Source organism: Tamandua tetradactyla, chromosome 17 (genome assembly GCF_023851605.1).
Source record: "Tamandua tetradactyla isolate mTamTet1 chromosome 17, mTamTet1.pri, whole genome shotgun sequence".
NCBI classification, from domain to species: Eukaryota; Metazoa; Chordata; class Mammalia; order Pilosa; family Myrmecophagidae; genus Tamandua; species Tamandua tetradactyla.
Window position 1 is genome coordinate 50986693 of NC_135343.1, and position 144179 is coordinate 51130871.

Sequence of the window (144179 nt, forward strand, 5' to 3'; positions counted from 1 at the left end):
AAGAAATCCATTCCAAAGAGCCCTATGCATACAAAATCTATAGGTCAGTACAGAAAATTGCTATCAGTCTAATAAAATGAAAACTGCTAAAAATAAAACAGTGTGCAAATGCATGCATATGCCTATATTTGTATTTCTTTATTTCAAAAATTAATATAAATTAGAGAAACAAAATTATATCAACTTCTTTGATTCTGACATCCTTATCAGAGAAAACAATTCTATTTTGGACATAATATATTGGCCTTTATCTTGCAAGAACTTTATTACTTTTTAAAGATATGTTGTAATACGAATATCCCATTGAAAATATTATATACACAAAACAAGTATTTTGTCCTCCTCATTTATTTATTTTTCGTATTGTACTATTTTAGGAGAACAGTCAAATTAGAAATAACTTAAAGCCTTTTAAACAGTCCCAATTTTGGAAAAATAACTCAATGACATATTGATATTTTCTAGATTATTATTTTCTTAATTTATGACTTGTAACTATGTGTCTTAGTTTTTTAAACTGCTGGAATGCAATATACCAGAAACAGAATGACTTGTAAAAAGGGAGTTTATTAAGTTGCAAATTTACATTTCTAAGGCTATAAAAATGTCTAAACTAAAGCATCCAGATAAAGATACCTTGGTTTAGGGAAGGCTGATGGGCCAGAAAGCCTCTGTCACTGGGAAGGCATGTGGTTGGCATCTGCTGGGGTCTCTGCCTTCTTGTTTCAAAGATCTTCGCCAGGGGCATTTCCTTTCCTCATCTCCAAAGATCTATGGCTGTGTCGATTCTGTCAGCACTGAAGCTTGTTCCAAAATGTTTCCTTCTTAAAAGGTCTCCAGTAAGCAACCTCACCTTGAATGGGTAAGACACATCTCCATGGAAATGATCTAATCAAAAGTTACCACCAATAATTGGGTGGGTCACATCTCCATGGAAACAAGCAAAAAGGTCTCACCCAAAAATAGTGAATGAGGTTTGAAGAACATGGCTTCTCTGGGGTACATGACAGTTTCAAATAGATGTACTATACCAATATATCCCCCAATCCATATGAGAGTAATATATTTCTAGGTGCATGGGTATGTGTGTGTTTATGGCATATCATCAGAATTGTTCATATTTATCTGAGAAGACTGGGAAAATTCCACGTCCTTAAATTTTCCATAAAAGAAAACTCAGCATAGTGGGAATTCGATAGAACATGAAAAATCACAAAATGCAGTAGGGGCATGACTCAGCTCTACAAATTGTCAAGTTACCCCATGGGGCAGTAGGTACCATAAAGTACACTCTGAATGTTTATTTCTTAGAGAAGAAGTGTTCATAACAGATCTTGAAGGATTTACCTACATAGGCACTGGAATAACATAAAATGTGCTGTAGGAATCAAGTCAGCAGTTATAGCTCGTAGAAAATCTGCCATGTTTCAGAAACAATTAATTTCAACACTGGAAGCCAGTAAGCCAGCCAAAAAGCAGCTGCAGACATGGGAGGCTAGTCCTGGCAAATACTAGGTAATCAAGCAATATAAGTTCCTCTTCTTTTTCTACTGTAAAATAAACATTTAGAGAAGTACAATGACTATTTTACCTCTTTCCCTCACTCTGGTAAAAAGGGTTGATTATATTCTCATAATTTCTCTTTCTTCCATAATGACAGAACCCTTCAACAAATGAAAAGCCAAAACAAACAAAAATTCAACAAATGATGCTGCAATAAGGGGATATTCACATGGAAAACTCCATGTGACTCCAACAATAGAGCATACAAAAAAAAAGTCTCACAAATGAAGTCTTGAGAAAGTTGAGAAAAGTCTTGACCATTTAAAATGATCAAATGCATAAAGAAAAAAATCCACGATGAATGAGAATGATCAGGAACCAGATTTGATTTGAAACAGAATTCAAACAACTGCAGCATAGGATATGGCTAATAAAAAAAATGAGCAGATGTAGAACATAAAAGAGTATGCTTAAACCTAGAAAGGAAAACAGTAGAAAGTCATGTAGAATTAGCCAAAGAAAATGGATAGATATGAAAAAGAACCAAATAAAGCATCTACAAATGAAAAAATAGATAATTGAAAGAAAAAAAACACCTCACTATATGTGCTTAATTAAATAACTAAAGAGAGGAACTAATAAACTTATATATATATGAATAAAATACCCAGGTAGAGCCACACACACCTACACAGAAAAAGGAATAGAAAATATAAAAACGTGCCCAGGTTCCTTTTGTCTGAGGCAAAAGATCACATGCCATCACTCTATTTGAGAGTGCAGTTCCAGGGAATCCTAAGTGCATGGAAAAGGAAGTGAAGCACGGATACCTGATCATGCACACAACTAGTTGCTGTGGTTTGAGCAGTGACCCCAGCCAACTCCTCAGCTGGTTAGGGTGTTGGTTACTCTGACCTGATTCCAAGATGAGGAGCATCTGCACAAACCTGAGCAGGGAGGGTGGTGAAGTACACACTGATTCCAACTGCTTACACACAACCTCTTGCTTACTTGCATCAATCAAGGTACCAAGATTTAGAGGACAAGGAAAATCTAACATCCATCTGATTACTGCTTCAGATGGTCATAAACCAGACAATGGATAGGACATTGTTAATAGTGAAGGAGATAATCACCAAATGTACTTTAGAAATGAGGAATAATTTGAAATTAGATAATCAGAAGATTTCTCAATAGCAATAATGGACGAGAGAAGCTATGGAATTGTACTTTCAAAAAGTCTCTCAAACTAAAATTTTACCATGTCCATGTGTCATGCAGTTAGGAAGGAAAAATAATGACATTCAAAAAAGAGAGTTTATCGCTAAAAGTTATTCATCAAAGGACTTATAAAATAATATTCTACAGGAATAAGAAAAGCAATCATGGATGAAAAAAAACAAATATAAGAAAAGAAAAGGGAGCAAGATAATTGGTTAAAATGAGTAAATATTAAGAAAAATGGAGGGTGCAAGGTAATAATGAGAGTGAGTAAAATGCAACTGAAAGACTTCCTGGAAGATGGCGGCTTAGTAAGACGTGCGTATCTTAGTTTCTTCTCCAGGACACCTACTAGGGGAGTAGAAATGATACAGAAAGCGCCCAAAGCCACAACAGAGATAAAAAAGACAGCATACCCCATCCTGGAACGGCTGGCTGGCTGAGAGAAGCAGTTCGGGTGAGATCGCCGAGGCGCACGGGCCTTACCGGGCGGGGTGGCAAGCGGCCGGAGTTACTCCCTTCCCCCTTCCCGGGCCGGCTGGGAGAATTGGAGAGGCGGTCCCCTGAAACCAAGGCGACTGGCGCCCACACCACGCGCAGCCCCCGGACCAACTGAGAGAATTGGATCGGAAACCCCCAGGCCGCGGAGAACGGTGACCCCGTGACTCCCGGGGAACGTGCACTCTCTCGGGTGGGCCGCTGCCGCTGGCGCCCTCCCGCCACGCGTGTTGCCCAGGGCCGACTAGGAAATTCGGACGGGCTCTTTCCCTGGCTGCGGCGACCAGCAACCCTCCCTGCGTTCGGACCCCGGGCCGGCTCAAGCCGTTTTAGCTAGCGAACCCCCAGGACGGCGAGAGTTTTCCAAAGTTTAAGGTCCCACAGCACCTTTTACTGGTGGGACCCGCAGACAAACGTGTGCCACGAGCGCCACCTACTGGGCAGGATAAGAAAAACAGAACCCAGAGATTTCACAGAAAAATATTACAACCTTGCTGGGTCCAACACCAAGAGAAATCTGAATAAATGCCCAGACGCCAGCAGCAGAAGATAACTGTCCACGCTCAAAAGATTGAGAATATGGCTCAGTCAAAGGAACAAACCAATAGCTCAAATGAGACACAAGAGCTGAGACAACTAATGCTGAATATACGAACAGAAATGGAAAACCTCTTCAAAAATGAAATCGATAAATTGAGGGAGGACATGAAGAGGACATGGGCTGAACATAAAGAAGAAATAGAAAAACTGAAAAAACAAATCGCAGAACTTATGGAAGTGAAGGATAAAGTAGCAAACATAGAAAAAATAATGGATAGCTACAATGATAGATTTAAAGAGACAGAAGATAGAATTAGTGATTTGGAGGATGGAACATCTGAATTCCAAAAAGAAACAGAAACTATAGGGAAAAGAATGGAAAAATTTGAACAGGGTATCAGGGAACTCAAGGACAATATGAACCGCACAAATATACGTGTTGTGGGTGTCCCAGAAGGAGAAGAGAAGGGAAAAGGAGGAGAAAAACTAATGGAAGAAATTATCACTGAAAATTTCCCAACTCTTATGAAAGACCTAAAATTACAGATCCAAGAAGTGCAGCGCACCCCAAAGAGATTAGACCCAAATAGGCGTTCTCCAAGACACTTATTAGTTAGAATGTCAGAGGTCAAAGAGAAAGAGAAGATCTTGAAAGCAGCAAGAGAAAAACAATCCATTACATACAAGGGAAACCCAATAAGACTTTGTGTAGATTTCTCAGCAGAAACCATGGAAGCTAGAAGACAGTGGGATGATATATTTAAAATACTAAAAGAGAAAAACTGCCAACCAAGACTCCTATATCCAGCAAAATTATCCTTCAAAAATGAGGGAGAAATTAAAACATTCTCAGACAAAAAGTCACTGAGAGAATTTGTGACCAAGAGACCAGCTCTGCAAGAAATACTAAAGGAAGCACTAGAGTCAGATACAAAAAGACAGAAGAGAGAGATATGGAAAAGAGTGTAGAAAGAAGGAAAATCAGATATGATATATATAATACAAAAGGCAAAATGTTAGAGGAAAATATTATTCAAACAGTAATAACACTAAATGTCAATGGACTGAATTCCCCAATCAAAAGACATAGATTGGCAGAATGGATTAAAAAACAGGATTCTTCTATATGCTGTCTACAGGAAACACATCTTAGACCCAAAGATAAACATAGGTTGAACGTGAAAGGTTGGGAAAAGATATTTCATGCAAATAACAACCAGAAAAGAGCAGGAGTGGCTATACTAATATCCAACAAATTAGACTTCAAATGTAAAACAGTTAAAAGAGACAAAGAAGGACACTATATACTAATAAAAGGAACAATTAAACAAGAAGACATAACAATCATAAATATTTACGCACCGAATCAGAATGCCCCAAAATACGTGAGGAATATACTGCAAACACTGAAAAGGGAAATAGACTCATATACCATAATAGTTGGAGACTTCAACTCACCACTCTCATCAAGGGACAGAACATCTAGACAGAGGATCAACAAAGAAATAGAGAATCTGAATATTACTATAAATGAACTAGACTTAATAGACATTTATAGGACATTACATCCCACAACAGCAGGATACACCTTTTTCTCAAGTGCTCATGGATCATTCTCAAAGATAGACCATATGCTGGGTCACAAAGCAAGTCTTAACAAATTTAAAAAGATTGAAATCTTACACAACACTTTCTCGGACCATAAAGGAATGATGTTAGAAATCAATAATAGGCAGAGTGCCAGAAAATTCACAAATACGTGGAGGCTCAACAACACACTCCTAAACAACGACTGGGTCAAAGAAGAAATTGCAAGAGAAATTAGCAAATACCTCGAGGCGAATGAAAATGAAAACACAACATATCAAAACTTATGGGACGCAGCAAAGGCAGTGCTAAGAGGGAAATTTATTGCTCTAAATGCCTATATCAGAAAAGAAGAAAAGGCAAAAATTCAGGAATTAACTATCCATTTGGAAGAACTGGAGAAAGAACAGCAAGCTAACCCCAAAGCAAGCAAAAGGAAAGAAATAACAAAGATTAGAGCACAAATAAATGAAATTGAAAACATGAAAACAATAGAGAAAATCAATAAGGCCGGAAGTTGGTTCTATGAGAAAATCAATAAGATTGATGGGCCCTTAGCAAGATTGACAAAAAGAAGAAGAGAGAGGATGCAAATAAATAAGATCAGAAATGGAAGAGGAGACATAACTACTGACCTCACAGAAATAAAGGAGGTAATAACAGGATACTATGAACAACTTTACGCTAATAAATACAACAATTTAGAGGAAATGGATGGGTTCCTGGAAAGACATGAACAACCAACTTTGACTCAAGAAGACATAGATGACCTCAACAAACCAATCACAAGTAAAGAAATTGAATTAGTCATTCAAAAGCTTCCTAAAAAGAAAAGTCCAGGACCAGATGGCTTCACATGTGAATTCTACCAAACGTTCCAGAAAGAATTAGTACCAATTCTCTTCAAACTCTTCAAAAAAATCGAAGTGGAGGGAAAACTACCTAATTCATTCTATGAAGCCAACATCACCCTCATACCAAAACCAGGCAAAGATATTACAAAAAAAGAAAACTATAGTCCAATCTCTCTAATGAATATAGATGCAAAAATCCTCAACAAAATTCTAGCAAATCGAATCCAGCAACACATTAAAAGAATTATACATCATGACCAAGTAGGATTCATCCCAGGTATGCAAGGATGGTTCAACATAAGAAAATCAATTAATGTAATACACCATATCAACAAATCAAAGCAGAAAAATCACATGATCATCTCAATTGATGCAGAGAAGGCATTCGACAAGATTCAACATCCTTTCCTGTTGAAAACACTTCAAAAGATAGGAATACAAGGGAACTTCCTTAAAATGATAGAGGGAATATATGAAAAACCCACAGCTAATATCATCCTCAATGGGGAAAAATTGAAAACTTTCCCCCTAAGATCAGGAACAAGACAAGGATGTCCACTATCACCACTATTATTCAACATTGTGTTGGAGGTTCTAGCCAGAGCAATTAGACAAGAAAAAGAAATACAAGGCATCAAAATTGGAAAGGAAGAAGTAAAACTATCACTGTTTGCAGACGATATGATACTATACGTCGAAAACCCGGAAAAATCCACAACAAAACTACTAGAGCTAATAAATGAGTACAGCAAAGTAGCAGGTTACAAGATCAACATTCAAAAATCTGTAGCATTTCTATACACTAGTAATGAACAAGCTGAGGGGGAAATCAAGAAACGAATCCCATTTACAATTGCAACTAAAAGAATAAAATACCTAGGAATAAATTTAACTAAAGAGACAAAAAACCTATATAAAGAAAACTACAAAAAACTGCTAAAAGAAATCACAGAAGACCTAAATAGATGGAAGGGCATACCGTGTTCATGGATTGGAAGACTAAATATAGTTAAGATGTCAATCCTACCTAAATTGATTTACAGATTCAATGCAATACCAATCAAAATCCCAACAACTTATTTTTCAGAAATAGAAAAATCAATAAGCAAATTTATCTGGAAGGGCAGGGTGCCCCGTATTGCTAAAAACATCTTGAGGAAAAAAAACGAAGCTGGAGGTCTCGCGCTGCCTGACTTTAAGGCATATTATGAAGCCACAGTGGTCAAAACAGCATGGTATTGGCATAAAGATAGATATATCGACCAATGGAATCGAATAGAGTGCTCAGATATAGACCCTCTCATCTATGGACATTTGATCTTTGATAAGGCAGTCAAGCCAACTCACCTGGGACAGAGCAGTCTCTTCAATAAATGGTGCCTAGAGAACTGGATATCCATATGCAAAAGAATGAAAGAAGACCCATCTCTCACACCCTATACAAAAGTTAACTCAAAATGGATCAAAGATCTAAACATTAGGTCTAAGACCATAAAACAGTTAGAGGAAAATGTTGGGAGATATCTTATGGATCTTACAACTGGAGGCGGTTTTATGGACCTTAAACCTAAAGCAAGAGCACTGAAGAAGGAAATAAATAAATGGGAACTCCTCAAAATTAAACACTTTTGTGCATCAAAGAACTTCATCAAGAAAGTAGAAAGACAGCCTTCACAATGGGAGACAATATTTGGAAATGATATATCAGATAAAGGTCTAGTATCCAGAATTTATAAAGAGATTGTTCATCTCAACAACTAAAAGACAGCCAACCCAATTACAAAATGGGAAAAAGACTTGAACAGACACCTCTCAGAAGAGGAAATACGGATGGCCAAGAGGCACATGAAGAGATGCTCAATGTCCCTGGCCATTAGAGAAATGCAAATCAAAACCACAATGAGATATCATCTCACACCCACCAGAATGGACATTATCAACAAAACAGAAAATGACAAGTGCTGGAGAGGATGCGGAGAAAGAGGCACACTTATCCACTGTTGGTGGGAATGTCAAAGGGTGCAACCACTGTGGAAGGCAGTTTGGCGGTTCCTCAAAAAGCTGAATATAGAATTGCCATACGACCCAGCAATACCACTGCTAGGTATCTACTCAAAGGACTTAAGGGCAAAGACACAAACGAACATTTGCACACCAATGTTTATAGCAGCATTATTTACAATTGCAAAGAGATGGAAACAGCCAAAATCTCCATCAACAGAAGAGTGGCTAAACAAACTGTGGTATATACCTACGATGGAATATTATGCAGCTTTAAGACAAGATAAACTTATGAACCATGTAATAACATGGATGCACCTAGAGAATATTATGCTGAGTGAATCCAGCCAAAAACTAAAGGACAAATACTGTATGGTCCCACTGATGTGAACGGACATTCGAGAATAAACTTGAAATATGTCATTGGTAACAGAGTTCAGCAGGAGTTAGAAACAGGGTAAGACAATGGGTAATTGAAGCTGAAGGGATACAGACTGTGCAACAGGAATAGACACAAAAACTCAAAAATGGACAGCACAATAATACGTAATTGTAAAGTAATCATGTTAAAACACTGAATGAAGCTGCATCTGAGCTATAGGTTTTTGTTTTGTTTTGTTTTGTTTTGATTTTACTATTATTACTTTTATTTTTTTCTCTATATTAACATTCTATATCTTTTTCGGTTATGTTGCTAGTTCTTCTAAACCAATGCAAATGTACTAAGAAATGATGATCATGCATCTATGTGATGATGTTAAGAATTAATGATTGCATGTGTAGAATGGTATGATCTCTAAATGTTGGGTGTATTTCTTTTTTTCCGTTAATTAAAAAAAAAAAAAAAAAGAGAAGGGATAATTGGAGATGAAGGGATACAGACTGTACAACGGGACTGGATATAAAAACTCAGAAATGGACAGCACAATACTACCCAATTGTAATGCAATTATGTTAAAACACTGAATGAAGCTGCATGTGAGGTATAGGTTTTTTGTTTTTGTTTTTTTTGTTTTTTTCTCTTTCTATTATTGTTTTAATTCTTATTCTGTTGTCTTTTTATTTCTTTTTCTAAATTGATGCAAATGTACTAAGAAATGATGAATATGCAACTATGTGATGTTATTAAGAATTACTGATTGTACATGTAGATTGGAATGATTTCTAATTGTTTTGTTAATTCTTTTTTTAATTAATAAAAAAAAATGCAACTGAAAATAAAATAATAACTGATGAAAACATAATATTCAACAGAAGAACATGATCCAAATTAAAATATTATACATTATCTGAGTTGAATTGTGAGTGGCTTAGAGAGTGGACATAGATATTATCAGCCAAGTATGAATGCTAGCATGTTAAGATTAATGAAACTGATAGAAACATATAACTTCTAAACTACTGGAAAAAAAGAAATTGAGTAAAAGAAATAATTAATTCAAAATGAGGAAGAATTATAAACTATAAAATAAAGCTTAGAAAAATCAAGATGAAGAGAAAGCACATATAAAATGGCAGAAGTAATCCAAAAATATTTATCAATTATCAACTTAAGGTAAAGGAACTATACTCTTCAGCTTAAAAAAAAGAGACTTTCAGGCTTCATTCAATTTATAAAGTTCAAATTCATATATATATGTATATGTACATATTGTTATTTATAAAGAGCACAGTAAAAAATGTAGGAATGTACAATATTTGAAGAGTAGGTAAAAACATATGCCAGGTGAGAACTAATAGATAATAATCTGTTAAACCTATACAAATAACAGAAAAATCTAAATACAAAAAAGTAAAAAAAATAAGGTTAAAAACAAATTAGAAATAAAGAGAATTTTTAAATAATGATAAAAGCTATAACTTTCTTGGAAGATATTACAATTCTCATGTTTTAAATACTTAAGTATATTGGTATGTTATTAATAAGGGAGAACTGTCCACATTATCATTAGATTTTGACGAATCCACCATCACTTCAGGAATTTCAACATACCTCTCCAAGTAATGTTAAGAAAAAGAAAATTTAAAAAATTGGTAAGTATATTGACATTTTGAATATTCACATTGCCACAGTTAATCTCATGGGTATTTATAGAAATTTACATATATTAATTGAAAAATACAAATTATTTTCACATAAATATGGAATATTTATGAGGTTTAAACCTGTGCAAAATCATGAAGCAATGTTCAATAAATTGTAGGGTCTTCAGAACTTACAGATAATATCCAAAAGCTATGATAAAATAAATATGAACAAATAATAAAAAAGATGACAAAAATATTAGCGAAGTTAAAGATATATTTCTAAAGTATTCCTGGATTAAAGGAGAAATAATATTGGAAGTCATAAAATAAAAATAAATTGTAAAAATAAAAAGAAAAGACAAAAATGAAAAAAAGGGAAAAATAAGTAAATAAATAATAAACAGTAATAAAAGTATAGCATATCAAAATTCGTACTTTAAAATAATGTGGCACCGAAATGAAATTTTCTGGTTTTGATGTTCATATTTAGGGAAAAAAAATAATTATCCAAGCATTCAAGTTAACGAATTTAAAAAGAATAGTATGATTCATATATGTAGATGGAAACAATGAAGATAGGAGTAGACAATGAAACAGAAAACAAAGACATAATAGACAGGATTAATAAAAACAAAAGTTACTATTAAACTCTACAAACTCTGGAGAAAGTATGACTGAAATGGAAGTAACAGAAATGGAAATAACAGAAAGTATGACTGAAATGGAAATAACAAATTAAGGGTAAAAATACGATGAAATAACAAGCATGGTAGAGAAGTAAAACTTAATTGAGGGATATTATGAACTAGTTTATGGCAATAAATGTGAAGACTCAGACATGAAAGATGATTTACATTTAAAGCAAACATTTTATTCACTCTAAAAAATAAATAGAAAATCCAAATTGTTCCAAAAATTTATTCAAAACTTAGAGCTTGATTCAAAAACATGTACGTGGGAAATAAGGCTATATTTAGCCAAGCTAAATTTGAAAATGATGAAATTGGAAAGACTTGCCCTATCAGATAGCATTAGGGCAGTGTGTCGTCATATATGTGTGGGTATAGACAAGTAGACTAAAGACAGAATTGAGAGTTATAAAAACTTATATATACATATTTATATACATAGGAACTTAATATGTGCTGAGATGACACTGGAGATCACTTGGGACAAGATGAGCTTTTCAGTATTGCTGCCGGCAAAAAGCACTATTCCCACTGAGGGTGAGGGATTAGATATCTACCTCCTACCACTGCCAAAAATTCACAGTTGCAGTTTTAAGTACTGTATATGCTAACTCAACCTTTACAGTGTTTAGAAATCAACATGAGTGTACTTATATAACCACTTGGCAGGCAAACAATCCTTTAGCAGGGCATAAAGAATGCAAACCAGAAATAAAAAAGATTGATAAAGTTGATTATGTTTAAATTATAAATCTCTATGATGCAAAAGATATTATTAAAAAGTGAAAATACAAATCTTTGGCTAGGAAATACAGGCTGTATAACACATATTACCCGTAAGTGACTAATTCTAGAATTTATCAAAACTACCTACAAATTCACAAAAGTAAGATAAATCATTGGGAAAGTGAGCAAAAGATAAAAAAAAAAAAGATAAAAAAGAGGCAGTTCACGAGGTAACCCTATGGAAAATAAAAAAGGAAAAATGATTAAACTCTCACTAATAAAAGAGAAATAAAATTAAAACAATGGTCAGATACCATTTTCAATACCTACTAGACTGACAATTATTAGAAGTGAGAATAATATAAATAATAACAACACAACATACTATAGAATAGTACAGAATGACAAATGTTGGCAAGTAGAACAATGGAAATTCAAACATTCTAGTGGGAATTTAAATTGGTAAAAATACTTTTGGGAGCAATCTGGCATTTTCTAGTCTAAAAACAAGAAAGTAAAATCCCAGGCACAATCTAGAGATATTCAGGCACAAAGAGATGCAGACAAGATGTTCATAACAATATTTTTTCTAATACCAAAATAACCATAAACAACATACTGTCCCTCTATAGGATAATGGAAAAATAAATTTTGGTATGTTTACATGATTAAATACAGTACAGAAGTGAAAACAAATGAACTTGAACTATTCATGTCAAGATGACAAAATGAATGTATCTCACAAATATATTATTGTGCCAAACAGTTGCAGAAAAGTATATACATATATTCTAATTTCACTTAAATACATACCAAAACCTGCATATCAATATTGTATGTGGTTTAAGGCTGCATACTCATAATAAAACTAATAAGAAAACCATACAAATAATCAACATAAATACCAGAACTTGGTTACTACCTTCAAAGAAGAGAAAATGGGATGAAAATAGGAAGCGTACATATAGAACTCCTACAGAATGTGTAATGTGTACTTTTATTAGGCATTTATTGGGTACATGAATTTCTACATACATATGGTACTTCAGAAATAAATTTGCAATGAATGTTAAGAAATAGGGGTTATAATCAGAAATACATGGCTCTGTTTATGTAGTTGGAGACATAGTTTTTTAGAGTAATTAAATAATTAAATAAAGTCTATTGACTCCAGATATCAAACTTCAAAATGTTTAATCTGAGCATAATTTTAATATTAAAAATAATCATATATTATTCACCATCATTTATGTCTTTTGTCATGAATGTAAAGTGCAGAGGTGCAGATGTATAACCTCCTGGATACCATAATATGACTATTTTAAAAATAACAAAATTGTTTCACGTATAGAAATGTTATCCTTTTCCACAAATTATTCTTTTCTTTCACTAAATTAAAGGGTGCTTTTTCTCATTCTTTGGTGGCCTCTGGGCCCTCTGACTAACATTCCATGAACTTGCTGTCATTTCTGCCTCATTTACACATAATAACCTTATCAGTCTCATCTTGCTTTTTTGACACATTTGCATTAAGAACGTTGGCTGTGAAAAAAGAGGGGTATCCATCATTCTTCAAGAATTTAAGCCAACTCGGGTTAAGAATTTATTTTAAGCCATTAAGCACTTCATCAAGTTCTACTCATAACTCCTTGACACACTGTTCTAAAAACTGAATTTTATGTTGGAAAACTCACAAAATTCCAGCCATTAATGTAACAATTTCATATGATGCAATAGGAAATGTGCAGCCCCACCCAGGAAGGGTTCTTGCTGTAAAAGCTTCCTGGCTGACTTTAATCTTAGTTTAGATCTAATAGAATTTTACAGGAAATAGTAAGGATTAAAGGAACCCATCAGCCAAACAGAGAATGTTGAGCACTTTACAGGATACGTAATCCAGCTTCTCCAACAATAATATCATGAAAAAGTAAAGGAACTGTTCTTAAAATCCATTGAGATGCAATAATCAAATGCATTGAGCAGTCATGATGGATTGGATTAAAACAGATCAAATGTTAGGGAAAAAACATCATTGAGGCAATTAGGAAAAAGTGAATATGGATTGAATATTAGATATTAGGATTTTAAAAATACATTTTAGGGTTTTTTTTTTTTGCACATTTACAAGATCATGCTAGAGCAGATGCAACTTTAGGGATTACTTTAACCTCCCATGAAATTAGCCCCAGATTACTTTAGACTCCTACTAAATTAGCTCTGATTCTTTCAGTTAAGTCTATCATCCAGAAACTGTATTATTATATAAGCTTATTATTTTGGAAACTTTTAGTACTTATCATGCTCCTAGATGCACAAAATATGCATACCATATTTAAGTGAATAAATGAAGGAAGTAATCATTGACCATTAATATTTAAACATCTGCTTTTTAAGCAAGAAGCATATAGATAATTCCTTAAGAACCTAGGAATAATGACCTTATTAATAATAGAAATCTTCCTTATTTGAAACTTGATTACTATCTAATCAACCACCATCAAAACTGAATAATGATGTTAGCCTAATTGTAAAGTTTTTAGATTTTACATATTCACATAAGCAATAGTTCTAAATATTCTCATGCCCCCATTCCACACCAGAACATCATAGTTAGCCCTCTAAAAACTCAAGATTGATTCCGAATTCCAGTTTGTACAATTGTTTACTTAGTGTCTTGCCGGTGAAAGCTCACTATTTTTTATAAATCTTTTTTTCAGGTGATTTCTCAAAGTACATTTCCCACATCTCTTAACCAGTTGGCATTCTGTCAAATGATGGTAATGACAGGGATTAAGTGGAGACTGCAGAACTAAGGCCCTTCTTGCTTTCTAGTATTTGTGTGGCTCCAGCAGCAGATAAGCATCGACTCCAGTCTGCAGCTTCTTTCAGCACTACAGCCCCAGCTTACCTGTGACTTGAAGGCAGTGTAGTACCAGCCACACTTCAGGACCCCCTGGACTGTGCATTCTTGTGGGTTTGAGCACGCGACTGGCTGCTCGCCTTCCTCAGAAGACCTACCACTTCTTACACAGTGATTCCCTCTTTTTCCCATTAAATCACTAAACCGATGGATATACTTGTTACAGTGCCCAGGTTTAGTTAATTCCAACTATTCCCATCTCTTTCACCAGGCTAAGGAGTGATTGCTGCCTCCTGCTCATGAGCTCCTATGTGATTTCAAAGTTCTTTTTATGCTCTTTCAAATTTGCCACACTATAAAAAAAAAATGTTTCCCTGTTTGAAACATTTAATGTGTTTTCCCAACTAAGTCTGAAAGAAACAAAGTTCAAGATGGGAATCTTAGCACACATTTAAGTCTCCTACTCTATTTTCAAATGGTTAAAGGAATGCAATAATGGGAGTGAAGTAGGTAATAAATAATGTTAGAACTTAACCAAGAAAGATTTTTCTGCAAGATTTTGAGTGCTCGATAACAGAAGGAAGGCTAACCACAATAAACCTTGGGGTTTGAGGATGACTCCGGAAACTCTGAATGCAGTGGAAATGTTTCCAGTGGAGAATCCCGTTAATACCACATAACAGTAGTCAACAAACTACTCCTGGTGGGACAAATCCATCTGCTCTCGTAAATAGAGTTGCATTGGCACACAGTCACATGCATTCATTTGCATACTGTCTAAGGCTGTTTTTGCACTACAAGGGCAGAGCTAAGTATTTGTGAAAGAGATATGGCATGCAAAAGCTAAAATATTTATTATCTGGCCCTTTACAGAAAAAGTTTGCCAAAATTAGTGATAGGCACTAATTCTGAGGGCAAATATGTTACAATTTGTATTGAACAAATTTAACCCCAATGCAAATTCCATATATTACACAATGTATAGGAATATACACAGATAAGAAATTGCATTTACTCCAGCTTTCATTTGGGTCTGGGGACAGTAGGCAGAACCTAAGAGGTGTGGTTGGGTGCTGCATACATAGGTACTAGTGAGGGAAGTCATGACAATTGGAGAAGGAAGACATCACTAGAAAATAATGCTGGCTACCACCAAAAATAAAAGAAATATTTTGGCCCCCAGAGACACTACAAATATGAAGGAGTTCACACAGGCAATTGAAGCTTTAAATTGACAAAGTAAATCTAAACTTTTCCCATCTATTTTGTCATGAAAGATTTAAACAACTCAACACAATCTCCAAAAGAATTCCCAGTAGTGTAAAATGCAGCCTTCCATCTGTAAGAGTAAGAGAACATTTGTTCACAGGGCATATGATCAGATTTAGCAGTCGAAAAGACCACAATCATTGCACTCTGTACCAATATCCTCTTAAAAAATAAATTTAAAATGTGAAATGCTGAAATGTATGTTTTTAACTGACACTTTGAACGTAATTCAGGAAGGCACTGAATATATTACAACTGACTAGGCCATTATCAAAAGACAATATTCTGAAACAAGGAAAGCTGATTAAGAAGGAAAAGTTGATCTATTTAAAAATGCAGTGCAGGCAGTAAATAGCAGATCAGAAACTGCAATAAACATAATTCATTAATTCAAAGAATTTCCTTAAAATTTAAATAAGGAGTATTTTTATCCATATGATCAGATGGATGTCAGTCCTCATCTTTCCCTGGAATTTCCAGACCCAAACATTCAACTGCTATTTGACAACTCTTCTTGAATGTCTAAAAGACATCTCATACTTGGCAAGATCAAAACAAATTTTTAAATTTCTGTATCTCAAGTCTTCTCCTTCTACAGTCTGCCCCTTCCTAGTTAACCTCCCTTTCTTTCAGTTGCTCAAGGCCAAAATGGAGGAGATCTCACTCTCCTTTCTTTCCTTTGACCCCTTTGGAATTCATCAGCCCATCCTGCCTACAGTTACCTGTAAATCTCCCCCATCTTCTATCTACTTCTTGCACCTCTGCTCTCTAACCATTCTAATCTTTCATTCCTCATCTTTATTCTTTCACAGGCCCTTTGCACCAGCTCTTTCTTTCCCTCAGAGGGCTCTTGTTCCAACTAGGCTTCCAGGCCTAGTTTCTATTTTGTTTTTGTATGCTCTATGGCAGGGGTCACATTTCATTCTTTTCCCATGTGAGTATACCATTATTGCAGCACTATTTGTTGAATTTTTTGTTTGATCTTTCTTTGTTTTGTTTGCTTGTTTATTTTTTGGGGGGAAGTGCATGAGCCAGCAATTGAGCCTGGGTCTCCCACATGGCAGGTGAGAATTCTGCCATTGAACTACCCTTATGCCCCCCTCCTAGCTCATTTTAAGATTAATTTCTCAACTTAGATATCACTCCTTTAAAGAGGCCTTCCTTGACCTCTTAATTTACATTACTGTTGCAAGTGTTCTCTGTTATGACAATCTAAATTCTCTCCATGCCATCATCACTATTTAGAACTATCTTAAACAAACATATGCATTGGTAGCCTGTCTCTTCATAGAACACAGCATCCAGGATAACAGCTTTCTTGAATGTACTATTTATGCTGAATTCCCAGCATCTAGAATGACATCTTGCATATTGTCTTTCTGAACTACCCTTAATGAAGTGAAATTTGTTGTTTCATTTGTATATAGTTTTGCTGTAAGTTCTATTTTCCCTGCTATAAACATCGCCCCCTCATCTTTCTTACGGCTGACATTTGTCTGCTATATCTGTGATGGGTAGAAATACTGGGGCAGAATGACACATAGAAAAGGAACAAAAGTTAAAGATGAGAAAAATATTCATGAGATTAAGAAGGATTTAATGATTTATAAGAAGAGACTCAAGTAAGTGTTATGGGTGGGGCTTAGATGGTGGAATAGGGAGCTCCAGAACTCTGTTCTGATCCCCTAGGGCAACTAGTAAACATCCCGGATCTATCAGAAACAATTGTTCAAGGGAATTAGAAATCAGAAAAACACTGTATAGCATCCAGGGAAGAACAAAGGAAGAGTGATGATCTGCAGTGAAGAACTGCCAGTAAAACTCTCTACCTGGCGATGGCTGCTGCCCATCCCCAGCTTTCACTTCATGCTGCCATGGTAGTCAGTCCCTGACAGGAAACAATATCTTCTTCCCCAAGAATGGGGTTTGGGGGTTGGATCATGGCCAACCACTGATCATGGCTTTTATTTAGTAAACTCATCCCTGGTACCAACTCTGAGGGCAGTCTCTGTTTCAACTTGCTCCCAACAGAGGTGGAAGTGGGGGTATTTGTAGACACAGTGCCAAATTGGAACTGCAGGGAAGTTTGCCGAAAGGCATCTCTTCCCCAAAACTGTGGGGTAAGGGATGCGTGGGCAGGATCACTGCCCATCATTGCCTCTGGCTTTCGATTAACCAGTTAGAATCACTGGGTACAGACTCTGAGCTACAGTTTCAATTCTCCAGGACAAAAGCTGTCTGCTGCTTCCATTTAAACCACACTCCAAGCAGGGACAAAGTCGATTTCCATTTAAAGGCACAGTACCCCTCTAGGAGTACATGAAACAGTTTGCTGGAGAATGCCAATTGCTTGGAATGCCAGGAATGCACAGATGCAGGTAGCCATCAGAAAGATGCTTTGTGTTCTTTTGGGTTTCCTCCCCAGGGACTTTGGAACTGATCTATGCCCCTTTTATGTGTACCTGGCCCTATTTTGACTGGGAGATACTAACTTGGGAAAGTCATTTCTGAGTGACCCTCCTCCTAGAATTTGCCCTCCAGGCAAAAGCAGCTAAAAAAAAAAAATTAAAGGAGAGTTAAAAAAAATAGAGAGATCAAACAAAAACAAAAACAAAACAAAACAAAAAAACAGAATGATCAACACTCTCATAGAAGAAACAGGGGAGGAGAAATTTTCTTCTGTGGGCAAAGCAATTACACAAATAGTACAATCTCAAAAAATTGTACCATATATCCAGGGCAAGAATCAGATTAATAAGAGCTGTAAAAATTTGATCTGTTAAACACAAGGTATTCTACAGGACTAGAATAAGTTGAAATAAGTGCCAAAGAAGAGTCTTAGTAAAAGCCAATCAACAAGAAAACCTTAAGGAAGAGAGAGAAAGTGACCTCTAGAGTAAACTCATCAAGACTGTCAGATACCTAGACAACAGCAAAAAATTACAAGTCATACTCTAAGAAACAGGAAGATACAGTCTAGTGAAAGGAACAAATTAGACTTCAGAGGATGCACAGAATTTGGACCAGCTCATCAAAGATATTCAAACAAATCTTCTCTATCAATTCAAGGAGATGAAGGAAAATATGGCTAAAGAAATCAGGATATTTAGAAGACATTGTGTGAGCAAAAAGAAGATTTTGAAAATATGAAAAGAATTAAAACTAATTATGGGAAAGTAAGACATAATAGAAGATATTAAATATACATTAGAGGAATACATCAGCAGATTTGGACAGGCTGAAGAAAGAATCAGTGAGCTAAAAGACAGTTGAAAGCTTACAAATGGAAGAACAGATAGAGAAAAGCATGGAAAAAACTGAGCAGGATCTTAGGGATTTGAATGACAGCACAAGGCATGCAACCACATATACTATGTGTGTCCCAGAAGGAGAAGAGAAGGGAAAAGGGGCAGAAAGTATATTTGAGGAAATAATGGCCAAAAATTTCTCAACTCTTATGAAGGACATAAATGTACATCTTCAAGAAACACAAAATACTCTAAACAGAATAAATCCTAATAGACTGACTCTGAGACACATGCTAATTAGAATGTCAAATGTCAAAGATAAAGAGAGCAGCAAGAGAAAAGTGATTCGTCACTCTCAAAGGAAATACAATAAGGTTAAGCGCCTATTTCTCCTCAGAAACCATGGAGGTCAGAAAGTGGTAGTATGTCATATTTAAGATACTGAAAGAGAAAAACTTCCAGCCAAAAATCTTTATCCAGTAAAACTGTCCTACAAAAATTATGGAGAATTTAAAATATTCACACATAGACTGAAAGTGAGTTTGTCAACAAGAGATCTTCCCTATAAGATATATGAAAGGGAGTTCTGCAGGCTGAAAGAAAAACTCAGGAGATGAATATTTGGAGGAGAGTGCAGAAATGAAGATTATCAGTAAAAGTAGCTAAAAGTATAAAAAGAGAGATTAAAATAAGATAAGACATATGAAACTGAAAGGATAAAGTGACTAAATATTGCCTATATGGTAATGTCATTGAATGTTAATGGAATAACATTCCATTAAAAGACATAGATTGACAGCACCCCAATCAAAAGACATAGATTGACAGCATGAATAAAATAGTATGATCCAAATATATGCTGTTCACAAAAGATTCATCTTATACTTAAGGACCAAAAAATGTTGAAAAACAAAATGCTGGAAAAAAAGATATTCCATGCAAACAGTAACCAAAAAGAAGCTGGGATAGCTATACTAATATCACACAACATAGCTCCTACACATTAATAAAAGGGGCAATCCACCAAGAAGAAATAACAATCATAAATATTTATGTGCCTAACTGGGGTGCCCCAAAATACATGGGACAAACACTGGCAAAACTGAAAGGAGAAAGAAATGTCTCTACAATAATAGTTGTAGACTTCAACATAACACTCCCATCAATAGATAGAACATCTAGACAGAGGCTTAATAAGGAAACAGAGAGCTTTTAGAAGGATACACCACATGTTGAGTCATAAAATAAGTCTTGATAAATTTTTAAAAATCAAATTATATGAAACCGTTTTTCTGCCCATAATGAAATGAAAATGGAAATCAATAGCAGGCAGAGAATCAGAAAATTCACAAATATATGAAAGTTGAACGTGGGTCAAAGAGAAAATTGCAAGAGTAATCAGCAAAAATCCTAAAATGAATGAAAACATGAGCACAGCATATCAACATTTTTGGAATACAACAAAGGCAGTGCTGAGAAGGAAACTTCACCATAACGTAAATGCAAAATTCCTCAACAAAATACTTACAAAATCAAACCTAATGTTACATAAGAATAATCATACCCACAGTCAAGTGGGTTTTATCCCAGGTATAGAAGGGTGGGTCAACTCAAGAAAATCAATTAATGTAAAACACCACATTAACAAACCTAAGGGAGATAAACACATGAGAATCTCAACTGATGCAGAGAGGGCATTTCACAAAACTCAGCATAAAAACACTTCAGAAGTTAGGAATAGAAGGAAATTTCAACATGATAAAAGGCATATATGAAAAACCCATAGTTAACATCACACTAAATTGTTAGAGATGAAAAGCTTTCCTTCTAAGATCAGGAACAAGACAAGGATGTCCACCTTCACCACTTTTATTCAACATTGTCCTAGAAGTTCTTGCTAGAGCAGTTAGGCAAGAAAAGGAAGTAAACGTCATCTAAAATGGAAAGGAAGAAGTAAAACCTTCTTTATTTGCAATGACATGATCTTATTTATAGAATCCTGAAAAATCTACAACATAGCTACTTGCGTTGATAAATGAGTTCAACAACAATATGGGATACAAGATAAACATGCAAAAATCAGTAGGGTTTCTTTACACTAGTAATGAACAATCTGAGGAGAAAAATCAAGAAAAAATTTTGATTTGCAATATCAACTAAAAGAATCAAATGTCTAGGAAACAATTTAACCAAAGATTCAAAGGACCTGTACACAGAAAACTAAAAAACATCACTAAAGGAAATCAAAAAACATCTAAATCAATGGAAGGATAATTCATGTTCATGGATTGGATGGCCAAATATCATTCAGATGTCAATTCTATCCAAATTGATTTACAGATTCAACAAAATTCTAATAAAAATTCCAACAACCTATTTGCAGGTATGGAAAAGCTAATTATTGAATTTATTTAGAAGGGCAAAGTACCCCAAGTAGCCAAAAACATCTTCTGAAAGAAGAATGACATTGAAAGACTCACATTTCCTAACTTTAGAACATATTACAAAGCTACAGTGGTCAAAACAGCGTATTACTGGCATAAGCGTAGATATACTGACCAATAGAACATAAATGAGAGTTAAGAAATAGACCCTCACACGTGTGGTCAAGTGACTTTTGACAAGACTCCCAAGTTCACTAAACTGGGACAGAACAGTCTCTTCGAAGAATTGTGTTCCCAGAACTGGATAGCCATATCTGAAAGAATGAAAAAAGCCCCTGTCTTTCACCTTATACAAAAATTAACTAAAAATGGATAAGACAAAATACAAGAACCAGAACAATAAAACTCCTCGAAGAAAATGTAGGGAAGCATCTTCAAGAATTTGTGATAGGCAATGGGTTCTTAGACTTTTCACCTTAAGCACAAACACTGAAAGAGAAAAATAGATAAATGATATCTACTCAAAATTCAATTGCTTTGTACATCTAAGAACTTTGTCAAAAAAAGAGAAAAAAGTTGGTCAGCATACTCAATGGGAGAACATATTTGAAAACCACATATTCAATAAGGGTTTACTATCCAGAATATAAATAAATCCTATAACCCAACAACAAAAAGACAAAAAAAAAAAACATTTAAAAGTGCAAAAGACTTGAATAGTTATTCTTCTAAAAAGGAAATACAAATGGTTAAAATGCTCATGAAAGGATGCCCAGTATCACTAGTTATTAGGGAAATGCAACTCAAAACCACAATGAGATATCATTTCACAGCTACTAGTATGACTACTATTTTAAAAAAAGTTAAGAAAATTACAAGTGTGGGAGAGGATATGGAGAAATAGGAAGAAATATTCACTACTGGTGGGAATATGAAATATGCAGCTACTGTGGAAGAGAGTTTGGCAGTTCCTCAGGAAGCCACGTATAGAATTGCCATATGATACAGCAATCTTACTACTAGCTATATACTTCAGAAGAATTGAAAGCAAGGATGCAAACAGACATTTGCACATTGATGTTTATAGTGGCATAATTGACAATTGCTAAAAGATGGAAACAACACAAGTGTTCATCAACCTGTGAATGTATAAACAGAATGTGGGATACACATATGATGTAGTATCATTCAGTTGTACGAAGGAATGAAATCCTGATGCACTTGGCAACACAAATGAAACCTGAGGACATTATGTTGAGAGAAATAAGCCAGACACAAAAGGACAAATATTGCCTGAGTTCACTAATATGAACTAATTATAATGAGCAAATTCATAAAGTTAAAATCTAGAATACATGTTACCAGGAGATAGAATGAGGGTAGAAAATGGAGAGCTGATGTTTATTTGTGCAGAAATTTTAATTAGATTTATTGTAAATGTTTGGAAGTGTATAAAGGTGATGGTAGCACATTATGCGAGTGTAATTAACAGTGCTGAATTATGCAAGTAATTGTGGTTGAAAGGGGAAGTTTTGAGTCATGTACATCATTAGTAGGAAAACTAGAGGTAAATTTTGGGATTGTATAACACAGGGAGCCATGTTATGGATTAAGACTGTGATTAATATTACAAATATAAGAATGTTCTTTCATGAAATAAATATACATCAATATTACAAAGTTCTAATAATAGAATGGTATGTAAAAAAATACTCTTAATGCAAGCTATGTACTATAGTCAACAGTATATTCTTTCATCTTTGTAAAGAAGGTATCACACCAGTGCTAAGGGTCAATAAGGGGAATTATAAGACTTTTTTTTCTTTGTGGAGTAATGAAAATGTTCTAAGATTGATTGTGTGATGAATGCACGACTCCGTGGTTATACTGCAAGCCACTGATATTATACTTTGGATGGATGGTACAGTATGTGAATTTATCTCAATAAAACTATTTTAAAAATACATATTTATATTATTAGAATTACAAGGTTAGGGAAATTTTAGCAAAGAATAATTCCTTGTTTCAAAAGAACGAAACCAAAAATTAAATCAAAGTAACTGTCTATAAAGAAGGATACCCAAACAGATTGTCATCAAACTTTAAAGCCAACAAAATAACAATGATAATAATAATAAATATATTAACAATAGCAACAACGGAAGTTAAGTGAATAGTAACTAAAGAATGTGAAGGAAACAGTTTATTTCTCTAGAATTCTAAATCCAGTAAAAACGTGCCAAGGAAAGAGAGAGGCATTTTCAGACATAGCAAGACTCACATATATATATATACACACACACACACCTGCATTTGTATACCTGAGAGCATTTGCAGACAGCTCTCAATAAGAAAAATATATGTAAGAAAATGAACATTCGTGAGGAATATAAGTCATATAATCAAGATTTTCTCAATATTTCAATGAAGTACTACATTATTTCAGAAGATGAATGAAATATTTTAAAACATGATAACCTGGATATGAATGTTCAACAAATAGCAAATAGGAGACGGAATGAAAGATTTAGATTCTAAATCTTTAACTTTCAAAGGCAGAATCAAAAAAGAACACTGATGAGCAATTAAGAGTTGTCACTCTTGATTTAATATACTGGCCACTTGATTAAGACTACTAAATACATCGTAAAAATCTTAACATATTTAGTGTCAAAAGAACTAAGGGTAAGGAAGCATAAAATCAAATGACAAGCATAAGAACAAACTTTAAAGTTGTTACTATATATTAGCTATTTAAATATAGATTAAAAGAAAAATCATTATAGGTGGCTTTAAAAATGAGGTTACAATAAATGAAGCTAAAATAAATTATAAAGAGAGTCCAAAAATAAGAGGGTGGTCAAAGATACATCAGACAAACACTGACAGAAAGAAAGATGAAATGGCAATATTTACCCCAAAGAAATGGCAATATTTATCACAGAGAACGTATAATTCATAGTAAAATATATGAGTGAGAAATAATTTTAAATTAATTAAAAGTAGCCTCCAAGGAGGACCTCACCATAATAAATCTGTGTATATGAATCTGCATGGCATCCAAATAAGAGAAAAGGTCTTAGAAACACAGGGAACATATAAGGAAACCACTTAAAAATAAAGCTATATTAAATAGCTTTCCTTCATTTTTGACCAAATAAGTAGTAGAAAACAAGCTAAAGTGCCTTTATTATAAAAATGTGCTTAATTAACCAATGTTTAAGTATTACAAGGGAGAATGTGAGCAAGTTCTATATGTACTAAAACTGAATATATTTTCCAAATGCTACACACACACACACACACATAAAATTCTTGTTAAAAATAAAACAGAAATATGTTCCAAAATATAGAAGAGCAACAATCCATATTCTATAACCATAACTGGACATAAATAGCCAGAAATTTAAAAGCAACTGGGGACTTATAATAAAGCTATTCTAAACTGTTCTCCGTTTAAAGAACAAAATAACCGGCAATTAAAGACTTTAGAAAATAACACGGTGAAATATCATACCAAATAATAGATACAATGAAATTTTATTCGGAAAATGGTCATAGCCATGGGAATCTATATTTCAAAATTAATGAAGGAAATGAAATTTATTGCATATTAAAGTTAGTGAAAAAGAGCCTGTTTTAGTTGGTAAGCTGCCAGAATGCAATATACCAGAATTGAAATGACTTTTATAAAGGGAATTTAATAAGTTACAAATTTACAGTTCCAACTAAGGCATCCAGGGAAAAATACCTTAATCTAAGAAAGGCTGATGGGTCAAGAACTCTTCTGTCAGCTTCTGTCACATGACTGGCATCTATTGGTCCCTTGCTCCTGGGCTCTGTTGCTTTTAGCCTCTTTTCCTGTGGGGGTTCCTCAATCTGCTTCTCCCGAGCTGGTGTTCATGTCTTGGCTTCCCTTGGCTCTCTGCAGGGTCGAGCTTGCTTAGCGTCTCACGGCAATATCTACTGAGTTCCAAGCACCTCCAAACATCCATGTTCCCGTTCTCCATCTGTCAGCTCTGGGCTCTGAAGTTTCTGAGTTTTCTCCAAAATGTCTCCCATTTTAAAGACTCTACTAGACTAATCAAGACCCACCTGGAATGGCTGCCTCCGCAAGATTGGATAAGGATTAAAACACGGCTTTTCTGGTGCACATAATACTTTCAAACTGGCACAGTGCCATTAAATAAATCCAGGGAAATCAGGTGGAAGGAAAACTTAAAAATATTCATAAATAAATAATACTAAATAAAGTGGGTAAAACCAGATATGAACAGAAATAGATAATTCATTGCAAATTCCAAAAAAGTGTAATCACTGGCACTCTAAAGAAGCAAAAGATAATTTGTAAAAGAAAGAAAGGGGAAGATTAAGAATAAGAAAGTTGAGGAGGAAAAGAAGAAATAATTGTATGATATTTAGCAATGAAAACATCATTTTATAAGAAATGTTCACACAAACCTATGGTAATGTAAAATGTTAATGATATGGACAGTGTTTTATATGTATATATATGTTCACAAAATTTAAAAAATACTATCCAATACTTAATATATTTGTTTTAAATACTGAAAGATCTACTTAACTAGTAGACCTTAGTGTTGAACACTTTAAGGAATTATTTAATGTTTTAAAGAACATAAAAAGATGAAATCACCTCTATTAATCTTAGATTCAGGAGAAAACCTAAGGTAAAATCTTTTCAATACTTAAATTTCTGCTAGCCTGGCAGACTGAATAACGTGAAAATAATTTCTGCAAAAAACACATGTTGTAAATGAAATAAAGTGAGTATTCTATTGAATGAAATTCTGATCAGTGAAGGAATTACCCAAGGTTAAGAAAACCAAAACCACATTGTAAATATAATCTGACATTTTATTAATTCTTTTTTTTTTCACTTTTGTTGATTTGCTTTGGTTTTTTTATCCATTGTAATAATTAGGGGACTTGGAAATTGTTTGGGCTTTAATGCTTTTTTAATCCATTGTAATAATTGTTTTTTTATCCATTGTAATAATTAGAGAACTTGGAAATTGTTTGGGCTTTAATGCTACCAGATTCAAAGGCAAGGCCTGTGAATCTTTGCAAAAAGTTATAACAATAGAAAGGGCTGCTTTGAAATGAAAAGTTCGTATTCGAAAATAATTTGCAAGATGATAAAGGTAATTGAAATGGAAAATATTTCACGTTGTCTGTACTCTGGGTGGAAATGAAAAATTTTTCCAGTAAAATAATTGCCTCAGACCTACTTGCCCATCAGTCAATTTGGAGTTGGACTGTATGCAACTTTTATGATCCAGGAAATCACCAATCCCAAAATTAACAAAGTAGTTCTGGGTAGGTAGCATCCTGGGACCCATCGCAAAAGCAAAAACAAATTCTCCTTTAAAAGACACACATTTTCTGAACAGCTGCACAGCTAAGACATGGAAAATATGGAAAAGGGGGGGAATAAATGCAGACCTATCAAATATCTGATAAATCTCCCGAAATATTAAGAGTAGCTATCTCTTGATAATGGAATTGTGAATGTGTTTAAATTGTTCTTTTTTTTTGTTTTTTCATGAGCAGGCACCGTGTATCAAACCTGGTCTCCAGCACGGCAGGCGAGAACTCTGCCTACTGAGCCACCATGGCCTGCCCTTAAACTGCTATTCTGTGCTTCACAATAGGTTTACATTGTTTCTGCATTACATGTTTGCTTTTGTACTCAGAAAAATATTATTAAAAACAAATGTCACAAAATAAAAAAATAAATAAAAAAAATTTTGCAGCAAACAGTGGCCCATTGGCAGAATTCTCACCTGCCATACCAGAGACCTGGAATCGATTTTGGGTGCCTGCCCATGCAAAACAAACAAACAAACAAATAAACAACAACAAAAAAACAGAAACAGAAAAACAAATGCCATCTTTTAGTGTAAATTAAGCCTCAGCTTTTAAAGGTATAGGCATGGTTTACAATGAGTATATGGATACTTTATTTAAATATGCCTATGATTAAGCTAACTAAGATATCAATTTTTGGTGGTCCTAAGTGTATTGTTTGTTTTCTTAAATAAAAATATTTTTAAAAAATAAGTAGGCATGTAGGAGCATGAAATAGTTGCTCAGTATAGCTCACTAGTGAAGGGATATTTTGAAAGTGTCCTTATATTGAACCACTGCTTTTAGTCTCACATGTTAACTAGAAATTATATAATGCAGGAGGAAGAAAAAGGGAGGCAGTGAAAAGTACTCTGGGGAATTGTGTTAGTCAGCGTTCTCTGCTGAAACAGAACCAGGAAGAGAGATCTGTAAATATGAGATTTATAAAGGTATCTCATGCAACCATGAGAATGGATGAGTTCGAAATCTGTAGGGCAGGCTATGAAGCTGGCGGTTCTGATGAGGGTCTGGATGAACTCCACAGGAAAAGCTCACCGGCTGAAGAAGCAGTGAAGAAAATCTCTCTTCTTCCTTAAAAGTCTTCAACTGGTTGGATTATCTTCCTGTGGGGGTATGCCTTCGTTGATCGCAGACATAATCAGCCACAGATGCAATCAAATGACTGATGATTTAATACACCAGCCTTCCGTTTATCAACCAGCCACGAAATATCCTTGAAGCAATTGGGCATAGTCCCCTGGTTGACCCCAGAACCTATCCATCCCAGGAATACAGGGTGTTTCTAGGGAAACCAAGTATAGTCTAGTCTCAAAATGAGATAATGTATCCAGAAATCTGGGAAATAATCACAAGCAAGCTGGCTTTTAGGAAATCATATCTTTGTAGATGGTTTACTTTTATTTGTTTCCTTTCAAACAGAACTTGTATTCAAGTATTTATTTTCTTGAATGATCTGGAAAGAAATTAGCTACCAGTTTCCACTGAAACTAAAGGTGGATTCTAAAGTGGCAAAAGTACATGGTATTTTATTACCGTATTTATTTAAAATAGCTCTTTATATTAATAAAACTCTAGTCAAGAACATTATACTGAAACGTCATACTTACAGTTAAGCAGAGTCTTTTTGTTTTATACAGCTTTTGCAATCAATAAATATGTAATATGTTTCAGTGTTACTGAAAATATTTTATTTTTTTAAATGAAATGTTGAGAGTCTTTGATGAAAGGGATTCATATGGAAATGGTGTTTAACCATTTTTATCCAAGCAAATTTCTACTGGATAGTCATGGAAGTTGGCAGTGGCTCTGAGTACTCGTGGATTAACTTGGACATTAGTATCAATCTTAATTTCTAGGAGGAAAAAAAAAAACAAACTACAACCCCAAACTCAGCAGAGTATCAGCTTTATTCATACAGGAAAATGATATACTCATATTAATATCAGCACAGCTGATAAAGTCACTGGCTGATTCCTTTTTTACTATCTGCTATGGATTAGGAGTTGGCACAAGTTTCAGTCATCCCTGCTCATTATTAATATTAAAAATCTTTCAACAACAAATAGACCATGCAACATGGCTGAGGTCCCATTATACAAAGTTTTTTCTGAGTCCCTTCAGCTTTTGAAAAGTATGATGCTGAAATCTGGTAAAATTGAATCAATTTAGGGGATATTTCATCCCTGAATGTGATAGTTATGACCCTAGAAGATGAAGGTGGTGGGCTTACTAGTTAAGCAGATGCATTATGGAGCCATACAGCCTAAGTTGCTATTTATTAATTGCATGAGAGCTGTGGACAAGTTATTCATGTTTTTGAGGACTCTGTATTTTCACCATTCAAACAGGGATAATAAAGGCACAAGGATTCATTGGTGGTTATACGCAAAGATCCCATTAAACTAGGTGGACCGTGTATGTCATTGTCCTAATCAGAACATTTTGAAGAGTAGAACTATTAATTATGCTTGGATAACACACATAAACCAAATTATCCTGATCAAGCTGTGCCTATGGTTTTTCTACATTAGTTACACTCAGAACAGTGATTGGCTCCTGTAAGTGTCTATAAAATGAGATTAGTGTTACTTTGATTTTTAGGCATTCAATTTATTTTGGAAGATCAAATCTGCTTTTAAAATATTGTAAAGAGCTCAAACTTTCAAAGAACCCAACTGATCTAGTTGTATATGCAGTCGATGCTCTCTTTTAATACGTTGGTGCTTTTACCACCCCATTCCCCACTTACTGCAGCTCTACTTCTCACCCCACTTTTTCAATCTCTTCTTCACTACACTTTATTCCTTTTCCTGTTGGTTGCTTCTAACTTTGTCTACAGAAAGTTATGGGTTTATGCTTAAATGAGCTAGGGATTTATAGACTAAAAATTGTTGATCTTTTCCAAGAAACTATTAAACTATGGTTTGCTTATAGTTGACTCTGTTTCCTCACACCACATTTCAGGAACAGAAGTCTCTGCTTCAAATATTAAGGATCTTGGCTGATTCCAGATCCCCCAAAGCAACTGAGATCAAAATTCCACCCAACCACTGCCCCAGGACCTTATATGCATAGATTTCAGGTAACCATTCATTGAAACCAACCACATTTACTGTGTCTACTTTGTTCTAACTACAGTGGCAGATACTGCCTACATAATAATGATGAGATAATCCCTACTCATTGGAGCACACTTCCTAGAAATGCACTCAAGCAACAGCAGAATTGTTTAATGACTTTTAAGAAAAATAGGCAATCAATAGAGTAAGCCTGCTGCTGTAGCAGTATTTCTAAATGAAGTTTGGCTTAGATATCTAGGCTAGTAAGTATTATTGCTCTGGGTAATTTCTTTCTTCCATGTGTCTTTTCTATTCTTTAAATCATGACTGGAACTAAAGTGCAAAGATATTCTAAAATAGCTGTGTTTGAAAAGCTAGGGCCCACTTATATTAGTAAGGGTAGGCTACATTTATGCGGAGGTAGTATGTAACTCATCAAATCACAATATCTTAGATAATGCCTAATGGAAACTGTGCTACTTGGTTGGACAGATCTTTTGAATAGCTTCCATGTGTGACTCAGTGATCCAAGGTACTTCTATTTCATGAATGTTCCATCTCTACATTGGCCTCCACAGTGATTGCCAAAAAGGAAAAGGGGAGCTAGAAGGTCATTTCCAATCATAGTCCATTGGCTGTACAAAGTTGCAAGGGACCAGTGATATGTGGGGGAACATATAGATATCTGACCTGGAGCAAATATGTGCTCCATGCCATTGTACAAGTGTTCCGAATGACTTCTGTGAGAATTTAGGAAAAGGTCACACGTACTGTAGGTTAACACGAGGCATACTATAAGATAAATTCAGTGTAGGACTTGAGCTGAAATTGTGGTGAAGAGTGATGGTGAAAATTTCTAAAGATCTGTTTTAGAAAAGAGTGAATCGATAAATTTCAGAAAGAAAGTTTTCAAAACTATGTAAGGCAGAGCTCTTTCACAATATAGCTCAAGATATAAAGGAGGTATTAAATGGGTCATTTTAGAATGAAGTACATAAGGTTTTCAAATACTTCACTAATTTTCTAGGTCGATAAAGTAATTTCATGCTTCTAATGGTTCATTTTCAAAACTCGATTTAAGCATTTCTCTTTTATAACCTACGTATCTTAGATCCAAGGCCACAGAGGAATGTCTTGACAGTGCCCCAAATATTTTGTGTATAAAGAACAATATTTATCTTGGTAAGAAAACAAAATCTGCACATTCAAAGAATATCTTTGGCATGATGAGAGAGCCAGATACTGCATTCATTTCATTGATGCATGATATTTGTGTCAATAGAAAAAACATTTTTTCTATCAACACTTCTTGTTCTCTGACAATCTGAGAACATATAATTTAATTTGTCTTTCTAACAGCAGAGTACAGCCTTTCAGTGAAGAACCTTAAGTGTTCAGAAAGATTTTTAAAGCAAACATCCCAAAAGAAAGGTGGATGATGTATGTGTTTGTGGTGTGTGTGTATGTGTGCATGTCTCTGCGTGCCTGCACCCATGCAGGTGTACATTATGGGAGACAATGACAAGAGGGATAAAAAAGTCAAGAGAAGAAGTTTTAGTGTCAAACCTTCATGCCTAGGTGAAATAATTATTTCTTTGGGAAATAGGTTAAAATGTGGAAAAGGCAAATTAGAAACTCCCCATTTCCTGTTATACTTTGGGTGTTATATCACTCCAAATTTCATTTCATGTAAGAGTAAACACCTACATTTTAAATTTTAAATGATATCAAATGATTTTATAATCAGCTCTTTGCCTTATTAAAATGACATCAATATGAAAATCTTTTAAAATAAAATTGCAATCCACTAAGATAAGAGCATAACACAATAAATTATCTTGTCACAGAGAGAGGATGAATGGTGGTATGCCTCTTCAGTTGAAGGCAATAGCAAAGTGTTAAAAGAAAACATATGCTTCACATTAAAAGAAATAGATCTAAAACTTTAAACACTATGCTGCCTATTTGGAAATCTCTGCAAAGTTTGAATTGACAAGTTGGAGAGGAAAGATTTAAAAATATATAGATGTTATTTATATCAGTAAATGAACAACACTGAAATAGTTCAGAAGACAATAGAAGGTTCTGCTATAAATAAATTTCCAAACGGAAAAAAACAGCAGAAGTGTTATTATATAACCAAAAATTAAGGGTTACTATATGAACTTCTCTGTTTTAATCTGAGATTGATCTTAGTCCAGTTTTCCTGGGTAATTGATATAAACCAACCGCTTTGTTTTTGCCATTTGTTGTAACTGAGAGGCTGCTTAAGTTTACTGCCTCTTTGGGGAAATTAAGAAGGAGCCATGATCTAATCCACACGGTGGTGGATTCACATTGCAACTTGAACTCTTAGGCATAAGAACCTACAAAAAATACTGATTACAATTTACATTATGGAATATTACAGAACCTTGAAGATGAAAGTGCCATTTGCAACATCATTGCAAGTAGCTGTTGAAAAGTTGACACTACTATTTTCTCAAAAGTTATAGGTTTGTACAATATTTATATGTCTATGCATATGGATATGTATCTTACATAATATAGATTATGCTACAAACAATAACATCTGAAATATATTTGCTTTAATAAGGTTCTTATTCTTTCTGGAGACCTCTCTAACGTGTATATGAAATACACGAAATAGCATATGTTAATGAATTCGAGTTTCATAAAAGACAACTGCACAAATATTCCTTGAACTATATTAATGAGTTCAAAGGAAACAAAATAATTTGTTACTTAATATGAGACAAATTACAAACCTTAGTGCAATGCCAAGCGGATTCATAACATTTTTGTAATATAAAAATAGGTGTAATGCATTTTAATGATGCATTTTATCTTTTTAATTATCATCACAGAAATATTCCACGGTGTAGGATTCTTCAGGTAAAACAAATGTATCTTTGAAAGGACATATTTTGGACATACATACACAGTTCTTTCAATCTGTATGTTTGAACCTTAGAAAGTCTGAAATTTGGGCAGATGCATGTTAATACTCTATTTGCCATCCACCACGAAAGTATTTTTCATATGGGTTTGTGTTATCCCCAACTTACCTAAATAAGTGATGGAAATTAATCAAGATGGGAAACTTCCATTGAATAATAAGGGAAAACCCATTTAAGAAGAAGCAAAGCAGAAAATTCAGCAATCTGTATTGCATGAGAAATAATTAATTTTAAAAATACAATTTGTGTTATTTTGTCACTTCGAGTGATTCAGTAATCATCAGATTCTTCACAGCTTTTATTTACTTAGGATATGTGAAGTTTTATGTGTATCCACTCTAAAATCAGAAAATGGTGAGAATCTATAAGAAAAATTACTGGCATGGTTCAAAGTGTTAATAACAAACAAAAATGGATTAGAATCAATTCCAAGATGTAAAAGGTGTTTTCTTATTTTTTTGATGCCATATATCCAAATTACCAGCCATAGAAAAAAAAGGATCAGCAGTTAAGAAGAAAGACAACATAAACAAACAAAAAACTATTTGTATGCACAATATCACTTACATGAAGAGAAAAGAGAAAGAGGGAACAAAACTGCCAGTGAGAGAAATGTAATTCATAATTCAATCGTTTACTTTCTGTTTTGGCATCTTTTTCATATCATCACACTAAAGTAAATTAACCTCCCTTGTTGAACTCTATTTGATTAAATAATGGGGTTTTCTGTTTTTCTCTTTCTCAAGTAATAAAAAAGAGAAGGAAACTCCAGCTGAATGATTGAGAAACATAAATGGCGATGGTGCACCGTTTCAATCATGTCTTTAATTTCCCTGCACCTTGTATAAAACTATGTCTTTGCAAATACGAATGGTATTAAGAAATGCATGTGGGCAGAAAGTATACAAGACAGCTTACGTTAATGAACCCAATAGCTCAATCTTGACCTTATATATCATGTTCAATAAAGAGATAAATGAAAACAAAATTTGGGAGGGACATTTGGATGAGAATGACAAGTGAAATTCCTAAAAGCAGTCATTCTGTTTCCTTGATGTCTAAATGTGCACTGATGGAACCAATTTCTTTCTGGAAACAAATGAAAGCTTTCCATCTTGTTTTCACATCAGGAGTTAAAAATCCTTCCTGAACTAATGCATCTTAGATGGTGCAAGTGATTTCCACGGCACACACACCAGTTTTCTATTTCCTAAAAGGTGAGCTATTAACCAGAGACGTCACTCATTCTCCTTTTTGCCTTGAGTTGTTATGGAGGAAATGGGAAAAGATCACACTCTATGAAGCATCACAAGCAGTAAGATAATGGAAATAAGGGAGCTTCAGAAGCTGATGAAGCAAAAGAACGGTTCACCAGAGGCCAATGTAGAGTATTGGAGACCATATATCAGGAATGCTTATTGGCAGGTAAAGTACTGATTTAATCAATCGACTGGACATAGTCAGCCTCAGGGATGTCTGACATCAAGGAAAATTAAACTGTAGGACTTAGAGCTCACGGGCAGTACTCCGATGCTTGGAAGGGATGGAGAAGATTGAAGCAGAGTCCTACATGTGAAGGAACTGGAACAAAATCGAAGGAGATACAAAGCATCAGGGACAGGATGAAAAAGGAGCATAGAGTGCTGGAATGTGGAAGCACAGAGCAACAGAAGCTACAGGAGCTAAAGGCATAAGGGACAAGACCATCTCATGCTGGGATAGTGAAAAAACTGAGTGAGTTGTGTTGTATGTTTCCCTGTCGCAAGACAAAATTAGTCATAAACTTTAACACAAAGCAGCTCTGGCTTAGGAGCCAAAAAGAAAAATCATGAGTGTCAATGAGAACTTTTGTGCTTTGTGAAAGCTTTCAGCAAGGTGGGGCTGATGTGGTTTTCCTATAAAGTCACAGAATCTCACCACATAATCCATGCCCCTCTGAACCTCCTTGCCAACCTTTGATTAACCTTGCAAACTTGGTGGCACTCTACATGCTCCCAGTTCCCTGACGGGGATGCTAATACACTCGATTCAGTTTTGTACTCCTCAGACCATCAGCACAGATTTATGTAGCATGTTTTCCAGACAATAAGACATGAGAGCAAGATATTTGCTGACTATAATGTTTTTTGCTGTTACATCGCTTATGGCATCCGTCTTCTTCAGGTCAATGCATAACATTGTGCTGACTTTTCAAAAACATTTCTATTGCCTAGACTGTCCGCAGATGCATGCTTAAGGTGCAGGACTAAGCAAACAGGAATGCGTAACTTCTTCCCCATGCTGAGCCTGGAGAAATGACACTTTTTGAATAAGCAGCAGTAGTGTGTCAGTTGTTCCTTTCTCTATTTTCCTAATCAGAGTGCCATAAAACCCCATAGAAATAAATGGCCATTTGAATGGAGATAGTCATCCTTCTTAATGTATATGATTTGAAAGTCACTATGCATAAGAGCGTAATATACCAGAAATTGTGTGAGCAGCTAGTCAGAGAGACTTGACTACAGTGACTTAAACAAATAAGAGATTCTTTTTACATTAAAGAAGTCCAGAAGTATGGTAATCAGAGAAAGTACGGCAGTACAGGCATTATCTCTCATTCTATTTCCTTATACAAACATCACTTCCATTTTTAGAATTATCTCCTGATCTAAGCTGTGAAATGCCACTTATCAACTAGGCAGTGAAGACTGGATGAAGAAGGAGGAAAAGATAAAATGAATTCAGCAGATGAATTCTCTTTATAAAGCCCAGAAAGTCCTTGTACCTTTTCAGCTTATAACCCATTTCCAGAATGCAATCATATGACCACACTTCTCCTTAGAGCAGAATAGAGAATGAACTTTTTAGTTGGATTCTTTGCTTCCCCATATAAATAGTTTTTAATATTCATCACAAGGAGAAATTGTTATCGAATGGTGGGGAAACAACTAGTTGGTTGTTCATCAATATTCATGTTCTCTTTTTCTTTGATATATTTCTAGATTGTATTTCCCAGGTCTCTTGCACTTGGATGGTCATGTAATTAGTTCTAACTAAGGGAACGTGAGCATCAGCATTTGCTAGCACCTCTGTTAAGATGATTAAAAGTGAGTATGCCCTCTGTTTCTCATCTTCAGTCTGCAAAGAGATGACTTGGATTGGAGGGCTCTCCGAGACCCTAGAACATGCTGGTCACTCAATAAAGAAGCTACGTTCTTAAATACCCTTGGTGAATAGAAACCACGGTCCCAGCGATGGTCTCTACACTGTTTTATTGTATTAAGCCTCTGATACAGACTATTAGCACCTCCCAGCATAATTTATCCTTTCAAATTCAGAAATAACTAGCAGCATCTCTGGCCAAAAGAATAAATTTATTTTGTTGAGCTTTAAAAGACGCTATTAACAGCAGGCATAGAAGTTTTAAGAAACTTTCAACTTCATATAAGGGATAATTTTCTAAGCAATTTTAGAACTGGACAGCTCCCTGTAGGGAATATGGAGATCGATAAGTGAATAAGATGGTTTCTAGATTCACAGTTCTGTGAGCCTATAAATGAAAGTTTAGTCTCTGAACTGAGAATCTAAATGCCTCAGAGATGTAACTTATATACTGGACTTGTATGAAACATATTAAATATTTAAATCATATATTTGATGTCATTGCTAGGTTTGACCTTTTAAAAGTCAATTTTCAGGGACAGTCACTAACTACAAATACTGACCAAGTATTAATGATAAGCTTTAAAAGTTTTGCTCATTTTTCGTGCCAGACTCTAATCCATTGCAATTTCTTATGTGATGACATTTGCAGCAATTCTTACATTTCTTAAATCAGTCAGATGTTTCAAATGACTGTTCACTCGTTTAGAGTATTGACTTGTCTTTTCATGGCTATAATTCTAATTCCTGTCAAACATCTGATGCACGATATATATCTTTGAATAAATAGAAAGGTGAATGAATGAATGAATGAATACCGTTTTTTAGTACCTAAACTAAGTGGCAATTACTATGAAATATAAAATGAGCTTTTGTCAGACCAGAAGAATAATCAAGCACCTAATTCCTTCACATGACAGCAGAAGGTATAAACAAATAGAAGATACAATTTCTGTCCTTCTAGAGCATATAGCAGGGTCAAGAACTTCACAGAGCCTATCTGATTTAATATAAATAATAATAAAAGAGTACTCTACATTTATTCTAACAACTTTACAGAGTCACCTCCGTATGTATTTATTGGGTTAAAAAAATGAAATGTACCTTGTGCCATTGGGGACAAAAATGACTAATTTATAATCTCTCTAGTCACAAGTAAGTAACACTTATGAAATCCTTAGTTGTTTACTCCCACTCAGTTGCTTTTCCAAATTACTCTGAGCCTTTATGTAGTAAAACTAACTTGCCTTGGTTATCTTTTATTTTAAAGGAGCATAACTTAATGAAGGAATGCATTAACATTCTTTAAACTAAAAATTGTGGAAGAAGGAGAAACCTTTTTTAATGAGCACTCATTATGATAAATTAATGAGGTGTAAATACAGGAATTTCATACTAATGTGTATGGGCTACACCTTGAAGAGAAACAGAAAAAGTTTGGGAGATGTGAGTGAAGAGATTGCTGTTTTGTGTTTTCTGTGCCATTTATTGCATCTCCTCCTAACCTCTAGTGTGGTATATTTCTCTCTGTGCAATGAAAGGGAAAAGGCTCTGCATCCACCATCCCAAAGGTAAGTAAAATGGTGATTTCATTAGAAGAGAGGGTGTTTAAGTAAGAAAGATAGATTCCCTTCATGGGAAATCAATTCTCTAAACTCACTTTATATGGATTTCTCTTATCCTACAAGTGAAATGTGGGAGGCAGAGAGAAACGTAAAATGATATAGGGGTCCTGCCAGGTCATTTATGGAAAGGTTCGGGGCTATTAATGGGCTCCTCTGAAGGCTGATTTACTAACACCTAGAAATGGAAGAATAAGGAAGATGAAGGTTTTCACGATGACAAAGGGAAAATCTGACCTTGATCTTTGAAAGTTGTTTGCACCACTGGCTTTTGCAGAAGAGGATTACATTTCTTTGGGTTAAAGTATACTTACCTGCCACTTTTTCTACTTCTTGGTGGGCTGCTGATAATTATATTATGCAATGCCAGGGATTCCTGAAAAGTCCTGGCGTTTGCATGTTTTTCTTTCAGTGAACTTTTACTGAAATATATTCGCATACCATATAATCCATCCAAAATATATAATCAATGGCTCACAGTATCAACACAGTTGTGTATTCATCATCAAAATCAATTTTAGATCATTTGCATTACTCCAAAAAATAATAATAAAGAAAACCCAAAACATACCATGACCCTTATCCTCCCTATTATTATTATTATTATTAATATTGCTTTTATTTTATTACTCATCTACCTGTATGATTGTAAAACCTTGTGACTAACATTCCTTTTATCCAGTGTCAGTCACAAGGTTTTTACAATCACAGGGTCACATGATAAAGAGATTATAGTTATACTATCATTATCAGAGATCAAGGCTACTGTATTACAGTTCAACAATTTCAGGTATTTTCTTCAGGGTATTCTAATACACTAGAAATTAAAAGGAAATATCCTTTTATATTATGAGTGATTAATCATGATCATTTGTTAAATCTTAATTTCTCAGTGACATCTCCTTTCTCTCCTTTGATCTTTTTCTTAATCTTCAGGAATATCTGGGCAATGGCCATTTTAACATCTTTGTGCTGGAAAGGGATGCCAACCGTATGGGGTGGAGGAATGATCCTTGTCAATGCTCTTGGAAAAACTGGGATTTCTGGGTTTCAGGCCTTATCTGACATAGGAACAATTTGGAGGTCTTCAGTTTCTGAAAGTTTCTGAAAAAAAGAAACTTACAGAGAAAAATTATTGCAGAGTCTCGGATAGAACCCAGCATACTCCTTAGGGTTTGGGGGAATAGTGTGGGTTGGGGTTTGGCATATTGTGACAATTTTGCAATATCTGGTTGAAACTTACATAAGGGCAACTTCCAGAATGACCTCTCGATTCTATTTGAAATATTTTAGCCACTGAAACTGTATTTTGTTTCATTTCTTTTATACCTTTTGGTCAAGAAGGCATTCTCAATCTCACACGCCAGGATGATCCTTGGGAATCATGGCCCATGTTGCCAGGGAGATATATACCTTTTGGCATCATAGTATTTACATTTTGAATATGCTACTGGCTTTCAGGTTTCTGGACTTCTTTGATCTACAAATCCATATTTCTCCCCTTGCCACCCTTGATAGTTGATTATTCTCTAAATACACTGAAAAACTGACATGATGTGCAATGATTACTTGCCCCAGAACATTTCATGTTATTCCTTAACAAATGAGTTGCTTAGATGTTTTCCTTCCCAGGCAACTTAAACTCTTGTGCTGTCATAGAATCATGAGCCCAACCATTTTGAAGTTTTACTCACTTCATGTTTAATCTCCTGTCTTTCCTGTAAGTTGTTTAAATCTATTGAGGACAGTGTCTGGTCCATAGTATGCACTTAAGAAATATTTAAAGGATAAATTAATAAAATCTTCATTTGAATTTAATCACCTAGATCATATTAATCGTTGAATTTATTTGTGACACACGACATGATAGCTAATCTGTAAAATGATCCCAGTGATCCTTGGCTTTAAAGACTTCACACTCTGTGTAGTTCCTTTCTATGTTATGCCAGAATTGAGCTCTGTGAACAATAGCATGTTAAAGAAATATGGTGTATTGCTTTTGAAGTGAGATTATAAATGACTGCAACTTCCATCCTGGTTGTTCTCTCTCTTTCTCTTTCTGTTTTTGATCTCTGTCTCATCCCTTACTCTGGGGGAAGTGATGTTAGAGCAAACTTAAGGCAAGATCCTTGTGGAAAGTACAGATGTCTCCTGCATACCATACCAGTCAAGCCCTCAAAACAATAGTAGCCCCAATGCACAACTTTCTTCAGAACCTAGGGAGAGATGCAGAGCCAGAACCACTGAGCTAAGACACCCCGGATTCTTATGCTTCAGAAACCTGTGAGATAATAAAAGCTTGTTACTTTAAGTTGTTAAGCTTTTCTCTAGCAAAAATGAAATATTTTTGAAAATTAAAAAAAAAAAAAAACAGAAATCAGAAAGTTCATTTTATGATGAATGACATTTCTCATCAACTGGTATGGCTTGAATGTTTTCTTCACCTGAAGTTTTATTGGATTTAGAGGTTTATGTCAACCATGAAAGAGCCAAATATATAGAGCACTGTAAATCACAAATACATGTCGAGGAGCATGCCTTCAAATTTAAGACTAAATCTATCCCTATGTATGTACTGGGCCCCATGATTTCTGTTATAGTAGGCCCAGACACAAACACCAATGCTAACTCAGTGATTAATCACTTCAAGAAATCCCATCTGGTAATAGCATATAAAATTTTTACAGACCTATGCTTTCCTCTCATAGTCAAAACAAAGGCTTCATTGTACATTATAACAAAGAAGGAGAATTTACTGACATTTTTATACTTTAAAATTATAATGAGATTTATTTTTTCATATATTTATTCATGTCATGGTTGAATTTTTACTCTGCCATTGCAAATAGATGTTCCCAGTCATGGAAAACATTTATCTCTAAATCTCTTTTTTGTCATGCTTCTCATTCTCCTGGGTATATTTTCAAGGCCCTGGCTCCATAGCCATGGCCTGAGAGCATCTAGCAGATAAAGCACATAGTGAGAAAATGAAACGTTCACTCCCCTCCACAGCCCACAGGATTAACTGAACTCTTGATCGTCTAGTAGGCTCCACATAATGGACTAATAAGAAACTCCACTCAGTGCTGATACTGAGTACTCTTATGGGTAAGGGTGAGGAAAGGATGATATTTCCATGTCCCCTGAGCAAACCAATGCTTCTCATATAGAGGTGGGATTCTTAAACGATAAGAAACCTCCTAGGAAGATGAAACCAATTTCTTGGGTCCAGGGCAGTGAAAATGTCTATCTATAAAGCACATAGGAGCAAAACATTCTGATAAATGAATGGACCCAAGACATCTGCTGCCTTACTCAATATACGTTTTTTCTTCCTAGCTCATTTGATTCTATTAAACTTTTACCATGCTTGGTAAAATTTCCTGACCTGACAACCACTTGGCCAAATTGGACTGCTGACTTCACTAACGGGCCTCAATATTGTCCTGCAGTCATTTCTTTGTGGAGAGAATTGAGCTGCACTGAACACAGTCTTAAGTAAAGGGAAGAATAAACTGAATTCCCCAGAGAGCATAATTCTGGTTACACAAAGCTCTCAGGGAAATCTCTACAGAACCGTGGTTGGCATTGCCAGGGATCTACAGAACCACAGAACCACATAAACTTCAAGGAAGTGACTGCCTATGTGCATGGCTTCAGTTTTACCATAACCTTCCACAGAATCACAACATCTACTGCTCAGTGACACGTCTGGATTCTCCTTTGGGGTAAGGCATGTCTAAGGAAAGCAATGGTTAACACCCAGAGTGGTCATCAATGATTACAATCTTCTTGAAATGTTAAGTTTAAAATTCAAATCACCACAACATAAGTGTCATAGAAATACACATATCATATAGCCTTCTTCAAATGGTTCTGATAATATCACATTTTAAAAGTTCTTATTCATGAGGGTTTGCCTGGCTTTATAATTGTTCTACAAGTTCTTTAAATCCACTGATCACCCTGCTTTCAGAAAGAGAAGTTACCAGAATCTCATTAATATGCTTCATTTTATCCTTGCCAGTGGCCCTAACCTGCACATACTGCATATGTGAGCACATGCACATTTGCTAGCTTAATTAAGTTATTTGTCTGTAACTAACAAATGAGAAAGGTAAAAATCAGAAATAAAGATCAGATGCTTTGCTCCAGGAGTTTCCAACCATGCTTGTTCTGGGTACAGGTCCAGAAAGCTTTCTACTACCCTGGGTTTCAGAGCCAGATGGTATGTTCACAATCAAATTATCCTGAAACCAGTATCTGGCTTCTCCATATGTGTCTGCATCATTATTCTCTAATCTGATTCTATACCATCAAAGGCAAAAGTTTAGGAATTTAGCAAATAACTTGATCATTAGAAAATATAAGAAAGAAGGACCTTCCCTTCTTCGTATCCAGGAGGGTTTGTGTCCATGCATGTGCATATACACATGCTTGTGTGTGTGTGTGTGTGTGTGTGTGTGTGTGTGTGTGTCAGAGAGAGAGAGAGATGCCTAAACACACAATGAGAGCAAGTTTCGCTTTTCTCTCTTGAGTTACCCTTGTACTGTGCTTGGAAATATTGGCTAATAAAACTTTCAGTTTGTAACATCCTAGACCTAATCTCTGCTTACTTCCTAAGACCAAGGAGAAGAACAAAAATGTTTGAAGTGTGGCTCAGGGCCAAGAACTCGAGTTATTTGTCATGGCTGTTTTTAATGTGTATCAGAGCTTTGGAACGGATTTATTGCAAGGAAAATTAGTTAGAGGGAAAGACTTATTGAATTTCAGAAAAACATAAGTATAATTGAATGTATTATTCACTTGGTGTAAATCCAACTTTATTAATAAGTGGGCATTATTCAATTGTTCAGGTTTTCCAGAGGTCAATATACCTTCCTGAAGGCTGATAAAAATTATTAGTCTCCCATGTCATTATTTGGATTATTTAAGGCCATGGGAAATTGAGAGTTTTATTTTCTTTGTGGTCATGATGTATAAAATATGATAAGTAGAGGAGATTTCCAGAGTAAAAATAATGACAGTTATTATTTTGGGTGTCAGAGAGTATGCTATGATGAGTAGTTATTTAATTAATTATGCTTCATTTTCCTTTTGTTATTGTATTTCATATTGTATCATACAAAGGAGCAAGGCTGATATCTGAATGTGTGCTAAACAAAACTCCAAACAAATGTTTTATAGCCATTTCATCATCACACTCATCTTTGGGGTAGGTACTGATATAATTCCCATTTTACTCACAAGAAGATTGAGATTCAGAGAAGTTGAAGAAGTAATAAAGGTCACTTCCTCTCTAATGGTCAAAACTGAAATGAAACATCAGCTCGCCTGAAATCCCATCTTAAACACAGTGTTTTCATCACTGATAAACTGGTTTCCCTTAATCTGCTAGGCCCAATGCAGAAAACAACTTTGATGGAGGTAGCCTGTCTTCTGCTGCATGACACAAATATCTGTCCATGTTGGATTTCAACTGAACAAAAATTGTAGTTATAATATGGCATTTATTATCAGAACATAATTTATTTAAAAATAGACTGGTGTATTGCATGGGAAGTTCTGAATGAGTCAAACACAAATTTAACTATTAGTTTTGTTAAAGATGAATTTTCTTAATCTGAGCTATAAACTTTGGAAGTGATATCTACTGCTCAGGAATCAAGGAGAATGGTTTCAGAGGTGGGATCCCAAAGCCCACATTCTCAATGAACTTTCTGTGCATATACACGGGTGGTAATAATTAGAAGAAAATATCCCTCGAGGACCCAGAAGTAGAATTTTCAGAGTAAGAGAAGAGAAAGGAAGGAAATGGGGAAGAAGGAAGAGGAGGAAGCAAATGAAGAGGATGAAGAAGAGGTAGAGGGGTAAAATACCGCTAGTGTAGACATTAAACCCCTGCCCCTTGGCTTTTATTTGTCTAACTTCATCTGCTCCTGGCAAACAGCTGTCAGAGCTGGATCAGTCCTGGAGTGAATGTAGCATCTGACAGAGAATCTACTTCAAGTTATAGAGCATAGCCAGTGGCCTTAATAAGCACTTCGAGTTTAAATGAGGTCTTTATTGGGTTTTATTTGATTAGAAATGAGGCTCAGTAAGTATTGGCAGCTTTGCAGATATCTTAGACAGAGACAGGCCAGGTCAGCAGTAACTGAAGTAAGTATTGAGAATACTAGTCTGAAAGGAAATAACAGTAACTCATGCATCTCTTTCTTTATTATTTTTCTTACTTTGCTCTATTTCCTTCTTTCCTTCATTTCTCTCTCTCTCCCTCCCTCCCTCCCTCCCTTCCTCCCTCTCATCTCCCCTCCCCTCCCCTCCTCCCCTCATTTTCCTTCTTTCATTTCTCCATCCCTTCCTTTCTTCCTGGAAATCATTTTACACTTCACTTCCTGTGCCTAAATCTGCCAGGAACATCCACGCATCATAGTTTACTCTTGCCAAAGGAATACAGGGCAAAAATTTGTCGAATCACATTGACAAAATGGAAGTGCAAGGGTCAATCCATGTCAAGGTGAATGAATTTTTCCTAGGAGGAAACTGGGGAAAATATCATTTAGATTTCATCCAACTTATTTCATTCATAAGAGGCTAATGACCCAAGAATATTTTGTTTTTAACACACAGTCTTCAGTTCTGTCATATAGTCAAATCATACTTGATTATATTTAGATGTCAAATGATAGAAATTATTTCTCAGCATAGATATTCATGGAACCTGGTCCAGTGGGTATTATGAAAAATAGCACACAATAGAACGCAGTTTATTGCCTCCTAACTCAATTACCAATATGCATTAAATGTCAACCTGGATCTTGAGGCATAGGTTTCTCCAGTTGGTTGCAGTACAAGTATATAATTGCACTTTGTTTTGTATTGTTTTGTTTATCAGAGGCATATTTGAGAAATTATCAGCCATGCATGATTTGAAACAATAAGAACAGATTTGAAAATTGAATTCACCTGTCCAATCCAAAAATTAAGGTCAGTGTCCTCTTTTCTTCCTATAGCTAGGAAAATAGCAAAGATTAAAAAGCACTTGAAAGTTTTTGTTTTATTAAACCTACTTTTAAAATATATCTATATCCATCTACTTATCTATAAATCATCTATCAATCATCTATCAATATTTTAATATTGTAAGTATCTTTAATTTGAGTACAAATCCATAAATGTCTAAAATCAAAATCTGATTTTAATATAGAGGGAAAGCAACTCAATTTTCTTTAATAAGGGATACAGAACTTTAAAACTGACTAAATAAAATGAAATTTAGGTATTACCATGTGTGCTGGTTTGAAATGATGTGTGTACCCTAGAAAAGTCATGTTTTAACCCTAATCCCCTTTTGTAAAGTCTGCTGTTTCTTCTAATACCTATTCAGTATTCAATGTTTGAAACGGTAATTAGATTATCTACTTGTAGATGTGATTTAATCAAGAGTGATTGTTAAACTGGATTAGCTGGAGGTGTGTCTTCACCCATTTAGGTGGGTCTTGATTAGTTGCTGGAGTCCTATAAAAGAGGAAATATTTTGGAGAAAGAAAGAGATTCAGAGAAGCAGAACAGAACGACATAGCCACAAGAAGCAGAGTCCACCAGCTAGTGACCTTTGGAGATGAAGAAGGAAAATGCCTCCCAGGGAGCTTCATGAAACAGGAAGCCAGGAGAGAAAGCTAGCCAATGATGCTGTTTTCACCACGTGCCTTTCCAGCTGAGAGAGAAGCCCTGACTGCGTTTACCACATGCCTTCTCACTTAAGAGAGAAACCCTGAACTTCGTTGGCCTTCTTGAACCAAGGTATCTTTCCCTGGGTGCCTTAGATTGGACATTTCTATAGACTTGTTTAATTGAGACATTTTCTCCGCCTTAGAACTGTAAACTAGCAACTTATTAAATTCCCCTTTTAAAAACCATTCCTTTTCTGGTATATTGCTTTCTGGCAGCTGGCAAACTAGAACACCATGTCATCCCTTCTTTATGATAAAGATATACAAAGTTGTTCTAGCAGATGGCCTACAGTCTTGGGAATGTTGCCCGGTTAATGGGATAGATTGATAACTTTGTCTAATTTGTTTCCTAAACTAATTTCTCCATTTTGAAAATAGCTTCCAGTAGTTTATGTTAGCCACAAAAAGTTCAGTGATCAAAAGATGCCCATTATTTAAAAATATGTTAGAAATATTTTCCCTACTTATAGGTTTTCTTTTCCTATTAAGGGCCATCAGAAATTGGACTTAATATTTGAATTTTCACATGGCAAATATATCAAGGTTCCTATAACTCATGTAATTTTTTTCTTTTCATTTTCAAATGCTTTTTCTTTTTACAGTTTTAGTTCTTCTTATATGCCTATTTGTACGTCTTTTTAGCCATAAAAATATCATCTCTGAAGAATAAAATGCACAGAAATCTTTCTGTAACGAAACGCTATAGATATTTTGAGTGAAGAAAACTAACGAGAATATCTTTTTCATAATTTAATCAATCACAGATGATTAGATTGACATAAATAAGCCTTTTATTGACTTGATCTGGGTTCAGGTCCCAATGTAAAGTGGGAGTATGTTTTTTGGAAGAGAAGAGAAGATCACAACAAAAGGTAAGTTTATAGAAAGCGAGAAAAACCCTATGGACATCTAAAATCATAAGAGGCATATCCAAAATTTATCAGAATGTACTGCAAATTGAAGTCCTGAATTTACTCTGACTAAAGAAAATTACAGGACATACAGACAACAATCCAATGCCAGCTATAATGGTCCAATAAAAACATCCATTCCAAAATTTCTAAAGACCAACAGAAGCTGCTTCTTGGAAGGCACTGGCCCAGGGTGGAGCTTACATCACTATTCATGATCTTAATAGTGTTGAGTAGCCCAGATGCTTCTCTGCATGAGAAAGGCCAGTGGATGTGTCCCTTGTCAGAGACATAGGACATTTCTCTTCTGAGGGACATCTACTATGCTAAATGCCACATGTCTTTTCACTTTAGTCCTCATAATAGTTGGGGCATACATTTATCCAGGGGAGTTCTCTACTTCATGAAAACAAACTCCTTACAGAGTTGCTTAGGATCATCTAGAATCACCAAACTTCCACTAACCTATGGATTAGACATCAATATGGTTGGTGACAGTGCTACCTATGCACACTACATTATGGGACAATTTGATCTAGAAAATAATTGCTCTATTTGTTTACAACAATGACTCATTTTAATTGCTGTGCATGATTCCATTTTACAAATATCTCATAAATCTGCCACTGAGAAGAAAATGGCTTCTGAAGATTCTCAATTAAAACTGATTAAGGGAAAGTCTATTGTGTTGTGAATATTCTTGAATTTCTTTTGCAGCATTATTTTTAAAAGTTATTTTTTAATAATTTGAAAGCCAGGCTTTTGAACATAACCACTATTATTATGAGAACTATGAAGAAAATGTATAGCAATTCAATGTTAGAAGAATTAAAATAGTAAAATAAGTAAATAAGTAATTTCATTTTCTAAGGTGGTTTGCAAACTCACTTGTCTTTTGTCTCTGGCTCACACCCAATGTTGGTATTATTACAAAAAATGTCTAATTATTGAGCATTATACACATTATTTAATGGTCTATATTATGATGCAAAAATAACCCTACAGATAGAAGCATCAACAATTGACAGTTGAGAAGACAGAAACTCAAAAAAATCATATTGTAAGTATGCGATTGGGAGAGGATATAAGCTGAGAACTTCAACTCCAAAGCCTCTTATCTTAATGACAATTCTATTCTTCTTTGCTTATTACATTAATCTCCAGATCTCATGTCTATGATTCAAGCTAGAACTAGTAGTGTAAGAGACTGAAAAATCCGCAGTTACCAACAGATTGAAGCAAAGACATGCAGAAGTAATATGTGTATCTCACATTGAAGATTGTAGGCTTTACAGTTTAGCCACAGATATGACATTTCTGGAGACTGGTTTCTAGAAGCCTGTTATTGTGATCTGAACATTTGCAATTAATACTCTTGAAAATATATTAGAACATTTACAACATCAAATTGTTTTGCACATCCTTCATCACAAATTTCTCACAAAATTTTAAGCAGGCTGAAAATATTCTTTATTGTACACTGTGACTGAGTTCTTCTCCTTGTTTCCATGGTTTCCTGATGTTTAGTCCAAGGACTAGACTATCTCAAAAGCCTAATGAGCCATTCTACTTTTTGTTACTGCTTGTCACCATCTATATGTGCACACATATTGTCTCTCTCTTTTCTTTCAAAGCCTTGCTAAATCAAAGGAAATTTGGTAGTTCTGTTGATTAGAGGTAGATCAGGTGACATTAATTTTTACTTTACTATCCCAAGTGATTAAAAATTAATTCTTCATTCCAAAGATTAGTTACTCTCACATAATAATATTTATCCCTAATAAATAAGGCAGTAAGATCAGCTTTTACATAGTGAGGGGCCGTACTGGACCCCTGAACCCCATGGTGAGAACCATCTACAAATTTCAGGAAATATAGTAGAGAAAGATGGATCGAGGCAGAAGATGACAGTGATGACACCTTGTATTTTTGCAAAACCAAAAAGTTGTCAAGACAGTGTTATACATTTCCTCTAATCTGATTCTTATAATACACAGCATCCAACCACTGCAATACACCAGTCTTTTTTTTATTTTTTTCCAATTTTTACTTATAGGCAAGAAAATTGAATTAGAGTGATGTTAAAAAACTTTGCCAAGATCACTCATTTCGTAAGTGACAAAAGCCACAGTTTGAATCTAAGCTTTCAAATCAGGTAATCATGTTACATAGGAGAATTACATTTTCTCTGTGTTTCAGTTCTCTGTCCTCAAATCCAAAGAAAAATTAACACCAATATCAATGCTACCAACGAAGACTGCAAAGAAATGCTCCATTTATCAAATGTACCATGAACTGGGATGAAAACTTTATATAAATTATTTCCTGCAGTCCTTAATACAATCTTAGAGGCTTAATTTATCTCCACTTTATGGATTAAAATATTGAAGCAACCATGTGATCCAGGATGCAAGTCTAGGTTGGATGATTTTAAAATCTGTGCTCTTAATTCCAAGCACAACTCTTCTCAGTAAAGCAACCCCACACAAAATTTTTTTTTGACAATCCTCTTCTTATTTGAACTAGTGATCATTTCTATGACTAATCAAACAATTTTAAGATCATAACTATATCAATTTTACCTTCAAATATCATTAGTGTATATAGGAAAAACACTGCAACATTTATTCTTTTTATCTTAGTGAATTTCATTGTTCTTTCCTCTCAGTAATGGGTGAAAGATACATTGATCCATTCTTTTTTGACTCTGGACTTTTTTTTTCTTTTTTTAAAATTTATTTTGTTTTCTCAAACCAAAACAACATACAAGTATGAACATTCTTAACACACAATCATTCCATGTATGGTATGCAATCAATGGCTCACAATATCATCACATAGTAGGGTATTCATCACCGTGATCACTTTTTAGAACATTTACATCACTCCAGAAAAAGAAATAAAAAGAAAAAAGAAAAAAATCACACATACCATACCTCTTACTCCTCCCTCTCATTGACCACTAGTATTTCCGTCTACTCAGTAGATTTTAACTTTTGTTCTTCCTATTTTTTATCTATACCCCTTACCACTCCCTTTCATTGATCACTAGTATTTCAATCTACTAAATTTATTTTAACATTTGTTACCCCTATTATTTATTTATTTTTAATCCATATTTTTTATTCATTTGTCAATATTGTAGATAAAAGAAGCATCAGACACAAGGTTTTCACAGTCACACAGTCACATTGTGAAAGCTGTATCATTATACAATCATCTTCAAGAAACATGGCTACTGGAACACAGCTCTACAATTTCTGGCCCTTTCCTCTAGCCTTAAACTAAAAAAGGGAGTATCTATAAAATGCGTGAGAGTAACCTCCAAGATAACCTCTCAACTCTGTTTGAAATCTCTCAGCCACTGACACTTTATTTTGTCTCATTTCTCTCTTCCCCTTTTCAGCTGAGATGCTGAGTCCAGCTCATTCTTGATGCTGAGTCCCAGCCCATTCTAGGATTTCTGCCCTATGTTCCCAGGAAGGTTTACACCGCTGGGAATCATGTCCCATGTAGAGAAATGGAGGGGGGGGGTGAGTTTACTTTTCATGTTGGCTGAGAGAGAGAGGCCATATTTGAGCAACAAAAGAGGCTCTCTAGGGGTGAGTCTTAGGCCTAATTTTAAGTAGGCTTAGTCTATCCTTTGTGGGGATAAGTTTCATATGAACAAACCCCCAAGTTTGAGGGCTTGGCCTATTGATTTGCTTGTACAAATCGGGGATATCGGGAATTCTTCAAATGGGAATATCGGGAATTCTTCAAATGCGGAAGTTGAATTTTCACCCTTTCTTACCATTCCCTCAGGGGACTTTGAAAATGCTTTTTTATTCACTGTACAAGTTACTCTGGGATTTATTGGGGCATCACTCTGGACAAACATAAAATTTCATGTCCTATTCAAAACACATTAATCTTGATATGAAGACTATGTCAGAGATATCTTCTTCAAAATGGTGATCTGAACTCATGCTTACAAATTTCCCCTTCTTTCCAAAATTTCAACAAAACTAATCAATCATATTCAAAGGCAGAGAAAGCAAGCTATAAAAATGTGAGAAACTAGGGAAACTGGTCCATGTGAAAGCTAGTAGCCTTCAAGAATTTCTGTAAGATATAAATAAAGAAAGGTGAGTTTGAGAGAAAGACCAATAAATTCATTGATCACAATATGTAAAAGTAAAGAGCAGCAGGAAAATAAATGGGCAAAATCACTAGTGGATTTCCAATGACAGCTTCTGGTTTAGAGGTGAAGAATGGTTTCAAAAAGGAAACTTGGCACAATCTGTTGGGGCCAGGTCTCAGTACTGCATGTGCCTTCTCTAAATTCACAAAGTTAAGAGATTCACACACAGCCAAAATATCCTGTGGCCATTTCTTATAACTCATTGCAAGAAATGCTCCCCTGGACTCAGTAACAAAGCTTAATAATTAAAATATTTACCAGGGAATCCCCATCAAGACAACATCTGTGGAAAGGAGAAGGCAAACATATTAAGCAGAGGTAGAAGCTGAGCTGTGATGATGGCCAAATTATAGGTTTGGACAACAGAATGGAAACCTCTGGAGCGAGAATGGATCTTTTGAGTTTTTGCAAGGTGGGCCAACATGACTGTTCTAGTTTGCTAACTGCTGGAATGCAATATACCGGAAATGAATGGCTTTTGAAAAGGAGAATTTAATAAGTTGCTAGTGTACAGTTCTAAGGCTGAGAACATGTCCCAATTAAACAAGTCTATAGAAATGTCCAATCACAGGCATCCAGGGAAGGATACCTTGATTCAAGAAGGCTGATGAAGTGCAGGGTTTCTCTCTCAAATGGAAGGGCACACGGCAAACACAGTCAGAGTTTTTCTCTCCTCTGGAAAGGCACATGGTGAACATGGTGTCATCTGCTAGCTTCTTCTCCTGACTTCCTGTTTCATGAAGCTCTCTGGGGGGGATTTTCCTTCCTCATCTCCAAAGTGCTGGCTGGTAGACAATCTGCCTCGTGGTGCTGCAGCATTCTCTCCTCTCTCTGAATCTCTTTCATTCTCCAAAATGTTTCCTCTTTTATAGGGCTCCAGAAACTTATCAAGACCTACCCAAATGGGTAGAGAATGTCTTCACCTAATCAATTTAACAACTGCTCTTGATTAAATCACACCTCCAGGGAGATTATTTGATTACAGTTTCAAACATACAGTATTGAATAGAGATTATTCTACCTTTATGAAATGGAATTTTGATTAAAATATGACTTTTCTAGGGTACATCCTTTCAAAGCAGCACAGTGACCAAGCCTTTATACCCCCACTTAAAGCAGTCACTGAGGTGGATCTTTCTGGGAAGGGCCATGGCCTTAGGCAAAGTAACTGACTCTTGGTGGCTGAGGTAATTCCTGAAGGAGCTGACCTTGCTGACAGCACTGCCAGCAGCTAGAGCTACAGTCCCTCTGTATAAGGAGAACTGGACAGCACATCATAGCATTTACCACATCTAACTAGGGCATGACAAGACTACTTTATTATGTGGAGACAAAATAAAACCATTTTCTGATGAGAATAGCTCTATCAGTTAAAGAAGGGAAGATAGAAGCAACTATGAAGTAAATGGAAGGGAAATTCACTGGCCCAGACATGAAACTCTCTCCCACAGCTGACTCCTTCTAGTAGAGGCAATAGGACTTCAGTTGCAGCAGAATAAAACTTTACAAAAGTAAAGCTTTTAAATTCTCCTTTTATGTGAATGTGAAATATTTGAAAAGAGAGTCATGAATCCGGTGACATTCTTCTTAGCACCCAAACTATATTAGTCTGTAGAATGTCATATGTGAAGATGATCAAAGAGAAAAAGTTAGCACAGCTCATACAATAAGACTTAGCAAATCTAAAGAGAAGACTATATCTGAGGAAAAAGATCAAATATACTGTAATGCAATGAAATTGCTGCAAGGCAATAGACAATTTTTATTCTCAATGAGATTGGAGAAGACTTTGAATTTATAAATTGGGAAAGGAGTAAGATTAGAAAGGTATGCTTTGATATCAAAACATGGCAGGAGAAAATTTTAAAAAATGAAATAATGGAAAGCAAATATAGCATATAGAAAACCAATTTACAGATGTGAAAAGAATACTCATGTGCATTTAATTCAGCACAATATCATGACAACAGGAATTGGACAAAAATAAAGATGACAGACTTAGAGTAGAAAACTAGAATAGATAGCATGTTCAGAAAATAGAAACATTAAAAGTAAAGAACAGAGCAATTAATAAAGAATTATTAATTAAAGAAATAGTGAAAATGACTTCTACAACATTTTCTCGCTTTTCATTTTTTCCCTCATCTGTATTTCGTAATTTTGCATCTGCATATATGTGTTGATTTTATGAAAAATGCAGTGAATGCTGTAAAGAGTATTTCAGAGATTAAACCACCCTCATTACCATATTTTTTCTCATAAAATTTACATGTGTGCTTGGGAAAAGGCAATAGCCTGAGACCTTTTCGCATATTCTTAATATTGTACTTCAAAGATTATCCTCTGCCAAGAAAATTTAAGATACAAGTTTTTCAAATTCCATCTCTGTTTCAGCCCATTCAGCATGTCTCCTCTAAAATATAGTGCATTCCATCTGCCTGAATTTGTGTAAACAATATTTAAAAATGTGGCATTTTTAAAGTTAAAAGTCAGACCTTCTGTGTTGATGATAAATACTCAAACTTCTAGTTTTAGTGTATATGCTTTTCTTTTAAATCATACTTTAATAATTAAGTTTCAAATCATACTTTTAGAATTAAGATCAAATTTTCAAAAGTATTTTTGAGCACTTTTCCCCCTTAAGATGTAGAATTCTGTTCTCTGCAACAATCTATCATGATTGAGAATCTAAGGTCTAGTTTCAGAATTATAGTAGTGAAGGATTTCATATGTAAGTTCAATGAGGATGTTTAAAAACACTCTTCTCTAATACTTTGTTTTGCCAACAATCTAATTTCAATCCAAATTTATCTACTTCCTCAAAATCAATTATTCAATTAACCTTTGGATGCTAGAAATTTGGTGCTAGGTTCATCCCATTTTAGCCTTTAGAACCGAAACATTAAACTACTAAATGAGGAAATTATTAAACAAATGGCCCTATTTCAAATGAGGGTCTTCAAAAATTAGAAATGAGTAGAAGACTCTGAAATTTTAGGCTAAGAGTATCTAGAATTAAAATTTTCTGTGTCAGTTGCTGTCATATTTCTTTTTAGTTCATTTAAAAGCCAGAGGATTCTGCAGGTTCAAGGGTAGTACAGTGGTAGAATTCTTGCCTAGCATGCTGGAGACCTGCGTTCGATTCCCAGCCCGTGAACTTCCCAAAAACAAACAAACAAGCTGTATTTGTTAGGGTTCTCTAGAGAAACAAAATCATAAAATTTATAAAACTGTCTCATGTAACCGTGGGAACAGAGAGTCCAAAATCCGCAGGGCAGGCTGTGAAGCTGACTATTCTGATGGAGGGTCTGGATGAACTCCACAGGAGAGCTGGCCAGTTGAAGCAGGAAGAAGAGGCTGTCTCTTCTGAATCCTCCTTAAAAGGCTTCCAGTGATTAGATTAAGCATCACTCATTGCAGAAGACACTCCCCTTGGCTTAGCAAATGGAATCAGCTGTGGATGCAGCTGACATGATCATGATTTAATTCTATGAAATGTCCTCATTGCAACAGACAGCGCTTGCCCAACCAGACAAACAGGTACTACCACTTGGCCAAGTTGACACATGAACCTGACCATGACACAGCTAAGAAAGAAAAACAAACAACAAAAATTCAACAAATGGTGCTGCAATAACAGGATGCTCGCATGGGAAAAGAATGAAATGTGACCCTACCATACAGCCTAAAAAAAAAAAAAAAGCCAGAGGATTCTCTGAGATAGGCCAGAAATTCCAAAAATAAAACTACACTTCACAAATATTTTTTATTTCACTTAATGGCCACATTCAATTTTACAGTTTATTGCGATTTATTTTAATAACTCAAGTATCTAAGTAGTTAAATCCATTTAAAATAATTCTTTTGCCAATTAGGTAACTTGTTCTAAACAAACTGTGTAAATAATTAAAGATCTCTCATTTTTACCTCATTTCTCTTCTTTTTTATCAAAAAGTAGTTGACGGATATCTTGTTCCATTCAGGAAAATAATTTAGGGGTGGGGGCAGTGGTCATTAGCTGGTAATATATTATTTCATTATAATTAATAAAAATGTACAATAAAAAATGCATTGCTTTTCCAGAGTAACGTAAGAACAGTGCAGAAATGTAAGGATTGGTGCATTTATTTTTCTACTTATACAATGCTTTTCCATTACATCTATAAGCAAAATAAGTTCAAAGGCATGTTTTAAGGGTTGTTCCTTCTTATATTTAGACTTGTTTTTTAAGGTAAATACAATAGGATGCCCATTGATCAGGGAAGTCACTGATATAGACTTCAGTTCTCAAGAAAGATTTCCCATCCCTGGTGACAGGATTCATGAGTATATCAAATCTAATGGCACAGCTCTGACAATAAAACATATGTTCAAGAAGCACATTTAATTAGGACAGGAACTGTTAGTGTGCAAGAGAGCAAAGCAGGATTAATGACACAGCGTTTCCCAGTGGGCTCTGGGGGATGGTTTTCATGTGCTTAGGAAAGATCTATCACGTAGCTTACCTCACCTTTCCATAATCTCGCCAAAACACTCTAAACTGGAGTTTGCATTGTCTTCCACACAAGTTTCCTCTTCTGACTTCAGTCATTCCCACCTATCATTTCCCCTCAAATTCTGTCTAGTTATTCTGTTATACTACTGCAACCATGTCTTAGAAGTAACTCTGTTTGCAATAATTGACAATTTCAGTTAAAGTTCTATCTTGGACGTCATTGAGAAAATTCAAGAATATAAATGTTTAGATCTGTAAAAAAGAGCATTGATATGATTCATTATGATTTGTTAACCAGAAAATATTCTAGATATTGTGTCAAATGTATAAATAAAATGGCAAGACAAATCTACTTTATGGATAGAATAGACATTTGACCTATTTTTTTTAGTTTTTTTTTTCTTTTTAACATTTGAGAGCTTCTAAATATGCAAACTGAACATTTTAATCAACTTTGGATGATATTAAAAATATTAATTTACTATTAATAGTGGAATAAAAATGTAATTCTTGTTATAATGGAAGATTCTCCACCTTCTTAATTTATATAATATATGCGATCTTGGTACTCAGTAGAAGTGACTTTTATTAGATATTTTTACAATATGGCTGACACGCCTTGGCACCCAACATTATGCCCACATCTCTCAGTATGAAACAATTTAATTTATAGCTTCTATCTCCCTTCCTAACTTATACTTCATGAGCTATGTATAATTAGCTATTCCTAGGTTCACTACTGATTTCAGCCTGGTAAATACACTCTGAAAATGGTTTGGATGTCTTGAAGATGAGAATCATTTGTCATACCTTGAAATGCGGTGGGAAATGAAGAAGTAGTGGGGAAAATCTATTTGAATTGAGTGCTTTTATTTAAACAGCTGTGCTCAGAGCTGTGTTATGTGTCACCATTTCTTTACTAAAAAATGTAAAAAATAAACTACTTATACAACTAAGTTGGCATTTCCCCAAACCCTACCACCACATCAGTCAATTTATTTTTTAAAGTGGAAATGAAAGGAAACCTCAAATTGTTGCATCTCCTATAACATAAGCTTCAGACCGACATAGAAAGTCAGAAAATGTAGTGGAAGAGTAGAGGAAAGAATTGATTTGGCATTAGAAAATAAGTGAATAGAAAGCAGCTGCAATTCATCATGCATATAGCAGTTCCATTTAGGTAGCTGATTTCAGAAATCACAAGCTATTGGTAAACTATCAAGGATTTTTGTATTCATAATTCAATGAAGAAATGAAGGTAGGGAGAAAAGCATAGCAGTCTTGTAGCAGGATGCCTAATATCATTTACTTTTAGCTTTTATATAGCTGCCTAGATTGGGGGAAATTTTTGCCCCACTCTTTCTTAAAGATATTTATTCCTTGTCTGGTATAAATGTCTTTTAAAGGAGTATTTAATTATGCTGAAAGGAATTCTTAATTTGGAGTCTAGGTACCTCTTGGAAAATTGTGCAAAAATCTGTTCGTTTATGTAACAATCATTCTTTCTCTGAAACAGGAGTCTAGATCCATGCTAGCCAATACTGTATCTCCTAGACACTTGTGGTTAGAGTTTGAAACATGACTAATCTGAGTTGGGATGTTCCGTGAGTATAAAATACACACTATATTTCAAAAACTTAATATAAAAAAGAAATGTAATCCATCTGGAATGATGGAAACATTTTGGTAATGGGTAGCGGCAATGGTAGTGCAACATTGTGAACATAATTACCAGTTCTGAAATATATATATGAATGTGATTAAAAGGGAGAACGTTAGGTTGTGCATATGATACTACAATAAAGTTTTTTTAAAAATTTCATGAAACTGCACAGCACAGTCAACCTTAAGTTAAATTATGCACTGTAATTAACAATCGTGATAGATAAGTTCTGATGTCAAGCTAGCCAGATGATAATGTCCATTTGTCTGGTCAGGCAAACACTGGCCAAACTATTACTTCAAGGATATTTCATGGCTGATTTGTAAATCAGAAGGCTAGTTTATTAAATCATCAATCCGCTGTTTGCAGCTGTGGCTGATTACATCTATGATCAACTAAGGGAGTGTCTCCTGCAAATGAGATGATCCAATCAGTTAGATTTGATTCAATGAGTTGAAGACTTTTAAGGGAGAAGAGAGACTTTTTTTTTCCTTTTTCTTCAGTCAGTGAGCCTCTCCTCCTGTGGAGTTCATTGGGACACTTCATCAGGGTTGCCAGCATCACAGCCTGCCAAATAGATTTTGGACTCTTGCATTCCCATGGTTGTATGAGACACCTTTATAAATCTCATGTTTACATGTCTCTCCTCTTGGTTCTATTTCTCTAGAGAACCCTGACTAATATAGATTTGTACCAGGAGTGGTTCTTGACAATGAGAATTTTAAAAATGGGTTCTTACCATTGGTTTTCTACTCTTATTAGACTCAAAGGCACTAATGATTCTGTATCCAAAAATTATGATGGCACTGATAGTCCATGGCACATATTAGCACAGAAGTAAACAAAATAACACCATTTGACTCTACTAATTATGCACTTATATAAGACAAGGCTCTGGATAAGTGTTTTTGACACCTTAACAGAGTTTTGTGGAGTTAAGAGGTATAATGATATTGGCTGGTTGTTAGATAACTTGGATGCAGACTGAGGGAAAGGGATGAGCTGAAGGCTTAAGATTTGCAACGTAAGTGCCATACAAAAGATGTAAAAGTTTCCATATGTGCCCTGAAAGTAAATCAAATATCCCATGGGCACAGACTTCAGATGTCTGAAAAACAGACACAGAGCTTCATTGTGCAAGTAGCACATGTATAAGGTAAACTAAAATCTCAAACTTGCAGGGTAGCCACTTTTAAAGAAGGGCTTTGATTGGAAAAGGATGGGACCCTGAAACTTGGGATGGGGATATATGACTTGATAATGATGTCAGTGGAGACTTGGAAGCCCTGAACTCTGCTGAGTCTTTTCTAGATAGACCTGTAGTTATCTGTCCTGAGGAAACTGCTGCCCCACCTCCAGTCTACCCTGAGTAAACAACTTCCCAGCCTCAATTCTGCCCAGAGGAGTCAGCCATCCAATCTCCACCTAAAAAGATTATCCCTTCTGTTAAACCTATAACCACCTGCCCTGGGGAAATAGCCCTCACGTGTCTATCTGGAATGATTAATCCTCTTTCACCAGATGAAACTGCAACAGAATGCCGTGACATAATTGGCTTGAAAAACACTTCTAATTATTTTCATGATCCACCCCCATGACCCCTCTTTTCTTCAAGACCTGTAACTAGACTAAAGACCCAACAGACCCTGAAAGGTGAGATACAAAGTGTGACTCATGGGGAAGAATGATATACTTCAAAAGAACTGCATGAGTTTTCCAATCTCTATAGACAGAAATCAGGGAAATATGTGTGGAATTGGATACTTGGGGTGTGGGATAATGGTGGAAGGAATATAAAGTTGGATCAAGCTGAATTTATTGATATGTGCACACTAAACAGATAATCTGCATTCAGTGTTTTAGCTCGAGAAGTTAGAAAGGGTATTAACAGTTTGTCTGGATGGTTGGCTGAAACGTAGCTGAAAAGGTGGTTGACATTACTTGAGGTTGAAATGCCAGAACTGCCCTTGTAATGATTTCCCTATAATGTAGAGGAGAAAATCCAAAGATTTAGAGAGATTGGAATGTTAGAGTGGATTTATCATGAAAGACCTGTTCACACACCCCAGAAATGTCCAGAGAACACACTTCACCATGATTTTGAGAAATAAATTTGTGAGATGAGCTCCATCATCCCTGAAGAGCTCTGTAATTGCTGTTCTCTGTAGGTCATATATTACTGTGGGAATTGCTGTCACTGAGCTAGAAACTTGAAACACAATGGAGATGATCAGATCCCAAGTTGGCAAAGGCCATGTGGCAATAGTTATTTGCCATAGACAAGGTGGTATGGCCATCATACTGGACAACAGACTCAAAGCAGAAGTCCAAATAATCTGATTCACAAAGACTTGTGGCATTGGCTAGTAGATCATGGGGTACCTAGAAGTAAAAGTAGACAGGCAGTCTAATATATTCTTGTGTGAGTTGTACAAGCAGATGAGTTCTAGGTTAAGTGAGCAGAAGTCTAACTTGAATGGCAAAAACAGAATCACAGCCCCTTTATCAATTCCCAAACCTGAGACAGTTTTCAGACCTCAAGTCCCTTGAGTGAGCAGAAGGCTAGGTACACTTGGGGAACAACCCTGTTATATGGCCCAGAGTTTACACTGTTAACATTCCTCCCAGCCTTCCTCAAGAAGAACCATGGACTTTTACCAGGGTAACTGTGCATTGAGGAAAAGGAAATGAGCAGATATTTTTTGGGATTACTAGACACTGGCTTAAGAGTGATATTAACTCTAGGAAACACAATATGTCACTTTGGTCCAACAGTCAGAGTAGTAGTTTATGGAGGTCAGGTGGTTAATGGAGTTTTAGCTCAGGTCCATCTCACAGTGGTTCCTGTGAGTCTTCAGATCCATTCTGTGGTTATGTTCCCTGTTCTGGAATCATAATTTGAATTGACATACTTACGAACTGGCAGAATCCCCGCATTGGTTCCCTGACTCATGGAGTGAGAGCTACAACAGTAGGAAAGGCAAAGTGGAAGCCACTGGAACTGCCCCTACCTAACGAAAGAATAAATCAGAAGCAATACCATATTCCTGAAGGATTGCAGAGATTAATGCCATTCTTAAGGACTTGAATGATGCATGGGTGTTGATTCCCAGCACATTCCCATTGAACTCAATTACTTGGCCTGTACAGAAAACAGACGTGTCTTAGAAGGTGGCAGTGAATCATCATAAACTCAACCAGGTGGTGACACCAATTGCAGCTGCTGTTCCAGATGTGGTATCATTGCTTGAGCAAATAAATCAGCACATCCCCTGGTATCGATCTGGCAAAAGCTTTTTTCTCAATAACTGTTGGTAGGTATCACCAGAAAGAGTTTGTATTCGGCTGAAGGGTCAGCAGTATACCTTCACTGTCCTACCTCTGGATCATGTCAACTCTCCAGTCATATGTCATAATCTTGTACTTAGGGACCTTGATCATTTCTCCGTCCCACAAGACATCATATTAGTCCATTATATTAATGATATTATGTTGATTGGACCTAGCGAACAGGAAGTAGCAGCTAATTTATACTTATTGGTAAGGCAGTGGTGTGTCAGGGGATGAGAGATAAATCCAACAGAAATAAAGGAGTCTGCCACCTCAGTGAAATTTCTAGGCATTCAGTGATGTGGGGCATATTGATATCTTTCTTCTAAGGTAAAGGGTAAATTATTGCATATGGTGCATTCAATGACCAAAAAAGAGACACAATGCCTGGTTGGTCTCTTTAGATTTTGGAGACAACATATTCCTCATCTGGGTGTGCTACTCTGGCCCATTTACTGAGTGATCAGAAAAGCTGCTAGTTTTGAATGGGGACCAAAACAAGAGGAGGCCCTGTGACAGGTCCAGTCTGCTGTGCAAGTTGCTTTGCCATTTGGGCCATAAGCTGTGTCAGATCCAATGGTGCTGGAAGTGGCAGTGGTAAATAGATGCTGTCTGGAGTCTTTGGCAGGTCCCTTTAGGAGAATAATAATGCAGGCCCTTAGAATTTTGGAATAAAACCTTATCCACTATCCACTGCAGATAACTACCCTTCTTTTGAGAAACAGGTTTTGGCCTGCTAATGGGCCTTAGTAGTGACTGAATGCTTAACCTTGGGCCACCAAGTTACTTGAGACCTGAGTTGCCTTTCATGAGCAGAGATCAGTCTGACCCACGAAGTCATAATGTTGGGCATGCACAAACAGCACTCCATCATAAAATGGAAATGGTATATGAAATAAGGCTCGAGCAGGTCCTGTGAACCCAAGTACATTACATGAGTAAGTGGTCCAAAGGCCTATGGCCCCCACCCCTGCCACATTACCTGCTTTTTCCAAGACCAGATCTCTGGCCTCTTGGGGATTTACTTATATTCAGTTGACTGAGGAAGAGAAAATCCAGGTCTGGTTTACAGATGGTTCTGCACGATATGCAGGTATCCCCCCAAAATGGACATCTGTAGCACTACAGCTGATTTCTGGGATGTCCTTGAAGGACAGTGGTGAGAGGAAATCCTCCCATTGGGCAGAACTATGAGCAGTGCACCTGATTGTTCATTTTGCTTGGAAGGAAAATTGGCCAGAGGTGTATTTATATACTGACGGGCTGTTGCTAACGGTTTGGTTGGATGGTCAGGGACTTGGAAAGAGCATGATTGGAAATTGGTGATGAGGAGGTCTGGGGAGGAGGTATCTGGACAGACATTTCTGAGTAGGCAAAGACATGAACATATTTGAGTCCCATATGAATGCTTGCCAGAGAGTGACTTCAGCAGAGGAAGGTTTTAGTAATCAAGTGGATAAAATGACCTGTTCTGTGGATTTAAGTCATCCTCTTCCCCCAGCCCCTCCTGTTATTGCCCAATGGGCTCATGAACAAAGTGGGAAAAGTGGGTAGAGATGGAAATTATGCATGGGCTCAACAACATGGACATCATGGCCATGGCTGAGTATCAGTCTGCCAGCAGCTGAGTCCAACACTCAGTCTCTGATATGGCACCATTCTCCAAGGTGATCAGCTTGCTACATGGTAGCAATGATTTCACTGCCTTTCATGGAAAGGGCAGAGATTTGTTCCAACTGGAATACACACTCTGATTATGGGTTTCCCTTCCCTGAACATAATGCTTCTGTCAAAACTACCCTCCGTGGACTTAACAGAATACCTTATCCACTGTCATGGTATTCAACATCGCTTCTGATCAAGGAATCCACTTCATAGCAAATGAGGTGCAGGAATCAACACATACTCATGGAATTCTCTGGTCTCACCATGTTTCTCATCATCCAGAAGCAGCTGGGTTGACAGGACAGTGGAATGGCCTTATAGAGACCCAATTACAGTGTCAACAAAGTGGCAATAACTTTCAGGGCTGGGGTAATGTTCTCCAGGAGGCTGTGTATGGTCTGAATCAGTGTTCGCTCTATAGTGCTGTTTGTCTCATAGTCAGAATTCACATATCCAGGAATCAAGGGATGGAAATGGAAATGGCACCACTTACTATCACTCCTAGTGATTCACTAGAAAAATTTTTGCTTCCTGTCTCTGAAACCTTAAGCTCTGTTGGTCTACAGGTCTTAGTTCCAAAAGGAAGAGTGTACCTACCAGGAAACACAATGATGATTCCACTGAACTAGAATTTTAGACTGCCACCTGCCTAATTTGGGCTCCTCCTGTCATTAAATCAACAGGCAAGGAAGGGGGTTACTGTACTGGCTGGGGTGATTGATCCTGACTATCAAGCGGAAATAGGACTGCAACTACACTGTGGAGGTAAGGAAGAGTTTTTCTGAAATATAGGAGATCCTCTAGGGCATCTCTTAGTAGTTCCATGCCCTGTGATTAAATTCAATGGAAAACTGTGACAACACAACTCAATTCAGGCAGAACTACCAATGGCTCAGAAATCTTTAGGAATGGAAGGTTTTCATTGCCCTATCAGGCAGAGAACCACGGCCAGCTGAAGTGCTTGCTGAGGGTAAAGGGAACATGGGATGGGTACTGTCAGGTAATGATAAATATGAACTATGACCATGTGACCAGTACAGAAATGAGGACTGTGATGGTGTGAGTATTTCTTCCTTGTTTTGCTACATGTATGCTTGTATTTGTACATTAGCAAGTATCTTGTTTTTTTTTTCTTATCATGTGACATAAGTTGTATTGTTTGCATTATAGTATTTAAGTTATAGGATATCAAGTTTAAGAGTGAATGTTACCTAAGGCCTTGCACCCTATTCTGCAGAAATGTAGTGTATTTCCTGTTGTACACAGGGCAGTTGAGTATTGTTGGCAAAACATATGTCCATTTAGTTCTATTTAGAAATTAGGCATGTTTTCAGGTCATGTGTATAGCTGCCAAGTTGGGAAGGGGTGGACTGTGATGGCTGGGTTCAGGTGTCCACTTGACCAGGTGATGTTGCTCAGTAGTCTGGTCAGGCAAATATTGGTCTAACTGCTGCTGCAAGGATATTTCATCATTGGTTGATAAGCCAAAAGGCTGGTTTATTAAATCATCTGTCAGTTGATTGCAGCTGCGGCTGATTACAGCTATTATCAACTAGGTGTGGGTCTCCTGCAAAAGAGATAATTCAATCAGTTGAGTCTGACTGACTCAACTGAAGATTTTTAAGGGGCATGAGAGTTTTTTTTCATTTTTCTTAAGCCAACGAACATTTTCTGTGGAGTTCCTCAGGACCCTTCATTGCAGTTGCCAGCTTCATAGCTGCCTACAGATTTTGGACTGTTACGTTGCCGTAGTTACGTGAGACACTTTTATAAATCTCATATTTGCAGTTATCTCCTATTGGTTCTGTTTCTCTAGATAACCCTGACTAATATGGTAGTATAATAATAAAAATGTGCTTTCATTAGTTGTATTAAATTTTCTACACCAACACAAGGCGTTAATAATACGGTGGTAAACGAGAACCCTGTATTTTAAGAATGATTGTTCTGTGAACACACAACTTATCTCATAAAAACAAATTAAAAGAAACAAAAGATAAACTAGGAAAAATACTGTAGTGTATTAACAAAGGTTTAATATTGCTAATTTAGAAAAAGCTCCCCAGAATCAAAAGGACAAATATCATATCCTAATAGAAAATGGACAGAGGACATGAGTGGGAAATTAAAAATGTAGAAAGAGAAATGACCAATTAATTTATGAGAAGAAATTTAACTGCACAAAACAATTTCAGCTAAAATTTTCTACTAAGAGAATATCAAAGATAGAAATAATTTAAAACTCTTAATCACTCAGGGTATGTGAGAAGCCTTCAGACTTATGGGCCCTAGGTGGGAGAGTAATTAGAACAACTCTCCCACAGAGTTTTAAAATGCAAATTGTTCATAACTTTTGATTTAATAATTCCAACACCTTAATTTTTTTTCACTTTAAAGAGGAAAATTATACAAACGTGTTCTCAAAGAAGTGGCATTTTAGAAGGAATAAAATTGAAATAAATTTAAGTGACAATTTATGAGGCACGTACATAACAAAGAGCTATTACAACAGGTGGCTTTGATGAATATCAACATAGGAAGATGTCCGTCATGGTAGAAAATGCTATGTATTCTGAAAAACCCATTTTCCTAACTTTTGGGACATTTGCATCATTTACTAGCTTCAAGGCCAGATAGATGTGGCTGTGTGATGGAATTAGGTCTCAGAGAATGAGTGGGTATAGGCGATGCATGCCACTCAGTCCTGACCTCTAAAAACGCTCCAGTGGAGTGGGAAACGATAATCCAAACACTTGGAGGAGAACCACAAGAGTTAAGTAACTGGTATCGTTCCGTTACTGTGCAGAGGTCTGCCTGCTGAACAACCTCACAGAACTATTTCATAAGCATGAGATAAACTGATTATGTCAAACTAAAAAGAGAAATGTAAAATATCCCATCAATAACCTTTTACTGAATCCATAATGAAAGTATTTTGGAGAGTTTGGGTTAAATAGAAAATATTACTACATTTTATTCCACTGATTTTTTTTTTATTATCTGCTCAATGTCACTACTAGAAAATTTAAAATTCCATATGTGGTTCTCATTTATGTCTGTGATTTACATTTCTAATGGAGAAAAGTCATCTAGAGACTCCATAAATTTCTCAGATTTCCTTGTCTGATTAAAGAAGAACCAGAGGCTACAGGGATTTTTAATGTAAAGAAAGAGTTTTTAATGTAAAGTCCAGGGATTTTTAATGTAAAGGGAAAAAAAATTCCTTTTGTGGATGCTGAATAAACACTTGTTAAATTTGTCTGATCGGTGAAATAATGTGGAAGTCACTTTGTCAGGAAGCATGAAAATCTGGTTGAGTTTTCATTAAGGAGATTGGTTTCGGACATATCAGGCTTTTGTGATAGGCATCAAACCACTCAGGGAAAACTCTGTGTGAAAGAAGATTTGGGTGAGAACTTCTGAATGTGACTTGGAGAAGACACACCTTCATTAGGGGCTGAGTGCCTCATTGGGGCTCACTGGGTTCCTACCTCTTGGCATCTCATATGTCACTGAACTTGGGCTCCTGGTGGCTATTGCAGTCATTTTCTGCTCTGCTCTCCCTCCTACCTTGATGGAGCTCTCTCATGTTTGTTTGCCCAGGAGTCCATGTGGCCTCCCTTACATGCATTACTGACTTGACTAAAACAATCAATGCAGTCCTTTGGGGCTATTTTTCTTCTGAGTAAGGCAGAAATTTGGATTTATTCCTGGTGATTTTGTGCATTAATATTTTTTTTCTGAGCTGCTTCTTGGCTGTCATTCTATTGAACGGAGAGAAAAACAGCAACTGCTTTGACATAGAATTTTACGCTCAAATGATGGTGCTGTAGTTAATTGGCAAGCAAGTCTCTGCAAAACAGGAAAGAAAATTCTCCATTTAGTAGTTGATTAGACTAGTTAAGAGTGACAATGGGACACCTCAGTTCTTTTTTTCCTTTTTGATTTTAAAGATCTTTTAAAAATAAGAGGCAAGAAGTCCACACCATCGCAGAATCACCAGGCAAGCTTGCACATAGCTCTGAAGTTTTGGATCTTTTTTATTTTCATTCTCTTTTCTTTTTTGTTTCTTAAATACGAAGAACTATTATTTTCATAACAAAATTAATTCTTCAAAATATATGCTTATCAATATATTGTAGTGACATGTTTTCTCAGCCTTGTGTTATAAAGCAAACAAACAAACAAAACTATCTGTGGCCCTACAGCTTTCAGAGTTGGAGGTCAATCACTAAGATGACAGACAGATTGAATGACTGGCAGACTGCACTTATGAGAATGATCCGAAGCCTCTGCTCTAAGTCTTCATTTATAGTGAATTTTGCTTTGTCATCAAATGCATTATGCTTTGCATTTACCATTTGTGTGTGTGTTCCCATATAACCTGGAAAAGGATGCAGTTATATGAATATGATTATCTCTTAAAAGAAAGGCCAAGGGGTGTCTGGATATCATTTCATTTTTTAAACTGTGTATCATGTGCTAACATTATTAAAAATAAACTTTAAAAAGTTAGATTGCTGACATATTTCCCTATTACCACCACTTCTCAACTGCTATGTCCTCTTACCATATCCTCCCTTGTCAGAATCTTTTTACATCATTGTCTTACAATTAATTTTCTGCTTGTCACATCTTCCATTTGTTCAAAGCATATTCATGCACACTTCTAAAGCAATATATAAAGAAAAGCAGATTGGAATTCATGTGGTAAATTGTAAGTATATTCAAGGAACACAAAAAGCTTGTTTCCTTTTTTTGAATACAACCCAGATCAAATAATAATAATAATAGGAAAACTTTCTATCCTACTTACTATTTTCTTATATTCATGTTCATTAGCACACATACATATCTTCATAAAAAAATTAAGAAATTTGTCAAAGTAATACACTTGCTTTCAATCGGATTTTACCAAATTGGATATCTCAAAGGAATAATATGTAGGCAAAATAGATGGATAATGGAACAACCTTTGGAAAAATGCAAAGAAAAAAATTGGAAATCAGATTTAGCTCAGGTTTTTCTACCTAAATACCTAACAGAGGCTCTGGCTTCATACCAAGTCCACTTAACTCGTTCAGGGATTTCCCAAAGGGCATTCCATCTGGGCTTGCAAAGGAGCCTACTGGCATCCTCATGGCTGTCAAATGGCCCTGCCATGGCATGAGACATTTGTGCCAGATGCACCACAGCAGACATTGAGTTATTTTGCATGTTTATTCACTTTTCTGTGTCTCAGCTTATTCCTTCATATGATAGAAATAGCAATTGTGTCACAAGGTTTTGTTGTGTGAACAAAATGAGCTAATGAATGCAGAGCACATATAATAATGAGTAGCCACTTAGATGCTAACTGTTCATTTTGTTGCCTCCTATTTAACATCTATCCTCCTCCATAGATATTTACCACAAGACTTCCCTGCCTTCGAACTCCAGCGAAGGGATTCACCATCACCTTCAGTCCTCACAGACGACTTCCACCTCATGAGAAACAATATGGAAACATCTGGAGAAAGAGGTGCTCAAATGTGTCAGATTAGTGCTGTGTTCTTCATTGTTCATTAATGTGCTATGTCTGTGTTGCATGAATATGTGGAGAGAATACCCCTTGTTCATCCTCTGAATAATAATTTGACACATACATACTTAAAAATAAGGTTTTCAGTGAAGTTAGCTGGCTGAACATTTTGTACAGATGCCATGTTTAAAATATCTAAGAAATACTAACAAGTAAATTTAATGCAAAATATAAAGTGAGTCAGTTATTCCCCCTTTCAAAGATAAGATAAATGCAGTTAAGTATCAAGAAAAGGGTTGCAGTTTTCCTTTCTTCAATTCTCCCCTAACTTAAAGGCCCACATGATTTATTTGATAAACTGGTTTTCATTTCATGATGGGAATATTTTTATATCAATTTACCAGGAATATTGCTTTGAGCATAAAAGGGCATGTTTAGGGTTAATGGACTCTGATCGCATTAGTACTAAAACTTATGAATTCTTTTATATTTTACCTGAGGGGAAACAACAAATGCAAAGTGTCAACTCTTATATATGCATCCTAAAATCTCAATCAAGCACTGTGAAGTCCTGTCAGGAAAAAGAATTATTCTCTTGATTTAAAGAGGGAAATTTCTGTCCCTGGTGGCAAAGGAAGCATTTAATTATTGAAAGCTTATAGTGGTCCACAGATGACATCTAATTTATTTCATCATACCAAATATGTTGTAAGACACTATGCCTACTAAATATCTTAGAATTTTCAGAATTGTTTCATAGGAGTTTAAGATCAATTACTATCGTCCTCAATATTTTTTAGTTACAGATTATTCAAATGCTAATTCTCTGATCAATATAAATCAAAAACAAAATGAAGGGAAGTTGTGGGATGGTGGTAACTCTCAACCGGTTTTGAAAATTGGGCTCCAGTTCTGGCATCCTTCTGAAAATTGTGACATTGACCAGAACATTTACTTCTTTGTCCAGTTTCCATGTCTAGCAACAATAAATTAAGGCTAAATACGCTTTATAATTTATACTGGAGACAAACTGTGTAAAATATTTCTTTCTTCCCTGTCCCGGGTAAGTTCATGTGTCAACTTGGCCAAGTCGTGGTACCTTTTGGTCCAGTTGGGCAAGTGCTGGCCTGTCTATTGCGATGAGGACATTTCATAGATTTAAATCATGATCACATCAGCTGCATCTACAGCTGATTCCATTTGTAATCAGCCAAGGGGAGTATCTTCTGCAATGAGTGATGCTTAATCTAAACAGTGGAAGCCTTTTAAGGAGGTTTCAGAAGAGACAGGCTCCCTTCTTGCTTCGGCCAGCGAGCCTCTCCTGTGGAGTTTGTCCAGACCCTCCATCAGAATTGTCAGCTTCACAGTCTGCCCTGCAGATTTTGGACTCTGTGCTCCCACGGTTACATGAGACACTTTTATAAGTTTTATATTTGCAAGTGTTTCCTGTTGATTCTGTTTCTCTAGAGAACCCTAACTAATACACTCCCCTAATCAGTCTTCTGCAAATGTGATCTCTAAGTAAAAACAATTTTACAAATTGTAATTGAACAGGTAAAAAAAAATTGTCATCCTCACCACCAATAAAATAATTTCAAATGAAAATGTGTTTCATGATTATTAATTTTTGACAATGTTATGGGCAATTGGCAAAGATGAAAAAAAGAGATGGGAAAACAGCCATTCTCTTAAACTACTGAGGCAAATGTACATATTGGTAAGTTTTTATGAATTGTAATTTGTCAAAATATATTAAAAGCAATAAAATATCGCCTTTAAGCCAACACTCTCACTTCTAAGAATTTCTACTGACATGATCAGTACATTGACAAAAAAAAGAATAACTGTTCTTAAGAATTGTTCTTAAGAACAGTTAGGATAAAATTGTTTATAATCTCAAATATCAAATATCAAACGTGGAAATCTAAATATAAAAAAATATGAAATTAGTTACATGAATGTTACTAGCACAGAGCACTAGTAGTTAGGGATTCAAAAATTCTGTTTCAATTCAGAGCCCTGCAACAGCCTAAAAATATTTTTTGTGTGTACAAAATCCTTCACTCCTCTAAAACTTGGTTTCTGACCCTTTAAAATTGGAATAATGGTGCTCTTTTCATCAGAGGATGGCTGTGAGAATTAAATAAAATAAGATTTGTATTGGAGCATGTGCCATTAAATTTGAGTTTTACTGCAAATCCAGTAGTAACTGGTGCTCCCAGGCATCTATTAACAACGATTCTACAAACTATGCCAAATAGTATGGGAGGTAATTCTTAGTTACTTGCAGAGTTTAAAAATATATATATTGTGCCACAATAGACTGCATAGTAAAATTCATTTTTAAATTTAAACAGGGAAAGAGAGAAAAAAATCTTGCATATAAATGGCCTTGTTTATTTATATTTTGTATCTTTATAACATTCACACATTGTTTATTTTACATTTTTAACATTTTTCTTTGAAATATTTTCAACTTTACAGAGCAATTACAAAAGTGATAGAAATCCCATACAGAGAACTCCAACATACTCCAACCCCCACATGCCCCAATCTACCAATTTTAACATTTTGCCACATTTGCCATCCCTTCCTTCCTTCCTTCCTTCTTTCTTCCCTCCCTCCCTCCTTTCCCCTAGTCCCCCTTCCTCTCTCTCTTCTCTCTGTCTCTACTTATCCGTTTTCTGAGCATCTGAGTATAAGTTGTACACATCATACTCCTTGAGTATTTAATACTGCCACATATGTTTTGTAAGAATAAACATGGTCACTTAAGTAACCACCTTAAGTACAGTTATCAAGTTTAAGTAATTTAACATTGATATAAAGCTTACTTTGTGCATTCCAATTTTCCTATATGTCCCAGTGATATTCTTTTGAGATTTCCTCTTCCCTTGTGAGATCCCGTCCAGGATCATACATTGCATTTTCATTGACATGGTGTCTTTAGTAGCTCTTGTATTTTTTTATTATGGGAACATATATACAACATAAACTTTCCCATCTCAACCACTCCTAAGCATGTCATTAATTAATCACTCTCACATTATTGTGGTACCCTCGTCACCTTCCATTATTAAAAATTTCCCACTTCCCCACACAGAACTCTTCCACCATTATGTATTCACTCCTCATTCCCTTACCCCTAGGCCCTGTCAAACTGTACTTCAATTTCTGTCTCTTTGTGTTCGCATTTTCTCCAATGCTTTTTTGTAGTTACCATGGTGCTTAAATGGAAAATTTTAAATCTCTAATAATCTTATTTGCTCTGATACCAAATTAACTTCAATAGATAAACAAACTTCCTATATTCCTCTGTCTTCCCACCTTTATAGGGTTCTTGATACAAATGACATGTTTACGCATTATGAGTCCAAAAAACTGATTGTTTATTACATTTTGTGCACTTGCCTTTTAGGTCTTATAGGAAGGAAAAAGTAGATTTATGCACCAAAAATACAATATGGGTATTAATATTTACCTATGTCATCACAGTCACCCTTGCAGAGATTTTATTTTTTCATATAGCTTTGGTCAATTGTCTATTGTCCTTTCTGTTCAACCTGCAGAAACTCTTGTAGGACCATTCTAGCAGTGAACAATTCCCTCCACCTTTATTTGGGAATCTCTCAATATCTCCCTCAATTTTAAAAACTTTGGAGAATGGCTCCAGATCCAAGTGTAGGGGCCTCTCGGATCCTTTCTGTGCATGCAACTTGTCTTGGGCATGAACATGTGGTCCTAGGAAACCCTCCCTACCTCCTTTTTATGTTGTTCCAAAAGTCTCTCTTCCCTAGAAGCTGTTTCACCATGATCCCAGGCACTTTCTGTAGGTCCTTCCTCTAGGAAGTACCACTTGACTGCTCTCCACAGCCTTCCAAAGGAGAGGCTCAGAATCTGCCCATGCCGAGCACGTGCTGGGATGGCGAGTCCCTCAGGCCACCACCAGACTGGGGGGTTAGACATACATGCTCCCAGAATGGGCACAAATGTTCTGCTCTTGCTGGAACCAGGACCAGGAACCCACCCAGGTAGTATGGGCCAGCATCGAGCCAGGGAGGTGTGGAGAGGGCCAGTCCGGACACCACAAGATGCTACCATTTGTAAGTGGCTTTTTCTTGAAGAGGGGTTAGCCCTGTTACTGCAATCCTTCAACTGTTTCCTGGAACTTTGAGAGCCTTGTTTCTGGCAGTTCTTGCTGGATGTTCAAAGTTTCTGTGAGGGGGACAATGCTCTGAAGTTTCTGTCACTGCCATCTTGTTTGGGATGGAGCCACTATTTTATTTTTTACTTTAAAAAGAAAAAAGGAAGTTTACTCTTTGATAGGTTAAAATAAGTCAAAGGTCAGGGAAAAAGTTAATGTTTTATAGGTTTTAGAAAAAAATACAACTTCCAATTATACTTCGTTATAATGCTATGTCTAAAAGGCATAGTATGTAGGTCACTTCTAGGCTGCATTTATTAAATTGGGAGAAATCACCAGGGATCAAATCAAACAAATGATAAAATATTTTAAAAAGTCTCAGACAATATGGAGATTCCAAATCCTGCTATAAATATCTAGAAATTTTGAATAGCATTATATCTTTTAATAGACGTGGTCTGAGTTAAAAAGGAGACATTCCCACGTGCCAGAAATGAGGGAAAAACTCAAAATATGGCCTGAAACTAAGCTATTGTATTTGCTCCTAGGCCTTGGGGGCTGTGCTTGATTACTCCTATTGTGAAAGGTGACATGTATGCCAGATGACAAAGCTGTAATTGAGAGCCTCGCATAAAGCATTAAATTTTGAAGGTCTGATCCAGCTTCAAAGAGAGAACTAGAAAACATTCTTCCCATTAACCAAAGAAGCTTAATTTCTAAAAATAGAATCCTGAGCTCCCCCCACAGTGCATAAAGAAGTCCCAGGGCTGTGTGTCTGGGTGGGGGCAGCAGGCATCTTATATGAGCCTCAGTTAAAAAAAATAATTTATAACCAACATTTAAAAACTGAAACACCATGGCAGAGCAGATTTAACAAGTAGTTACACAACAAAGAAACAATAGAATCAAAGACTGTAAGATAAAGATACTCAGAGAAAAACAGGAAGGAATAAAAACCATAAAGAGAGGAAAAGACAGAAAAAATGCAAGCAGAGTTTTAAGAGAACATAAGTAAAATTGAAGAGAACATAAGAAAAACAGGGTCATAAGAACACAAAGGAGTACAGAACTAAAATGAAAAAAAAAGTCTTTGAAATGAAATATCCATGTACCAATAATGAACATTTGGACAGAAGTGAAAATGAAGAGCTCAGAGATATATGCATTAGGCAGTAGGCTGGAAGAAAAAAACAATGATACAGAGGGATATATCCAGCTTGATGCCAATAAAAAAAAGAATAAAAACATCCAAAACAATGCCATATATTATGTAGAAATACATTTATACTATCCGTGTCAACAAAGGCATTTAAACACAAAATTTACAGGGAGGTGGAAACAAGGCATTTGGCTGTGGAGAGAGATACCTTCAACCACTTATTAATTTGCTTTTCTCTTATGATGATTTGTGAGCATATCACTCAATATAGATTTTTTTATTTCTGAAATGTTTCACAATAATCTTCAACAGTTAATGTATAGGGTTAAACAAAAACTAAAACATTTTTTTTAATTTTTAATTAATTAATTAATTAATTTTTTATTAATTAAAAAAAATTAACTAACACAACATTTAGAAACCATTCCATTCTACATATGCAATCAGTAATTCTTAATATCATCACATAGACGTATGATCATCATTTCTTAGTACATTTGCATCGATTTAGAAAAAGAAATAACAAGACAACAGAAAAGAAATAAAATGATAATGTAGAGAAAAAAATAAAAATAGAAAACACAAAAAATATATATAAAAAACAAACAAACAAACAAAAAAAACCATAGTTCAGATGCAGCTTCATTCAGTGTTTTAACATAATTACATTACAATTAGGTAGTATTGTGCTGTCCATTTTTGAGTTTTTGTATCTAGTCCTGTTGCACAGTCTGTATCCTTTCAGCTCCAATTACCTATTATCTTACCCTGTTTCTAACTCCTGATGGTTTCTGTTACCAATGACATATTCCAAGTGTATTCTCTAATGTCGATTCACATCAGTGGGACCATACAGTATTTGTCCTTTAGTTTTTGGCTAGTCTCACTCAGCATAATGTTTTCTAGGTCCATCCATGTTATTACATGCTTCGTAAGTTTATTCTGTCTTAAAGCTGCATAATGTTCCATCGTATGTATATACCACAGTTTGTTTAGCCACTCGTCTGTTGATGGACATTTTGGCTGTTTCCATCTCTTTGCAATTGTAAATAATGCTGCTATAAACATTGGTGTGCAAATGTCCGTTTGTGTCTTTGCCCTTAAGTCCTTTGAGTAGATACCTAGCAATGGTATTGCTGGGTCGTATGGCAATTCTATATTCAGCTTTTTGAGGAACTGCCAAACTGCCTTCCACAGTGGTTGCACCATTTCACATTCCCACCAACAGTGAATAAGTGTGCCTCTTTCTCCACATCCGCTCCAGCACTTGTCATTTTTTGTTTTGTTGATAATGGCCATTCTGGTGGGTGTGAGATGATATCTCATTGTGGTTTTGATTTGCATTTCTCTAATGGCCAGGGACATTGAGAATCTCTTCATGTACCTTTTGGCCATTTGTATTTCCTCTTCTGAGAGGTGTCTGTTCAAGTCTTTTTTCCCATTTTGTAATTGGGTTGGCTATCTTTTTGTTGTTGAGTTGAACAATCTGTTTATAAATTCTGGATACTAGACCTTTATCTGATATGTCGTTTCCAAATATTGTCTTCCATTGTGTAGGCTGTCTTTCTACTTTCTTGATGAAGTTCTTTGATGCACAAAAGTGTTTAATTTTGAGGAGCTCCCATTTATTTATTTATTTCTTCAGTGTTCTTGCTTTAGGTTTAAGGTCCATAAAACCCCCTCCAATTGTAAGTTCCATAAGATATCTCCCTACATTTTCCTCTAACTGTTTTATGGTCTTTGACCTAATGTTTAGATCTTTGATCCATTTTGAGTTAACTTTTGTATAGGGTGTGAGATACAGGTCCTCTTTCATTCTTTTGCATATGGATATCCAGTTCTCTAGGCACCATTTATTGAAGAGACTGTTCTGTCCCAGGTGAGTTGGCTTGACTGCCTTATCAAAGATCAAATGTCCATAGATGAGAGGGTCTATATCTGAGCACTCTATACGATTCCATTGGTTGATATATCTATCTTTATGCCAATACCATGCTGTTTTGACCACTGTGGCTTCATATTATGCCTTAAAGTCCAGCAGCTTGAGACCTCCAGTTTCGTTTTTTTCCCTCAAGATACTTTTAGCAATTCGGGGCACTCTGCCCTTCCAGATAAATTTGCTTATTGGTTTTTCTATTTCCGAAAAATAAGTTGTTGGGATTTTGATTGGCATTGCATTGAATCTGTAAATCAATTTAGGTAGGATTGACATCTTAACTATATTTAGTCTTCCAATCCATGAACACGGTATGCCCTTCCATCTATTTAGGTCTTCTGTGATTTCTTTTAACAGTTTTTTGTAGTTTTCTTTGTATAGGACTTTGTCTCTTTAGTTAAATTTGTTCCTAAGTACTTTATTCTTTTAGTTGCAATTGCAAATGGGATTCGTTTCTTGATTTCCCCCTCAGCTTGTTCATTGCTAGTGTATAGAAACACTACAGATTTTTGAATGTTGATCTTGTAAGCTGCTACTTTGCTCTACACATTTATTAGCTCTAGTAGTTTTGTTGTGGATTTTTCCGGGTTTTCAACGTATAGTATCATATCGTCTGCAAACAGTGATAGTTTTACTTCTTCCTTTCCAATTTTGATGCCTTGTATTTCTTTTTCTTGTCTAATTGCTCTGGCTAGAACCTCCAACACGATGTTGAATAATAGTGGTGATAATGGATATCCTTGTCTTGTTCCTGATCTTAGGGGGAAAGTTTTCAATTTTTCCCCATTGAGGATGATATTAGCTGTGGGTTTTTCATATATTCCCTCTATCATTTTAAGGAAGTTCCCTTGTATTCCTATCCTTTGAAGTGTTTTCAACAGGAAAGGATGTTGAATCTTGTCAAATGCCTTCTCTGCATCAATTGAGATGATCATGTGATTTTTCTGCTTGATTTGTTGATATAGTGTATTACATTAATTGATTTTCTTATGTTGAACCATCCTTGCATACCTGGGATGAATCCTACTTGGTCATGATGTATAATTCTTTTAATGTGTTGCTGGATTCGATTTGCTAGAATTTTGTTGAGGATTTTTGCATCTATATTCATTAGAGAGATTGGACTGTAGTTTTCTTTTTTTGTAATATCTTTGCCTGGTTTTGGTATGAGGGTGATGTTGGCTTCATAGAATGAATTAGGTAACTTTCCCTCCACTTCGATTTTTTTGAAGAGTTTGAGCAGAGTTGGTACTAATTCTTTCTAGAATGTTTGGTAGAATTCACATGTGAAGCCATCTGGTCCTGGACTTTTCTTTTTGGGAAGCTTTTGAATGACTGATTCAATTTTTTTACTTGTGAATGGTTTGTTGAGGTCATCTATTTCTTCTTGAGTCAAAGTTGGTTGTTCATGCCTTTCTAGGAACTTGTCCCTTTCATCTACATTGTTGTATTTATTAGCATAAAGTTGTTCATAGTATCCTGTTATTACCTCCTTTATTTCTGTGAGGTCAGTGGTTATGTCTCCTCTTCCATTTCTGATCTTATTTATTTGCATCCTCTCTCTTCTTCTTTTTGTCAATCTTGCTAAGGGCCCATCAATCTTATTGATTTTCTCATAGAACCAACTTCTGGTCTTATTGATTTTCTCTATTGTTTTCATGTTCTCAATTTCATTTATTTCTGCTCTAATCTTTGTTATTTCTTTCCTTTTGCTTGTTTTGGGGTCACTTTGCTGTTCTTTCTCCAATTCTTCCAAGTGGACAGTTAATTCCTGAATTTTTGCCTTTTCTTCTTTTCTGATATAGGCATTTAGGGCAATAAATTTCCCTCTTAGCACTGCCTTTGCTGCGTCCCATAGGTTTTGATATGTTGTGTTTTCATTTTCATTTGCTTCGAGATATTTACTAATTTCTCTTGTAATTTCTTCCTTGACCCACTCGTTTTTTAAGAGTGTGTTGTTGAGCCTCCACATATTTGTGATTTTCTGGCCCTCTGCCTATTATTGATTTCCAACTTCATTCTTTTATGATCCGAGAAAGTGTTGTGTATGATTTCAATCTTTTTAAATTTGTTGAGACTTGCTTTGTGACCCAACATATGGTCTGTCATTGAGAATGATCCATGAGCACTTGAGAAAAAGGTGTATCCTGCTGTTGTGGGGTGTAATGTCCTATAAATGTCTGTTAAGTCTAGCTCATTTATTGTAATATTCAAATTCTCTGTTTCTTTATTGATCCTCTGTCTAGATGTTCTGTCCATTGATGAGAGTGGCGAATTGAAGTCTCCAACTATTATGGTAGATGTGTCTATTTCCCTTTTCAATATTTGCAGTGTATGCCTCATGTATTTTGGGGCATTTTGATTTGGTGCATAAATATTTATGATTGTTATGTCTTCTTGTTTAATTGTTCCTTTTATTAGTAGATAGTATCCTTCTTTGTGTCTTTTAACTGTTTTACATTTGAAGTCTAATTTTTTGCATAGTAGTATAGCTACTCCTGCTCTTTCTGGTTGTTATTTGCATGAAATATCTTTTCCCAACCTTTCACTTTCAACCTATGTTTATCTTTGGTCTAAGATGTGTTTCCTGTAGACAACATATAGAAGGATCCTGTTTTTTAATCCATTCTTCCAGTCTATGTCTTTTGATTGGGGAATTCAGTCCATTAACATTTAATGTTATTACTGTTTGGATAATATTTTCCTCTACCATTTTGCCTTTTGTATTATATATATCATATCTGATTTTCCTTCTTTCTACACTCTTCTCCATACCTCTCTCTTCTGTCATTTTGTATCTGACTCTAGTGCTTCCTTTAGTATTTCTTGCAGAGCTGGTCTCTTGGTCACAAATTCTCTCAGTGACTTTTTGTCTGAGAATGTTTTAATTTCTCCCTCATTTTTGAAGGACAATTTTGCTGGATATAGTCTTGGTTGGCAGTTTTTCTCTTTTAGTAATTTAAATGTATCATCCCACTGTCTTCTAGCTTCCATGGTTTCTGCTGAGAAATCTACACATAGTCTTATTGGGTTTCCCTTATATGTGATGGATTGTTTTTCTCTTGCTGCTTTCAAGATCCTCTCTTTCTCTTTGACCTCTGACATTCTAACTAGTAAGTGTCTTGGAGAACGCCTATTTGGGTCTATTCTCTTTGGGGTACGCTGCACTTCTTGGATCTGTAATTTTAGGTCTTTCATAAGAGTTGGGAAATTTTCAGTGATAATTTCTTCCATTAGTTTTTCTCCTCCTTTTCTCTTCTTTTCTCCTTCTGGGACACCCACAACACGTACATTTGTGCGCTTCATATTATCATTCAATTCCCTGAGCCCCTGCTCAAATTTTTCCATTCTTTTCCCTATAGTTTCTGTTTCTTTTTGGATTTCAGTTGTTCCATCCTCCAGCTCACTAATTCTATCCTCTGTCTCTTTAAATCTACCATTGTAGGTTTCCATTGTTTTTTTTCATCTCTTCTACTGTGTTTTTCAATCCCATAAGTTCTGTGATTTGTTTTTTCAGACTTTCCATTTCTTCCTTTTGTTGATCCCATGTCCTCTCTCAATTTATTGATTTGGTTTTTGAAGAGGTTTTCCATTTCTGTTCGTATATTCAGAATTAGCTGTCTCAGCTCCTGTATCTCATTTGAGCTATTGGTTTGTTCCTTTGACTGGGCCATATCTTCAATTTTCCTGGTGTGATTTGTTATTTTTTGCTGGCGTCTGGGCATTTAATCAGATTTCCCTGAGTGTGGGACCCAGCAGATTGAAAGACTTTCCTCTGAAGTCTCTGGGCTCTGTTTTTCTTATCCTACTCAGTATGTGGTGCTTGTCTGTCTGCAGGTCCCACCAGCAAAAGATGCTGTGGCTCCTTTAACTTTGGAAGACTCTCGCTGCTGGGTGTGTGGTGGAGACAGAGGAAAGGTTGTAGGTTGGTTTTAATGGCTTCAAATTGTGAAGTCCTGGGGTCTGAATTCCTTGAGAGAGGAATTCCACCTGAGTTGCATTTTACTCCTCCCATGGGGAAGGTTCAGGTGGTAGAGAGCCCTGAAAGCAGCCTGTTTCTGCATTCGGGGCAGTTGTAACCTATGTAATCCCAGTGCTGAGCCCAGAGGCAATGAAGCCTCTGTAGAAACAGTCGCAGAAGGCTCTGTTTGGCCCCCTTTCCTCTTTTTCAGTTAGCACAATCAGCGACTTCTGCCTTGACCAGTTTCGCCTGAGCTGAGGGCCTATTTTTAGTAGTCAGAAGTTGTTCCTTCATGCCCCTATTGGTGTTAGGTTGGGCTCAGTCTCTACTACTGTTGGAGACTCTTTCCTTTCCCTCCGGGAAAGTCCCCTGTGGGGGAGGGTCTCCAGCCACCGCGGTTTGGGGAACCGCTGTTCCGATGCTCCTAGCCGGCCCAGGAAGCCGCGTGTTTGGAAGGGGCTGCAGTCCCTGGCCACCGCGGCTTGGGGGACCGCTGTTCTGAGGCTACCAGCTAGCCCAGGAAGCCGCATGTGGGAGAGGGTCACCAGCCACCGCGGCTTGGGGAACCTGATCCAAAGCTCCCAGCCGGCCCGGGAAGGAGGGAGGGAGGGGCTCCGGCCGCCGCAGCTTGGGGGACCGCTGTTCCGAGGCTACCAGCCAGCCCGGGAAGCCGCGCATGGGGGAGGGTTGCCGGCCACCACGGTTTGGGGAACTGCCAATCCAAAAAGCTCCCAGCCGGCCCGGGAAGCCGCGTGTGGGAGGGCCGCCACGGCTTGGGGAACCGCCGATCCAAGGTTCCCAGCCAACCCGGGAAGCCACGTTTGTGGAAGGGGCTCCGGTCCCTGTGGCTTGGGGAAATCGATCCAAAGCTCCCAGCTGGCCCGGGAAGGAGGGAGGGAGGGACTCCAGCCACCAGCCGCCGCTGCCCGGGGAAGCGCGTGCCTCTCGGGGACCTCACCGCAGCGGAGTCTCTTAGCCTGTCCAGCCGTTCCAGAATGGGGTACGCTGTGTGTCTGGTCTCTGTCGTGGCTCTGGGAGCTGTTCTGTACTGTTTCTAGTTCTTTAGTAGTTGTTCTGGAGGAGGAACTAAGACCCGCGTGCCTTACTAAGCCACCATCTTCTCCGGAAGTCTCAAAAACTAAATCCTTTTTAAAAAGGTAATTCATGAACCAAAAGACATAGCCAAGAAAAGATTACTTAACATCAAAAAACATATTATTTCAAACTCACCCTATTAATACAGTAAAATAATAATCAAATGCCTGCTAACAGACAAGGTTTTGTCTTGTTCCTTACTGTATAACAGTGCCTGAACTACAGTGTTTTCATTATAAATTTTGGGGAAGAAAGAAAGGGGAGGTGAGAAAGTGAGAGGGAGGGTCATATCAAAGAAATGTCAAGAGCTATGTGAAAGCCCATTGTTATCATAAACTCAGTAGCCTGGATATCATCTAAAGTCCAAGAAATAACCATTTCAAAAATCTGCAAATACTAACAAATGTAAATTTGATGGTGTACAGAACTTATAATAGGTCTCTCTGTCTTGTTCAAGACTATAAGATGGAAAAAAGAAAACTTTTATTAATATATTTTGAATATCTCTAACTCCAGGGCTGTTTGAATATCTCTAACTCTAGTAATGGTTTATGCCTTGAACTCCATTTTCTATAATAGTGACAGCAGTTATCTTTTGATATGTATTTCATTGGTATAGTTTTTTTTAATTCTTTTTTTTTTTATTGGCAACTGTGCTGGTTTGAAAATATTATGTACCTCAGACAAGCCATGTTTTAAGCTAGACTCAATCTTGTAGAGGCAGCTATTTCTTTTAATCCTAATTTAATACAGTAGGGCAGTAACTTTTGATCAGATAATCTCCATAGTGATGTGACATGGCCAGTTGTGGGTGTGACCTTCTGATTACATGGAGATGTGATGCTGCCCAAGCCACGTGGATCTTGATTAGTCTATTGAAATTCTTTAAAAGAGGAAACATTTTGGAGACAGCCAGAAATGACAGAAACCTCAGAGCTGACAAAAAGAGAGCCAAAACACTTCAGAGCAGAGCTGATGCAGATGGAAATGATACACCTGGAGAACAGAGACATGGATGTTTGGAGATACTTAGACCTCAGCAGACATCACCAGGAGGTGCTAAGCAAGCCAGAACATGGACAGAGCCAAGGGAAGCTGAGAGATGAAAGCCAGCCCTGGAGAAGTAAAGTGAGGAACCCCCACAGGAACAGAGGCTGAAAGCAACAGAGCCCAGAAATAGGGACCAGCAGATGCCAGCTATGTGCCTTCCCAGCTGACAGGCGTTTTTGACCCATTGGACTTAATGTGAATGAAGGTGTTATCCCTGGATGTCTTAATTTGGACATTTTCATGGCTTAAAATTGTAAACCTGTAACCTTATTAAATTCCATTTATAAAAGCCTTTCCATTTATTGTATATTACATTCTAGTAGCTTAGCAAACTAGAACAGCAACCTTTATGTTCCCTTAGGATTTTGATGTGTATTACAAACCACTTTTATAGCTGGACTATGCATTTCATATGGTTGTTTTTAAGTACAAGCATTTTAGACTATGCAGTTCATATGGTTGTTTTTAAGACAAGCATTTAGTCGTTTCATATTATAATAATTTTAGATATATTTGAATTCACATTCCCTTTTGTTTGTTTTGCAAGGGCAGGCGGCAGGAATCAAACCCAGTCTCTGGCATGGGAGGCGAGGATTCTGCCACTGACTCACTGTCACACTGCCCTTGGATTCACTTGCTATATCTCATTTTGTGCTTTTCTCATTTTTCTACTTTTTTTCTTTCTTCTTGTCTTTTTCATTAAGTTCTTTTCCCATTCCATATCTTTTTCCTCTCTTAAATGTAAAAAATGTACACTGTATTTGCATTCTTATAACAGAACATTTAATAACATTTAATAAGGGTATTAAAATTTAAGATTAATTATATTGAAGATGAATTCATAATTATCTACTTGCTGCAAAATATTAGTGTTTCAGAATGCTTTTACTCTGCAACAGTTCTTGATTTATATGCTATATTTATTTCCCCATAATATAGTTGAATATTTTAATAATGAGATTAGATTTATTATTAGCTATTTTAAATATTTTGAAAAAGCAATATTTTATTATTTTTCTTTGCCAAGAATTCATTTTTACATCTCAGATTTATTTTTGGGGGGAGGTGTCTGGAATCAGATTTCTTCTTCTGAAGTAGAATCTTTAGCAGTAATTTAGAGTAAATCTATAGGTAGTAAATTCTCAATTTTTTTCTCCTGAAGCTGTCTTGTTTTATCTCAATTGGTAAAATAATAGTTCATTGAGTGTCCAGTTCTAGTCTAAGTGTTAAAATGCTCAGTATTTTAAGATTAATTCACAGGTTATTGACATTCATTGAGCTATTCAGAATTCAGCTACCAGTCTAATTATTGTTTCTCTGTATATAGTCAGAGGTCTCTCCCATCTTTGGCTGATTTTAGGGCAATATTATAAACGTTAGTGTTCAAAATACCACTTCACTGTGCTTTGTATGAGTGCTTGCATGCACTTTAATTCTGATTGGGACAAAATCTTTCTGAATCTGAGGTTTCGTAACTTCTGTAAGGTACAAAAAGTTTTCAGTTATTACCTATTTAAAAATGGCTTCTTTTTTATTTCATTTATTTTTCTCCGGAATTAAAATCATATGCCACGTTTTTTTCCTCTCTTTTCTCCAGGTATCTTGATTTTTCTATCACATTTTAAATAATTTACATATTTAATTATATTTTTGATCACATCTTTAGCCATATTTTTCATTTGCTAACTCTCCCTTCTTTTATGTCTCCTCTGCTACTTATCCATTAAATTTGTATTTCTAAATATTTCTTAATTTTTAGAAATTTTGTTTTTCTTTTAAAGATTTGTCAGGTTTTCTGCATAGACTTTATTCCCTTAGTCAGATTTCTCATATCCTTTTATGCTTGTTTAAACATCTTTTCATTTTGAGTAAACACTTTCAGGTCTAAATATATTGTCTATGATTAATTTTAACTATCACACATGGTTGTTTGTTACCTTTTTTTTGCACGTTGAGTTTCTTGAAACTTTGGAGAATTATTTGAGGATTATATTATGATAAGGTTGTAGTAGGAGCAATAATAGTTCTCCAAAGATGTCCTTATCCAAATCCCTAAAACCTGGGATTACTTTACATACATTGCAAAAGGAGCTTTTTAAAGCATAAGTACCTAGAAAGGGAAGATTTTCCTGGATTATCTGGGTTCATCTAATCTAATCTCACGAGTCCTTAAAAGTGGAAGGTTTGGGCAGAAAAGGAGGTCTGACCAATGTGCTGTGATGTGAGAAGAACTTATCCTGCCATCCCTGACTTTGAAGTTGGAAGGATGGGCCTATGAGCTAAGGAATTTTGCGGCCACCAGAAGTTGGGAATGCAATTCATCTCATAGGCAGCAAGAAAATGGTGACCTTGGTTCTACAACCACAAGGGATTGCATTCTGCCATGACCCTACAGAAGAGGAAAAGAATTCGCCCCTACAGTCTCCAGAAAGGAACAAGTTCTGCCCACGCCTTCAGTTACCTGGTGAAACATCCATCATGTATAGAAATGTAAGATCATTTAATTCATTTGGTTTTAAGCCACCAGGTTTGTGATTTTGTTCTTTTTACAGCAATAGTAAATTAACAATGATTCCTCCAAAGAGAATGTAGAGGCAGAAGTGCCTCTAGAAACCTAAGACTTTGCATGCATTTTTTTTTTTTTGAGCCAAGCAGGTAGTATGAATCCAGTCCCTAATCTGATGTTTTTTGGTTTTATAGTCGAAGTGATCATTAGAACTATTTTCTGCATTTTTTTCCCCTCTGTCACCAAAGTTGGAACACAGAAGAATGAAGCTTCCTTACTGTCTCTCACTGCAACTGGAATATTTTATACACTTAGGTAACTTTACCCATTAATGAAGTCGTCTTTTTAAAATCTCCGCTTAATAGGTAAGTCTTGGAGATGATTTTGTACCTTATCTTTATCTCCATGGAAATCAACTAGATTTAGCAAGTTAGCAATTTATAAACCTCAACATTTTACAATTTATTCATCTCCTTGAAAGCTAATTTATATATCTAAATATGTATGCATGCATGTATATAATGTATGTGTGTGTGTTTGTAATTTCATCCAATATTTTTAGATATATTGTAACAGGAATATTTAGAACAATAGATCATCTCCCATGCAGTTGGACATACCTACTACTATCTATAATGTTCTTATTTCTGTTTTAAATGTAAGACATGTGCACATATGGAGAAGAAAATGTTGATATTTGTTAAATTTGAATGAAGAAAATAATTTAGTACTTCCACTTTATCTGTATTTTTGAAAGAGCTCATAAAATTATTTTTTAAAAAGAAAAAAGACTTGAAAACTATTGGTCTTTATATAATTAGGGTTAAGTTAGTAAGACAAAAGCCACTCTGGTTAGTAGCAAATCGCAGGTTTATATAATCTTTGGAAGGACTGCAGTTTAAAAACCAGGAAGGCCACAGCTACAAATGGGTGACCCACAGGTGCAAACGCAGAAGCCACGATTTAATTTGAGTGTCATATGGTATTGCCATTTTCCACCTCAGCAGCCACTTCTCAGAAAGTCAACATCTTCCTAGATATGCTCTTCCAAAATTTTTAATAGAATGTAACTGCTTTTCATTTTCTTACACTTTCCAAATCCCACTGGCATACCCTTCACTGATAAACTCTACTCTAGGTCCATAAATTTAAAAGAATTCTAGGAAATGTAGTTCCAGGCTTTCAGAAGAGATTGAGGAATGAAAGAGTATTGATGAAAAGTTGACAACAGATAAACAGCACGATGTGATATTTATCTTTTTCACTCAGCATCTGTATCTATCCTTCTACTTTCATTTAAATGCCTAAACTACAACGCACAAACATAGGCATCTCTCCACCTAACTTGATGCAAGAATCTATCATAAAAGCAAAAGCATGATTGCTCTCTATCCAAAAATGTTGGAGATTCTTAGAAGTTATCCTTTTTTAAAACTTTTTTATTGTATAATATAACATATCCAGAGCAAAGAAATAAAAAGCAATAGTTTTCAAAACACTCTTCAACAAGTAGTTACAGGACAGAGCCCAGAGTTTGTCATGGGCTACCACACGATCCTCTCAGATTTTTCCTTCTAGCTGCTCCAGTATAAAGAAGGCTAGAAGTCTTGAATATTTTATTTTTATTTTTTTTATCCCCACAATCGATTTTGTTCTTTTTTCGTGTGAAAAACAACATGTAAACAAGAAAAGCAATAAATTTCAAGCACAGCACTGCAATTAGTTGTAGAACTTATTTCAGAGTTTGACATGGGTTACAATTCCACAGTTTTAGGTTTTTACTTCTAGCTGCTCTAAGATACTGGAGACTAAACGAGATATCAATTTAATGATTCAGCAATCATATTCATTTGTTAAATTCTATCTTCTCCATATAATTCCATAATCACTTTTGATCTTTCTTTAGGGTTGTGTCTAAGAGGTCCTTCTCTTTAGGGTTGTTTGGGTTAGGACAATTCTAAATTTTTGATTTTGGAAGGGTCTTTCACTAATATGGGGTAGGGAGATGGAATTAGCTGATGTTCTGGAGAGACTGGGCTAGGTTTCATGGTTCATCTGGCCCAGGGACCCATCTAGAGGTTGTAGATTTCTGGAAAGTTACTCTAGTGCACAGAACCCTTGTGGAATGTTACACATTGCCTTAGGTGTTCTTTAGGATTGGCTGGAACGGTCCTGGTTGAGGGTTGGCAAGTTATGACAGGCAGCAATGTCTAACTGAAGCTTGCATAAGAGCAATCTCCAGAGTAGCCTCTCCACTCTATTTGAACTCTCTCTGCCCCTGATATGTCATTAGTTACACTTCTTTTCCCCCTTTAAGTCAGGTTGAAATTGTTGACCCCATGGTGCCAGGGCTGGATTCATCCCTGGGAGTCCTCTCCCATGTCGCCAGGTAGACTTTCACCCCTGGATGTCATATCCCACATAGCGGGGAGGGCAATGATTTCACTTATGGAGCTGGGTTTAGAGAGACTTAGGACACATCTGAGCCTCAAAAGAGGTCCTCCAGAAGTAACTCTCAAGCATACCTATAGGTAGATTAAGCTTCTCCACAGCCTACAAAGGCTTCACAAGGGTAAGCCTCAAGAACAAGGGTTTGGCCTATTGATTTGGGTGACAGTATAGTGACACAGTGTCAGGGGATTTCCTGATGTTAAAGTTTAATAGTTCCATATTTTTCCTCCCATCCTTCAAGGGATTTCGCCAATACTTTATATGCTTAATATACTCTTGGATGTATCCAAGCATTACATTAAGCTGTGCAGGATTAAAGGGCCTCTTTCTTATTCTGGGCTCCCTGGGTTCCAGTTGTTCAAATGAGCTATGCAGATACGTTGAGCTAGATTACGTGCTACAGAAAATTTCAGTTCCAGACCAAATAATCCTTTCTTCATTTGCTCTCAAAAAGTATGTGTGTTCTAAAGTATAGACATTGTCTTCCTTACCCCTGTGTTCTTACCCCAACCTGATCATTTTCGTTCTTATCTCTAAATATCAGGTTTTAAATGCATATATCAGCCTCTCAAAATCCAGAAATAATAATTACCACTCCAGACTATAAAAGCTTACAATCTAGCCCCCTGTTTTCTTATGAGCATTTTCTAAAGGAGACCATACCATTGTTGTTCTTTTGTTTCTAGCTCATTTTGTCTCACCAAATGTCCCACATAGTCATTCACATTGTTGCTTGCTTCGCAACTTTGTTCCTGTTTTGTAGCAGCACAACATTCATTTATAAGCATACACCATTGTTCGCCATTCTACTTCTCAGTCAATGCATCCGTCCGCCACCTGTATTCATTAGGCATCATGTATGGGGCTCAAAGTCTACAGTTCATCAACACTCCCAATTTTAGATTACTTCATTGTTCACAAAAGAAAGAGAAACAATGTACACACCTTCACCAAATAGGAAATCTAAACCTCCTCTTAACTCATGTCCCTCTCCCCATTATTTACTTCTGCTGTAGCTGTGGTAGCGCTGATGGTTTCCTTTTGAACATAGCCCATAGCGTGCAATAGCAGTTTTTCCTTATACCCTGGACTTAAACACTCTTTGTACATGAATCATATCTTCAAAGTAGTTCTTGTGAGAACTAATTTATATTTCTAGTGTTAATCAGTGGGATACGTAGGTCTATAGAACCCTTTTCATTCTTGTTCATCTTTAATCATTATCTTTCTTGATAAAGATCTATGTGATATTTATTAATATTCTAGCTCAGTCATACACTCCCTTGATAAGTAGTGTTATGATTCCATTATAAACAGACCCCAAACATCAGAAACTTAAACTAAGAAAGATTTATTTCTAAGTTATGGTACATTTCCATGTGCATCAATGGGGCTTTCTGCCTTTTGACTTCCTCAGTTTGGGTCCTGCATTAACCATGACTATCTCGTCCAGAATGCTGACAGTCAATCTAGCAAGGAAAAAAGAACATGGAGAAATGAACTCATTAATGTTTCACAAGCCACTTCTCTCTATATTTCATTAGTCAGAACAACTCTCACAGTCATGCCTATCTCTAAAAAAAGAGGAAGGAGGGGGCTTTGATCTTACATTTCCAAAGTAAAAGGAAAACAGATATCAGTGGATATTGGAGAGGTTTGTAGTAAAAAAAATGGTAGAAATTAGGATTTTGAGAGTGATCATAAATAATCAGGAAGATATAAAGAAAATATCACAGCTATTCCCCACCCTGCTAAACAATTTATTATAATCTGTCTCTTCATAAATCTTAGCAACGTATATTTTCTTTTTTATTTTCAACAAATATTTTTCTCATTCAAAGTACAGCTAAGACATTTTGGCAGTAAGATGTTACAGTATGATGAGGTTTTTCTCCTTTTATTCTCTTCACATAACGTTTGATCTCTTTTTGTTTCTATCTCCTCAACATTATTAAATAGAAGTAGTATTACCACTCTATCCATTTCATCAAAGTATTATGGAAGTAAAACTATTTCTTAGGATGTTTTCTACTTCCTAAAGAAGAATACTCAAGAAAGAACACCAATGGTATATATTCAATTTCATATTGTCCACTTATTAACATGAATTTGGCTGAGATCAGTGATTTAAAAAATGTCCAATTTTATGGAAGAACTTGACAAGAACATTACAAAATACTAAAAATAGACTTGATCATTTAAATAAAGGCTAATGATGTGATGCAAAAAAAGAAAATATTAAAAGAGTATGTAAAGAATAAGATTGGACTATAAATTTGTTTTCTAGAGAAAAGAGATGTACATATATTCAATACATGATTAGGAATATATACCACAAATTGATTTTATCCCTGTTAGTTGATGGGGCGGGGGGAAGTGTATACCCCCATTTATACAAATTTTTAAATATTAAATCCACATCTCTGTGGGTGTGAACCCAGTGCTATTTGTAGTTAAGAGGTGGCCCCATTGAATGAACACGGACCTTAATTTGGATTACTGGAGGATTCATACAAACGAAAGCCACAAGAAGGAGGAAGTCAGCAAAGAAAGGAAAGGACATTGCAATGTGACAGGAGACAAGCCAGCACCAGAACACCACAGACCCCTGGGAGAAAGCAAGCCTTGCCGACACCATGAATTTGGACTATTTTTAGCCTCAAAAATGTGAACCAATAAATGCTCTTTCTTTAAACTAACCCTCTGTGGGATATTTGTCTTAATAACCTAGCTAGCTGAAACAATCTTCCGTAGCATCTTTCTTACATGCAACATATAAGGATTTGAGAATCTATGAGATGTTCTTAAAGAATAACAATAGTTTATATTGTTTCTTTTTTTTTTTTAATTTTTTTACATGGGCAGGCACCGGGAATCGAACCCGGGTCCTTGGGCATGGCAGGCATGCACTCTTACCTGCTGAGCCACTGTGGCCCACCCTTATATTGTTTCTTAAACAAAAACATAAGCATTTTTTAAGCAAGAGAAGCAATATTCTTCAGAAAATAAGTGTCTCTTAAATCCCATTCTTTAGTTAAAACAAGTTTCCTTTAAACTTTATCTCGTCTTCTTCTTTAGATGCTTTCTTTTATACAATATAAAGCACAGCTTCAGATATCTTAAGAAAACACATATTTCCATTCTTTCACATAGTTGGAAGAATTTGTTCATCCATGCATCCTACATCTCACTTACCAAGAGAACTACGGTGACAGGTATTATAGACTTTTGAAAGTAAAGAGCAATCAGAAGAAACAATAATTTCATCTTTTTTGACTTTCCGTGTTTTCAGGTATAGGTTGTTCAATCTATGCTTTTTGGTGAAAGGATAGATAGGTAGATAGGGGGGTTAATGTCAAATAGAACTCTTTTTTTCCTTGATGGAGAATTTTACATATTTAAGGCAAAGAAAACATATTATTAAGGTAGTGGGCTCAAATAGAGAAGGAGTAGTATAAATTTTGGCTAAGTAGTGGGAGAGGATGATAAGAAGAGATGACAGTTTGAGGAGGAAAAATTATAAAAAGAAGACAAGGTAAGGAGATGAATGTTTTGAGATGTAAAGTACAGTAGTAGGGTATTTCTTGTCAGATATCCTAAACTTCTCTTTCAAGGAATGATGAGACTAGCAGCTGAGACAGCTTTTTTTTCAGTAATGCCTGGGCTACATTGAAGAAGATAAATTTCTAATTATCGATAGTGAGGAGTTTGCCTTTGGAATAAACCTAAATAAATGCAAAAATCAACAGGCCAAAGAAATAATAGAAAAAAAAAAATCAACAGGCCACTTTAGAGTTCCAAATGAACTTATAGGATATGAAGTTGCGTAGGATTATGAGTTCACTTCCTCTTGCCAAGTCAGAGGGTATCTCAATTATTATTGTTGCACCAATGAAAAATGAACAAAATGACATCCCAAGAAAGGAGTCAATTTAAATTCACAGAAAGAGAATATTTTCTAAAGCCAAGAGCATCTCATCGACTGCAGCAAGATTTGGTTACACTACGGTGTGCACATTGTTTGGTGGTTCTCAATCATCACAAGAAGACATATCTGTCTTCAATCTGTTCCTTTTTTGTTGACAACTCCTCTAGCAAAAATGCTAATGACCAAATCGATAGGCATCAGGAGTGTGATGGCATGGAACAGTTTAAAACATTTGCAGTTGGAAAGTCAGCTCCAATGTGATTTAAAAAATAATAAACTATATACTGCATTACAAAATGAGGACTTTGGCAAGTCCTTATCAAAATGAGACTCCTTTCATCTATCATTTTTATAATATTTTATTTCATTGCATCTCTCATCCGCAACCCATAGTTTTCCAACTTATATTCATTATGTACAAAGAGACAGTAGCAAATTATTTAATTCATATCTATTAGATTTACAAGGACATACAGAATCATACTTCAAAAATGAAAGCCTTCTCTTCATCCAAAATGAAGATTTTTGGAAATGGTGCTTCCTGATGGTAAACCTGCCAACTCAGAGTGCTCTGTGATAATTCTTCCTGCTTAAAGAATGTTCAAGGTTAAGGTCCACATTTTCAAATAACAAAATAAGTCCCCAGGCCTCAGATGACACTAGGACTGGGTTATTTCTTAAGGACTCGATTCTCTCCAGGTATAGCACACCTGGATTTACCTCCTCCCTCCACCACTTCAGAAACTTTTGACTCCACTGACAGTCTTGGCATTGACTGACAATTTTTTTTGTGTGTGTCCCCCAATCAGATGTCTCCAAAATCCTGGAGTTTTACTGGCAAATATAATCCATAAAATTCCTTTTGGGGCTTTTGCAACAATGAGAAGCCCAAAGGAGAATGATTCTTTTACATCCTCAATGATATCAAAACAACCTTATTCATGTGCTAATACATGCCAAGCACTTAGAAGAATGCGTAAGGAGACTTAACAAGTGCTCAGAAAATATTGGCTATTATTATTATATCTTACTATTATTTTATAATGCATGAATGTTTTCACATAGTTAAATGATGCATCCACATTATACAAATGTAGACATTGCACATAGGAGAATAAAACCATTATATGGAATTCTTCTATTCAGAGATAACCATTGTAAATATTTTGAATAATACATGCATGTTTGAAATTATTCTATTCATAAATTTTGCGGTTCATTTTTTTGCTATTTCACCATTTCATATATTGATTTAATGACTGCACTGTCTTCTATCAAGTACCTATTAAATGGCATAATTCATGAATCCCTTAATAATGAACATTCCGATTGTTCTTAACATTTTATTATGCTGAAAAATTGGCACTAACATCATTTTACTTTAACCTTTCAGAACATTCTTAATTATTTTCTTAAGATCAAATTCTAGAGGACAACCCCTGGACCACAGAGTACAATTGTAGGACATGAGATTCAATTGTAAAATGACTCTTAAAGAAGGTGTGGTAGTTAGATTAGTTGTCAACTTGGCCAGGTGAAGGCACCTAGTTCTGTTGCTGTGGACATGAGCCAATGGTAGGTGAATTTCATCTGTTGCTAATTACATCTGCAGTCGGCTAGGAGGTGTGTCTGCTGCAATGAGTGACGTTTAACTTAATTGACTTGTGCTTAAATGAGAGAACGCAATGTAGCACAGTCTAAGCAGCTCGGCATTCCTCATCTCAGCACTAGCAGCTCAGCCCAGGCCTTTGGAGATGCAGAAAGAAGTCACCCCAGGGAAAGTTGTTGGAACCCAGGGGCCTGGAGAGAAGACCAGCAGAGACCATCCTGTGCCTTCCACGTAAGAAAGAACCTCAGTGGAAAGTTAGCTGCCTTTCCTCTGAAGAACCAACAAAATAAATCCCCTTTTATTAAAAGCCAATCCGTCTCTGGTGTGTTGCATTCCGGCAGCTAGCAAACTAGAACAGAAGGTTTGGTCAATTTATACTCATTTGAGCAAGACAATTTTCCCACATCCTCACAAATCCTTGAAAATCAGTATAGATTCATATATACACACATATATAGAAAAAGATTGTACCTATTGGTTTAATCTTTGGCAATAATAGCATTTTAGCTTTTTTAATTTGTATTTCTTTTAAATATTTGTTTTAAGAAAATTTTTACAGAATTCAAATATTTTAATAATCCTGTGATGTAGAAAGGACATGCATTATCAAGACATAAGGGTGCCATGATAGTACTATGGATTCCTCAGTCAGTAAGTGGTTAGCAAAAAAATCTTAGGCCTCTAGATGCCAAGCCTTGCCCTTTTTCCATTTTAACAAGCAGGATTAACAGGTCAGTAAGCAAATTTCCTGAAATAGAGTGGTAGCAGCTAGGATCATTCACTCTGTAGTAGGAAATCTAATTTAGCATCATACCTAAAGTAAATCAAAGAAGTCAATGAACAAAGTAAGCATAAATATAGTTACAGATGTCCTCATGTCCAATAAAAGTGGTCTTTGAGATATTTAACTCCCTGTGTTAGTCTGCAAGCTGCTGAAACTTGATATACCAGAACTGGAATGACTTTTATAAAGGGGAATTTAAAAGTTGCAAGCTTACAGTTCTAAGGAAATGAAAGTGTCCAACTTAAGGCCCCAAAAGAGGTTATCTTCACTCAAGAAAGGCTGATGGTCAGGAGCACCTCTGTCAGCTGGGAAGTCACATAGTTGGCGTCTGCAGGTCCCTTGCTCCTGGTCTCCCTTGCTTTCAGCCTATTCCTGAGGGGGTTCCTCACTTTGCTTCTCCAGGGCTGGCTTTCATCCCTTGGCTTCCTTTCGCTCTATCTATGTTCTGGCTTGCTTAAAAGCTCATGGTGATGTCTACTGGGCTCCAAGCATCTCCAAACATCTGCGTCTCTGCTCTCTGTGTTGGCTCTGAAGTTTCACATTTCTGACTCTCTCCAAAATGTTTCCTCTTTTAAAGGATTCCAGTAAACCAATCAAGATCCGGTCGGAATGGGTGGATTCACAGCTCTGTCTAATCAAAGGGTCACGCCCACAACTGAGTGTGTCTCATCTCTGTGGAGATAATTTAATCAAAGTTTCTGCTCTAGAATATTGAATTAGACTTGAAAGAATCAGTTGCTCCCACAAGACTGGATCAGGATTAAAACACGGCTTTTCTGGGGTACATAATACTTTCAAACCAGCATGCTTTCCTACCCCCAAACCTGTGTGCTGCTTGGGATTTGCTGGATTATGTGAGAAATTTAGGAATTGTTTGCTCAGTTGATTGACAAGCATTGCATTGAGTGAGTAATTACTTGTCATTCATCAGTATTTCAGAGACTGTGTGGTTAAGTAGAGAGTAAAGTCATTTAAGGTTTAAGGGTTTAATATTCGATTTTCCATTGATTTATGTCAGATGTTATTCTATTAAAAATTAGGTCATAAAACTGTCCTAATAAGGATGATTTGGGCTTCAACTGGAAGGGAAAGAATGAGAAAAAAACAACTGTTTTGATTACTAACACAAGACTGATCTCCTATCAGCATAATTACCTTGCATGCAGGATGCAATTTTCTACGCAGTTAACATTGAAAAGGGTCTTGGCCATAGACATAGGAAACACATTATTTTAAGCCACTAGTTGGTCTGATCTTTAGGAGAACAAAAGTACAAATTCACCAACAAACAAAATTGTATATTCGAAATGTCTGAATATAATAGAATTAAATGTCTGTTTGTATACAACTGAAGGCTTATATTTGAGAACTGTGTAGAAGTTATTAGAAAGTTGATGGCAAAAGTAGAAACACTTATCAGGATTGCTTATAAGTTCTAGTCTTGAATATGAGTATAAGAAGCAAAATTTTTAAAAGGCACATCAGAGACAAGGTAAGGATTTAGTGGGAAATTTCTGGACTGTTACAGTTTCTTGCATATGATGTGAATTGCAACTTTGCCACCAGACAGAAATGACCAGTACCTTGATTTTGAGCCCCAGCCTGCACTTTAGTAAAATAGTCTGCCTTTCAAAACTAGTGAATACTAGTAAGTGAGAGAATGAGACCGTATGCCATCCTTGTCGGACTGCTTAATCTCTCTTTATCTCTACCATTTATTTGTATACATAGAAGGAAGATTTTCACCATTAATACTTTAAAGAGTAAAGCTATGGTGCCTAATGGCTGAGGTTTAAATCCTGGCTTTTCCACTAACTAGTTGTGTGACTTCAATTTTTCCAACAATGAAATGGAGGTTTAGTGGATCCTAGCTTATAGACTTATTGAAAATGTACATAAACCACTTATCCCATCAAAAGATAGTTTTCCTTATCATTTTCCTCCAGAAGGTATATGAAAATAATGTGAAAAAAATAATACAATTATTTTAATGTCATGATATTGCATATATGCCAATTTCATTTCCATTTGTTTTTGAAACAAATTTCTCATTGTCTCATCTGTTTCATTGTAATATAAATTAATGGTAGCTATTTGTCATCAATGCTAAGTCAAAAAGATATCACCAGGACCCATTGAAAAAAAAAAAGTGAAGCCAGAAGTTTATAAAACACTATGTTCCAATCTGTTTGGAATCAGGTATGAATGATAAACATCAGATTATGTGATCCTTTAGTACACTTACATGCATTATATTTGACTCTGATAAAGTTCTCTATTCTTTTCTGTTTACCAGATTCACAAGTAAAAATAACCGTGAGGAACAGAAACTGTGGTTCAAGCCCCTGGATTAACCCATCCATTCCTAATCCCAAATGACTTCACCAAAGAGCTGTAATATGGCGTAGAATTGATTCTAGCACAGAGGTGCCTAATCCAAACATGCCTTGAGAACTGTCCTGTAAATCACAGTGCATATTAGACTGGGTTGAGGACTGCGTCTCATTTTGTTGCTTGAGGGAAAAGCCTGAATTGGTTTAATGGGAAAGGTAGCCAAGGTTCCCGTGGGCAACTCTCATGTGGAAGAGCAATTTGATGTCTGAAAGTACGAAGCAGATTGTGAAAATGTGAAGAAGAGCCAAACAAATAGCGGCAAAGACTTAGATAAGCGGTTCAATTGCTATAGGCTGAGTAGAGCACATTCTTATCCCAATTGCAAGAATTTACCCTTGGACTGAAAGACACAGGCCTAAAATGGATTCAAGAGAAGGAGAGCGGTACAGGTCAGGAGAGAATTAACTACCATTCTGCCAATACAAAAAATAAAGAACACGAACTGTCAGGCAAAAATGTAAGACTTTTTATAAAAATATCAGTCAATAAATTTAAACAAAAATGACTGACCCAGGCATATGCTTTTTCAAAAAAGGAGCCAGAATATGAATGCTGTTCTCAAAAACACACAGTAAGAAAAGTAGAGTAAAATTCTTAGATAAGAAGACGTTAATCCTCCCCATGTCAGCTAATAAATTTAGTGGGATTCCAATTAAAAGAATAACAGATTATTTGGAGGGAAGAGCAAGGATTTGACAAGATTGTTTCAAAGTGCAAAGTGCACAGGGAAAAATTTAAAATCAAAGACAGTGAATAATGTTCAGAAACATAAAAATGTGGGAGCAGTAGCCTACTACATAATACAATGTAAAATCTCAACAATTAAAAAAGCGTAGGGCTTGATGCATAAGTGATTAACAAATGAGAAAGATTACGGTTTATAAAATAAAAGATATCAGTTTAATATTAAATTATTGCAAAATGTTACACCTAAGAAAGAACTATGAGCAATACAGTCAGTCATATTCATAGTTCTTATCTAAATAATTACTTCTGACAAAGCTATCAATTACAACCAAAGAAAATGCATTGGCATAAAAGACATTTTGATTTAAAAAATCATTATCATGTAGAATTAAAAGTCATGGCTTCTCTGTCTCAAAACTATGTAATATCTTAAAAGGGAGAGAAGCTTAAGGAGTAAAGAAGCAAAAATATGCTAAAAGTTTTCATATTACATGAGAAAGCCAATAATTCATTTTTACCTGTAATTTCAGAAGAAATAATTAGGTTTGACATTTTGTTCTTTTACTAAAACATAGCAAGTATTTGAATAAGCTTAGGGTGTGTATCTTCCAAATTACCAGGGGGACAAAAGACAGAGGAAAAATAAAAAACTTTAATTCCAAAATTCCAATAGTGGTCCAAAATTTAGCTTTAAAGTGAGAGAATAGATAATAATCTAGAACAATGCCCTTTAATAGGCATTTGATAAAGTTTAACTTATGTTGATGATTTTCAACAAAATACAACATTTTTACCAAATAGAATTAAAGGGTAAGTTAATAACCTGGTAATGATTGATTATCAAAATAAAAACTGCATCCTACACAATGGAGTCATTGTCACTAAAATCAGAACAGACAGACATTTCACTGTCAATTCTTGTTTAACACTGTTGTAGAAGATCTAGCCAAGATAGCTTAAAAATGTATTTATAAATGGGTGAAAAAGATTGGAATGAAGAAGTTAAAGCCATAATGATAGTTTACCTTGAAACCACAATATAAACATCATGAAAATTGATTCGAATCATTGTGAACATAAAATTGGTTACCAAAAAGATATATGGATTTTAAACAAAAAACCTAGAACTTTTCCATTTCTAAAAATGACCAAATAGAAAACATATTGGATAATTTAATAAATGAAATAGGAAAAATGTATACCCCACATATTGGAGTAATTTGTACTCAAATACTAAAGTGGAAATTTGCAGATTGTAGAATTAATGTTATTTTATTTTTCTCCATTATATCAATCTACTTTAAAATTTTTCTTCTGTCATAAAATATTTTATTTCAGTTTTTAATGAAATTTATTATAAAACAGGTTAAAATGAACTATAGGCTAAAAGAAAAAATTGGTCACTTCTGAAAATAGAGAGACTAATAAGGCACCAGAATTATATTAATGCTCAAATGTCTCAATATTATCCCCTGAATGTTTGCAGATATCATTAATATATTGTATTGCATTCCACTTAACGTACTTGTATGAAAAGAGTAGTCTGTTTTCCCTTGGTACTAAAACATCATGATCCAGAATTAGTCTTCAATATGACTAAGTTTGTTTTTAGAAATTTACTTAATTCATGCTTTCACATACACACCCACAGATATGTATATACACACACAGTGACTCTTTTTTTTTTTCTTTTGGCATTGGCAGACTCCGGGAATGGAACCTGGTCTCTGGCATGGCAGATAACAATTCTGCCACTCAGCCACAGTTGCACTGCCTCCCACACACTCACTCTTAAGTGAGCCTTGCATGCATTTCCTCATTTATCATTTAAATCTCCCCCAAATATGAATGATTTCTCTTTTTACAAGATGGGCAAAAACAGCCACATAGAGGTGGTCCTGCCCTGCCCTAGGTTTCATGGGGAAGAAAGTGGTAGCACTGAGACACCTGCCCAGTAATTACTTTTCATAAAATACTATCACAGACCACAGATAGCTGACAAATGATTCCTCATAAGGATACTTTTTTGGTGAGAATGTATTTGATCACTTGATTTATGTTCTTTAATAAAGCATGCACAAAACAAAAAAAAAAAACACCCTTTAAATTTTACTAGTATATCCAGGCAATGCCAGCAGTGATGTTCACATTAAAATTATATATAAAACCTTCCCAAAAGAAGTTCTATTTTCATTTTTGTCCTTGAAATAGTTCTAAGCCATCCATTCCTTATCACTCTACATCCAGTCTAAATAAAGAAAACGGAGAGATAGCGGTTTCCACATGTATGTTAAATTGTACCTCCTTATATAAAAGTGAAAAATCATTATTTTCATCAGGGAAAATATTCTCACAATCACTCCCTTGGTAATGAAATTGATAAAACAGAAAATTACAAAGTCTCTTTACATCTTGCAGGTCAATATATGTGGGCAGTAAGAGAGTATTTCTTGGGAGAACATTTTACTTTCCATGCTCTTTAATTTTCATGTTGACCCCTAATCGTCACTCCTTCTTTCCTATGGGAAGAGGAGTGAATTTTCTTACCAGTAACCTTTGGAGAAGTTTGACTCAGATGCAGTATCCTCAGATGCCAGTTTGGCCTCAGAAACACATGCTCTGATCTGCTTTCTTTCTTATGGCATGGAGACCACTCCTGATAGGTAAGCTCTGCAGTTGCCCAGTGTTGCTTATGGGACAAAGTTTTAGCATGTCCATTTGTCACGGATCTAAAGTAACTTTCAAAATAGCTGTATCAATGGTAAAGGTGATACTTTGATCTCCGTCCATCAGCTTATTGCATCTATTGTTCTATTGGATCTGAAAATGGTCTGGAGTAAAGAATTTTTTATTTATATACCACCTCCCTGCCACACAACTCCAAGAGTATACCTTCCATTGTACTTGACCTTCACAGGTTAGAGCTTAGGAAGGACAGTGACCAAGGTCACACAGCAAGCATGGTATGTGTGCAGTTTGGAGGGGTTGGTGGCAGAGGTTTAGAAGTCAAACTAAAATACAGAAAAGAGATAAACTTCATACTACACACTGAGAGTGTTTCTCATTCAAGATTACATAGTTGCCCACAGCAACATGCATGGTTCAAACCTAACCTTGACCCTGAGAGTTAAGCAGGATAGGTGAGGGCAGTATAATGCCATACTTAATTCCATGGATTTTAAAGTCAAACAGGTATAAATTCCCTTTCACCATTTGCTAGTCATGTGACTTCACACAAGCTACTTAACCTCTTTGAGATTCAATTGACTCCTATGAAAAATATAAATAGTAATCGAGCCCATCTGATAAGCTTGGCATGAATACTATGTGAGAATGTGACTGTAACATCTTTAATACAGTTTTGCTATATAGTAATTAATAGGTGTTAGCTATTATTAACATTATCTTGTAAATGAAGACCATCCAAGAAAAACTGGTGGTGGGTTGAATATTGAAGGGCTACAAAGTGTCAGAATTGGAGCTACTACCCATTGTTTTCCATGTTCTGGAATGCCGTACCCATATTCATTCCCATGAACTTCACGTTCCTGCTTCATTTCCTTTGTACATTTAATTTTGACCACCTGAAATGTACCCACCTATTTTTTGTGGTTGCTCTACAATGCAGTTTGTCAGTTCCAATGTCAACAGATGTTACCTCCCTCACAAAACTCTCCCAGATCCTCGGGAAGTGTTTGTTCTTTTACTGATGCAAGTATCCTGCACTTTCATTCATGAGATTCTCTTTGGTTTAAATGAATCATGAATATGCCTCAATCACCTTGCTGAATTTATGTACCTGGGTAGCAGGAGTTGTGTCTTATTTCTTATGTCTTATTAAGTATTTGCCAAATGCAAAAAAAAAAAAAAGTTAGGGATTGAGAAAAATTATGGATCTATTAAACTTCCCCACTTTGAAATTCCTAGTATTCTCTCAAGCATTAGACTCCCCAGTTTATAAACCAATCTTGGGGCTTGCTATTATGAAATTCATTCCCCTAATAGGGAAGCTAAACCTACCTTATAATGATGGCTAAGGGTCAGTTTGAGAGAACCTCTTTTGTTGCTCAGATGTGACTTCTCTCTAAGCCCAATGCTGCAAATAAATGCATTACTCTCCCCTGTATGTGGGACATGACTTCCAGGGTTGTAAATCTCCCTGGCAACTTGGGATATGTCTTCCAGAGATGAGTCAGGCCCTGGCATCACAGGATTGATGATGCCTTCTTGACCAAAAGGGGGAAAAATGTAGCAAAATAAGGTTTCAGTAGCTAAGAGATGTCAAATAGAGCATTGAGGTTATTCTGGAGGTTACTCTTAAACAAACTTCAGCTATATATTGCAAAAAGCCACAGGACACGGAGCCCCAACAAACAATATTCCTGAAAGCCCTAAAAAATACCTAGAACTCTAGGTGAGACTCTATAAAAGTTTCATTCACTAAGTTTATTTTTCAGAAACTTAAAACCTCCAGGTTGTTCCTATGCCAGATAAGTCCTGAAACCCGGAGGTACCTGTCTCTCCAAGAACACAACCAGCTCATTACACTATCCGATATATCAGTAGCCTTTTTCAACATAAAGAGGTTAGGATAATCATTACCGAAATATCCATAAAGATTGGGAGAAGGATAAAATGAGAAGGAGGAGTTGTAATAGAGAAGATAGGATTTAATAAATGAGTATGACTACTGAATCATTATAATGATATTTCTTTTTGGTCTGCAGTACATTAGAGCAGCTAGAAGGAAATAGCTGAAATTGTGGAACTGTAACCTATACCATATTTTGAAATTTGTTCTATAAATACTTGTTAAAATGTACTTTGAAATTGATTGTTTTTGCATATATTTCATAATAAAGATATTTAAAAATAATAGTGCACGTGCCAATATTCACTTAGAAAGCACTACATTCTTCAAAAAATTGAAATAATGAAACAGCAGAAACAATTGCAATGTTAAATACAATTAAAATGCCAGAGGTGTCATCAAAGACAGAAATAATTCTCTAGGATGAAAATTAGTTGGCATGAAATAACTTTGCACCTAAGTGGTACTTCTTATATTTGTGATTCAGTTCTATGATTTCCTCCAACATTTTTATAGAGATTTATATTGGACAATTAATACTTGACATTCAGCTATGAGTTAGGGGAAGTTTGGTTCTGTCACATTACTGCTAAACCTGAAACAAAGCTCCAAAGGCTACAAATAAATTTTAGGATCATCAGAAGGGCTGTTGAAAAGAGATTTTATCTTAAACCATACGACAAAGCTGGAAAATGGAAAAATACACCAACCTATCGACAACAGCTTAATAGATTTGTTTTTAAGAATCCATTAGATTCATCATATCTTATACCACTTCTTATATTTAATAGCAAGTCAGTATTGATAACTTCTTAACAAACTTTTAGTCAAAGACTTTTTTGATCCAAACTCATGGTTAAATGTATGATACATAAATTTAATTCATATTGAGGATGGCATAACTATATATTTATTCACAAATGATGTAATATTTAACCCATTAAAATTATAAATGAATGAAATATTGTTAGCACTACATCTAGTTTTGGAAAGTATACAGAAAATACTTGAATCATACTTGCATTGCAAGGATGTTAACCTCAGGATTTAGTTGATAGCATTTTCTTTCTAACTTTCTAGAGTAGATCTCAATTCAGTGGTTTCATTCAACATGGAGGACAGGAACTGCCAGCATTTTCAGAGAGGACATTCTCTTCTCCAGAGGAGAGAAGTGACTAGAATAAAGTGAATGGGGCAACTCACCTAGGGGACAAGATTTAAGTGGTGCCAAAAATCTGTGTTCAAGTTATGTAATATTTCAGTGCAACATTTTAAAAACGTGCACACACACACAAATAAACAGGTAATCCTTGGGCTGGCTGGCTGTTGGGCAAGAAAAATATCAGAAGAGAAAACATTCAGTGAGTCTGTGGTCCATATGGCTGGGGTTTAGTTTAAGAAACTTGATGATACTGATACATTTCTACACATTTGAGATTAAATTGCGCCACAGTAGAAATCATCATTCAGTACATTGTGTTGATTTGTTCATGTAGTATCTGAGGAGCATGGAGTGAATCAAGACGTTTGTGAAATAGCAGATAAAAGAAAAGCACTGATCAGAATCAAAGAGCACAGTCTTTGAACTCATTTCCTCTATCCAGCAAGAAGGAAGTACTAATTACTCCATTAAGAGTTGGACATTTTTTTCTAATTCCTTAGATACTTTAACTGCTTTTAATTGGCCTCTATAGATCCATATTCAATATTTGAAGCCAAAAGAAAACTGTAAGAAGAGAGGTAAAACCTTCTATTTTGATAGCACATTATAATGGTCTCAGATGCACACACACACACACATACACACACAGCCTATTGATAACAACCCTGAGTGGTGAGATTTTTGCCTTCACCAAGAGGAGGAGGTCATATAAGTAGGTAAACCTACATTATTTATTTCAATAAATAATCGTTTATTAATGATGACTATTTTCCAAGAGTTTCATTAAGTAAAACCACATAACAATTTTGATTTAGGAATTATCATTCACATTTTATAGATTAAAAAAAATGAGGCCTGCAGGAAGTGAATTGCTGGTGGACAACACTTAGAATCTATTTCTCACTTCAAAGTCCATGTTCTTCCTACAAAAACACATAGCTGGAAATACCCCCAGAAGTTATCTAGCCCAACTCTTCTTTTTCATTATGAAGAAAATAAGTCCATGTCTTATCAACAGCAGAGAACCAGGGCTGGATCCTAATACTTTCTTTCCAAGGGTGGGGCTTTTTCTATATTTCCTTGGAGTAGAATTGTGATTGCTTCATCCAGATCCTACCTGCTGCAGAATATTCATTCTTGGATGTTAAAAGATTCAGAGCTGGATGTTTTCCTACATCAGGAACCACTATGTTCAGAAAACCCAAGTAGGGAGAACAGGTTTGTATCGTGGCTTACTGATGTGGGGTTCAAAAAACCCAATCCCCTTACTCTAGGTAAGGCCACAGTGGAGCCACCGCTATTCCAGAGCCTCTCTGAGATCGGATTGAAACTTTACTTCAGCCAAAGCTGCATCTTTGGTTGGCCTCTTCCCCTGCTTTATGCTGCATCCTCACTGTTCAAACAGCTTGTTATCTTGAGATCACTCCCTCAGCAAACCAATTCCACCACCAACTCGTTCTCAGGGTCTATCTATATAAAAATAAAAGTATGATGGTGATGTTGCCTATTTCTTTTGGATACTTCCTTATTATTTTTTTTAAATCCCCATCATTAAGCAAAAACTGAATCTTTTTAGCCTCATCAATGAAGTTGGTAAAAAATAAAGTGAAAAATTTGGGTCATCCAGCCAGCGTTTAAACAGACAAACTTTTAGAGAAACTCAGTGAAGGAAAAAGTAAATCAGTTTAGAACTTTTTTCCTAACTGAATAGTAATGCATACCTCTGGATGTGTGGATTACTCTTTAAATATATAAATATAGAAAATTATTTTGTAAAGTAACAGTTACAATACCATCTCCTTCTTTAAATATCGTTCTGTCTTTCTTTGTCTTTTTAAAGTGCTTTTAAGATTCGAAATTGTCCAAAATATAAAATTTTATATTCAGCTTTTATTCCTTAAAAATGGCCTGCTGATTTTGAATTGACTGACTGTTTTCTCCCTGAAGCTCTAACCCTGCTAGTGTCTCTTCAGGAGTTCTGGGAATCCTGCCTTCATACTACACTCATCAGTTTTCCCTCCTGCATTTTTTCATCTTTAATGCCTTTTTCCATAGTATTTCCCATCTTGGGCACAACACATTCTTGGTTTTTTCCAGCATATTGGGCCACTCCTGAATATAAATTTTTATCACATTCACATTTTCTAAGCTCTAGGTCCAAATATTCAGCCTCTTATTGGCATTTCCCTTTGTATATTTTCACCCATATCCCAAATATAATCTATCTGTAATGAGTCCTCTTCTGCTTCACCATCTGCATCTCTAGGATTGCCATCAATTGGTAGGATGTTAAAGATAATGTATTATTTCTGGGCTTGCTTAATTTCCTTACTCATTCAACCACCTCTGTAAAGGATGACTTGAGGACACATATTCTCTTTTCCCTCCCTCTTACTGTTGCTACCTCCATTCGCTCTGATGCTCCAGCCAGAGGCATTGCACAATCCTTGTCTTCTGCCCCCCACCCATCTACTCTATCAGCAAATTGCAAAAATTTATTTCCAAAATATATCTTGAATCCATTTACTTTTTCTATCTCCACTACCAGCTTATCTACATCAACCTCCCATCTTATCTCACCTAGTCTATAGCAATAGCTTCTTCATTCTATGGGCACAGACACAGACATAAAAAAACGGCTAGTAAGTAGAAGATTTCAAATCCAGATCTATTTGGTGAAGTTTCCAACATTTAAAATATTGCCATGTGAAAACTTTTTGTATAATTGGTTTTTATTAATTATTTTTGAGTATGAGAACTAAAGTACTTTAACTAATGCAAAAAGAAAGTGAAGGTTTTTTTTTAATAATCTAAACAGTTCTAACCAATAACTAGCCAATATTTGCTTCAAGTGTTCAAATGAAAAGGTTGTCTATTCCAGGCTATGTAAAAAAAGGCTGTATTAAATTAAGCACACATGGTATTTTCAGTAGTACTTAAGTTACTTTTACCTCCTTTGAATTTGTATACTTTAAAAACCTTCAATATATATTTTTTTATTTAATTGAGTTTATCTGTGTCAAGGGAGGCAACAAATTTAGTTTGTTTTAGAGCAATAGTGAAGCACACAATGTATTAAATTTCAATGCACAATGTGTGAAATTTGAACTTGGAGTCACTTTTTTCGTATGCATTGAGTTGTAATTATCCCTGAAATTTCAATCCATTTTTACTTGTTCCTTGAATGCTTGATTGAATATCACAATCCACAGCTCTCTTTTCTTTCTGCTGCATCTAGTTTGTGCCAATCATTCAATAAAACTATTTTTTATAAATTTATCTTTATTAATTTGTAGATAGTATCTATAGCTCTACTTTTGACCCTTTGCATCCACAATCATAAACCATATTGTGTTCTTCTACTAGTACTTATTAGGTGGTAGGTCAGGCATGGATTCATTATTAAATATTCCCTATAGGAAGAACTGAAGAAAGGTAGCTAGAAATCAGAGATTTGAATCTTAATAACAACAATAATAGCAAGCACATATCCACCACTTGCTATATATACAAGATAGTAAAGCATTGCATATTTTAACTCACTTAATACAAACTTTTACACACAAGGGAACTAAGAACACAAAGGGTGAGCAATTTGTCTAAGATGGAATAACGAATAATTGGTGAGCCAGGGTTTTACCCCAGGCATTCTGGCTGCACAGTATGGGCTCCTCACCACTAAGCTACAATGCCTCCTTATTGGTGGAATTCCATCTTCACTGTTTTCTAACATCAGATTAATCACTTTCTCTTTTAGTTAGTTAATTTGCTTCCTCTTTGGTAAAAAAAACAACAAAAAAAATTGTATTGGGACTGATTGATCCCTAGAACCCACTTTCCAGCTTGTGAGTCTATGAATGAGGTTAAGGAAGTGGTTTTAAATTTTAAACCTTTAAGATATGAGAATCTTCATGAACTCTATTCAGAATTAGCTGCTGTAAGTGACACAAACCTCAATTTTAAGGTCCAATGCTGACACATAAGTGGACTTCAAAGGCTATGAAGAATTATAGCATAGTATTCAATAAAACAAGTTCAATTATCATAATTAATAATAAACAAAAATTGATTTCAATAGTACTATGCCCAAGGCAAATGGAAATGTCACATGTTATAACCAAGAACAAGCTAAGAACAAAAGGCATTTGCAACAACCACTCAAAAATAAATAATAACCTTCCCTGAAAAGATTATTAACTTTTTCCAGCACTTCAATTTCACCAAGAAGCATTTAGACATAGAATATTAAATCCATTTTCAAGTGCATGTGGGAATCACTAGGCCAAATAAAGTTAAGCAAATTTCTTAGAACCTTTGCTATGATGATAGAAGCATACTTTTTTCTTAGGAGGCCCAGAACTTCCCAAATTTACTTGGTTATTTAGGCCCTAGATCTTTCATGAAGCGTCTTTTGGCATTAATGGTCCCTGAAATATCCTTTAGGAAATGCTGATTTTTGAGATAAGAAACATACAATAAAAACTTGAGAGTTTCTTTTAAATGTCCATAGAATTTGAAACAAAACAGAATTTCAGCTTTCTTCATAATGCAATTTTATGACCAAAGGTTTAATTTATCTGTGACCCAATATGTACATTAGCTGGCAAAGACAATTAAATTTATCTATATGGATGCATATACCTGTCAATTAAAAGCCTTCCTCAGATAGATTCTACACAAAGCATTTAACTTTCTAAAATTTTTACGAAAAATATGAAAAGCAGTACTTGAAAACTTCTTTCAGTGGATGTATCTGTGTTCTAAGAAGAATATTTTATAGGGGTGGCAATTGATAAGAATCACATTGGCTAAGGTAAAAATGTTCAGTGAAATATAATATTCACTTTTTTTTTCCAAGCCACAACTCATTGCTACAAAGGTCAGCACTTATAGTCCTCAGCGGATTCTTAGAATGTAGAATGAGGGAGTTTGAAATGATTTGTTCTGTCACCTGTTCCCAGAAAAACTGACATAATTTAATATGATGACTGTTCTCCTGTACCTCATTAAACCGGTAAAGGAGAGCTGGGTAGAACCTTAAGTTATTTATCACTTACCGCTTATAAAATATGAGTTTGGGATTTTAAACTCTACTTGCCAGAACTGTATTTCCACCCCACACAGCAGCCAAAATCATCTGGGGGCATAACAAAGAAAGCCAGTGGCAAAGTCCCTTCTAAGTCTGCCATGGGAAGTGTAAACACACACATAACCCATTACATCCCAGAAAGTCAACACAGGTGGGTTTTAGCAAAACAATAACTTGAGGTGAGGACCATTATCCTTTATACTACCTTGGCTTGGAGTCAATGGTTTCCGAAAGAAGAAAAGAAAAGAAGAAACATTCAAAGTATGAATAGCAAATAGTAAAGAAAACAGAAAAAAATAACGTAAGACACTGTCAAATAAATAGAGCTCTTGATAACCTGGATCACTAGAGATTAACTGTATTGATGGAAGGAACATTCTGCAAAATATATTTGAAGAGGTTCAGACAACATAATGGCAATCATGTGTCACAAAGAGTGCCCAAGGAAAAGGAACTGTTAAACTACCTTGTCTTTGCCTAGAATTATTTAAACCCATGTGGTAACTTTGATTGTCTTGTATTTTGTGCTGGTTTGAAGCTGTTATGTTCCCCAGGAATGGTCATGTTCTTATAATCTATTCATGTGGGTGCAGATCTATTGCAGGTGGGACCTTTTGATTAAGTAGTTTCAATTGAGATATGAGCCAACCAATTCAGGGTGGGTCTTGATCCTTTACTGGCATCCTTTATAAGAGGAAAAAAGACAGGAAAAGCCCAGAGATCTCAAGGAGAAAAGCACCAGAGATGCTAAGAGAGAACCCACAGAAGCTCAGAAAAGAGGCCACTGGAACCAGGGGCTGAAAGCAACAAGTCCCAGGACAAAGGGCCAGCAGACACTGACATGCCTTGTATTTGACAGGACACCCAAGATTCCAGTGGCCTTCCTTCAGAGAAGTTGTCATGCTGTTCATGCCTTAATTAAGGACATTTTCATGGCCTTGGAATTGTAAACTTATAAACTAATAAATCTCCATTTTAAAAGCCAATCTACGTCTGCTATATTGCATTTGGCAGTTTTAGCAAGCAGAACATGCTGATATATGGAAATTGGAATTTACACCTATTTTTAATTGATTGCACTTCATTAAAAAGAAATTATTATCACTTTAGAAGAATAGTTTGATTGACAGAAACTTTTCAGAAGATATGATATATGGAGAAGCTTTTTATCCATTACTAGCACATATAGGTTAGAATACTCCAGCTCCAGAAATGGCATGAAGAGAAGGAAGAGGAAGCTATTTCACCACAAGAAGTTTATATCTATTCAAAGGAGAAGGATAGTGTCCTGCCATACTCCCTGGTGGAAAAATGAAATGAAGATAAAGAACAAAGCTCTAATACGTGCCAATAAGGAGCAATATTCCATAGTATTTCACATAACTTTCCCTGTAATATTCAAAACCATAGATTGCTAGAACTCTTACCACAGATAAATGGAATATTTTATAGTTTGCCATGAACCTAAACCTCCTTCAATTTGTAAAATAGTTACAAAATTTATAAATATGATTTTTCATTATGCTTCTTTTCAGTAATACTACTGGGAAGAATGTCATCAATGCTTTTTCAGATCTGTCACATATAATCTTCTAATCTGCCAACTTTTTGTGACTAAAAGATGAGCTCATGTACAACCTGACAAGCGGTGGTGATGAGTCTAGGCTTTCTTGAAGGTTGTTAAAAGTTTAAGTCCCCCCATTGTGCAGGTGTTCTCAGAATTGGCTCGGCAGTTTTTATAATGACAACCGCTGTCAGGTGAGAGGGTAAATTATTCAGTTCAACTAGGAATGTTGTCAGTAACAGTAAAAAGGTGCTAGAAATAGAAGAGGTCCAAGATATTGAAAAGAGTGCCTTGGGTAAACTTGTCAAACCTCTCTGGGAACCAGCAATGGCTCATTTTCCCCGAGGTAAGCTTTAAAATCACCACTTCTGCTGATGATCACACTTTCTCTACATGGAAAGTGAAGTGTAGAACTCAATCAGATTAGCTGAAATCAGGGAGGGAGGACATAGACACATCATTCTTGAGTTTTTTGTTCTTTTTTTTTCTGACATTCCCAAGACTGACAATTCTTTATGCATGCTATTACTGCCAATTATTATTAGGAGCAGTACTACCAATGATAGCACTTTAAGTGCAGTACTACTAACTTATGCACCATATATACATATTCATATATGTACATGTATTTATACATTTATATATGATATATAAATTTATAATATTATATATATTGTGGATATAGATATCCATAAATGACCTCATTCTCCAGAACTGGTCAACCAAAACAGGCAACTATTTTATTTCACAATTTGATTCATTATTTTCTCTGGACAAGACAGGACATACAAGATAAGGCTGAGAACTGGCTTCCAACCAACATATTGGGGACAATGTTAACTTAAGCAAAGTTACCCAATATCTTATGACTGACTGTGGCACCCACATTAATAGGTCTAGTGTTAGGTCAGTCTTTGGGTAATCAGAGAACTTTTGGAGATCTCTTACAGTTATTTTGCTTGTTTTATCTTCTTTTTTACCTATCCACTGTTTATCTTTAAAATTTCTGAATTAGTTGCTAATTTTTCAAAATTTGGAGTTTTTCACATCAATATGAATTTCTCAGCTCCTAAGGAAAATCAGAATATATGGGAACCCAAAAATTACTTTTGAACATGGCAATAGTGAGCTCTAAGTAAATAGTTGCTGCCCTTTGAACATGTCTTTTCAGGGCCTCATAGTTTCCACCTGACCGGTCTTATGTATTTAGGTTACCTGCCTGGTATCTGTAAACGTGAACTTCAAAAGCTTTGAAATATGCAAAAGCAAGGTCCAAGTAGTAACATGTTCTTATAGACCACTATAACAAAGCAATAGGCAATCCTAAATTGGTAATCCAATATAGTCAAAGATTTACTAAGGATCTGAGAGGTCTGGCAATAGGGAGTGAGACCTTTTAGCTTTCATTTTTACCCAGTTGTTTTCAAGGTCCTGGGCAAGTGCTTGACAAGGCAAACATAGTCTCTGTTATCAGGATTATCAGGAAAAGAATAAAAATGTTATCCAACATCTACACCAAAAACCCAGGCAAATGCTAATGGGAGTGATGGGGAATGGTAAACAATGAAAGAAAAAAGATTTCAAGAACTGGTCCCACTGCTATTGTTGGTTGAGAAGCACATATAGAAGGGTAAATTGAGTACCAGTGGACAGCAGGCTTACCTACTCCCATCTTAGGTCCATCTTACCAGTCTTAGGTCAAGACTGGTATTGGAATATGGTAGGGCTCAAGGAAACTACTGCTACTGTGAGAACGAGATGGGATGCAGAGACTCAAGCTTGGGCCAAGGCAGAAACCTGTAATAATTGGGTATTTCTTAGATGGGAGCCAGAGTGAAGGTGTGGCAAAGAAGAGCAACGGCTTCCCCTTAATGACAAAGAATTTTTGGTTCAAAATCAATGCATGCTTTTTGTACAGCCAGCATGGCAATTCCCTTTTGTTTGGGGTTTTATGCTCAGGAGATTCTACTTTATGGTTAAACTAAATACATTCCTCCAAGATATTTGTAAGAAATGTAAAACTCAAGGCCACACTTCTGTTTTGGTTTAGCAGCTTGATATGCATTTTCCCTCTTTCTAGGTCACGTAATAAGTCATTATAGCACTAGACGAGAACTGAAACTACATAACAAATATAAGATGCCATCATCTGAAATGACCTGGATTTCACAAGGCCAGTGTCAGACACTGGGACCTGGACAGATTTCCATGTTCAGAAATTAAAAGAGCAATTACTTCTCCATTCGTAGAATATGAGCATTTACCAGTTCTGGAGTAAGACAATATGTATATGAAGCATGTTAAAAAAACTTCATTATTCATTCATATGGCATATACAGTCCTTTGTTTTCATGAGAATTATATTTAAGAGAGGAAGAGAGGAAACAACAAAAATAACAACAACAACAAAGCAAATAAGATATTAGAGAATGGAAAGTACCATGGAGAAAAATAATAATGGGCAATGGAAAGAAGAGCTTGGGGAGGCAATAAGTTCATGGACTACCTCTCTGAAGATATTACTTTAATTTGAGATATGAACACTAGCAAGTAGCTAAGAAAGATCTGTAGGACACCATTCCAGACAAAAGAAGCAATGTGGGAAAAGGCTCACAGGATGGAATGTATTTGACATGTTCAGAGGGTCAGGAGAGCCAGTGAGTCTGGAGCATGAAAAGGACAAGGGAGAGTGGCGAGATGACTTAGAGAAGGGAGTGCTGTCTTAGTTTATCATGCTAATATGACATACACCACACAAAGAGTTGGCTTAAACAACAAGAATTTATTGGATTGCAGTTTGGGAAGCTAGAAGTTCAAAATCTAGGTTTTGGCAGGACATGCCTTCTCCCCAAAATTTTGATCCTGGCTTGCTATAATCCTTGGAGCTGCTTGGCTTACGTGTCTGCCTCCTTTCACATGGGAATCTCTCTCTCTCTCTGCGTCCGCTTTTCCAGATTCCACTAACTTTTGTCTTCTTGCTGCTCTCTGTGGCTTTCTCTAACTACTGATCTTGGTTTTTGTCTTTAAAAAGCCTCTAGTTATAGCGATTAAGTCCAACGGTGGCCAGACTTTAACTGATCATAACATCTTCAAAAGATCTTATTTACATGTAAATTCATATTCACAGGAATGCGAATTAACATGATGAACATGCCTTTTGAGGGATACCTAGTTTAGTCCATTGTGAGGGTCCAGAACATTCCGGTTTTGTAGTTCAGGATATTTGGTATATTCTGATATCAGTAGAAACTATGGAATTTTTAAAGCAGATTTTGGTTGTGAAAAATAACCATGGTATTTTCTCGGAGCTCTAGAAAACAAAATTAAAGGACAACATTAACAGGGTAAGTTAAATCAAGTAAATGGTTATTAAAAGTAGTTGGATCTCATTGTACTCTGACTGGTCCTTGCTCCACTCATTACCAGTTTGGTGTAGTACCAGTCTACTCCCATTGTGGATCTCTAACCCTGCTCTGTAGGAAGCAGAGTAACCCTCAGGCACAAACTAGGAGCTTGGATTTCTGGCCTTAACTATCTGGTGGTGGTCTGAGAGACTTGCCATACACAAGGCAGCTTAATAAGACTGCCTACAAAAAACCGTGAGAAATTTTGAGTGTTGGGACAGTTACCAATATTGCAGCTGGGGGTACCTGAATAAATGATTGCTGGCTGTAAGATATATAGTACAGGAGGATATTCAATATCCACATTAAAGGGAGAATTCCCAGAGTCGTATGTGTATACCTGAGATAAGATGCATACACAGAAGGGTTCAAGTAGGCCTCTATCTTTGGCCTGGAACTATTCTCTAAACTCATTATATGGATATGATCTGAAGAAGAGCAGAATGCACAGATCAATGTGCAAAAACTTGGAAAAGTGTTTTATTTTGTTTCTTATCGTCCTTCTCATTTTTCTTTTCCTTCCTTTTTTAGTTAGCTCTTGGCATTCAAGGAGATATCTGTAATAACAATAACTGGATACAAGCTTCAAGAACACCTCAGAGTTTAGATTAAAGTGATACATTAAAATATCAAAATGTCCAGATAGCAATGAAAGAATACAGAACAATCAAGGTAAAGGGAAGTGATGGCCCAGGAAAAGTAGAAATTAAAGTGTTAAAAGCCAACCATCTGGTGGGCAATGGTGGCTCAGTGCAGAGTTCTTGACTTCCTTGCCAGAGACCTGGGTTCGATTCCCAGTGCCTGCCCATATTAAATAACAACAACAAAAAACAACCACCTGTGAGGAAGACCAGACTTAAGATAAGCATGCTCAAGGAGTTAAGGGAAAACATGACAAAGAGCTAAAGGAAATCAGAAAAGGATAGATGGGCACAAAGGAAAAATCAGTAAGGAGATGGAAATAATGAAAAGGAATCAAAGAGAACTGAAGGTCACAGTAATGGAAATTTAAAATTCCCTAGAGCATTTTCAGCAGTAACTTGGAGGTAGCAGAAGAAAGAATCAGTGAACTTGAAGATAAGACAATTGAAATCATCTAGTCTGAGAAGCAATAGGAAGAAAGAATAAAGAAAAGTGAACAGAACCTGAGGAACTATCAAGTGTACCACTATATACATTGTGGGAGCCTTGGAACGAGATAAATGAGAAAATGGGCAGAGAAAACTTTTTTTAAATAATGGCTGAAAACTTCCCAAATTTAATGAACAGCATGAGCATATACATCCAACATGCTCAATGAAGTCTAAACAGTTTAGATTTAAATAGACTCATGCCTTGGCATATTATAATCAGACTGTCGAATGCCAAAGATCAAATTCTGAAAGCTGCCAGAAAGAAGCACCTTGTCATGTACAAGGGGGGCTCAATAAGATTACGGGCCAGTTTCTCATCAGAAACCATGTAAACAAAACAGCAGTGGGGTTACATGTCTAAGTGCTGAAAGCAAAATACTGCCAATCAAGAATGCTATATTGGGAAAAACCATCTTTCAAATATGAGGGAGGTGTTAAGACATTGCCAGATAAACAAAAGCTGAGAGAGTTTGTCATTACCAGACTGGTCCTACAACAGAGTTCTGCAGGTTAAGAGGAAGGGTCAATAGACAACAGATCAAAGCCACTTAAAGAAATAAAGATCTCCATTAAAGGTAAAGACAGCAGCAAATATAAATAGCAGTACTATTGTATTTTAGGTTTGTAACTCCACTTTTTATTTGTTACAGGATATAAAAGGCAAATGCATAAAATGTGATGAAAACTCAGTGGCTTTAGATTCAATGCATAAATGTCATTTTTTTACAAGACCTATATAAAGACAGGGGATGGATGAATTTAAGAATATAGTTTGTATATACTAATAAGGTGGTATCAAAACAAATAAGATCGTTACAGATTTAGGATGTTCAGTTTAAGCCCCATGGTAACTACAAAGAAAATGTTGGAGAATATGCAAGCTCACAGAGACATTAATTAAGATATAATTTGCCAGGGGGAAGGGGACAGGGAAAATGGGCAATTAATGTAAAATAGGTATAGAGTTTCTGTTTGGGGAAAAGGAAAAATTTTAGTGATGGATGATGATGGTGAGGGTATAGCAGTGTAACAAATGTGATTAACCCCAGATAATGATATGCTAGGGACTGGTTGGGATGGGAAAGTTTATGTTGTATATATGCTTCCACAAAAAAAGAAAATTAAAAAAAAAAAGAACAACTAAAGGGGCAATGCCAATTAAAGGCAATACATGATCTTGGAAAGTTTGTAACAAGGGAGAAGAGTAGACTCAAAAGTACATAATTGGAACATAAGAAAAATTGAAATATAGACTGTAAGCTTTATGTCAATGTTAAATTTCTTGAATTTGATAAGTGCACTTAAGGTGGATACATATACGAATGTCTTTGTTTTAGGGAAATTTTTACAGCGGTATTAAGTTTCTTTTTTTTTTTTGCATTTTTTTTATTAATTAAAGAAAAAAAAAGAAATTAACCCAACATTTAGAAATCATTCTATTCTACATATGCAATCAGTAATTCTTAATATCATCACATAGATGCATGATCATCATTTCTTAGTACATTTGCATCGATTTAGAAGAACTAGCAAAACAACAGAAAAAGATATAGAATGTTAATATAGAGAAAAAAATAAAAATAATAATAATAGTACAAAAAAAAAGACAAACAGACAGACAAAAAAAAAAAAACCTATAGCTCAGATGCAGCTTCATTCAGTGTTTTAACATGATTACTTTACAATTAGGTATTATTGTGCTGTCCATTTTTGAGTTTTTGTATCTAGTCCTGTTGCACAGTCGGTATTAAGTTTTCTAAGAGCACGATAACATACAACCCATATTCAAGTGTTAAGAAAACGGATTGACAAATAGATGACAGATTGATAAATGAATAGACAGATTAATAGATTTATGGAGATAGAAAGGTATGGCACATGTGATAAAATGTTAATATTGAGGAGATGGGAGTATATTATAGTTTTCTGTGTGAGTTTGTGTATTTTTTAAACTGTACTGAAGTTTGAAAGTATTTCAATATAAAATGTTTACAACTTTTAAAGTGCATCTGTTATATATAGTATATGAATTCATTATATGTAAACTTCAGATGTCATTCTTAATGATGTGGTTAGAGATGTTGCATCTTTTTCAATATTACACAATGATTTCAAAATCCTTCTGGCTGAATATTTCTGTCCAACTATTCTCTCATTCTCCAGTATTGTCAAAATGATTTTGTTGACACATTAAAAACACTGCCTTAAATTTGATGGTGTCCCTACCAAAGACAAGTAATTTAAATTGGGACCAAAAATTATCAAGCTATATAAGGTCCTCCTAAGAGAATAACAGCTGATATACCACCACTTAGCACTACTCCTCAAATCACCCGCAGGAGTAACTAAGTCATTCATGCATGATGTCCCTTCAGAATCTGTGAAAAATATGACTTTTCCTTTTTTCCTTTGTTTTAAACCATTCAAATACAGACTAAAGAAAATGAAAACCAAAGTCTCCCTGATGTCATTCTTTTTCTCACCATAAAAGTTTTGTTGCACACTTAGATGTTACCTTCTGTTGTCCTTGCAGTATATTGTCAGGGTAAGGCTATAATTGATGCTTACTCTGAACGTGGCTCTGCCAAGTTGAGCTCACAGCATTTAGCCATTCGTCATAAATTCATGCAAAGTGTCACAAACAAGTCTCTTCAATGTCTTAATGCCTTTACAGTCACTGACAATTCGGGGTGATATGAAGACTTTCGCAGTGACTAGGTCTTCCTTAAATTTGCAGATCATAAATAAGCTATGCTTTACAAGCTTCATGAGTTATTTAAAAGACATCATTTTCTATTTTTTCCTCTCTGGAATGAAGTGTTTTGTAGATTCTGTTCCATGCTAGGTATTGATTGCCAAAAGTTGAACGTAGCATGGCCACTTCATTTAAGGGGCATAGAATATAATGGGGAAAAGAAACAATTTAATCAACGATTGTATGTCGTATATGAGAATTTGATACTATAAGGAGCCATCTCAAAGCAATGGAATTGAGATCAATGGAAATCTTTCCCAATGAGGTGAAGTTTGTACAGGGCTTTGAAGGATAAACAGGATTAATTATCGATTTAGTTGTGTACCTGATGAGGCAGGCAAAACAAATTCAAAGATTGCAAGTGAAAGACTACATCCACTCCCTCAGCTTAAAGAGAAGAAAAGGTGCAGATGGGAATGTTGTTCAACTGCTGGAGTAGGAGTTAGGACACTCACAATGATCTCAGAAGGTCTGAGAGGAGGTCATTTAGTTTCCCAGCTGCTGAAATAGATACAACAAAGTGGACTGGCTTAAGCAGTGGGGATTTATGGGCTCCTGATTTTGAGACTAAGAGAAGTCCAAACTCAGAAGTGTCAGCAAGGCAGTGCTTTCTGTCAGAAGACTGTGACCTTCTGGGGCTGGCTGCCTGTAATTCTTGGTCCTTGATTTTTCTGTGTCATGGCATTGCAGTTGGCACACTCCATTGGCTTCTCTCTCTATTTGGCTTTCACTCAGAATATAAAGGACTCCAGCAATCCATATTAAAGCCCAAACTGACTCAGTTGGGCCACACCTTAAGTTGAAGTGACATCCTGGAGAGATCTTATTTATAATAGGACCACACCTGCCTGAATGTGGACCAAGTCCAAGAACATGTCCAAACTTGGGTACACAGTTCAAACCACCACAATAGGTGATCTGGGAAGGGAGAGAGAGTTTAGATAGGGGGATTGGGAGAAAGTATGACTGCTAGTGATTGCCCATGTAGAAAGAAGGAAACCAGAAGTTTAGACTAGAAAATGAAGACACGAACAAATTAATAGTTTGTTAGAAAATGCAGAAGCATTCCAGGAGCCTGGAAGTTTAAATTTTGATAAGACATAGAAAAATAGATATATTCTCATTATTTATAAAATAATTATATTTGGGGATGAATTAACACAGTTGGCTGTTTGTACCATGCAGATAAACAAAATAAATCAGAATTTTAAAACACTATCATGTATTAGAACTGTCAGTGAATCTGAGATTAGTGTTAACTACTCACAAATATGCCATTTCTCCTTGGGAGGTTTCACCTCACAATTAACCTCTTCATTAAGACTTCTCTCTCCGTTCAGCCTTCCCTACACCCTCCACTTATGTAGAATACCCCATATACCCAAGCACCAGCTGTTTCTCTTCATAAGACTTCCTCTATTTCAACTTCCTATAGTGTTTAAGTTTTTACAAATATGAATTATCAGTTATCTAATTATCAAGATTATATTATTTGAAGAGTGAAATCTTGCCTTTCTTTATTTACTTATTTAGCTGTTTTTGGTATCCTTTATAGTAGAATTTCCAAAACACTTAGTTGTGACAATCTATTGATGTTTGGGTTTTACCACAGAATACCAAATGAGAACTCCTAGAAAGTAGGGACAATGCAGCAATCTTTTGGGAAAGTTCCCCAGATGATTTCAATGCTCAGCCGTATCCACCCCAATATTAATACTTATTTGGCACTCAGAAAAAACAGGTATATTTAAGTGGCTTTTGTGCAAGACAATCTGTAGATGCACAAACTTTGCAATTTTTATTCCCCTTGCAATGATGAGGTCAATGTATTTCACATCATAAATGATATTTTAGAGCTAGTAATTAACAACAATAGTGCAGTTTAAATACTGTTTGTTTGTTGGAACCCCCAAACAGGCTTTCAATCTGACCATTCACCTGCATTGATTTTTTTTTTAAAAAGGCTTCTATTGAAATATATATTTTAATCATCTTATGCTGTTTTATGAAATTCAGCAAAAGACAGTTACATTGAAACGGTGCTCTGACCTCAATAATCATATGTTGAAAATACTTTTATCTGGGAAAAGTCATTAGAAGAATCGGTGAACATGGTGAAAACAGCTTTTGCGTGTTTTGGGTGTCATCTGGAGACGAAACTAAAGCTTTATTAAGTCGACTTTATATTCTACAATACTTGTTTCTCCAGAGTTATTCTTTGACTCTTCGTTTCACAACATTTTCTTCTAGATGCAGAATACAATAATATAACTATCTCTCCAACTTCTCTGAGCATTAAGTTTCCCTAAGATGTGTCCAACATTATATGAATCCATTACAAATAAGCCAAGATGTATTCACTCATGCTATTGATGAGGGCTTCTACCAGGTGTGTAGATTGGAGAGGCCATGAGCAAAATAGCTTTAGCTTATCCCTTATCAATTCTGGGTCTCATGCTGTCTTTTTGTTTCACCCTCCATTAACAATAGTCATTTTTATTTCCTATCTCTCAGTAACACAAAATCTGCCTAGCCCTTCTTTTTTTCTGGAAATCTCTGTGATTCCAGAAGTTCTCTCTGTCTTTGTGTTTCCTTTCTTTTACCTTCATAGGGTTTCCCTTAGTTAACCAACATCTGGAAAGAACAGAATCCTTTAAAACAAGTTTTATGATTTACCATGAAAAGTCACAGAACACTTAAACTAGGTTAGGATATGGAGAAGGAGATCTTCTATAACTACCACCCAGCTAAGCACACATTAGCCTTTTGGTCATACTCATGAATAATTTTATATACCCTTTCAATTTAGTGTCTTTTCTTTCTTCTAACTCTTAGCTCTCCCTCTTCCCATAATTCCAGGTCACACAGCTGGCTCGTGGCAAGTAAAACTCTAATCTTGTTTAGTTTGACTCCTAATTTCGTGTTTTTCTCTATTTTGAAGTAAAACAGAAATTGAGAACTTGCTTACTGGTTCTACCTGAGGACATCCAGCCGATCATTTTCTTAGACTGATTTCTTCTACGAGGACTGAGAACACTAATTACCGACTTTGTGAATTTTGAATTAGTCACAAGTGGGATACAAACGGAGCATGGAGCGAGCAGAGTTCAGTGTCTGTACCCTCAAGTAGGTATAAGAAGCTCTGCTGACAAATGGCATGGCATGTGGCAGCCGGCTTACTATCAGGAAAGTGGAGTGGATGTGTACATGCATTTACCCTACCCGAATGACTCTATCAGAAAAAGTCCCAGTGAGTCCCTGTAGCACTGAAAAGCAAGCCACTAAATGAGAATGCAAGCAAGCCCATAAAAAGAAATTCATTACGAGACAAAGAGGTATTGAAAAAGCTGAATACCGAAGAAGTTAAGGCCACCCACAGAAAGTATCCTTAGCACTAGGATTGGAGAGACAAAGAAAGGATATTGTTCCCAAATACCAGGATTCCCATGTGGGAACTGGAATGCTGGAGACAGGGATGCCTGACAAGTGCTGGAGACATGACAGAGAGGCAGATACTGGGTGAGTCACCACCAAAGCAGGGAAAGAAAGAGACGTACTCTTCTTTCCCTGTTCTCTTAAGCTCAGTCTGCTGCCGGTGGCTGCATTAATTGAAACTAACAGGAAACCACAGGGCGAGGGGGCAGCAAGGGGAATGGATTGGGGAGCAAATAGGCAAATGAGGGGCAAAAACCTCTAATCCGCCCATTATTCAGGTTCTGAAAAACAGTACTTAAAGAAAGTCAAATAATCATTACCCAAAACTCCTATCCAGGAGTTTTGTTGGCAAGTTTGGGATTTTCATTTTAAAAGCATGTGAAGGGAGGTCAAATGGTCAAGCAGCACCTCCTGCTGCTGGTTTAACGGAAAACCCATGGAAGCAGGAGCAGGAGTGTGAATCCTCTGTTACTCATTAATTCTAAAGCAACATCCAGGCATCTAACTGGGATGGACATCAGATTCCCAGTGAAGGAGCTTCACTCTTGACTTCGGGCATTTTCAGCTACATCAGGGAAGCACTAACTCTTACCCTGACATGATCAAGGACAGCACACGGTACAATATATTGTGACAGAACCTTGACTGCATCTCTGGCCCCCAACTCAGTTTTAGTGGTTGGGAGTAGCATTGGCCTTTGCCCTGGGGTAACCGGTGGACTAAATTTTGAACCATGCCATGTACAAGATTCCCCATGCAAGGTGCATGGCTGGAAAAGCATAAGACATTCCTCTAGGGTGATCAAGGTAGACTGAGTCTCAGCCTTGGGGTTGTAGGAGATCAAATGCCCTACTTACGTGGCTCTATTCAGTTTCCATGGGACTCTGCAGAAGGCACACTCCTTTGAATTGCCTATCTGCTGGAAATCAATTTGGAACAGAATAACTCTTCCCTCTCAGGATGGGGCAAAACTGGAGTGGAATGGGTTAAAGAGAGAATGGGAGGACAGGAAGTAGAATTGAAAAGTACAGAAAACCCTTAACAGTGTAAGTACTATGAGGAAGAAATGAAGTATGGTAGAAAGAGCTTGGGTTTTGGTAGCATTTGCTATGACTAAAATCTTGGCTCTTTTATGGGAATGTGGGTGAAAAAAAAAGGAGTCTCATTGACTCTCAGCTTCCTAAAATTTGCTCAAGACTTTCATTGTGCTATAAGAATGTATAATTGTATTATATCTAAAACAAGTTAGTGTTAATAAAAAACTAGTATTAATAATATCTCTAAGTACCGATACTTTATTTTGCCAGAAAATCCTACTTTTTTTGATGAATCAGTTTCTTTTTAAAATAACAATAATACGAAAAATGAATAATGTGAACATAAGACAACAACTGGAAAATACAATCATACTTTAAAGCCTAGAAAATGTATTCCTTTAAATAACTGTGTAAAGTAATTATTTCAAAAAAGCCAGTCATATTCAGAAACTAATTCATAAACTTACCTGTATAAGTCAGATGCTAAACCTCAGATGTGATCTTTATTTAAAACTTTGTGAACTAACAGGGAAACAAAGATTAGACAGCCTCCAAACCCCAAAAACCCTACTATGTGCCAGGCTTATCTGGGGAATTTTTGAAATTAAGTTGACCCAGTTTTGTCATTGTACTACTCTGTCTTTGTGACATTGAAAAGAAACAAGGACTGCTTGAGTAATTGCTATTGTAAAAATCATAATTGCTTTCACCTAAATATTTGTTGCCCCTTTGTTTCCTCATGGTTTCCCTCCTGCTCAATGACTCCTTGCCCTTTTGGAGTCATTTTTGTAAAGATTACATTGAATCATTTATTAAATTGTGTTTGTTTTAAAACACAATATGCTCATTAGTGCTGAATTTATGTCACTCGACAAAACCCATTGGCGGTAATATTAAAATAAAATAAACATTGAGTATGAACTATGGCAATTTGGAAATTCATAACATTGCAATTTTCTTTCCCTTAGTTTCTCAGAGGCTATAACTTAAATTCTTAATGCAGATGGCTGCTAACCCAGAAAGCTGGGGTTGGGGGCTGCAAATGCGATAGGAGGCAATAGTCTAGTAAAGCAGATGTGAGCAAGGAAAAGCACTGAGAAATCGGAAACCAGGTGGCAGTGTTATTAACCCAATCTCAGCTTGTCCCTAGATATGTCTGGGAACAACTGTCAATGGAGAACACATTTAATTAATTTTCCATCCAATGGAATATAAGGCAACACATTGAAAATACAAACTGGAGCACAGGGAAAGAGCCATTGGGTGCTGGATTGGAGTAGTTACTTACAATCTTAGAGGCACAGTATAAAGACTCTGTCTAAAGCCATCATGTTCCTAAAGTCACTCAGCTATTAGCACATTCTCCATTGTGCTTGTGCAAACAGTTCTATTTTAAGAATAATTGTCTACCCAACTACTGTGGGATTTTGAGTATGTCAAAGGAGAGGCATATAGAATGTAGGTTTGTCTTGAGAGGGAAAACCTACACATGAGAACGACTGTTTTACCTAAACTCAACAAATGATATTTGATTTATTTAATTTGAGATAATACATCACTTGAAAAACTTTTCTTAGAGATCTATTAAAATCAAGGAATTAGTTTTGTCATTAGCAAGATTGGTATATATTTATATCTATTTTTTCTTCTGTAATGAACGTATCAGTAGAGAATTTTAGAAGATAGAAAACAAACACTAACAATAGCAGGCCTGCTTACTTATATATTTTTAACTGGAGATATGGAAATATAAAGGGTTTTTTTTTTAATGTTTGTATACTATAATGACAAGTCCTTGTGACTAGTGTCCCTGAACCTATATTATGATGATTAATAAAGGATATAAATTATGGATGACTGCTCGTAATTTTTGTTTTTACTTTGTAATCTCCCACCCTGCCTCAGGCACATTTTACACAGGGCAGGACAGAATGGAAAGAAACAATTCTCTGACAAATATGAGTTAAAAACATTAGTTTATTCACAACACTTTAAATAAATATTGGATTAAGAACTTCACTTGGTTTAAAGTTTTTTCTTCTTTAGAATTTTTAGGATTTTTTGATTATTTAGAATCAATAAACATATTCCTAATTGGAATATAAACAAAAATATTTTAAAGTAAAAAATATAAATAAGTATATATTTTATAACTTTACAAAATTTCTAGCTTTATACATTTGTTAAAAATAAATACTAGGATATTAAATAAAATTTGTGCACATTTTTCAGATCCTTATTTCCATCATCATGCTTATTGTCAGCATAGAATATATTTTTTTACTTCTTAGATACAAAAAACAAGTATATGAACTACTTACCAGATGTAATAGCTATTTACTATTCATCTTAAAACAGAGCTGTTTGAAATCTCTAAAGATAAATAAGAATTTCTATCTGTTTTCCTTTTAAAATATTCTGTCTGAATTTGCTACTTTGAACCACAAGCAAGCTTAATGTGATTAGTCAACTCAAGTTTTCAGGTAGTTTTATTTTTTCTCCCTAGATTTATGATATTCAAGGGCTTAGCCTTATTATATATCTTATCTGTATTCAGCATAGCATATATAGGTGCAAGGCAAACAGTAATTACATATTTACCCACAATGAATGGTTAAAATCTGCACTAATTAATTAACTTAGTGAATATTAATGGCGAATTGTGGGACTAACACAGAAAATAAATTCCTCCCTATTTACCTGTAAATCCTCAGTCAATATTTGTTGAGGGACAGTGGAAGGGAAAAGAGAGGCCTAAGGAAGAAAGGATTCAGCCTCTCATAGATCTCAGCAGTCCATTCATGTATAAATAATAGCCATAATTGAGTTCCGACTTGGTGCCAATTTTATACATCACCTCATTTAATTTTCCCAGAAAATTCTAGGAGATAGCTATTATTGTATCTGCCTTTACAAATGAAAATATCGAGGCATAGAGAGATGAAGAAATGATCCCTTTATTGTACATTTTACGTGTCAAGGCAGAATCGACCAGATTCTCTGACTCCAAGGCCAATGCTAGTGGTATGGAATTACTTGGCCTCTGGTTCCCTCAGTAGCTTATGCTTGCCATTAATCCAGTATTAATTAATTAGTTAATTAATTAACTCAACATATAATTATTGCGCGTCTTGCCAGGTTGGCTTTCTCCTCACGAGGTTGTGAAAGACTTTATTGTCATCTTTAGATTAGAAGATTGGCATGATAAGGACAGCCATGGTTTCTGGGACCAGAAAGATGGGATGCGAGTCTCGGCTCCTAAGCGTCTAGGCTCACCCACATTCCCTTGCTGTGGGGCCCAGGACAAGTGATATAATTCTTCTCCACCTCAGGAGCCTCAGCTGGAAAATGAGGACCACATCAGGGCCTTCATCGTGGGGGGAGGCCAGTGGGGGCAGTGTCAGGCACGAAGTGCAGCTTTAGGAACTGGTGTCATTTTTATATTACTGACATGAGTTCCCTGAAGAGCATCAATGTTGCTTGGCAAAGAGGTGACCTAAACCCTCATGTGACTTTCTGCAAACCTTCACTCTTCATAGTGCCCTGACCTTGAAATGAATAAATGTCAGAAGAATTTACACAATGTTAAGAACCTTTGTAATATTTATAGCTCTGTGGGATAAATGAGGAATATCAGATTCTTCTATATATCCGTATTTTGAGATATGGGGCGTGGATATTTGCTTCCATCTGTACCCACTTGTTAAATTACATTCATATTTTCCTCTGGACTTCCTGACTGTTAGGGAGTGAGTGCTCTAGGAGCTCAGCTTTCTAGAGTAAAGGACTTGAGGTCTTCTGATACTCTTAATTCTAGTGACTTGACAGGTCATGCTTTTTGGCCAACAATTGTAAATAATGACCACATTAATCCACTAAGCATGCAAAATATGTACAGGGAAAATCTGATGGTGTAAAGCCTACTTCTCTGAAGCTCTTTTTTGTTCCCTTCACGAATCAGATGTCCCAGACCTATACATATCAGAAGAAATATAGGTGATATGCTACCACAATCCAAAGAATTCAGGAAAAAGTCAGGGTAAAAATTATAGGATTCCTCTCACTTCTTTTATGACATTCAAGAGTAGCTATCAATCTCTAGCATACCTAGTGATTTAACAAGAAAGAGTTCCCTGGTCAAGATTTGCAGAAGAATTTCAACACTGCCATTTGGTGTTTCTCTAGTTATATCCAGAAGTTATCATAACATTTTAGAGTTTATTTGTTTGCATTTCTAACTTGCCCCTTTATACCACTTCAGGCCAGGAGCCCAGTCTTTTTAATTGCCATATCACCATTGCTTTACCTGGTGACTGGCACTTGTTTATTAAATGAAGGAATCACAACGTAAGCACAAATTGAGCTACAAAAGCCACCCTAGCCAAGCTTACTGAAAAAGTTGCTTATGTGAAACTTGAAGGGAAGCATCATATAGCCAAGAGGTACAGCTAAAAGAAGTGCTGGTAGCTGCTATAAGGAAGTATCAGTATCATAGATCCAATGGTTTCAGATATTCAGGAAGAATTCTCCACTTCTTTTTCAATTTGGAAAATACTTTCGCTTGGCTAAATTCTGAAAACTTTAAAACCAGTTCCACTATCACAAGGCCAATCAAAAAACAAAACAGAAAAGACACAGAACAGAGATAAAGGGCATTAAGGGAGCTAGATGTACTTTCTGGGGTAAGAGGCAGTCAGCCTTTTATTCCTTCTCTTTTGTTATTCCTTGCAGAGAGCTAGAATTAAATTTAAAACATCTAATGGCATTTCCGAAATAACTCAACTCTGAGCAATGGTTACAGGGAGAAGTGAGCTTGGTTTTGCTTATTGAATATTTATACTGAACTGTTTTCCTGTGCTAGGTGCTGTGCAATGGATGCAGTCATCAATAATGGAAACACTGTTTCTAATGTAATGACACATCCATTATAGTCACTTGGCAAGGAAACTCTAAGATATGGATGTTCCAAGTCTTCCATCCACAGCTGTGAAGGGTAAAGCAGTTTACTACGTGAAAATGCGATTGGTGAAGATGATGCACCAAGTTTTGATTTTTAGTGACTGTGCATAAGAAGACCTATAATTATCTGTAACTGGTGTAAAAGCATTTAGAGAAGAAAGACATTTTGTATCTTAGCAAAAGTGATGGGATACAGAGTACTACGGCAGACATGTAAATGGAATAGAACCATCACCGCCCCCCAAACACAGCCAGGTTTGCCTTGAGTACTTCTACCACTACTTTAAGTGAGGAGTGATTTGAAGCTAATTCCAAGAGCACAACTTATTTTATCTGCACATTATCTTCAAATTTATGTCCTGATAAATAGGCTTCATTCATTCTGTGATGCAGCCCAAGCCATTCTCAATTGCTATGTTAAACTTAGCCACCAGAGATAAACCGGGTAGGCATTATTAAATATTGATATCTATCACAGACCTCAAGATTCAGGTATTTAGAGTAAGAAGATTTAAGTAAATGGGGTTTTCAACAGAGTAATGGAATAGCTATCAATAGCTGTGCATCAAAATCACACAAGAAAATTAAAAAAAGAAAAATCAAAGCCTAGGTACCAGTCCTAGACTATCCCCCCAAATTCTGATTCACGGGCCTAGGATATGCCTTTCCTGTTTCCTAAAAGCTGCCCCATGTGATCCTAATGCATCCATACATTAAAAAAACCTCTGAAATAAGTGTACCTCACCGAGACTTGTTTGTGTATTCTATCATATATACCCTTTCAAATGGAAAGCACACATATAGGGGATTTGGTTTTATCTGCCTAGGTGAACAAGCTATCTTAAAGGGAGAAACTGTAAGCATGAACTGTGATTTATTGCAAATACATAATATATTTCTTAAAGTAAGCTTATTATTACTGCTCCTTAGAAACAACTTCTTAGCCTTGCCTGCTGTAATATTAACCTTGTCAGTCTTGAGTTACTCTTTGCAGAGAATTATGAATTCTTTTTTTTTTTTTTTTAAGACTTGGGTCTGTTTGTACCCAGGGCTACCCTGGCTTTCCAGTTTGTGTCCTAGCAATGGCATAAAGCAGATTTCACCTCGCTGGTACCTAGAAAGATGTCCATTAGGTTTTTTGAAAGCCCAGCAGTGCTTCACAAATCCTGTTTTTTCAGTTTATTCAAGTCTTAGTTGTGTCGACGCGGGAGGGCTTAACCAAGCATCGAAGTGCTCGGCTTTTCTATAGCGGTAGAGCCTTCCCTCCAGAGTCTTAGACCAGTCCCAGCAGTCATCATTCAGCATGAGTAGGAACAGCAGCAGGGATCGAATGTGCGGTAGGGAGAGGGATGTGACAGTTGACCCAGAATGTTGCCATTGGTATTGCCGTTAGAAATGATCGCTCTAATTAAAAGTGAAAATGACAAACATATACCAGATATTTCAAACTTTTCACTAATTAAGATGATATGATCAGTAAAGATGTGTGAGGCTTAATTGTTTAGCAGTGACAAAATCCATTGTTCTAGAGAAAAGAGACCGGTCAAAGTTCAGTTAAACTTTAAAAGGAAAACCTGGGTGTTTATCTGGTTTCTGAAGCAAGTCTCTACTCTAATGAATTAAAGGTGTCTCCTAGACACTTCAAATGAATGTGATAGAAACTGATCATTGCAGGTTCACCCCAAAGTAGGACTTTGATGCCTGTTTGCTCAAAGTACAATGAAACAAGCCAACTTGTATTTAATGAGGAAACACCAAGAAGAAAGAAAAAAATAATAAGTCATAATTTTACCCATTAAAAATAGAGTATCAGACTACTTCCTAATTAGCCCATGACATTTTCTTTAAGGCAAGTGATGCCTCTGGGCATTAAGTGTCCAATTGTACCACGAAACTTTGAAGTGTGTGCTACCCTTCTAGTTAATGAAGCACCTGAAACACCTTTCTCCTTGATGAAGGTCACAGATTTTAAGGGTGACCTTAAAAATCACATTTTTACAATAAGGAGTAGTGGTTACCTTAGTTTTAATTGATAATCCAAAATTGATTCACTTAAGCCATATATGGAATATATGTATATAATTATCACTGTATTAAAAAGAGATATTTGTAAAAACAGTAGGTATAATATAAGCCAATTAAAATGATATAAGGGGTGGTGCAGCGATGGCTCAGTGGCAGAATTCTCTCCTGCCATGCCACAGACCTGGGTTTGATTCCCAGAGTCTGCTCATGCTAAAAAAAATTAAAAATAAAAATAAATTAAAATTATATGGAAGCTTTGATTTTATTTAATCCAAAGAAACAGACTCTAAATTATTTAGTAAAAGAAAATATTATGATGATACCTTCACAGAAAAGTATGTCACTGGAATAAAGATGAAAGGCTGGCTCTCAAGGATGCTGAATGCCACAACATCTGTTCAATTGGAGGAAGGGCTATATACTGATAGAAATATAAATAACTCTTTTTCAGAGAGAAGAGTTAACAGATGGCTGGAGATGATTGTCCATATATGCAATTTAACAATGGTAAAAAGACTGATGCAAAATTAGTATTCTTGCCTTTTACTCCTTTTTCATATTGTATTTAAGTGGAGGTTTAATAACACAAGCATTGCATGCAATATGAATTTTTATGAACTCAGTGAATTAAATCTTCTTGTAGACCTTATCTCTACTAAAAATGTCAGAGAAATTTAGCATGCTGAAACCAATTTAAGGAGACCACAATAAGTTCTGCCATTTTACAGAAGAACTGTCATTGCACTGAAGACATACAGTAATAAAATAACAATAGGCTTATTTACTGTGGGCCCACTGTGCATCTAACATGGTGCTGGGCATTGCATACAGTATTTTATTTAATAATATTAACAATTCTGCAAATCCTTGTTGTAAAAACAAAGAGAACCTAGATGATTTAATCAAAGACAATTAATAAGTTATAGAGTTAGGATGTTTCTAAGCTACAACTTCATTCCATGCATCTTTTTTATGGCTCTTGTTTCCATTACTTCACTTGCATGTTGGAATTATAGTGTGACATTGCCTCCACATCAGATCATTTTCACGCAAGTAAAGGGGAAATTTAGTGAATGCTCTATTGGTAGATCAAAATAAGGTCTTTGCTTCAGTTCAGTGTGTTTACTCAAAGGGAAACCTTGGTCACCACTCAAGAAAATTCTGAGTGCTTACATTTCAGTTTGCTCTTTAATTCAAATATGCCCTTTTATTGCAAGGGCTGAATGGTTGCTTGCTGTTGTGATTCCACATCCCAAATCTCCTCTGTATTTACCCTGCTACTGAGTCATACAAAGTGAAATACTCTTCTTTCTACTGAATTCTATCAAACAAAGGATCAGTTCCACCTTCCCAAGGATCCTTAAGTCTCTTTAGCATCTCTGAACTGAAGTGTCTCTGTAATGCCTTGGATGATAAAAGAAGAGGAGGAAAGAGCCTTTTTCAGCTCACCTTATCCCAGTGGTCCCAGATGGGGTTCAAGAGACCTGCAGTTGAGTATCCACAAACCTCTGCACCACTGAAAAGGCATGGGGTCACAAAGAAATCTTTCTTGTCTTTTGCTGTTGGAAAATAATGTGGAAGCTATTTTAAAGTCCTTATTTAGCATAATGATAATAACTAACATTGCTGAAAGTGTGCTGTGTACCAGGCACTGTTTTATGTGCTTTATGTGTATAAACTCATTTGGTCTTAATGATAATTCTATAAGAAAGCTGTTATTCAAATGTGCCCATTTTATAGATAAGGAAACCTAAATGAAGCCAAAACGATGTAACCAGCTAACACATTTAACCAGTTTAGGAATCAGTCCAGAGTTCCTTCTTTTAACCATTAATCAGCATTGACTCAATATAATAATCTGTTGATCTGATTAATCCTTCCCCTTGTTCTCAGACTGCCTATGTTTCCTAAGTATTCGGCAAGAGGATACTTTCCTACCTGATATGCTGAAGTTGATGTTGAAAGTATTTATACCAACACGAAAATAATATTTAAGACTGTAATTCCTAACCAAAGAACCTACCAGAGTCTCTTCTTTCCTGGTAGAATGTGGAAGTGTCAGTTGGTGTGGATGAGAGTTATTATGCCATCGAATCAGAATAATTAACAACTTTTATTAGTAGATCAATTTGAAATCTTGAAACAAAATTATGACAAAAGAAAATGTTCAAATACATACCTATCCTATATATATAGTCATGGTACAATTAAGTTCATTATGTGATCAGTGGGTACTAAGAAATATGATTGCATGCCTGGAATCTACATCTTATTCCTAAAATGTTTCATCTCTAAGTGGACAAAATAAATGCAAATATTTTTTTCTTTATTTTAACCAGAAAAGATTGTCTCAAGTTATTGTACTAGAACTAAATGATACCTAATATATATAGTGCCAGTTTGGATCTATTGTAGATTCCAGAAAAGGCGTATTTTGATCCTGGTCCAATATCGTGGGGCCAGCCATTTGTTTTAATCCTGATTCAATACTGTAGGGAAGAAACTTTTGATTAGATCATTCACATAGAGGTGCCATGCCTAATTGTTTATGTAACCTTTTGATTAGAGGGCGATGTGCCTCCACCCATTTAAGATGGGTCATGATTAGTTTACTGGAGTCCTTTAAAAGAGGAAACATTTTGGAGAAAAGAGCTGAACTGATGTAAAGGTTTGGAGATCAAGACAGAACTAGCAGTGCTAAGCAAGGACTCACAGAAATTGCCAGAACCTGAAGCAAAGAAATTTCCAGCCCTGGCAGATGTTAAGCTAAGAGATGAAACCCAGAGTTTCATCCTGGAGTAGTGAAGTGAATGTCCGCAGATGCTTAAAAAGTAAACCACTGGCATCAGAACCTGGAAGCAACGGAACTGGAAACAAGGACAAGCAGATACCAGCCACGTGCCTTCCCAGATCACACTTCCTTAAGCCAAAGGATCTTTCTCTCGATGCCTTAGTTAGGACATATTTATGCCCTTAGAACTGTAAACTTGTAACTTATTAAATTCCCTTTATAAATGCCTTTCCATTTCAGTATATTACATTCCAGCAGCTAATGAACTCAAATATACATATATAATTATACTATTTTACAGTGTTTGTACCAGACAAAGTGTGGTATAAAGTGAGAAGATACTTTGAAAATAAAGACATAGACTAAGGTTCACAAACCAGTGACATAATGCATCGCTTATTTGATGTAAGGAAGTTTGCTTACATCAAACTTCTGCACCTCCATTTTTCTCATTTTTAAAATAGGAATACACATATTTATGAGAATTAATTATCCAGTTTACATATAAATCATTTGGAATTTGTTTAATAAGGGTTCCACAAATTCCAGGGCAGATTTACATTTTTATAGAACCTCTGCTATCTAACTCTATTAGTATTATCATTATAATAATTATTCTTTTACATAATTGACCTAAAACAATATTTCTATTTTTAAACATTCTAAACCTACACATGTAATTTTATCATTTCAGACTGTATTATAATTTTTTTTCCTGTACCTGTAGGTCATCCTGTATACTCTATACATTTTAGTGTATATTTGTAATAAGTAAAGAATGAGGTACATTTCATTAACTGTGAAATTCATTACTATGTGCTTAGCACTGGATCAGGTGTCATTGAAACTAACAGACATATTACTCACTGTTTTTGTCCACAAAGAGCTTATTATAAAGTGGGGAGGAAATATTCATGGGAAGTGTGCTGGTTTGAAATGATTTATGCATCCTAGAAAAGTCATGTTTTAATCCTATTCCCATATTATAAAGGCAGCCACCTGTTCAGTACTGTAGTTTGGAAACTTTAATTAGCTTATCTCCACAGAGATGTGACTCAATCAGTGTGGGTATTAAACCTGAAATTAGGTGGAAACGTGTCTCCACCCATTCCAGGTGGGTCTTGATGGGTTTTCTTGGAATTCTTTGAATGAAGAAGCATTTTGAAAACAGCTAGAGAATGACAAGAGAGAACGCCATGAGATTCTGAGAGAGCAGAATGCTGCAGAACCCCAAAGCAGAGAGTCCACCAGCCAGGGACTTTTGGAGATGAAGAAGGAAAATGCCTCCCGGGGAGCTGAAGAGGAAGCTAGCAGATGACACCATATTTGCCATGTGCCCTTCCAGCCAAGAGAGAAACTCTGACTGTGTTCACCATGAGTCTTTCCACTTGAGAGAGAAACCCTGAACTTCATCGGCCTTTTTGAATCAAGGTATCTTTCCCTGGATGCCTTAGATTGGACATTTCTATAAACTTACTTTAATTGGGACATTTCCAAGGCCTAAAAATTGTTAATTTGCAACTTATTAAATTCTCCTTTTTAAAGCCTCTGAGTCTCTGGTATATTGCATTCCAGCAGCTAGTAAACTAGAACAGGGAGTTAATGATGTAGTATACAACACATTATGATTCTACAGGAAAATTGGAGAATAAAGCTGCATTTAGTAATGTAAGACTTACATTTCATTCATGTTACAATTAAATATAAGATAAAGACCAGTGGAAAATATGAATTACCTAGAATATATATGGAAGATTTAAGACAGAAGTCTTCTTCAGTAATTTTTAAGTTGTCACAAGACATGGCTATGTGAATGGAGTTTTTTTGATGGCTTCTTCATCATTAATTTGCCATGGTTGGTTCAAAATAAATTCCTTTATCCTGACCTTCTTTAATGAAAAGACTACTGGAGAGTATTAAAGACTGTTGTGATAGTAATTATTGCAAGCAGTAAGCAATACCCCTTAAAATAATGTTTATCCACTTATCTTGTTTTATATTCTTTCACTGCAGTTGCCAACAATAAAAATATTATATTAATATGTGTTTATTGTCTATTTATCTTACCCCACTACCTGCAAAATACATGCTACAAGAGAGTAGGTCTGTTTTTTGTTTTGTTTTCGTCATCTTGCCAAGTTTTCAGTGCCTAGGCCAGAGACTGGCACATAATAGCCATTCCTTTTTTCATTTTCAGAACTTTGTTATAAAATTATTTTCAAACACAGGAGGTTTTAATCTGAAAGAGTCACACTTTGGATATTCATTCAACATGTACTAAGCAAACACATCATTGATTAGTAATCTATCATTGCTAATTTTTCAATGCTAATAAATTATTCACTGAATATACCTTCAGATTCATAAAAATGTAAGAAACGTACTATATGTTGATGGGAACTTAAAGAAGATATCATTTAAAGAAGACTGAAATGATCAAGAAGAACTAAGTAAGTGAAAGGACATTCTGTGTCCATGCATTGGGAGGTTAAATGTCATAAAGATGTTAATTCAACCCAAATTAATCTATAGATACAATACAAATCCAATAAAAAATCCAACAGCCTATTTTTCAGAAATGGTGAGACAAATTATTAAATTTATTTAAAAAATTAAGTGACCTCAAATAGCCAAAAAACATCTTGACCAATAAGAATGAAGTGAGAGGACTCGCACTTCCTGATTTTGAAGCATATTACAAAGCTACAGTGGTCAAGACAGCATGGCACTGGCATAAAGATAGACATGTTGAGCAATGGAATTGAATTGAGAATTCAAAAATAGATACTCAGAATTATGGTCAATTGATTTTTCATAAGGCTGCCAAGTCTGCTCATCTGGGACAGAACATTCTCATCAATAAATGTTGCTGGGAGAATTGGATATGCATATCCAAAAGAATGAAAGACAACTTATATCTCACTTCCAATACAAAAATTCACTCAAAATGGATCAAAAACCTATATATAACAGCCAGTATATTAAAATTCATAGAATAAAATGTGGAGAAGCATCTTCAAGATATAATGACAGGCATTGGTTTCTTGGACCTTATACCCAAAGCACAGCAAAAAAGAAAAAATAGATAAATAGGGCCTCCTCAAAATTGAACAATTTTGCACTTCAAAGGACTTTGTCAAAAAGGTGAAAAGATAGCCTACCCAATGTGAGAAAATATTTGGAAATCACGTATTTGATAAATGTTTGATATCCAGAAGAAAAAAATAAATCCTACAACTCAACATTAAAAAGTCAAATAACCCAAATAAAAAATGGGCAAAAGACATGAATAGACATTTACCACAGAGGAAATACAAATGGCTAAAATGCACATGAAAAGATATTCAACTTTACTAGCTATTCAGGAAATGCAAATCAAAACCACAGTCATTTCACATCTATTAAACCAACAGGAAAGTGCAAATTACGAAGAGGATGTGGATAAATAAAACACTTATTCACTGCTGGTAGGAATGTAAAATGGTGCAGCTGTTGAAGGAGACAGTTTGGCAGTTCCTCAGAAAGCTAAGTATAGAACTGCCATGTGATCTGGCAACCCCACTGCTAGTTCTATACATAGAAGAACTGAAAGCAGGGACACAAGAAGACTTTGCACAGTGATGCCCATAGCATCACTATTCACAACTACCAACAGATAGAAGTAACCCAACTGTCCATCAACCAATTAATGGACAAATAAAATGTGGTGTATGCATACGGTGGAATATTATTCAGCAGTAAGAAGGTACGAAGTCCTGAAGTATGAGCCAACATGGATGTACCTTGAGGACATAATGACGAGTGAATTGTCAGATACAAAAAGGCAAATATTGTATGATCTCACTGATATGAACTAATTAAAAAAAGTAAATTCATAGAGTTAAAATCTCGAATATAAGTTACAGGAGATAGAATGAGGCTAGAGAATGGGGAATGGATGCTTAATCTGTACAGATTTTTTAACTCAATGGAATTTAAATGTTTGGAAGTGAATAAAGATAGCGGTAGCATTATCGTACCTATAAGTAACAGCGCTGAGTTATGTCTGTGATTTTGGCTGAAAGTCGTGTATGTCACATGAAGGAAAGCTAGAGGATAAAACAGAGGTCTGAATACTACAGTGAACCCTGTGGTGGATGATGGCAGTAATTAATAGTACAAACATAAACATGTTATTTCCTGAACTAGAACAGATACACATTACTGTTACAAAGAATTAATAATAGAGCAATATATGGGGGGAAATGCCCCTATTGCAAACTATGAATAACAGTTAACAATAATACGTTAATATTTTTTACCCAACATTAACGAAGGTACCAGAATAATGCTAGATGTCAATAATGGTGGTGGTGACAGGGATTAGGGATGGGTGTCTTGGGGTGTTTTTTTTTTTTTATTTTTGAGTAATGCAAATGTTCCAAAATTGATTGTGGTTATAAATGAATAACTATATGATTACTCTGTAAACCACTGATTATATACTTTGAACGGATTGGTTGATGTGTGAATATAGTTCAAGGAAACTGCTTAAAACATAAGATATTGTTCTCATCACCAAACTACATAAATTGATGAGTATTACGAGAAACAGATATAGAGGTAAAAATCTAGGAATATTCCAAAAGGGGAAATGCAAAGAGCAGTAATAGAAAGCTTTGTTGCATTGCTGGCAATTGGACTGGGTCTTGACATAATTTGCACATAAAAATATCAAGGAGAAATATAAATTACATCGTTTCAAATTATATGATCTTTGGCAATATTATTACTTACAACTTTTACTGATATTTTGTTTTTTAACATTCTGGCTCTTAGTTTTCTCATCTACATCATGGAAGATCGATGAATTTTAAATGAGAAACTCCGGGTAAAGATCACAGCTTAGTGCCTGACATGTGATAAGTCCTCAAAAATTGTTGTAATAATGTGGACAAAATTGAATGAATGGAAAGCATGAAAAAATGTAATCACAAAATGGTAAGGCTTAACTTGAATACCTTGTTCTTTATTTAAGAAATGGTAATTACTTTAATAGTAGGAAAAAACAATACATGTTAATATGAAAAATGCATAAATAGTTTCCATTACAAAACCAGTCTTCTATATGATCTACATACTAATTTTTCTTTGTTTTTTGCACAATTCATGTAGATTTGGCAGATTTAGCAAGTAAACATGTAAGATATCTTATTAAATTTGAATTTAAGTTAAGCATTGAATGATTTTCAGTATGTTTGTCCCTAGTATTGCATGGGACATACATATACTTAAAAATATTTGTTGCTTATCTGAAATTTAAATTTAATTGGGCCTCCTGAGTTTTACTTGGCACTCTAAATACAGTCCATGCTTTCAGACATCGATTTAAGCAGCAGTGTCCTGGAAAGCAGGCTCTCCAAGCACACACACACACACACACACACAAACATACACAAATCCCCAGTACATAGTGTTTGCCAAATTCTATGGTATTGACTGGCACTTTCTGATCTATTTTGCCAGTAAAGGCCAGTTCTGCTTCACCATTGAAGCCTGAAAACTACAAGGGATCTTAGAAATAAAATTAAAATCCACTTAATTTATATAGCAGGGATCCAAAAACTATGGCCTGTGTGCTAAATATGGATCTTAATGTGGGAAAAATACATTAAATTAATAAATTTTATTAGTTTTATATATGAGAGAAAGCACACGGCATTATGCTAACAAGCGCCTCTAAAGTTAGGTATTTTGACTTCATTTTCACTTCAAGGTAATAATTTAATCCTGCCAAGAATGGAGACTTGTTTCATGATTTCTTCTTTACATTTACTAAGTTTCCATTTATACTGCTTAATTCAGAAATTTACTTTTCCTTTATTTGTTCTTTTCTTCAGATTGTCCCTTCTTTCAGAGTTATGAAAGAAATTCTAGTAAGCTAACATTGGTACTGGTGTATTAATCATAGAATGATTTGCTTGATCTGCCAAACAACCTATTTTATTTAAAGCATGGGTTTCAGTGTGACACGTTGAATGCTAAGACCTGAATGGGAGAAAACACTCCAGGAGTCCATTCCATCAAGCCTATCTACTTGTGCATGTTGGCGATAGATATCCTAATCCAAAAGGCTTCAGAAATGATCTTCCTCTTTACCCATACCTAACATGTTACCTTTGTTTCTTTAATGTTTCTTTAATGTTTGTTTTAAAAGAATAGAGATTTGCTACTTATACCCCATTAGTATTTCTGTCTATGAGCAGTTTGTCAATCCTTAAATTCTACCTAATGCATATCTTTCCACATGGCTCCTGATGGGTATGTCTTCTTCCACAGTGCAATTCCATGAAAATAAACTTTTCAGGGATTGATCCCAAATATTTCTCTAGGCTCCTGCCCTGTTTAGCTGGACTGAACTACTTCTGGACTTCATGATTTTCTCTTGTGTCTTTAAAATGAGGTATAAATCCTCATTTCCTAGGCAATTAAATTCCTTATCTGAGTATCTATGAAGGATCTTATATGGGTGCTTCCATCTGACCACCTTCTCTTTGGGTATGGACTGAGGGTAAAGAAAGAAACCTCTGAACTCCCATGATTATTTTTCCAATGGCAGAAATGCAACAGAAGCTTAAAATTTTTACGATAGGAAATATGAATAGATTGTCACAAACATTCAAAAATTACTATTCAAAATTGAATACAATTCAAAACTAAAATCTACTTCAAAATTGGAACTTTACTAGAAAAAATTAAAGTATGCTTGCTATAAATGGTTCGTTAAAATACGGCATCTATCTACATCTTAAAATCATGTTATTTATCATTATTATGTTTGTAGTTTGAGACAAACTATGCCTTTACGTTTTATGGTGAATTATCAAATGAATATGAGGAACTCAATTATTTCACTTCACAAAGTATAGCAGAAACATAACAAAAACTTTGAAAGGAAATATGTGCAATCTAGATAAACATGTAAGTGAGGAGTTTGGATTGGATTGCTTGAGAATTTTTTAGTTCTGTAAGGCCAAATTTTTCTAAGATGAAGTGAGTAAGACATTTACATTTTGGGGGGTACAAATGTTATGACAAATTAAGATCTTAACTGACCCATTTGATACTATTTGTGAAATATTTTGAGGTTTCAGGGACTTGAAAAATGTGTTTTTAAAAATTAGAACTTTCCAGTTTGCCCTCCCATCTGTCCTGTCTTGACTTTTCATTGGTATAGACCCAATTAGAGGAATGGTTTTGCAGGTCCTTCTTGAAACCAGCCATACCTGGGCCTCAGAAAATGTCCTCACTCCCCACTGGGTAACAACAGAAGAGTTCAAATATGAAAGTTACCTCTGCAAAATTCATAGATGACAGTTCTAATGAGATTATTTATTCTTTAATAGTATAGCTTCCAGGTTTCATGGAATTACACTTGGAATTCCCACTTCTTTGTCAGCAAAATTTTAATGCTTTCACTCACTAATAAACTAATGAACAATTCAATTAGTTAATGATTAAGAACATCTGATAAAAAGATTCTTATATAAATCAAAATGTCAGAGGATATCTTTTTCATGAAACTTTCCCAGTGACTTTTTGACTAATTTATTCTTAATTTAAGACTATTTTCTGAGAAACAAGCATGTGCCAGGTATACAGTATATGTTATACCTGACAATAAACTGGTCATAACTATTGAATTGGACTATACAAAATCAGACCATATAAAGTTGATATCTATCCTTGTTATTTCATACCTCTTTATATTCTAATAATCTGTATAGTCCATTCAAAAGAAACTCAGTTGCTAGCCTACCCAAACATGAAGATAAAACAGCCCAAGGGAGACTGATTTAATTTCTTGGAAAAGACACTTCTATCCTTAACTCGAAAAAAACAAATCACTTGAGTGATTTAAAATAAATTTTGACTATGGTTTGATGTGGCCTCTCGTAGAATGTGTGTCTACAAGTTAAAAAAAAATGTGCCCTTAGTTATTTCCATAGCAAGGATAAAGGGTTGAATCATGAGTATCTTCAAATGTATCTTAATTATGATAGATTTAAGGATATGATTCATTTGCTGAAAATGGTTATTTCACACACCTTCCCAGACTTAGAGGACCAGGTAGAATGAGTACAACAGCAGTTCTCAACCTGAACTGCACATTAGAATTCACCTGGGTAGACTGTACAAATACCTTGCGTTGGGCTCTGCTCAGACAAATTAAATAAGGAGTGCAGGTGTAAGGGACTTGGGTATCAATATTTTTAAAAGGCCCCCTAATGATACTTATGTGAATTTAAGATTAATAACAACAGCAGTAGTGTACTTGCATACTGTTCGAGTTTCTAGGTTTCTCAAGTTTAGCTGCACATTAGACATACCCAAGAAGTTTTGTTGTAGTTGATTATTATTTTTCATACTGATGCTGCAGTTCCACTTTCACCAACAATCTAGACTTCTAGGGAAAGCCTAATTCCCAAATTTGCAAAAGGAAAAGTCAAACAGACTAAACAAATTATAATTTTTGTTAAGCACGGTTTGCTGGGGAAACACATAGAGTGAAATCTAAGGACCTCCCTGCTCATAACGGAGATAAATTGCAAACATTAGCAAACTTGTGGAAGAGCACGGGAGGAAGAGACACAGAGTGTTTTACACGCAAGAATAAAGTTGCACCTAAAAATGTTCATGAATTTCTAAAGTTCGTATGTAAGCTAGAAAGTACAGAGTCACAGGGAACTGTAGATACAGGGGAATTTGCACCCACTTATGCACTTTTTTCAATGAAACTACACCATGGTTTCATGAACATGACTGGACAGAATAGGAAGTAGGAGAGAGCCTTCTTTGGTGATGCAGATCTACAGGGAGGGCATTTTCTAGGTTCAGCGTTTATAACAACACTAGCATTAGTTCCATAACTTTGGAGGAGGGCAAGGCACTCTCCCACAAAAGAACTACCAAAGAAACAATGTGGAATTTATCTGTCATAGTCTAACATAGTCATACAGTGTGTGGTTACAACAGAAACTGAACTGTGAAAATGGAGAAATGCCTCTGACACCACAACCACCTCCACCATGCTAGCAAGCACCAAGTGACAAGCAACAGCAGTCTACTGAAGAAAGATGGTGTTTCCATTTGCTAAAGCTTCCAGAATGCATATTGGTTAAAAAGCAGCCCATGTCTAGTATATTTCTTAGCTTACAGGTTAAAATTCTAAGGCAGTGAAAATGTCCAAATTAGGGCATCAATAGGATGATAACTTATAGAAGAAAGGCTGAGGGTATTCAGAACACCTCTTTCACATGGGAAGCCACATGACTGGTGTTTGCTAGTCCTTCTCTCTCAAGTTTCATTACTTTCAGCTTCTGGCCTCAGGGGCTTCCTCTCTTACTTCCTCCAGGTGGCTTTTTCTCTCTCTAAGCTCTTGAAGCTGTTTCTGTCCTGCATCCTCTCTTTAGAACTCTGGTAAATGGATGAAGACCCACCTTGAATGAGATGGGTCATATGCCAATGAAGTAACCTAACCAAAAGTTCCCACCCAGAACAGGTCTGCACCCACAGGAAGGGATTAAAAGAACATGGCTTGTTCTGGGTTACATTAAAAGAACATGGATCTCAAGGAACCTCCAAGCAGAGGTTGGTAAATAGCATGCAGAGAGACCGCATCTGTAAAAAAGGCAGAAAGATGAGTGGATGAATGTGGAGCATGAATATTGTAAACTGCCCCTGCTCCCAGAAGCCCAGCCCCTATTCTCAAATGATTTGAAGTAATTGGTAGACTGAAGGTGTCTATAACCAATAAAAGATCCTACTCAACGTCTTGAGGGTCAAATCCTACTCAACATCTAACTAGATTGATCTGAATCCCACACAAACGCTTGGCAGAAGAAAAGGCCTGCCCATTTCCTAGCATAAATATAATTTACCTCAATTTCTATTTTTCTAAACACAATGCTAAAGTTTTAAATAAAATTATGAGGAACACTAAAAATCAAATAGAAGGGAAAAAAAAGAAACAAAACAATCATCATAACCTGAGTCAGAGATGACTCACATATTGAAATTATGACACATGTAATTAAGTAAGCAAGTGTGCATGTTAAAGTTTTAGTTAAAAATGTGGAAAACTTGAATGAATAGTGGGGAAATTTGGGCAAAAATTTGGTAACTACATTATAAAATCAAAAAGAAATGCTAAGGGAAAATGGTTATTAGCCGTATGTGAAGAATGAATATGAAAGGTTATTTATTTGAAACAGCTGTGGAAAGAATCAATGAACTTAAAGATAACACTATTAGAAAATACTCACAGAAACCAAAAAATGAAAACACACTTATAATGGAGCAAAACATTCAAGAACTCTGGTATAATAGCAAATAGTCTAACCTACGTGTAATTGAAATATGAAAATGTAAGGAGAGAAGGGAGCAGTAGAAATATTTGAAAAGATAATGGCCAGTAATTTTCCTAAAGTAACGAGTGCCATTAAACCATAGATTCAAGGATCTCAAAGAACCACCAAGCAGAATAAATACTAAAAGTAAAATCAAAAATAAAACACTGCCAGATACATTGCAGTCAAAATACTAAAAGTGAAAGTTGGAAGAGTAAGCATATTGGAAACCATTAAAAATAAAAACACATCACTTACTGTCTGAGGGTCAAGGGTAACAATTACAGCAGATGTCTCATCAGAAATTATGCAAACCAGAAAAAAACCAATAGAAACTGATGTCTTTAAAGTACTGAAACAAACAAAAAACAACCTCAAACCAGAATATTATTTCAGCAAAAATATTTTAATGACATTAAAATAAAGGCTTTTTTGGGCAAAACCAAAGCTACAAAAAATTCATTACCAGCATGTCTGCACTAAAAGAAATGTTAAAGAAATGTTCAAGTAGAAGGAATATAAGAAAGGATTTGAAATAAAAAAAGAGTTCTAGGAATGGTCTAAATAAGCATAAATATAGACAATATTTTTAATTCTTATTTTTAATCACTCTAAATATAATTGGCTGCCCAAATAGTACCAATGTATTGTACAGTTATTGCACATGTAACAGTATACTATATCCAAAAAATAGTGTAGAAGAGGGGAGGAAGAAATATAGGCAAACTGCTGTGAGATTCTCATACCATACCTGAACACCTAAACAAATATAATATTATGTGGATGTTGATCATGATAATGAAAGAAGTATAAATATGAAAACAACAAAGTACGTAAAACAATAAATTTAAAAATACTCAATGATTGCAAAAGCCAGCCTAAAAAGAGGGTAAATTGAAGAAAAGGCAGATGGAACATATGAAAAATACTAGCCATCTGCTCAATTTTAAACCAGTCATATCAAGGGTAGTATATATATATATACACACACACATGGTCTAGACACAACAATTAAAAGAGAGATTGTCAGAATGGTTAAAAAGCAAAACCTAATGATATCCTATCCTCAGGAAAGGCACGTTAAATACAAAATTATAGAACGTTTAGTAGTAAAAGGATGGAAAAGATTACACCTCATAAACATTAACCAAAATGAAAGTTGCAGTGGCTTTATTTGTAATATAAAAATATCATCAGGGATCATGCAGGTCATACCAAGATGTTAAAGGGGTCAATCCATCAAAAGGATGTAATAATCCTAAATTTTCATGCACCTAATAACAGTACAAAATATTAATGAACAAAAATTGATAGAAATCAAAGCATATATATTCAATCTGCAAATAAAGTTAAAGATTTCATACTCTTCTTTTAGTATGAATATAGAGTTCCTAAAGAACACTAATTGCTTTCCATCTTATGGATCAATCCTCTTTTTTACCTAATTGACATTTATAGAACAACCAAGCTGAACAACAGCAAAATATACATTCTTTCAAAAGCACATGAAATGTACACCAAGATAGGGTAGACATTGTGAGTCATAAAATAAACCTCAAAAATGTAAAGTAAATGAAATAAAACAACGTGTATTCTCCAGTCAAAACAAAATTGAACTTGAAGTCAATAAAAGAAAGATATTTGGAAAATTCTCAGATATTTGGAAACAAAATATAGTTCTAAATAACTAGCGGATCAAAGAAGAGGTCGCAAGTGAGGTTAGAAACTACTTAGAATTGAATAAAAACTAAAACACTACAGTTTTACTTTCCTCATCCTCTCAAGCAAATACCATGAAATAGTTCAATTTAAACACTGGTAATTTATTTGATCACAGTTTTTAGGCCAGGAAAATGTCCAAATAAAGGGTTTCTTTGTCACATGGCAAACACATGGCAATATTCTTGGTCTTTTCCTTCTCTTCTGGGTACCATTTCAGCTTCCTGTCTCCTGTGACTTTCTTTTTTCTCAGCTGAAACCAGTAATAGGAGTAAGACCCAACCTGAAGGAGATGCGCTACATCTTAACAGAAGTAACCTCATCAAAAAGTCCTACTTACAATGGGTTCGCACCCACAGATATGGGGGAAATTTAACAACATGCTTTTCTACAATACATACAGCCTCAAACCACCACAACTGCATATCAAAATTATTGGGATGAAATAAAAGTAATAGACTAATGAATAAAAGCACAATTATCTCAAACAATGCAGAAATTTGCTTTTTAAAATTCAACGTCCATTCAATATAAACTCACAGCTAACTAGGTATTCAAGGAAAATTGATTAATCTCAAACAGTCCATCTTAAAAGAAACCTACATTAACATTGTATTTGATCATCAAAGACTGAAATGTTACCTTTACTCCAACATCAGAAAGAGTAAAGTCTGTCTTCTCTCATTACTTTCACTCAATATTGTACCTGAGGTCTTTTTCAGTGAAGTAAGGCAAGGTAAGTTAATAGAAGGCTTACACTTCGGGAAGGAAGAAATATAACGGTCTGTATGTGCAAACATGATTGTCTAAGTAGAAAATTCCTAATAATCTACAAAAATGCTACCATACTTTATAACTGAGTTTAGGAATGTTGTAAGTTAAGAAATAGAGAACCCAAACAATGTGGTAAATGAATTAATCCTAGCAGACATATATAGATCACACGCCTCCAAAACACCAGGATATATATTCTTCTCTAGTGCTCATGGAACATTCTCCAGGATGGATCATATGCTCGGGCACAAATTAGGTCTTAATAAATTTAAACTGATTGGAATTATTCAAAGCATCTTCTATGACCACAACGGAATGAAGTTGGAAATTAATAACCACCAAAGAACTAGAACTTTCACAAGTATATGGAAGTTAAATAGCATATTCATAAACAATCAGTGGGTCAAAGAAGAAATTGTAAGGGAAATTAGTGAATATCTGGAGATGGATTAAATGAGAATAAAACATATCAGAGCTTATGGAATGCATAAAGGCAGTGCTGAGAGGGTAATTTATTTTCCTATATGCCTATATTGAAAAAGAAGGAAGAACAAAAATTGAGGACTTAACTGCTCACCTGGAGGAACTAGAGAAAGAACAGCAAAATAACCCCAAAGCAAACAGAAGAAGAGAAATAAATGAATTGGAGAACAAAAACACAAAACAATAGAGAGAATCAATAAAATTAAAAGTTGGTTCTTTGAGAAAATTTGTCAGCTATGCTGACAAAGAACCAAAGAGAGATGATGCAAATATATAAAATCAGAAATGAGAGGAAGGGATACATGGATCATGAAGAAATTAAATAATCATAAAAGGATACTTTGAACAATAATATGCTAACAAATTAGACAACTTGGATGAAACATAACAATTTCATAGAACATACAAACAACCTATAAGGACTCAAGAAGAAATAGTAAAGAGATTCAATAAGTCATCAAAAACCTTCTTATGAAGAAAAGCCCAGGACCAGGTGGCGTCACATGGTAATTTTATCAAACGTTCCAAAAAGGAATAATACCATTCATGATCAAACTCTTCCAAAAAATTGAGGAAAAGGACCACTACCTAAGTCACTTTATTAAGCTAACATCACTTTAATACCCAAACCAGATAAAGATATTACAAGAAAGGAAAACTGCAGGCCAATCAACCCCAATGAATATAGATGCAAAAAATCTCAATGAAATACTTAAAAATAGAATGCAATGGCACATTAAAAGAATTACACACCACGATGAAGTGGGGTTTATTCCAGGCATGCAAGGGTGGTTCAACACAAGGAAATCAAGCAATGGAATACAACATATTAACAAGTCGAAAGGGAAAAATCATATGATTATCTCGATTGACACTGAAAAAGCATTCAGCAAAATTCAGCAAAATTCAGCATCCTTTTCTGATAAAAAACCTTCAAAAGGTAGAAATCAAAAGAAACTTCATCAATATGATAAAGGGCATATATGATAACCCATAGCCAGACTCAATAGTGAGAGACTGAAAGCCTTTCCCCTGAGATCATGAATGAGACAAGGGTGTCCTCTGTCACCATTATTACTTAGCATTGTACTAGGAGTCATAGCTACAGCAATCAAGTTAGAAGAATAAATAAAAGTGAATCAAACATGAAAGAAGTAATAGAACTTTCATTATTTGCAGATGTCATGATCCTATACTTGGAAAACCCTGAGAAATCTATGACAAGGCTACTTGAGCTAATAACTAAACTCAGCAAAGTGGCAGGATACAAGATTAATGCACAAAAATCAGTAATGTTTCTATACACAAGTAATGACCTAATGTAGGAGACAATTAGGAAAAAAATTCCATTCACAATAGCAACTAAAAGTATCAAGTATCTAGGAATAAATTTAACCACAATGTGAAGGACCTGCATAAAGAAAGTTAAAAACAACAATGCTAAAAGAAATCAAAGAAAATATAAATAGGTGGAAATACATTATGTGTACATGGATAGGAAGACCAAATATTGTTAAGATGTCAGTTCTACCCAGATTGATGTAAAGATTCAATGCAATACCAATCAAAACTCCAACAACCTAATTGAAGAGTTGGAAAACTTAGTTATAAAATTCATTTGGAAGGGAAAGGGGCCAAAAAATACTAAAAAGAGAAAGATGAAGGCAGGACTTACACTTTCTGATTTTAAAGCTTAATATAAAGCTACAGTGGTCAAACCAGCATGGTTTTGGCCCAAAGAAAAATTTGCCAATGAAATCAAATTGAAAGTTTGGAAGTAGACCTCCAGATCTATGGCCAATTGATCTTCAACAAGGCCCTGAAATCCACTGAACTGGGACAGAATAACTTTATTTTATAAATAGGGCTGGGAGAACTAGATACCCACAGCCAAAAGAATGAAAGAGGCCCCTACCTCAAACCATATATAAAAAATAACTCACAATGGATCAAAGACCTAAATCTAAGAGCCAGTAACATAAAACTCCTAGAAGAAAATATAGGGAATCATCTTCAAGTCCTAGTAATAGGATATAGCTTCTTAGACATTACACCCAAAGTACAAGCAATGAAACAAAAAATAG